The 141,042-nt window shown below is 46.4% G+C and overlaps 10 protein-coding genes and 1 long non-coding RNA gene across 15 annotated transcripts; 4 read left to right on the top strand and 7 right to left on the bottom strand.

The window, feature by feature from the left end:
• Nucleotides 1-24,012: 24,012 nt before the first annotated feature.
• On the bottom strand, nt 24,013-26,223 carry LOC146234153 (uncharacterized protein C3orf38 homolog). The gene is made up of 4 exons (XM_084689649.1): nt 26,024-26,223; nt 25,379-25,572; nt 25,171-25,269; nt 24,013-24,819 (listed from the first exon to the last, which is right to left on the bottom strand). Exons 1-4 carry the CDS (start codon nt 26,151-26,153, stop codon nt 24,235-24,237), a joined length of 1,008 nt encoding a protein of 335 aa, XP_084545775.1. The 5' UTR covers nt 26,154-26,223; the 3' UTR covers nt 24,013-24,234.
• Nucleotides 26,224-26,746: 523 nt separating this feature from the next.
• LOC146234152 (uncharacterized protein C3orf38 homolog) lies at nt 26,747-28,640 on the bottom strand. Its single transcript, XM_084689490.1, has 4 exons — nt 28,407-28,640; nt 28,003-28,193; nt 27,657-27,877; nt 26,747-27,544 (listed from the first exon to the last, which is right to left on the bottom strand). Exons 1-4 carry the CDS (start codon nt 28,531-28,533, stop codon nt 27,178-27,180), a joined length of 906 nt encoding a protein of 301 aa, XP_084545616.1. The 5' UTR covers nt 28,534-28,640; the 3' UTR covers nt 26,747-27,177.
• A 94-nt stretch (nt 28,641-28,734) lies between these two features.
• On the top strand, nt 28,735-35,228 carry LOC146234151 (uncharacterized). Of its 2 annotated transcripts, XM_084689488.1 has the most exons (11): nt 28,735-28,937; nt 29,562-29,801; nt 30,000-30,120; nt 31,155-31,307; nt 31,501-31,677; nt 32,164-32,237; nt 32,376-32,573; nt 32,826-32,963; nt 33,139-33,228; nt 33,554-33,697; nt 33,786-35,228. In XM_084689488.1, exons 2-11 carry the CDS (start codon nt 29,562-29,564, stop codon nt 33,912-33,914), a joined length of 1,464 nt encoding a protein of 487 aa, XP_084545614.1. In that variant the 5' UTR covers nt 28,735-28,937; the 3' UTR covers nt 33,915-35,228. The 2 variants fall into 2 exon arrangements, with proteins under 2 accessions (XP_084545614.1, XP_084545615.1); XM_084689489.1 differs by lacking the exons at nt 31,155-31,307; nt 31,501-31,677 and having other exon boundaries at nt 28,759-28,937.
• A 557-nt stretch (nt 35,229-35,785) lies between these two features.
• Nucleotides 35,786-43,748, bottom strand: LOC146234150 (zinc finger protein 654-like). 2 transcript variants are annotated; one of them, XR_014741785.1, is made up of 13 exons: nt 43,544-43,748; nt 42,830-42,975; nt 42,336-42,417; nt 42,079-42,214; nt 41,670-41,872; nt 41,239-41,375; nt 40,776-40,917; nt 40,360-40,641; nt 39,018-40,151; nt 38,128-38,864; nt 36,872-37,872; nt 36,435-36,583; nt 35,786-36,339 (listed from the first exon to the last, which is right to left on the bottom strand). XR_014741785.1 is itself a non-coding variant. In XM_084689831.1 (12 exons), exons 1-12 carry the CDS (start codon nt 43,667-43,669, stop codon nt 36,579-36,581), a joined length of 4,131 nt encoding a protein of 1,376 aa, XP_084545957.1. In that variant the 5' UTR covers nt 43,670-43,748; the 3' UTR covers nt 35,786-36,578. The 2 variants fall into 2 exon arrangements, 1 of the variants encoding a protein (XP_084545957.1); XM_084689831.1 differs by having other exon boundaries at nt 35,786-36,583.
• Nucleotides 43,749-45,245: 1,497 nt separating this feature from the next.
• Nucleotides 45,246-48,406, bottom strand: htr1fa (5-hydroxytryptamine (serotonin) receptor 1Fa). The gene is made up of 3 exons (XM_084689157.1): nt 48,172-48,406; nt 47,602-47,736; nt 45,246-47,158 (listed from the first exon to the last, which is right to left on the bottom strand). Exon 3 carries the CDS (start codon nt 47,155-47,157, stop codon nt 46,018-46,020), a length of 1,140 nt encoding a protein of 379 aa, XP_084545283.1. The 5' UTR covers nt 47,158; nt 47,602-47,736; nt 48,172-48,406; the 3' UTR covers nt 45,246-46,017.
• Nucleotides 48,407-68,797: 20,391 nt separating this feature from the next.
• Nucleotides 68,798-71,223, top strand: pou1f1 (POU class 1 homeobox 1). 2 transcript variants are annotated; one of them, XM_084689349.1, is made up of 7 exons: nt 68,798-68,933; nt 69,652-69,813; nt 69,962-70,060; nt 70,246-70,491; nt 70,596-70,760; nt 70,856-70,916; nt 71,016-71,223. In XM_084689349.1, exons 1-7 carry the CDS (start codon nt 68,798-68,800, stop codon nt 71,221-71,223), a joined length of 1,077 nt encoding a protein of 358 aa, XP_084545475.1. The 2 variants fall into 2 exon arrangements, with proteins under 2 accessions (XP_084545475.1, XP_084545476.1); XM_084689350.1 differs by lacking the exon at nt 69,962-70,060 and having other exon boundaries at nt 69,748-69,813.
• A 1,564-nt stretch (nt 71,224-72,787) lies between these two features.
• chmp2ba (charged multivesicular body protein 2Ba) lies at nt 72,788-81,866 on the bottom strand. Its single transcript, XM_084689351.1, has 6 exons — nt 81,686-81,866; nt 78,732-78,823; nt 76,465-76,659; nt 75,164-75,266; nt 74,566-74,672; nt 72,788-74,249 (listed from the first exon to the last, which is right to left on the bottom strand). The coding sequence occupies exons 1-6, from the start codon at nt 81,717-81,719 to the stop codon at nt 74,136-74,138; spliced, it is 645 nt and encodes a 214-aa protein (XP_084545477.1). The 5' UTR covers nt 81,720-81,866; the 3' UTR covers nt 72,788-74,135.
• A 6,819-nt stretch (nt 81,867-88,685) lies between these two features.
• vgll3 (vestigial-like family member 3) lies at nt 88,686-91,537 on the top strand. The gene is made up of 4 exons (XM_084689314.1): nt 88,686-89,102; nt 89,677-90,028; nt 90,268-90,849; nt 90,995-91,537. Exons 1-4 carry the CDS (start codon nt 88,974-88,976, stop codon nt 91,033-91,035), a joined length of 1,104 nt encoding a protein of 367 aa, XP_084545440.1. The 5' UTR covers nt 88,686-88,973; the 3' UTR covers nt 91,036-91,537.
• LOC146234145 (uncharacterized) lies at nt 89,982-105,191 on the bottom strand. Its single transcript, XR_014741667.1, has 3 exons — nt 105,162-105,191; nt 99,801-99,902; nt 89,982-90,020 (listed from the first exon to the last, which is right to left on the bottom strand). It is a non-coding gene; the product is annotated as an uncharacterized LOC146234145 (long non-coding RNA).
• A 1,058-nt stretch (nt 105,192-106,249) lies between these two features.
• Nucleotides 106,250-121,448, top strand: ccdc138 (coiled-coil domain containing 138). Of its 2 annotated transcripts, none has more exons than XM_084689650.1 (15): nt 106,250-106,434; nt 106,759-106,804; nt 106,908-107,031; nt 107,272-107,372; nt 107,949-108,139; nt 108,235-108,372; nt 108,571-108,690; nt 109,009-109,086; nt 109,214-109,327; nt 109,525-109,671; nt 109,811-109,927; nt 112,916-113,114; nt 114,213-114,386; nt 116,768-116,906; nt 117,515-121,448. In XM_084689650.1, exons 1-15 carry the CDS (start codon nt 106,354-106,356, stop codon nt 117,639-117,641), a joined length of 1,896 nt encoding a protein of 631 aa, XP_084545776.1. In that variant the 5' UTR covers nt 106,250-106,353; the 3' UTR covers nt 117,642-121,448. The 2 variants fall into 2 exon arrangements, with proteins under 2 accessions (XP_084545776.1, XP_084545777.1); XM_084689651.1 differs by lacking the exon at nt 117,515-121,448 and adding an exon at nt 117,084-117,248.
• A 1,261-nt stretch (nt 121,449-122,709) lies between these two features.
• edar (ectodysplasin A receptor) lies at nt 122,710-134,734 on the bottom strand. The gene is made up of 11 exons (XM_084688486.1): nt 134,708-134,734; nt 133,749-133,871; nt 131,642-131,823; nt 129,839-129,924; nt 127,776-127,856; nt 127,574-127,699; nt 127,377-127,451; nt 125,692-125,764; nt 123,441-123,714; nt 123,214-123,274; nt 122,710-123,050 (listed from the first exon to the last, which is right to left on the bottom strand). The coding sequence occupies exons 1-11, from the start codon at nt 134,732-134,734 to the stop codon at nt 122,710-122,712; spliced, it is 1,449 nt and encodes a 482-aa protein (XP_084544612.1).
• Nucleotides 134,735-141,042: the final 6,308 nt, after the last annotated feature.

Below are 141,042 nucleotides of genomic sequence, written 5' to 3'. Positions count from 1 at the left end.
AAAGCATATTATCGTAATAGGTTCCTTGAATACTATAATTAAACTTTTTAATTATAGTATTCAATTAATCATTATTATCAACTGTAGGGGTAATAATATTTGTAGTAGTACCGACTATTTGTTTTTTATCAATACCACCATTCACATAATAATATTATAATTTTTACCACAGTAGTTTTTTGATTGCAGCATTCTTCACTATAAAATCGATCACGATTTCCTGTAGGGCTGTGTAGTTATCTCATGATCTACAAACACACAATCCATCCATAAACATGGAATCAAATATTATTAAACATTCTGGATGAAGTTGTGTCAGTAACAGATGCTGTGGTATTCACTCATTCACTGAATCAGTGGGTGTGATTCCAACTTGGCGTCCTCCATGTGAGCATGTTTTGTTTATCCAAACAGATCGTGTTTCTGAGAGAGAAGTGCTGCCAGTCATCCGCTCTTATTCATCTTCTACGCTCTTTTCCGGGCACACTAACTGGAAACTTCTTTGTATCATAAACTATACCGTCCGGATAAACTCCATAATTAGGCTAGTTTAAGGATAACAGTGAAAGAGAGCTGTCTGTGTGAGCGTTGCAGTGAGACTGGCAGGCATGTGTGAAGCTGAGCCAATCCAAATCATGCCGAGCCAAGCCAGGCCGGGCCGGGCCGGACAGAGAGCAGAATCTGGAGCAAACGAGAATCCAACAGCCGGTCAGACAGCGCCTAATGAGTTTGGCTTTGTCAACATTGTACACATGAAAACACATACAGAGGGCACTCCCTGATGAACACAGAAAGATACATTTCATTGTAGTGTCAATTAAAAAAATTAAGAAAAGATTTGCAAATGATTATTTCTGAAATATTTCAAATTGTGTCCACGCCAAGCACATAGATCATACTAGTCCCAACTTAATCTATGGAAAAAACATACACATTTACATGATGGAAACATTGTAATGCTCACAAAACGGGGAAAACTGACCAACATAACCAACCTAAATTGGTCTCTTTGACTTATGTGTGGCAGTTTGCGTGCGTGTGTCCACATGAGTGTGTGTAACTGTCTGAATATTACAAATGATGGGGGCAGCTGGGCAGCTCAGTGCGCATGTGTGTGTCGTCGTATTTTCCAATATGTCAGACCTTAGCACGAGGCCTTCCAGAGGAAATGGGGGGAGTTTACCTTCGCTGACAGGAGTCCTACAGGGTTTCACATAGATCATTCACTGTACGACTTGCTTACAGACAACTGTATCAATACAGTACTGTACAGTACTTGGCATTTCAAAGTCCCCGAAAATTGCACAGAAGGTAGAAAATAGGACTCCTTGAACTTGATAGTTAGAACCTTTACCACATGTCAGAGAAAGGCAATATCATGTACCACTCAGAACATTCCGACCGTTCAGAAAAAGAATGGAGGCCAGGTCAAAGCTTGTTACATTCCCAAGTGACATTAAGCTATGGGGTAAGATGATTGGGCCCTGTGTGATGGTTGATGGTGGCAGATGTGTTGTGAGGCTACCATTGATCCCAGACACTCCAGCCCACGTGTCGTACTGCATGATGTCTGTATCAGCGGGCAGGCAGTACTAATCTCCCTCCGATTCAGTGTGTGCATGGCTGGATTGATCAGGCCTGACTATTGGGGTCAGAGGCCAGTCTAGGGTCATAGAGGGGTCAACCTTGTTGCTCAATAAAAACAGCATGACCCTCACTCTGAACTGGGCTGGTATCCAGGCAACCGGCACCGCCCTCCTGGAGCCTGAGAACCCCAATCTGGTGACCATTAGAACCTGCTGTGTTCTATTCTCTGTCCATCAGGTTGGATCCATGTTATCCCCTGGCCAGGCTCAATTGACTAAATCTAAACAATAGCAACAGAAGGTTAATAATGAATTAACCAGTGTTGACATGGAATCCAATTAAAGCAAATGTACAATTTGTACGATTTCCAAACACGCACACAGCCAGAGTGTCTGGGGATATTTTGGTACAGTGGTGATCAAGGAGAGAGAATCATTGAATCCATAAATAGTTTGATTACATTATGTTTTTACAGTTATGAAGTATCTAAACATCTATTTACGACAATACAGGAATTGTGTGTAATTTTGTGAGACTGAAATAAATGTGGTACACTTTAAGTACAGTTCCTTGACATAAATTGTGTCTTGGACTCCTGTCATTCTGGTGGGAAGGCGTTTCAAGCATTCCCTGTTTAGTAGACTCCAGTCATTGTTGAAGTTTTTTTTTTTTTTTTTTTTTGAGAATAAAAATGTAAAGGATGTTTAATAAATATTTGGATAACAAATGCAAGACATCTAGAATTGGAAGAAAAAAAATGAATTACAGACCTAATTTAATCGTCAAAGAGAATACATTAAAAAATGTGTGTGTGTGTGTGTCGGTATGCCTAGAACGTCACTGAACTTAATTTGACCTTACTAAATCATAGGCTAATGTATTACATGCCATGATATTTTATAGAATGAGGAACATTAAATGAATGTAAACTGTGGGATTGTCTGCTTGATGTGTTTTCAAGCAGTTCAAATATAGCATAACATTAGTTAAACAGATGGGCTGGTGTCTAATAATATCAAAGTACAAAGGGGCAGAAATAATGAAGAGTCACCCATTTCCGAGATACAGGCTTAAATAAATTGAATCACCGAATTTACAGTGTAACAAGAACTTATATCTACATCATTCAACAAAAATGTCTGCCTTTTATTCAACAGCAATCTGTTAAATCCATTAAAATGGTCTGTTACTTGTTAACTCTGGAGTAATGTCATTTTTACAAATGACAAATAACAGACAAGAGTGGTAATATATATTTTTATACCATCTCTATGAATTTGCAATAAATAATCAAATGTAGGGAAAAAATGAAAAGGACACCAAAAATGTATGTTGTTTAATATATATATTTTCATCTCGTGCAAGAGATTCCTCTTTTTTTCCTGTCCTGCTCAGTGAAATGTCTTTGTAATTCAAATTATGTCAACCTCTGCTGTTAACACATCAGCTGGCCTCTCAGTCGTACCCCATTTACCCGCCTACTCTCTACCCTGAAAACAAATTGCATTGTTTTGTCTTCCCCTTCTCTCCTTCTGACTCCATCAACAAAAAAAGAGTATATTTTTCAACCTTCTATCTCAACTCTCTCCAGTTTAGTCCCCTTACAAAACCTCAGTTCTTACTCCCAGTCCTATGAGTTACTGTGGTGATTCAGTGTGATATGTTAACAGGTGGAGTAGATAGCAGCAAATTGCATTTCCCCAGCGTCACTGTAATACACAAGCCCAAACAACACCCTAACACATTTGTGTCAGAAGCCTCAGTCTCAGTTCTTGATTCCTCCCAAACCAAAGGCCCTGGTCCTAGCCCTCAGTCCCCGAAAAATGGCCCCTGCCGTGGGCCCTGGTCCTAACCCGGCCCTGGGGTTGTCATGTCCTCCTTCATCCAGCCCTGGCCCATGACACTAATGACTGTAATGGGTGTAAAGTGGCTCCCAGGGAGACAGCCACAGCAGCTCAGCCAGCCCCCTGCCGCCCTTTCGCCTCCACTGCAGTAAATAAGAACCTCAAGCTCCACCCTCCCTCTCAGACTCTACACAGCAGAGACAGAGAGGGAGGGAAAGAAGGAGAAAGAAATAGGGAGACCCGTGTTTATACGCATTTGACAATGCTTTGCTGTAATTCATATGTATCACTGACAACATAAAGGAACATAACAGGAAACATAACAATAACAGGAAAGATTATTAATTGTAGCAATAAAGTAAGAGAGGGTGTTTAATACACATGCATTTTGTTGCATGTGTGATGCAATTCCATAATTTCTCAAGGAATACCTATTAAGTCCTATTTTGGAAAATTCCTGTAACAGGTTTGTTCTCCCCAGTAGCTAGCTCGCCTATTAGCTGACCAGAAGTTCCAACACAAAGGAGGAGGAACAAACTGAAAGTAGGCATGTGAAATAAGGAGAGTAGGCTTGTGACATAGCTATCAGCAAAACAGATTTGGAATTTCAGAATAATGCCCACAATATGAAGATTGTTTCACAGAAATATATATAGTAAAGTATATTTCACATTACAGTGCATGGTTGAGTGTGGACAGCCAGAATGGTGTGCATGGATAGTGGACACCCCTCATGTTCCGAAAAGTCCCAGTAATTGGGCCAACTTTTCTCCAAGCCCAGAGGTAAAACTCAACCTGCCATTTTATACTATGCCACACTGCCTTCATTCAATCAGTCACACACCTAGTGTGTGTGTGTGTGTGTGTGTGTGTGTGTGTGTGTGTGTGTGTGTGCGTGTGCGTGTGCGTGTGTGTGTGTGTGTGTGTGTGTGTGCTTGAAATTCTCGTAATGAAGCCATATGGCCTGTCTGTTGGTATGCAAGGTGCCAGCAGTTAAAGCAGTGTGTCGAGACGTGAGTGGCATTCTCAGACACACCCCGGGGCCCCTCCTCTCTCTTCTTTTGTGTTTTCATCCCTTCTAACTCCTCTCATGTCTTCTCCTCCTTCTCTTCCCTCCTCCTCTCCTCGCTCCTTTCTTCGCACCTCCTTGCACCGCTCCTCTCGTCCCCTCTCCCCGTACTCCTTCACTGTCATCTCCTCTTCTTACTCCTGTCATCTCCTCTTCTTACTCCTGTCATCTCCTCTTCTTACTCCTGTCATCTCCACTTGCCTCCTTTCCTCCTACTCTCCGTTTTTTTCTGGCTGCGGTTCCTCTCCTGCTAGCTAACCCTCGGCATATTAGCCTTGTTGCTGTTATCACCACTTTCCGTGTCCCAATCAGATTAAACGGTGTGAAACGCCCCCCTCCTCCTGTTCATGGGAAGCCTGCGACAGAGAGGCAGAATCTGGAGAGGAAACGGTGGCCTGACCTAAATTCACATGTTAGTAGAGAATCTAAATGACAGCACATGAAGGGAGAATGGAGGCTGTGTGGCCTGAGAGAATAATGTAGGATAAAGAGATTGAGAGGGAGAGAGAGAGAGTGAGAGAGATGGGGAGGGCAGGTTGGTAAACCATTCAAGGGTTGTTTTTTATAATTGCAGGGGACTTAGACTAACACATCTTTTTAGATCATCACAACCACACATATTTATCATGTATGGTTATACGTATGTTATGTGTACTGTATTTCAATAGGGATCGAAAGTCTGAGACCGCATTGAACATTTAATGGGGGAATTGACACATTCTGAGAAAGCCAAGCACTCTATGACATCACACTGGCTGGAATCAACTCATGCTGGGATAATATGGGTCATCAGGTTGTTGCACAAACTTGTGTTGTCCATGCATGCTGTCATAAAAAAAGGGATGTACCAAATACTAAGCTATTCTGAAATTTTGAAATAATTTTCAAAGTTTCATCTTTTCATCCAAATTAATAAGATTATATAATAATTTGCAATAATTATTTTTTATGACATTTTAAACAAATACAAATATCTAACTAGTGGTCTCAGACTGCTGTGTTGTGTATATACTGTATGTGCACATGTATTGCTTTATATTTATATAAAATGTATGTAGTACTTACTTTGCTTACTTACTTACTTACTTACTTAAGTGCTTGCCAATCTTTCATTTTCCATAATAACATTTTGTTAAGTTTTACAATTTATTTAAAAATGTATTTCATGTTAGACATTATTTAAAATAAATCAAATATACATTTTCTGGAGAATTCAACAGCCATACATATTTCCAAGAGCATGATTTTTTCAGCTGCAATCATTGTAGGGGTTAGTATGTACTATATAGGCACAATTGTATTACAGACAATTGCATTAAAGGTATTATGAATATTTTCAGTTTGACAGTAAAAGTCAAGCAATGGACAAAAACTTTGAAAATGTTTAGCAACTCAAATGTTTAGCCAAAGCTATTTTCACAGATCAGTTTTGAACAAGATCTGTTTCTGGTAGACATTAAATTTGGACCTGTTGCTATGGGTTGTAGATGTCAAGCCATTCTCCTCTACTCCAAACATTTTTGTCATTTTAATCTCTGCTTTTGGCACAAACCCCAGAACATTCTGCCAATTACCTCAATCCCCTCAAATATTCAACAATTTATACGGCGAAATAAAATAGAGTAGTATAGATTAAAGAGTTGAATTGATATCACTGATGCAGTCATTGAAGAACTATCACATTTGAACATGAATTATAATGATCAAAGTATGTATAAAAAAAAATATATCTCACAATCTCAAAGTATATCTGCTCTTATTGTTACTGTATATTATGCTTTATTAATGTAATTTTACTGTAGCACTTTGAGTACAAGAATGGCTCATAACAAAATACATACAGTATACAGTACATATAATTATCATTTTTATTATTAAGTATGTATTTCTGAAATCAAATTAAATAAGTACGTTGTATATTTATCAAAAATCAAAAATGTGAAACATTTATAAAATAGAAAATAAATATATTAAAGAAATTCTCACAAAATGTCCCAAAGTACGGCTGGTCTATGAAAGAAGTTAATGTATGTTGTGTCTATCTGATTACTTAGTTTGACCAATAGGCTAAGTTTGACGCCCCCAGAAAGAGGCCTGAAAACCAAGCTGTGTCATCTTTGCTTGGCTGTGAATACCCACAAAGGAGGAGCAGAGGGAACCGACAACCTTCCTGATGCACCGGCGTGACAGGAAGATGCATCTTTACTGCTCTTACTGAGACTGTCGTATCACTCCACCCAGTGTGTGAGTGTGTGCGTGTGTGTGTGTATGTGTGTTTGTGTGGTTGCTGAACGCTTATGCAAAGACACGAGACACTGTCCCAATGGGAGAGTTTGAGCTGATTGTATGTGTGCATGTATGTGCACAGTAAGTGTGTATGTGTGTGTGTGTATCTGTGTGTGTGTATCCGTGTGTGTGGAATGAGGCTGAGGCGTGTCTCTGTGCTCCAGTGTTCCCGTATATGGGATGGCAGCACCTTGCGTGATCTGAACAAAGGAGGAGACCAGGACAGAAACTCCCTCAATGCCCGCCCTTTAAAAATGCACGAGTCCAAAGCACGCAGAAGCAAGTATGGTAAATGTATGAATTATGGAACCAAAAAAGGCTACGGCAGGCATCAAAAGAAAGGAGAGATCCCCCACATGAGGCAACAAACTTTATTGCATGTGTGGAATAGCAGGGAGCTAAATAGGGTGAGGGCTAGCTGTGAGAGTTAGTTCACTAGGCATACAACACAAGAGGACAATAGGAAGTATTGTGTTCCAGACTGGTTGAACGTCAATGTGGTAACTTAAGTTAAATGAAAAATGTAAATAATTTTAGACTAATTTTAAACACAATTGTAGTCGTCTCCTTTTCATTCTCAGTTGTTAGGTTTTGTCCAATATGTTTTTTTTAAGGAATTAGTTCAAAATGTGAATCAATGCATGTCTCCCAGGTGCAGACTCTGGACAAGACATGCCAATAAGGACACACTTAATACATGTAGGTGGATGTGTTATATTGTAAAGGGATGTATTCTTCACATGATGCAGACAGAATTATTTTAAGTGCACATAGCTTCTGTCTTCATTTTTGTTTGTCTGTGTTCAAACACGTGTGAGAGAGAGTCAGGGCGAAAGAAAGAATGCGCGTGCATCCATCTACCAGGCTTCCCAGAGACCTCCTTAAACTGTGCAGGAAGGCATGACTAACATGACCACGCGACCCATGGTTGTCGGTGACGCCATCGTCACCGAGAGAAACCTCGCTGCACTGAGGCGGACCTCATTCAGACCATAATGATCCAGACCAGACCCGTTTATCCGGCAACAGCTTTCAGCAGGAAGTGATGCGGGGGTGTCATTAAAATGATGTGATGCTCTGGTATATGATGTATAGGCTAAGGAAACAGCATTTGTGAGAGGGTCTTGGGTATGCAGAGCTCTAGAGAGCCCTCCCTGGGGAGTCTGTGCTTGCCTCCACAGCCCTAGCACACCAGGATATACATTATACACATACAAAATATACATCTATGTTTCTATCAGGATACCTTTCTATTGGGAAGTAATTTCACCTGCATGTATATACAGTGGGTGCAAGTTGCAAAATATTTGTTTGATACGAAAGGTGTTGAATAATTGATGGATTATTTAATAATGCAGCAAAGTTGGAGGGAGTTAGTACTCAAAAGCATGCTGGTGAAGACTGCTGTGCCTGCCTGCCTGCCTGCCTATCTGTCGACCTGCCCATCTGTCGACCTGTCTACAGTACCTGCCTGCCTGCCAAGCTCCACTTCATTCAGACCTTCTCGAAAACATTTCAGCACAGACAGTTAAGGAGTACAGGCCTCTAAATGTTCAACCCTCCACATATGGCACGTAACCTCAACACAAACAAAATGCCCACCCTTGTGACCGACGAGACCACCGTCGATTGGTTGACTTGATATACCTTCCTGCATGTCAGGAGAGTCAGCGTGGGGAGCAGCTCGGCCTATCAGATTCATCTGTGCATCCTGCTGATAGCAGTTTGATAGCACGGTCGTCAGAAACCAACTGCGTTTGTCACCCCAATAGAGAAAAACCCAGGAGAAGCATGATGAAAAGCAAGAGTGTGATGTAACATTGAGCAGCAACCCCCTCCTCCCTTCTCCAATCCCAAAGCCACGCTCACAAACACATAGTCTGATAAGATAATCTGTAGAAGTGACTCAGAGCGTCTTATAAAACCGCGGCAAGTGGGTTCCACGCCCCCTCTCAATCAAGAGACAACAACCAAACGGCACAGCTCGTCCAGGTCTTAGATACGTTCTGTATGGTCTGTGTCGAGCAATGTTCTGCAACGGTGTGTGACCGGTTTGTGTGTATGGTGCTTGGGCTTGGTGGCTTGGTGTGTGTGTGTGCGTTTGGCGTGTGTGTGTGTATGGTGTGTGTGTGCACGATGTTTGTGTGTGCTATTGGTTCCGGGTGTGAAGTGCTATGCTTCAGGGTTAGGCATAGTTCTGCCCACTCCTTCATGCAGGCAGACGCAGGGTCATACTCAGTGCTGTGGCGAATCGTCTTCTTATCAGAGGGCTTTATGTCTCTGTGGTCCATTGCTGAACAGCAGAAAACACAGCTACAGGAACGCCAAAAATAAAATCCACCAATTAGAATCGCTCTCAGAGCTTTGATGGTATTAGCGAAACAGGCCTCTGTTACGTAACCTGAAAAAATGGTGCACTGCAATGCATTCTGAATCATTGTCCTATTTACTGCAAACACAACCCTTGTCAATTTTCTGGTGACAAGTAACTTATGGAAAAAAACAATACAGCATACATTTACATATTCCGGTTTATATAACAGCATTTTGTCTTATTTTAGCTGGTGTTGTGCTCAGAGGATGGCTGTCTGGGAGTATGTTGCCCATAGATACCGTGCTTGCTGTACTGTATATCACATAGATCTGCAGACCGACACATGGCCTCGGGCGACTTCCCCTTTCTGCGGGAGAAACTCTGTTTCATCAGGCCTCTCTAAAAGCCTCCCAATTCAAAATGCTGGCCCGACACTCCTGACACAAGGCAGCAACTGCAACCATTACAAGAGCAAGAAAGTACTGGATGTACCATTTCCAAGCAAAACAATATGGATAGACTGTCTGAGAACAGTGAGGTTATAAAATGGTACAGTATAACTACATTTACATTATTAGAAGTATAAATTCATTCGTTTTTCACAGGTTGTGTATGTGTACTCTGTCCCTGGATACTACAGGTTTATGATAATGGTGTTTGTCTCGGTTCACTTCTTACAGCGGGAGATGCTTTTTTGCCAAGCGACTGACTGTAAATATAGCATCCTGGTAGCTATGTACACACGCTTAGTTTCTTGCAGTCTGAGTACACACGCACACACGCTGGCTACAGCAGATACACTTACATCATCATGCTGTACTGTATGAATTCACACACGCACACACGCACACACACACACATAAACACACGCAAACACACACTGGCCCGCAAGGTTGGAGACAGTCCCTCCCTAGGGGAGCTCAATCATAGATGTGCAGCCAATCACAGTCCAGCTGACCTAGAATTTAGTAGCAACAGGGAAGAGACAGCGGTAGAGGCAGTATCAGATACTGTCTCTTACCACTGCATCTGAGAAACCAAAATATACCATACCATAACATGTCAAGATCCCAGTGCTGATGTGTGTCTGGACTGTGCGGCGAGGGCAGGTGTTGGTGTCCACTGTGTTTGTTGTGTGATCGTCTCCAGCTTCTCAGCATCTCACAGAGCTGCCATGTTACCTCACGGCTCGCTCCCCAGGGGAATGACACAGCACCTAGCAGGTGTGCCTGTCTGCTGCTGCTCCTGCAGCTGCTCGCACACACACTGAACCAATGAAATGCCTCGGCCTATCCACTGAGAGAAGGAGAGTCAACCTGTGAGAGGGTGAGGGGGGGAGACAGACAGAGGTAGAGAGGCTTGGGGACTGAGAGAGAGAGAGAGAGAGAGAGAGAGAGAGAGAGAGAGAGAGAGAGAGGAGGGAGAGAGGGAGAGAGAGAGAGAGAGAGAGAGAGAGAGAGAGAGAGAGAGAGAGACATAAATGGGTTAAGTCTGTCTGGCTTTCCCTGCTTGCCCTACACCAGGAAATAGTGAGAGAGGCAAAGTGAAAAAAAGAGAGTGACAGAGGGAGAGAGGGAGAGAGGGAGAGAGAGAGAGAGAGAGAGAGAGAGAGAGAGAGAGAGAGAGAGAGAGAGAGAGAGAGAGAGATGGCAAAATAGAGTGAGGGGGGGTCGCTGGCGGCGGGAACCTCCATTTCCTCTGGCTAAGTGAGGGAGGGGTGGGGGTGAGGAGGGGAGAGCAGGAGGTCCATGGAGCGTGCCTAATCCAACAGGACAGTTCCTGCTTATTATAGAACCAGTGCGGATAATAAAATCTGAATCAAACTGCCAGCTGAGAGCCACGAGAGAGCCTCCTCCTCTTCAATTTTTAAAGTTGTGGAAGCACTTGACACTGGGGTGGATCAAATATCCCTAGTTTGCGTGCAAATACTTACTTAGCAAGGCAGCAGGGCCCAAATCTGGGCAGCAGACCTGCAGGTGAGCCCCGCTGCAACTACAGCTAATTACACTGTAACCCCCCCGCCCCCGCCCCCAACCCCCCCCCCCCCCCCTTCACCCGCACTTTCCCCTCCCTCTGCCTCTCCCACTCACCAATGGTACCTACCCCAGCCTCCCACCCCCCCACACTCCTCCACCTAAGTGGTCATGGCTGATTTGTTTCGATTAGTTTTCATGGGGCTATGTGCTATGACAAATTCATGTTTTGGCTGCTGGGAACTGGTAGCGATCATGGAACCACCAAAACACCCAAACAGACAGGAGGGATGCTGCCGATGGAGAGAGCCGAGGGAGGCTGGGAGCTCTGAGCTAAGTGCAGACAGGCAGGCAGGAGCCGCGGGCGGGCAGGGCTGAGAGAGACAGAGGGGGAGGGAAGTCCAGAGCACAGCATGCCTTAGCCTGGCTGTTCACTTGCTTGTCTTGCCAGCCTGTTTCTCTGCCTGACTACATTGCTGCTGATTACATTGCTACGAGTCTTCCTGGGTGTCTTGTCTGTCTACCAGTCTACATTCTGGGATGGCCATCTGTGCCTTCTAGCCTGTGCCCATCTGAACTGCTCAGCGCCTGTGTGCTTGATCTGTGGCTTTTCACCTGCCTCACTGCCCACTCACTTAACTGTCTACCTGCCGGCTGTGTGGTCGGCTAAATGTCTATCAGTTGATCCGTCGGCCATTCTGCCAGCATGCTTCCCTTCCCGCCTGGCTGCTTTCCAGGCTGCCTGCCTGGCTGTCTGGCTGGCTGCAGTACCCGTTCCGTGCTTGCCTACTATTGGTTGATCAGTTAGGTGGAGATCCCACGTGTAGCAGGATGACACATTCTGTCCTCCTTCAATTTAAATCAATGTTAAGGAAACACACTGTCGGTCGACAGTCGACAGAAAATAAACTTTGCTATAGACTTCCTCTCCATTCTCTCATTGTCTTACAATGGCAATTTCAATTACGGTGCATGAAGTTTTTCTGCTTTAACCCTCGCTTACATTCTGCTCAGAGTAGAGTACTTTACTGTAACACCCAGTGATGGGGAGTGGATCTCTGAGTGAAACAGCATGACAGCTTAATGAGAGGGCTGACAAGTATGGGTTGTGGAGATGAAGTAAGAAGAAAATGAATGTGCGTGTGTGTCTGCACAGAGTTGGTTCTGCGTCATCGGTGTGAAGGGAGGCAGAGGTGTATCTTGTAATTACAGTTCTGCAATATTTTAGCGGCATCATTTTTTTTACCCCCTGGAAACACACACAATAGAAGATGATTTAGACTGTAGGAGCTGATTGGAGATTGCCGATGAATGGTTACAGAGAAACTAGATAGAGGGATGTATATATATATATTATAAATATATATGTATATATATATATATATATATATATATATATAGAGAGAGAGAGAGAGAGAGAGAGAGAGAGAGAGAGAGAGATGTATATTTGCGTGTCTATGGATATATGTATAGATAGATAGATAGATAGATAGATAGATAGATAGATAGATAAAAGCAGAGAGAGAGGGGGCAAGGAAGAGAGGCTCACATACATGTACAGGAAAGAATAATTACAGGTTGCAGAGTTAGTAGATGATCCAAGACTTTTTCTTCAGAACGTGGGCACAATCTCCTCTGCAGAACTGCATGGTGAGGGATGTCATCTCAGTGTGAAAACACATGATTTCCAGATGAACAACATCCACAAGCATGTTCTGTCTGAGATATAGCTGAATGAATATGAATATGAATCACCAAACGAGTTCAGGGAGACTGCAAAACAAACAGTGACTGTGACGTTTGAACGTCCACACCAATTAAAAACAGTAAAGGAAAAACACTGAATAATGAACCAGTCTGAGGAGAAGACGTAAGCATGTGATGTTCCAGACCCAGTCTGTTTACTCCCCATAGTTCCCCGTTCTCTAACAACCGCCGGAGAACTCCGGATCCCATCAGCCCCCTCAGATCCATATCAGCCAACCACGTCCTGTGCCCAGATCGTGATAAGTGAATTATCCCTTTCCTCCTCCTCCCAGGAGATTACAAACTCCAGTTCCCTTCCCTCTCCAGGGCATGATTCAACTCCAGTGAACCGCTACCGTGTACTGAACGCAGTTCTCGAATATGGACCTCCCATCTCCTGATGGCAATCTACCACAGCAGCAGAGTTAGGGAGGAGGATGAGGAGATGAGATTATTACAGTGTGTGACCCTAGTGTGCCACCTCACGCAAAAAAACAGCCAGTGACTCTGTTCTGGAGCGGTACTGAATGTAGTAGTACAAGAATATAGTAATAATAGTAGTACTGTGTACAGCATCATGACTCCAAGCATGACACCGTGGCTGTGAGAGGGGATGGACGCTGATCGCATTTTGATCCCATCAAGTTGGCATGAGAAAAGCGAGCAATTCAACTCTTGGGACGTCACTGGACGTCCACTGGAAACAAACAACCTCCCAGTCTGTACGTTGGCCGAAAAGTCACAACACTCTTAATTGAAACCTACGCTTGGCTCCAAGCCTGAGGAAGGCAACTCGCAAATTGATTACTACCAGGGCTGCGCAGCCGCCCCTTCATGTAGTGCCTAAAGAAGAGGATGAGCCAGTGAAGATCTCAGGTAAATGTAGCATAAACGATTCGCTCTCCCCAGAGGGGGGCCTTTGTGACGTTCTGGATACTGTAACCTTTTTATTCATGTCACCCCCTGTTTCTCTTCAGCCTCCAGGAAAAGAGGGCGGGAGAAAGAAGAGAGGAGAAAGTTCAGGCCTTGGGGGTGAACTTGAAGGAGATTAGTTTAATTTGCAGCAAACAGCACAGGGAGAGAGAGGCTTATCGCATCATGAAAGAAAACTTTAAGCAAGCCGAGATATGGGCCAGAATTAAGGAGTTATTAATTGCATAGGCATATTAAAAAGACCTCCGAAAGTGACCTCCTCTAATATAGGGAATTGCAGAGGAGCGAGCGGCGTTGTGGTAATCTGCTCAGTGGTGCTTAGATGAATGTCAAGAGTATCTATCACCTCAATTAACCAGTCAGAGTGAGCTGTCGGGGTCTGACTGCTGCTGCCGACAGACTGTCTATTTGTGTGTGTGTGTGTGTGTGTATCTGTGCTCCGTGTGTCAGGGTAGTGAGGCGCGTGTCTACTGGATGCTCTCCATCATAGCCCACACACACACATAAACACACACACACACACACACAAGACAATGTGCACAAGGGGAAGAATCTTCTTTGTGGTGTCCTCTTTGGACTCCATCTCCCTCTCCACCGCCCTTTGATCCGGGCTGCAGGCGGAGCCAGGCTGAAGATGATCTCTGATCTGCCACATGCTGCCACAGCTCTGACACTTTCTAATGGCTCTGTCTGTCAGCAGGGAACCGCCTGGAGAATCCTGTCAACTGGACCAGAGGGGCCTCTGGCAGTCGTGGGAGAGGGGACGCCCTGGCAGACAGTCCCCTCAGTCTAAATCTGCTTTAACCTCCCAATGATTCAACGAACAGAACAGTTTGAAGAGAATTCTGGTAAACGTTAAAGAAGCACTGCAACTGCAATGTCATATGTGTAACTGTTTAGTGACTCTGGTGTCACAACTTGTAATAAAAAAATAACGGAGTTTCCAGGAGTATGACTGTGTGCTGTGGTCTCCCCCCACTACCTAACCATCCGTCAGTGCAAACTGCCCCTCTGAGACATCCATTGCAACACTTCAATACAGATGTTCGATTGATAAACGTGCAACCTTTGGTTTAAAGCAAAGGGCCAGGGGTCTGTTAGAATACCACACAATTATTCAGACTGCAAACGTTACAAAAGGAATGATCAGTATGTGTTCTTAAGGAGCAGATGGTTGCAATCCTGCCAGTGGTAACTACCTCTCAGTGATTATGCATGATGATGAGTCATTTCAAAGTACAGACTGTGCCATTAGGGCTTTAATTAAAACACCATTCAGGCCCTTGTGACATTGTCTGCCAGTTTGGAAACAGACTCAATTTATCCATGGGGCCTTTCTGAACCTATCCCTGACACAAGGTTCACATGTGTGCCATATGAGTCTCCTTTCCCTTCTTTTAAGTACTTGTGTACACACACTTACACACACTTACACACCCACATCCAAGCACACAGATGGCATGCACCTTGATAAAAACCAACAGCGCCTTGTGTGGTCGAGTGTCTAGACAAAGCATGGCCTGATGGTGGCATTTACAAAGGACAACGCTGGGATTGAGGGATACCGAAGGATAATGTGAGCGAGGGAGGCCATTCACTGTAGGTCGCTACAAGGCTGCCAAGCTCCTTCCACACACATATGCTCATTACTGGGGCTGGAAACTCTAAGGCCATATTGTCATCTCTCAAGCATAGGCACTTAAATGTGTGCAAAATTATATTCAGACGAGCACATTCAAAACATTTTCCAGTATGTGCCCATTGCTTGGTCTGTGGTGCCAGGTCCCAAAGGCAAACCAAGGGGAGAAAGTCATTTTTCCACTTTTCAATCTCTCTCAGTGCAAAGACCCAATTTCGGAGGCTTTGTAGCGAAACACAAAAAGACGTTAATACAATCTACAGGCAGAGTGGAGAGGCTGGTATGGACCTGGCCTAGTTTTAGGAAACAGGAGGATTAATAAAACATGGCTCTGGCTGTGGCTTTCTGGCTGATCAGGAAGAGGATGTGGAGTTAGCCCCATAGTGTCCAATCACAGGTGAGGATGTGGAGTTAGCCCCATAGCGTCCAATCACAGGTCGGGTAAGGAACCCATGACCGACGGACGGACAGACAGACTGACAGATAACAACCAAACTCTTTACAGACACATCACAGACACCATCCTCATCGAGGTGTGAAATGCTGGGATGCCCGGACTGAGGCACAGAACGTTAGCTATCTGCCGAAGTCTGGACTGTCTTTTTCAAACAGACTTGACCGGTTGGTGTCCTTTTTAATGATCATACTTGGCAGTTTGTTATTGGTAATGAAATGTGTATCCCTCCATCCTGACCTTCTCTCTCTTCCGTTTCCCCTTCTCCTCCTCGCTCTCTTTAACGGCACTTAGGAAACATGAGGCTAGCAGACGCCTTCATTAAACGAACACTGGGTAGTTCAAAATGAAATGGCATCAATAGCACTAAATTAAGGGAGCTGTATAATGTCAATCATCGTCCTTGAAGACTTGGCTCAGATTGCTGCGCAGTAGAAGATGTTTAGAACGGCTTTCACTTTGTTAATGTCCACTGATTTATGATTCATGGAAGGACAGTTGACTTTATATCTTCGGCTGATTTAAAGACACTACAAATAATGGGCTCATCTCTGGGCCTGGGTTAATGCTGTAATACAGCCGCCAAATCAGAACATCTCATGCCTCGAGAGAGTCTTTCAGTCAGATGCTGCTGGCAAAACTCACCTTGTTGCCTGTGAAGTTTTTTAAATCTTATCTTTCACCTACATCAATAACAAAAACATTTGGAAAAGTCTGACAGCAGTGAAATGTCATTCCACAAAGGTCGTTATTAATTTATTCTCTTTGCCAATAAAATGTGCTCCACATTCCATTTAGTACCCACAAAGAGATAAAGAGACAGATAGACAGAAAAATATTGAGAAAGTGGGATAGACAGAGAGGTTGGGGCATGGGAGAGAGAGAACTGATCTTCCACTAGAAGTGTGTGACTGATTGATGCACGTCATTTCAGACAGTTTTCTGTGATTAGGCCAGTTCAGTGAGTTAACCAAACACCCCAAGCTATTTTGATTGCTGGTGCACACACAGTAATGGACAAGAGGTAAATGAAGATGGATGAACTTCACTTTGGAAAAACTTCAGTTTTGTTACTCCACTTCAAATTGTGCACTAATGCAATTGGCACAATTTGTCTAAGAGCCAAGAAACACTATCTATTATCTCAAGGCTGCAGATCTTAACGGACACATTGACAAAATTGAAGGTATTGAATCTAATTGTTAATAATACCATCATTATAATCATAATCATTAAGGCCGTCATTACCGTTGAGTTAGTCTGAAATGAAATCTTCTTTTATTTTTCCTCCTGATTACATTAGGACATTATCTCACAGCCTGGGGAAGGGTAGGCAGTATGTGCCTGCTTGTTATGATCTCCAGAATACACACTTCATTTGTGGCAATAGAGGCAAAGTTGCAATTTCCTGTCATTTGGGAGGAAAGTGGGTTTGCTGCTGGGTAGTGACTGAGGAGAGGGCATTCCTCTCTCTCTCTCTCTCTCTCTCTCGCTCTCTCTCTCTCGCTCTCTCTCTCTCTCTCTCTCTCTCTCTCTCTCTCGCTCTCTCTCTCTCTCTCTCTCTCTCTCTCTCTCTCTCTCTCTCTCTCTCTCTCTCTCTCTCTCTCTCTCTCTCTCTCTCTCTCTCTGTTGTATCTCTCCCCTCCCTCTGAGCCAAAGGCCTAGTCCCATGCAGCTTCCCAAAAAGCCACAGTCCCTGTTTGTCTGCAGGCCGTACTCTGACACCCTCAGTTAGGAACGCAGAGCTGTGTGAGCGGGCGGGATTCTGTTTGTCCTACTTGCCACAACGATGGTGGAGAATTTTCCTCTTCGTTCCTGGGTTGCACCCAAGCTACAGCACACACAACCTAGAGTGCGGCCCATCATGTGCTGTGCTTGGTTTGAATGACTGATTATTGCTTACAAGCTCAGGCAATTACTGTATGACGTGACTGCAGTGAACAACAACTTCTTGGGTAGTGTGAGGCCAGTAAGCATGATAAAAAAAAAAAACATCACAGCACATTTAACGTACAACGCAGACATATTTGTCTCTGTTTAAATTGTTTTAGGATGGTGCTGAATGCTTTTATTAAGCTATAATGGAGGCATGGCTCCCTGCATGTTAATGAAAGAGAGAGTCAAATGTGTCATGTGTCAAAAGCCTGCACTTGCAATGTGGCACAAAGACTCAAGTGAATAATTCATGGCCTGCATTTTTATTGAAAACATATCATTTAAGTAATCTGCAGGCTCTTCCTCTAGGTAGCTAAAAGTGTGCTGTCAGCATTGCTGTTTTGGCCCAGAAGGGCTTATGCCACACATACAGAATACATACTCCACAGGGACCTCTCTGCCTCTGTCCCTCCAGAACTCAACTAGTGTCTGATCATCGTAGATACGGCACGTCTCTGCAACAGCACTGGACTAACTCTCTAACAGACCGGCTCATCACCCGCTCCATCAAGAGAGCACTGGTAACTTATGGATCTAGGGGAGGGAGGTCTGAGTACCTCTGGGTCTCTGAGGTGTGTGTGTGTGGGGAGGAGGGGGGAGGAGGGGGGAGGGGGGTGAACACACAGACACAGATCTGCTGACACATCGGGGCTCCGCACAACTCAGCTTTGTTTCTCTCGGCTCTGGTCTCCTCTCCTGCGCTCCGCTCACCGTGCCGGTGTGAACACATATTGCATTGAGCGAAGCTCTTCTGAGACCGCTGCAGCCCCCCCTCCCCTCCCCCCTCCCCCTCTGCATGACTTGGGGGGGGAAGAGGGGACGGTGACGTTTCAGGAGTTCGTCGGGGGAAATGAACGAGGGCAGTGCCGAGGGGCCCACCAGATGAGGATGAATGAGAATATTCCAGGCTGTCAGCAGCAGAGAGGCCTATCAGCCTCAGTCAGAGACGCACAGGGGAGGGAGGAGAGGAGCCACTGGGGGCTGGGTCTCAATAGGCTGAAATGGCTTCCTCATATTTCTCTTCCGTCCTCCCATCGTTCAACGTTATTCAATATGAATTGACTTGTGGGATAGTGAAGAGAGGAGTCTGATCCAGAATACTGGGAGCCCCAGGTTCTGTCTGAGCAGGGCTTTCGGTTTCCTTTCCCCTGGCTGGCTGCTGTTATCCAGGGAGTGTGGGCAGCCTTGTCTCCCAAAACAAATACACAGCAGGAGAGCAACGGGATCCTACTAACTAAGCTCAGCCACAGGCTGTTCATCAATCGAGATGACCTTCTGCGAGAATACTACACCCTCCTTTCTCTCTGTGCCTACATCCCCCAGCATCCCCCGGCAAGCCCTGAAGCCCCGCAGCCTCCTGGGTAATGAAGGCTTTTAGCACCAACAGGGCTGAGACTATCTGAGCTTATTATCTGACTGTCCTTTAGAAAGATAGCAATGTGTGCCTGTTCAAGTATGACCTATAAAATGATAGGTTCCGTGGCTTCTGTAGAAGAGGTGTAGGTGCATCACCGACAGCACTTCCATCTTACCCTTACGGCATAGTTCTGGCTTGTTGAGTCACTCAATAGTGAAATGCTGAAGCAATCCTTGAGAATCTGAAGGAGAAAAATGATTTAATAAAGGAATACAGTTCTCTTGGGAAATTTAGTCCGGAACGTTTTCATTTCTCCATCCAGGCAGTCTTTTGTAATTGGGTTACGTGGGTTTTAGTTGAGGAAGTTGTCAGGCTTCAGGGGTTTTTATTTGGGCCTGTTCCTCAGCAGAGAGCAGCGGGGGGGTGACCTCTGTGCAGTCGCCCTCTAGAGGCCTGTTAGGGTACAGCTGCAGAATGAATCACTCAAGGCGACTACAGAGTTCCCAGAAAGCCCGCGGTTGCAAGGTGACAGGGTGAGAGGTAGAGGCCACACAGCTGGGTGTGAAGAGTGAATTTAACAGCTCCACAGGTCAGGTGGGCTTTATGCAGTAATTGCTGGGCTGCTGTGGGAGAGCATGCGCATGTACACATGCATGTACACATGGCCACATACAAAAACAGGCAAGAAGACAGACAGACAGACAGACAGACAGACAGACAGACAGACTGACAGACAGACAAGTTAACAGACAGACAGACAGACAGGCTAGAACGCTGACATACAGACAGGCAAGCAGACAGGCAAACAGGCAGGCAGACACAGAAGCAGGAAGTGGACATGGCTGACATTAACAGCTGCTAATGGTATACAAATGGTCAGCCACTGTCATGGAGAACGTGTGTGTGTGTGTGTGTGTGTGTATGGTGGTAGGTTTCCGGGGGAATTTAAATTAATGAGTGTAATCAGAAGCAAACAGCGAGCGAGGCAAGGGCAATTAATACAAGCAGGCAAGCAGCGGGCCTGAGATGGGGATTAAGATGCTTCTTGGGCTGGAGCCCTCCACAGCAGATGTCCTGGAGGATGGGCGCTGGGAGCTTGGCAACACCACATATCCGCCAACCGGCCGCTCGGACAGAGGGCCCAATGAGAGCTGACAACCTCCTGGCAACCCTCTGATAACGTGATCATCTCTTTCTGATGGCAAAGGGAGGGGCTGCGGCCCCTGACTGGAGGGAGGGAATGATGGAGGGATGGAGCAGAGGATGGACAGGAGGAGAAGCGTTTGTGGAGAGATAGTCGTGTTGCTGCTGCCATTCGCCGCGATGTTAAGCTATATAAAGATGGTGATGCTCCAGAGCGTCCAGAAAATCTTCCTCTGTGTTATGTATACATGGCTTTGCGTACTGAGATGTGTGTTCCAGTACACAGATGTTTCTCCTCCCTTGCAGAAACACACTGTTTATCTTCCTGGAGAAAGGGCTCTGGTTGTTGTTTCTCAAACTGACGCTAAACTACAGCGTCAAGGGTCACGACCCCTTCGTTTGTTTCCTTGGATGCCGCGTGTTGCTCTGTGGTCTCACGTTTCCAATGTTTACTACAGATAATTACGCGTGGGTAAAGCTACACTGGTCCTGAAAATAGAACGCCGGCTGGAACTCTGATCGGTGTTTCAACTGTCCAAATCAATTTGTGCTGAAACGGAACAATGAAGTCAGACAAAAATAAATGCACATACCAGACTTAGGGAGAAACGTTAACTTCATTATGCCAGTCTAGTCTAACGAGATTCAGTTGTTGGCCCTAACTTTCTTCTTGTCATGTTTCGAAACACAAGAACAATCCCAAACAATGGTCTTTTATCATGAACCTAGTGCTTGCTTGTATTTAAGATTATGTTCAGATTGAATTGCTCCTAAATCAAAAAAATTGAAGAAAGGCATCAACAGGAACTTTGATTGAGCTCTCTTCCTAATGTAATTTGTCACTCAGCTGTGAAAATAATATTGTTGTCTGCTGATTGATTTCTTCTGTTGAAGCATAAATTCGGTTTTTATTGTCCGTCTCTTAGAGTATCACCTAAGCTGGCGCTGTTGCCTTCACGTGTGTCAATAAATTACTGGCACTTCAATAACTTTGGAGAAATGTGTCTCTCATACCTTTGAAAGGCAATAGCTTAACGTGCCTTCTTCAGAGTCCTATTAATTTAATGGAGGACAATTCACAGTAAACTCTCAAATTTACTGTTCTGTTCACGACCAAGGCCACAAGAAACTGCCTGGTAACATAAACTAGCTCAGACTGTGCTAGTAAATTGACGACTTTCCTCACATAATCGCTTTAAAAGCTTTTGATTTGGCCAGGGTTCAAAACCTTGAGTCTACATCACGAGACAAGTATGCCACCTTCTGTTCTAAGTGGTCATTTCACCCAGAATGTCTCAAACTTATTTGAGGGTCATAAAACAATAGGTTATATGACACATTTCTTCACATGTTAAGAGTGTAATCATCCAGTATATGACTCACTCAACCCATACGTTAAGCTGTCATAAAAGGGTTTCCCAGTTCAAAACAGACATATAACGTTTTACTAAATACATGTAAACATTAATTGCTCTGTAAAGTCATATTTGATAGAAATGAACCATATTGCAAAGACGCCTCTACATTTAGAAGACGCTCGTATCCAGAGTGACTTACAGTAAGTCAAGGGACATTCCCCCAAGGCAAGTAGGGTGAAGTGCTTAACCCTAACCCAGGACACAATGTCATTTTTCACGGCCAGGAATCGAACCGGCAACCATCTGATTAATAGTCCAATTCCCTAACCGCTCGGCCATCTGACTTCCTATCACTCCTTATCACACAGACGTTGATCAAGTCCTATCACTAGGCACATACAACTAAATTCCCTAAACTACACCAAAAAAAAAAGTTTTTTAAACCATAATGTCCAACTGAAATCCTGAAGCAAATCTACTTGGCAATGAAAATTGTTACTACGTGCACTTCACCCCACAAAAGCTTATTAAAGATTCCACTATCCAAATCCTTTATGAGAAACACACGTCCCTATTAGAGAGTGAAAAAAAAAAAAAGTTCCAAAGTCGCAGTGATCAGCAGACGCCACTGAGCAGTATATTTCTGAAGCCGTGCGTCAGAGCGGCAGCCGTGGCCAAACCGCTTATTAAACAGAGGAAAGCCAAGTGCCATAAAGAAGACGGCAAGAAGCTTGTTATTATTCTTTCGGTAAGTTCAACAGGCCCAGATCAATGGCCTGGGTGGTTTCCTCCACCACAACTATGGCCTAGTAAAGCACAAAGAGCCTGCCATAGACACAGAGATATGAACTATTCCAGGATCTTTGAAGAGGGTGCCAAGAATAATTTCCCACATGTAACATTTCCCACCAATACCACAAAGTCACTGGAGCATTGCAAGCCCCACCATACTGGAGCTACCCTACTCTCCTTCGAGGAACAGACAGAGGGACATATATGGACCAATTCAATACAAGAAGATAATGAGTCAAATCTGACACACTCAAATAAAAAAGATGGAGGGCCAGATCCCAAAACATTTAAATAAAGAAACAGATAGTGTGCAAGGTCACAATCTGAATAATTTCATTAAAATTGTCAACCTGTTGGTAAAAACAGATGGATTATTAATTTTATGTTTTACATCACAGTGTTGCTCAAAACATTGCTAGATTATCTCAACCACCGACACACAAGTATATACAGTCAACATGACAATGCTGTAACTTGTTGAGGCAAACTAAACTACTCTTACCCTTTTTTCTTTTATTTACAGTAGCAATGTATTTGTCCCTGGAGGAAATGTGTACAATGGTTAATGTCAATCAGTCGGTCATATTTTTTTATTAAGCATATTTGACAGCTCTTAACCAAAGTGCTGTACAATAGCGAATAATTAAAACACACACATTAAGATAAAAAACACACAATCACAGACAATGCACAAACATTTTAAAGTTGTCAAATGAAAGGAAAACAGGCTAAGGCCAATTACAGATGCTGATCCTGACAGTAACAGCACAGATGGAGAGTGGCTGAGGGGAAGAACCAGGAGGTGGGACAGGTGATCCCAGCTCTGAGAGAGGGAGGATATCTACAGCTCTGAGAGGGAGGATATCTACAGCTCTGAGAGAAAGGATATCTACAGCTCTGGAGAAAGGATATCTACAGCTCTGCAAAGTGGAGAGATGAGAGGATATCTACAGCTCTGAGAGAAAGGATATCTACAGCTCTGAGAGAAAGGATATCTACAGCTCTGGAGAAAGGATATCTACAGCCCTGGAGAAAGGATATCTACAGCTCTAGAGAGTGGAGAGATGAACTTGAAGTGCATGCAGGTAACGATTGATGAGTTGTACAGAAATGGATTACCATATATAAGTGTTAATGAGGGTTGAGAGGATAGATGGGAACCTTTCACAACAGTAATCACAGTGGATAAATACAGACAGAGAGTAATGTTTTTGTGATAATGTGATAGGGCTGAGGATGACACAGAGCGAGAAAGATCAACAATTAAAATAATTGGAAGAAGTGTGTGCAGAAAAGGAAAAAAATGATGGGGTGCCCTGGAACATGGAAAGTCCTCCAAGCACAGCAGTAAAATTGGAAAGACAGACAAGGAGAAAATATGTTAATTCCTTTGTAATATGATTATAACTTATGCAAAGCACATACTGACAATGTAGTGTTCAATTATTTTAAAAACATAAGAAATACATTTTTAAAAGTAAAGGTTTTGAGCATACTACGTTTCTTGTCCCCAACAATGACATTACAAATAGAGGAAGTTACAAAACAAGAATCAGAATCAGAATGGAGTTTAATCGCCAAGTAAGTATAAACAAACTGTTGATTTACTGTGGTGGGAAGATGCACAGTAAACATATGATAAACTAAATACAATAGAATTAATACACATAGCAAATGTCCAGAATATAATCGGCTGGTCTAATGTTCTTTTCTACTGTTGTTATAAATAATAATAAATATATAGAGGATAACAGAGCATTATACCAGTATGTTTATCCCTGACGTAGATCAGCCTTCATGTAGATCAAGGAGAGCCACATAGCCTCTCTAGTTCACTGGTGTCCCAAGTTAACGGGGGAGGAGCCAGCTCATCTCCTACACTTAAGTCATCCTTCTTTTGCATTCTGACTTCAGAGAACTTAATCTTCCATTGGTTGTTGTCCAGAGGGGAGCGGATGAGGCCAAAGACCTGCTCATAAATTCCAAGGCAGGCACTGTCTCTGTGGATAGTCCCAGCCACAGCCACCAGCACAAGGCCATGGGAAGAGGACAGAGCCCTGAGGCCATCGGGCCCCAGGTTGGGGCTCAGGAGGAGCCTCTCATCCTTGGCCAAGGCTAACAGGCGCAGACTGACTAGCTCAGAACCATCATACTCTTCACTTCCAGTTTTGGAAACGATACGCAGCTTTACATCCTCCCAGAAGTGCAAGGGATTCAAGTCTTGAGCCATTTGACCCAGAGAGGGGTTTAAGCCATTCAGAAGCTGGTAGAACCACTTGCAGAATTCTTGGGCCATGACTGGGAGGTCATTTCCAGAACTTTCATCCTTCAGCTTTGTCAACGGGGAGCTTTGTTCAAACACAAGTGCACTCTCTGGTTTGACAGATACCTAGAAAAGTAATTACATTTCACTGATATGTAACTTGTCACTACAAAACTGAGGCAACATTTTACAGCTTTTCATATCACAGTCACAATGATCTATAACGATGAGTTAACCGTCCATCCGGTGGCTCATTTGTATTGTGAGTTAAGGGTTAAACATTTTTTTCAAATTTTCATATTTATAATCATAACTATGCATTTTTCATTTTAGGATTGCTAAGACTCAAGTGCCTATCTCCTATAAATACAGTGCAGGAGTTGAACAGTAATTCATTTAACTATGTCAGAAGTGATAAGGTGACAGAAAACAAACTGAAAAAAAAAGCGCATGACACTGGTGACATGGGTAGGCTACCTGGAAGGAAGGTGCAGGGTTGGAGGGTGGTGTCATAATGGGGGTGATTGATGTAGGTAAAACTGGGCATGTCAATAAACTACTGCCAGTAGAAGATTTCTGAGGATAGAAGATACATTAATCAATTTAGTGATCAACCCCCCCCCCCCCCTCAAGCATAGAATAATTATTAACATGCACCAGAAGTGTGGTTGTGTGCCAACTTTACCTTAAGTGGAGGACTGTACAGATTCTTAGACCAGTGTGTCAGGGCCAGATACACTAACTGTTGTTTGTCAGTGGCTTTGGGCAAAGCAATCCCTTTATTTTGAAGGTAAGTGAAAAGGACATCACGTTGGACTTTCCTTCGTGTCAATAGCTCCCCAGCATTTTTGGAATGTGAAATAATGTCATCAATTGCTTCTGATACAAAAAGACACAGTTTCTAATAAGAAAGCTGTCAAAGAAGAATTTGAAAGACACGGTATACTCGAACTGTCAGGATTGCCGGATTAATACAAATTATTTATCTAATATGAAAGCACTTAACAGAGCACTGTGACCTATCTACTGGAGGACACGTAACACAAATGTCATTCGGCAGAGTGATAAGGATCCTAACACGTCTTCTATAAACTCACAGCATCTGGTCATTCTAAACAACAGTCAACAAATATAAATTATATTACAAAGCTCTTGCCTTTTAAAGCGGTGAAAGAATGGCAGACGTAACAATTCTAGTTATTCACATGTAATCTCCCAATATGTTTTTCTGGTTTAACGCGTTAATAAATATAAATGTGCTTATTTATTTGGTATTATGGTGTTGTGCTTTCAAATGCACTAAAGTTTAAAAGATTAAATTAGCTCTTACGTGTGGTACTAATCCAGCCTTTCTCTAAATTAGTAACAGTGTGATGTAGCGATAGTATGTTGTCTCTTGGCAACATCTCTAGAATCGTTCTGCAGCCGGATCTCTCCTCAAAAGTCAAACTTTCAGGCATCCTTTTAATGAAGTTGGTTGAAGTGTAAAGTAAGAAAATGTGCAGCACTCTAATCTTGTACGTGAAGCACTCTGATAGGCCTATTCCAATTGATTTGCTATTGAAATAAGCCCGGAAACTGTAGCTTTCGTTTTTCTTTGAAGTATAAGAAAAGAAAGGGAAAGTTCATCAGTCAAACACTTTTGGCATCAGATAATGTATTTCACCAGCAGATGGCAGCAATTAATGCAAAAGCATTTACTTACTTGTTTGCAATTTAAATCAGAATTTGTTTTTATTGCCATGTACGTTTTCACAGACACAGAGTTTACTGTGGCCGTAAATGTACAATAGGTTAGCTTTTTCAGTAAAAAAAAAAGGTTTCGTCCGGTATAAACATGTTGTGTAAGCTAATGGGGCCCTCTATGAGAAATATTTATCGATAGACAGCTCAGTGCTTGTGGAATGTCAATCTACATGTTTTGGAACATCCCCGCTCTCTCGTCGTATAATGCGAGGCTGGCTTTCCTCCTTTGATTATTTTGGAAAACCCCTGTCAATCCAACTCAAGCTGAAAGAAAGCACGTAAGTTCAGACAATAATTGGAAGTGCTGTTTCTCATATTTGAATTTATTTTGTAATGTTATCAGCAGTTATCAGCAGTGTTATTGCAGCTTTAAGTATTGTGCATATTTACAATGAATTACATTTCTTGCCACTAAAGCATTAAGTAACTTCAGTCCACATACTGTTTTGTAATATACTTTAAGGCACATACCATCACCAACAGTGGCAATTTAAGTAACTTAAGGTCATGTTCTGCAAATATTTTCTTTGGAAAGAGTATAACTTAGGCCTAGTTATCCACAGCCTTGATGATGACAACACATTTTAAACTTAATGAATCTTCACTTCTCTTTGTGTTGTTTTTCTCTTCAGTGAGAACAACAACAGTAATTTCCATAATGTACTATAAGCATTATTTACATTCTAGAAGTCTCCACAGCATCTAGACCCAGTTCTCCCCAGAATCAGTCCCCACTCATCAGCTACAGAGGAGCTGAAGCTCACTGGAGTCACAAGTCAGAGCAGGAGACACGAGCTCCTCAGCCCCGCTCAGAGAGTCCTGTCCTCTGATCTTCAAGTTCACAAACTTGATCTTCCATTGGTTTTTGTCCAGAGGGGAGCGGATGAGGCCAAAGACCTGCTCATAGATTCCCAAGCAGGCTCTGTCTCTGTGGATAGTCCCAGCCACAGCCACCATCACCAGGCCATGGGGGGAGGACAGAGCCCTGAGGCCATGGGGCTCCAGGTTGGGGCTCAGGAGGAGCTTCTCATCCCTGGTCAAGGCTAACAGGCGCAAACTGGCCAGCGCAGAGCCATGGAACTCCTCCGTCTGCTGCCCATTGATGCTGAGAGAGATGTACAACTTCAAATACAATCTAATGCAGATATATCTGCATGAACAATATACAGAAAATATGTCCATATGGTAGGTCTAATAAAACCAGACTGGAATCTTACCTGGTGAGAAGGCACAGCCTCACATCCTCCCAGAAGTGTTGTGGACCCCAGTCTTGAGGTGGCTGGCCCAGAGAGGGGTTCTGGCTGTTCAAGAGCTGGTAGAACCATTGGCAGAACTGTCGTGCCAAGGCTAACGGTTCAAAGACGGCTTCCCCCGCAACATCAGCTGTCACTGAAACCCTTTGCTCTGCTTCAGTGTCTGGGCTCTGACTAAAGACAACCTGAAAGCAATAACATTTGAGCCATAAATATATCTAGGTGGACCATTACATTTGAGCTGACCTCTGCATGTTATGTAAAGCCCATGGGCCAGAAACACTGACGCAAATCGACAGTCACGTCTTACCTTTTCAGTTTTTACTGTAGCGTTTGACCAGAACTCTAATGTTTTCTTGATCAACTGGTGTTTCTCGCTGTTTGAGGGTATGACGACGCCTTCCTTTGCCAGATACTTGAATATGACGTCACGGTGTACCTTCTTTCGTTTCAACAGTTCCTCTGCACAATTTGAGTATGAAAGAATCGCCTCCACAGCCTCTGTGATTGACGCATGTCATTATTAGAAATGCATGAACCTCTTGCTACCTAGCTACAGTAGTTCTCTATTACAGTAAGCACGAGTTGCCCGACAAATAAAAGTTTCAATCATATCTAGCTCTACTGTACCTAGCTAGTTTCTAACTGTACTATACAGTAAGCTAGCTAGCCTCTAGCTGTATTAGCAGTAAAAACAGCAGCACTGTACCTCACCTGTGACACTCTCCACAGCAATCATCTTATTGGTGACTGTGTCAGTAAGGGACAAAATGTCTCCTTTTGACAGAAGACCCAACATTTTTTTACAGCCGTTACGCTCTATATGGGTCAAACCTTGCATCTTTAAACTTGCCTCATAGAGATTTCAATAGTAAACACACTCAACAGCGCTGCTCTACGCTCTGGCTAACAAATACGTCTTCGAGTCTTCTCGTATGAGTCCCACCAAACAATCATCCGAACGGAAACAAAGCTTGTGTTGACCGTTCCATCTTCCTCTACCGAGCTAAACAAACAGCAGGATGATATGCTTAGGCAGAGTGGACCCTGCTACACAGATAGTGCTCCAGTCCACGCAGGACAGGTCAAGAGCCAGCTAGCGAGTTAACTTTATAGCTTGCTATAACTTAACTTGCTAGCTTTATTGCCTATGGTTGCGCCATTATGTAGACGACAGTACTGGACGTTGCTCAGCATTAAGCACCTTTTCTGAGATCTGTAATATCGTTTGCCTGTCTTCCCGAGGTAAGATGCTAGCTATAGCTAGTTAATAACCACGTATCATTGTAGCAGAGCATTCCGTGCTTGTGTTTTCTGGCTACCTGGATGTTTTATACCATGATACAGTAAAACAGCAAAGCTGTTGGTCTATGAACTTTACAGATCCTGTTCAGGCTACAGTCGTCAAGTCGCCCATCAAATTGGAATAATTGGTTAACGCTCATCTAGGCTATCTAGCGTTTGCACAATGTTGAACCGAGCTCGTTAAATTACATACGTTATTATGTGCCACAACAGTGTTCATAGAATACTAGTAATGTGTCTAAACCTCACAGCAGGCCATACTGAGGTGGATAATTGATAACGATCATTTAAAGTGTAAATTATCCATCATGCCTTGTAGAATATCACAAATAAGTTAAGGTTGGTAACGTACGAGAACCAGTAGTAGGCTATGGGGATAACAAAATCGACTTATTGCAACACTTTAAGGTTTCATCACTTGAACTTACAACACATGACCTTAGCACATAACTGACATATTCAGGAAGTAATATCAAACACTCCTCGATCTAGAACTACGCAGCCACTGCCTTTTTCTTTCTCCCATTCTCATATGTCACTTTTCTCTTGCGTCTCTTGATTTAGATGGCGGAGACTGTGGCCACCGCCGCTGGACGAGTGACGGTCTACTCCATCACAGGCTGTCCCCACTGTGTGCAGGCCAAGGCCAGCCTGGGCCGACTGGGTGTCCCTGTGTGGGATGTGGACATGGGGAGACACCCAGAGCTGAGGGTCAAAGTGAAAGAGCTGACTGGACGAAGCACTGTACCTCAGATCTTTTTCAACAGCGTCCACGTCGGAGGGAATGACCAACTGCAGAAACTAGTGAGAAAAGACTTCATCATCATTCCTCTCATCCCAGCTGTCATTCGGTTTCCCAAACACCACATTTATAAAATTCAAGTCGTAATAGTAGTCAGTGTTAAGGTTTGTGTTAGGGTTTGTCAATATTGCTAGTATTGACTGTGTACTAAAAGCCTCTGAAATGTTGTGAAATCATAATGGATTGCTTTATGTTCTTAGGCACCTGAGGAGTTGGCACGGCTGGTGCGTTTGGTGAAGGAAGAGCCTGTTCCAGCAGATGCCCCGCCCATTCCTGAGAACCACTCAGACGTTTCAGAAGAACCTGTAGAAGCTGATGAAGGTCAGTGGATCCCAGACAATGATCTGGGTTTATTCTTATTTGTAATGCTGTATTGAAACGTCTGAAGCCCTGCAGCATTGTCAGTGTTCTGATCTATTCGAGTTGAGCATCTCAGAGGACTGGACAATGAATACAGGAATGAAGGGCAGTTCAATAGGATCAGTTTTACTCACACGTTTCGTCAGGGGGATGACAATCAACATAGCTTTTGCAAGCACAGAAAGAGGACGCCGCATGCCAGATCGTTTTTGTTTAGGCTTTAGATAGGGCTCCTAGAAATGGCCCTGACGTTCCATGTTCTCATGAGCTAATATAGCAGGGTATAGTAGTTCAAACCTTGTCTATTATATTCAGAGCATTCCAAACAGTATACAAGTCATAGAGTAACCATAAGTTGTAACCTCGGCCAAGTAGAAATCATTTTTGGTGTGGCCCGTCATTCATCCCATTAATGATCTTTTTTTGTTTCGCGTTTAAAGAGTCCGATCACCCTTTTACCCATGTTATAGCGTTCTACCTACCATAACCAGATTAAAGAAGATCCTGTTTTTAAAGAGTAGGCTCGACATGGACGTATTTGGACATGTTGCTGTTTGGCAGTAATAACAGTCACATTTCATAAGAAGGGGATCGGTTTGACTGCGTGGGATGTCGTCATTTGCATAGGGAAATAGTCAGGTCGAGTGTGTGTTCCGTGTCCTTGCGTGCTGTTGAACTTTTCACTTGGCCAATGGGCCCTCGTTAATTATTTGTCTGCGTCATAGCCGTCCTGCATACAGCCCACACCAAACATTGCTCAAGTCTGTCTACAAGTTAATTGAGACAGAAATGAAAAGACACATTTTATTCCATAGGTTATAGACATAGTATTATTGATATGTAGTATGTTTCATTAACCATTTGGGCTTCTTATGCTCTTAAGAGTTGCTGGCCAGGAGGAAGTTGAGCTTGATCACTTGATCCCAGATGTAATTATAGTTCAGCTGCAGTACTTCAGGTTGTGTGAGCGTGTGTGTGTGTGTCCTTCTCTGCAGAATTTGAGTGTGAGAGGGACCCATTAGCTAACATGGTAGTGGAGCTCAAGCGGAGTGATGTTATTGGCAGTCAGAGGAAGGGGCTGAGCTTGTACAAAAACAGTTTCTCTGGAGCTCAGCTGATTGGCTGGCTACAGAAGGAGAGGGGCATGGGTAAGTCTCCTCTACAATACAAACACACACAGTACAGTATGCAACTTACATTACAAAATCTCTACCCAAAGAATAACAGATAAATCTTAACAATGAAAACCAGTGATCCTAACAAATCTGGTACCTCAGTTGCCCTCCGATTCTAATGATATGATTCTGCCTGGACTACAACCATCACCTAACCGCCCGCTAGCCACGGCTGAGGCCCGTGAGACTGGTCAGGGCCTGCTGGAGAAGAAGTACATGGTCGCTGTGTCTGGGTGTGGGAAGGGGGAGTTTGCAGGGAACGACTCACTGTACAGGCTAATGGAGCATGACCCCCACTCAGCCCTCAACACAGGACAGACAGCCACCTGCAAGCCACTCCAGGGTAGGTGAGAGTGGGACCAGAGAGGGACGCCTTCTCCCTGGGCCCCATGGGACTCCTAGTTCTTTCCGGTTCTTTCCGAAAGCGTCTGCCTAGGTTATTTTTGCTTGCTATGTGGCGGGTTTAGACTAAGATACTAGTTACTAGGTACTACGATACTAACGACTGAGTCTATGTTGAAATAGATTTAGCGTGCAGTCGGCCCTCTAGTGGCCAAGTGGCTCTGCTACCGAGTGACTTTGTCTGTGTAACACATGCTGCCTACCGCTCTAACTAGTTTAGCTGCGGAAGAAGCCGTGCCTGTGTGCGTCCGTGCGCCTTTATTTTGTGTTGACGTCTGTGTGTTGTACGTCTCTTTCTCTGCATGGCTCATTTGCTACGTCTTTGACTTTGCCTCGTTTGTTAAGCGGCTTTCTACTGTTGGTGTTGAAAAACATAAAAGAATTAATGTAAAATCAGACCACAAACCTGTCTCCTCTCTCATTGTAGCTGCGGAGCTGTCAACCATCCTTAGGGAAATGATTCTGAAGCTGTTCTCTGAACACCTGTCTGCTGACGGAAAGGTAACGTCCTCCCTCCTGTTACTTAGGGTTATGGCCTGACCCTGTGGTATCGTGCACTGTTCTACTGTGTGTGTGTGTGTGTGTGTGTGTGTAAGCTGTATTGATCAGTGCATGTTTGTTCCCTGTTCGTCGTTGCAGTGTGTGGACTACAAGGCCATGTCTCTCAGCCCGGTGTTTGAGCGCTACTGCGATCTAGCTGTGCAGCTTCAGAGGGTGGAGCTGCTGTCTCTGAGCAGGGAGGAGAAGCTCGCCTTCTTTATCAACACTTACAACGCCCTGGTCATCCACGGACACCTTCGACTAGGCGCCCCCACCAACATGTGGCAAAGATACAGGGTGAGTTTGTTCGGAGGTGACAATCTTGGAGTACCTAAAGATAACTAGAATGATACAGCTGTACAGCCTTGAGTGTTAGAATGTAACAGTAGGGGGACCTTTTAGTTGAGAATTATAAAGTTAAGTACAGCTCATGGTCAATATCTGTACTCAGATCCAGAGATTTCTTTTGGAAACGTTTTCCTGTACTGGTAATCTAGACGTGTAGACGTGGAACCTCATCGTCTTCTGTCTTTCTTCTTCCCACTGTAGTTCTTCAACTATGTGAGCTACCTGATTGGAGGAGAGGTGTTTACCCTGCAGGACATTGAGAACGGAGTGTTGAGGGGGAACAGAAAGGGCGTCGCACAGCTCCTCAGGCCTTTTTCCAAGACTGATCCTCGTTTGCAGGTAAGACTCCCCCCCCCCCTCCAACGCCTGAAGATCAACGGACAGACTGCTGAAATAGCCACTCAGTTACGTTATATACATCGCTGCTGACAATAAAAAATCCAAGAATGAACCCATCAGATCTAGACCTGAGGGAGACTTCTACATGTCCATGTCATTCTTTATTGTTGACCAGGTGGCTCTCCCAGATGCAGAACCCCTCATCCACTTTGCTCTGAACTGTGGAGCGAAGGGCTGCCCACCCATCAAAACCTACACTCCCCAGGTAGGACACTGGCCGTATCCCTTCATGCAATAGGGAGTCAGATGGCTGAGCGGTGAGGGAACCGGGCTAGTAATCTGAAGGTTGCTAGATCGATTCCCGGCTGTGCCAAATGACGTTGTGTCCTTAGGCAAGGCACTTCACCCTACTTGCCTCGGGGGGAATGTCCCTGTACTTACTGTAAGTCGCTCTGGATAAGAGCGTCTGCTAAATGACTAAATGTAAATGTAAATGTACCCTCGTCCTGGCACCTGTGGTCCGAGGACCTGTTTGTTCTCAAACCTGTCTTTGAATGAAATCCTCGATCCCCCCTGAACAATCCCGTTAGGACATCGACAGTCAGCTGCGCACGGCGGCCGAAGCCTTCCTGGAGGACGATGACGCCTGTGTGGTGGATTCTGGGAAAGGAGAAGTGCGACTCAGCCAGATCTTCAAGTGGTACAAGGCTGACTTTGGAGGCACGGACGAGAAGGTACCTTTCAGAATGATGACGGTCTTACACATGAACGTTGTGTGTGTGGCTTCTTATATGACCTGTGTAACATACCATCCTCTATCAGCTACTGAACTGGGTCCTGGAGCACATGAGTGAGTCTCCTAAGAAGTCCAGCCTGCAGAGTGTTGTCACTGGTGGGAAGGTCCGGCTCAGCTACCTGCCCTATGACTGGAGCACTAACAGCTCCCACTGAGAGAAACCAACCAAACCAAGAACTTCCACCGATCTTCTCTCTCTTCTATACAGAAGAACAGCTCTGGTTTTCTTGAGGCCATGCTAATATATTGTTCTCTTATGACCAGTTGTAGTATGACGAGGTGGAGCCAGGGCTCGTATGCACTGTGTACAAGTAAATACCTTTCTAACCTTTCTTTCATTTCAAGCCCTGAAAGCTAAAAGCAAAGCTATTTATTATAGTTTGGAAATGGTTTTGACTTTGAATCTTTATTGACACTGTACTTGAATTAAACCCTTTGCATGCAATTATTGCAAGAAAGGCACCTTTAAACTTGTCTATTATCTTGGATTTTCTTCAAATGTATCTTTAAAGGACCATGTTGGAAGTACGGAAAGAAATGTCATATGTATCTACAGTACAGCTTACGGATCCTTTTGTGTCGCTTTTCCTGGACTTTGTGGTTCTGAATCGAAAAGCTGCTAAACCCAGCTTTGTGATATCATGTTTCCTACAGAGCCCTGCATGTAGCAATATTCATACGGAGCTCATTTCTCAACGGTTTGCTAACAGAGTGGTTATCCCCTCTCCAGCCACAGCACAATGCAACTGGGTGTCTCAGGTCAACTGTCCCACGATGCAATGGCCTCAAACTGAGCTTCTTATATGAGCGAAATGTTTCTTTAAATGGCATAGCATCGTCACAGCACAGTCTACTGTAACAGATACAGCCTCGTTTCATGTAAGATTTTTTTTTGTGTCCGTTGTCTTTCCCTCAAATCTTTTACACAAATGTTAACATCATGTCAGACCTACTATAACCCTTCTGGGTTAGGCATCAACCTTGTCTCTTTCACTCACTCAAATGCATGAACTGGAATGCTTTTGATGCATGGGCTATGTTTCTGATCCTGACTGGTAGCTTGGACACATCCCTCTCCCCCAGTCCTCTAGCCAGTGCCTTCAAACCCTGATCCTGCATGAGAGCTTATCTCACCAAAACCCTGCCATGTTCCTATCTGGCCCCACATTTCTTACAAGTTGGCACTTGGTGTAGCGTTTCCACTGGGGTCCAACTGCTCTTTGAACGTAGTTCAGCTGCAATATGAACTGGTCTTATTTCGAGGTGTTCAGAGCTGATAGTTTGACTAATGGACTCTTCCAACCTTACCTCACCTCACTGTCAGGAAACCAATGTGATGCAAATCTATTATACTGTTAAGACTTTTATCATGCTCTTGCCTCTTGCCTGGATTTGACAACAACCTGACTTCAAAGCAATACTTTTTTGAAGAAAATTATGCAAATTAATAAAATGATTATTACAGCTAAGTGGTCTGCAGTATTTGTGTTGGCTTTTTCAGTTCGACACTATGTCAAACAGTGTTTTCATATTTCTTTACCTTAAAGATAGTTCATAGCAGTGCACCTGACCATAGCTGCCATCTTGAGCCATTTGCTGTGAAACAATTGATTAACATCTGTACAAAAATCTAACAGACAATTTCATTGCTTCAAAAACAAGTGTTTATTTAAACAAGCCAAGTCTTTTCTTTAAGAAAAATAAATGACACCTTTCAGTACAAATCAAGTAAATACACATATACACATTATTTTAAATGTCCTCATGTATTAATCCTTGTACCAAATATCCAACATATAAATCCAAATCACACAGAACCTTGCACATACTTGACAAGTACACCTGTTATCTAGTGTCAAAAATCATTCGTATAAAACATTTGTAATCAAATGCATAGACACATATTCACAGGTAGGTAACTCCTACTCCTTACAAAAAGTCAGTAAAAAATTGAGAGCAGTAACAACCAAAAATTTTAACGGGTCAGTTACATTTTATTTTTTTTTACAGCAAACTGAGTAAATCATTATTTAAAGCAGTAGAAATACTGTTTTTTATTTTATTTTTTATACAGTGCATTTCACTTAATCTCTCATTGAGGAAATGTAACATACGACATAGTGAATCGATGATGGTTATCATAGAATCAAAGAGTCAATAAGTCCAAATGTATATACAGTGTATATCGCAGACTTAGGAAGGATATGACTAGTGTAGCATATCTACAGTATGTGGATTGTAGAATGTGTTCCGGAAGAGCACAATGGTGTAACGGCAGAATGAGGCAAAGAGAGGATTGTAGTAAGGCTGAGCACCAGTAGGTGGCATTCCGGTTAAACTACCAAAAAGTACCTATCTAATGAGGACGTTACAAAAGACGAATGTCCATGTGTCAATAGTGTGTGTTTGGGAAACATGCCTTTTTTAAATATCATAAATATTTATTGCTCGGTAATTCACTCACCCCCATTCTAGCTCTACCACCTGGGCCTGCCCATTTCCAATTTGGATGTGAATTTGCATGCTCTGCAGGGCTTCCGCGATGGACTGATTACATGATCTATCAAGTCCTGTCAAATCCTTGAAAACAAAGGGGGTCAAAATGGACAACAAGTTGACGTCTCTCTGAGATAAAAGTCAGACTGTCATCTGTACCACACAGTGGGCCTTTTCACCTCTCAAGAGGCGAAGATCTTAGGGTCCATAACAGCTCGTTCAATCTCACAGTCCAGGTGTCACAAGGAAGAAGAGGTTAACAATCTCGAAGTTCACAATCGTCAAGCAGCCTCGACAGAGGTCCCTGAGTTCACCCATCGCCTTTAACCTGCGGAGACAAGTGGAGTTTTGATCCGTTATGGCAATGGTTCTAAACCCTGGTCCTCAGGGCACCTCTGTCCTGCATGTTTTAGACGTCAAATGAAGGGTCATAAGCAGGCTTCTGCAGAGCTGGATAACAACCCGTTCATTTGAATCAGGTGTGTTGAACAAGAAAACATCTAAAACATGCAGGACAGGGATGCCCTGAGGACCAGGGTTGGGAACCACTGCGTTAAGGCATAAGCATACTAAACCGACGCCTCTCTGACACTGGCCCTAAATGAGTGACACTCACTATCGTCGTCAGAGTCGAAGTTGAAGAGGGAGGAGCAGGTGTTGAGAGCCTGGTGTTTCTCCAGCTCCAGTGGCCCACTGAAGGACGACAGACACTTGGAGCAGCGCTGCCTCTGCGGGACCGCCACGACCACCAGCCGGCTCTTACCGCTGGACTGCGGACTGGAAGGGACCTCGGAGGCCTTGCTGCGCTTGCGCATGCTGAGCGCCGACTCGTCCAGGTAAGTGGAAGGCGGCGGGCGGATGAACGGGGCTTTGACGAAAGGTGCATAGACGGGGTCCTCTGGTTTGGCAGGCTTGTGGGCCTGGATGACCGGGTCTTCCAGTGTCCTCAGGACCTCGGGGAGAGTGACCGGCTCCTCCACATCCTTTATGTCCACGTTGTCTGGAGCACCAGGATGGGATGGTTCTGTAGAGTTCCTGGGCTTTGGTGCTGTTGGGGTGGCGTGAGAGGCAGGGCGCTCTCCTTCCGGAGCCTGGTGGGCGTGCCCCACCTCATGTCCATTGACGGGCGTCAGGCCGGGGTTTCTGGGAAGACCAGTGGCTGTGTTTGACGCTTCACCATTAGGGTTCGACTCGGGTGTCTGGCCTTGCACCCTCTCGGTAGTCCCGGTCCCATGTCTGGCCACAGAGTCCGGGACCTGGGCCTTCTCTCTCTGGCCCTTCCCTTCCTGCTGCCACAGCTCCAGGATCTTCACCCTGTGTTTCCACGGGGCCTCCGGATTGACCTGGCTGGGGTTGAATTGCCCTGGGCCTTCCTTCCCTTGGGGCTGGGTATAGTGCCTCCACTCGTGGTCCTGGAGGCCGGGGATGGTGGTGAAGATCAGCTCACAGCCAGGGAAGAGACACTGAGGCTGCAGAGGCCTGTGGGTCTCCAGGTGCTCCTTCAGCTCCTGGGGGGTCTTAAAGCGCCGGCTGCATTTCAGGTGGACACACATCTGCCTCAGAGGGGCGTCGTGGAGCTTCATGTGGTCAATGTAGTGTTGGACATTCAGCATGTGCCTGGAGTGGAGACAAGGAAGTGAAATCACTGGGAAATATGTGGTTGACAAGGCAAACTAAGTGCTGGGGCAAGTGCGAATATCTACACAACAAAATGGTGAAGTCAAGAAGTATTGTTGTGGAGCTTGAGAAAACAAAGGCCCAAAGAGCACCTACGTAGCCCAAGAGTATAATAGACTCTGATAACATGCAGAGGTGAAAGTCTGTACTGATACGTAAACACAAGTGTAGTAACATACAGAGAAGCGTTCCTACCTTTGGCAGAAGATGCACCTGCCCTTGGACCACAGGAATGTCCGCTCCAGCACGGCCGGGTCTCCCGTGTGGAACCTGAGGGCGTGTCTGAGCAGAGACGGACCAATGCTCATGAAGATCTTATCACAGTCCTCGGCTGGACACAGCGGGTACTCGGTCCCAAGCCCGTTCTCTCCCGCCTCTCCTTCCTTCACCTCTCCTCCTTCCGTTCCCGTCTCGACCTTCAGAATCACCAGGTCGTCTTTGACGAGCACCTGCTCGTCCTTGAAGGCCGTCAGCTCCTGTCCGGTGTGGTTGGCCTCCTCTGGCGGCTTGTTGAGGTTCCTGGCCTTCTTGAGCAGAACTCGGAGGTTCTGGATAATCCGGGCCTGCTTACTGACCTCAGACTTGGGCTTGGATTTCCGGACCTGGTGCTCACCCTCGGGCGTTGCCGTGGATCCGTTGACCGCGGGGGACGTCGCGGTTTTGGGTTCGGCGCCGTCCGTTTTTGGCCCGCCGGGGGGGTTGTTGAGCAGCTCGTCGATGTGTCTGAGGACATGCTCCTTGGCCAGGTTGTACTTCTTGAAGCAGGAGCCGCAGAAGATACAGCACACTCTTCTCCTCTTCAGGTGGGCGATACTGTGGCGCACCACGTTCCCACCTTTGAAGTCCTTGTGGCAGTAGACACAGTGGTGCTGCAGGTGGGCATAGCGCCGGGCGCGGAGGGCACGGGCCTTCCATGGCTTCATGCCTTCGCCCTGGAGGAGGAAGAAGACGGGGAGGGAGATTTAATGGGGGCGAGTGATAAAGTGACAATGAACATTCTCCCCAAAGGTTTTCATGGACACCAATGCACCGTCACAGATGAGGAGCAGTTGCATCCGGACGCGTGACCTTTCTATCAGACTAACCTGAAGGTCTTCTTCCAGCGGCACCTTCTGCTCAGTGCTGTCGTCATCTGCTTTCGACCAAGGGGATTCTGGGGGCTGTAGTTCATTCTCCTCGTCCTCTTTGTGAAGTTTAGAGTAGCTGTGGAAGAGTTGCAGTGGATCTTCCTCAAGAGTCAACAATGGACCATCAAGCTCCGGGTCTGAAGGCCCAGCAGGGGAACAATGCCCCGCCTCCACAGACCTCGAGTCTGTGTCTATTTTCAGTGCTCCAGGAGCATTACCCTGTAGACAGTTAACATCTACCATCTCACCATGGCCCTCCATCCTACACCGTTTAATACTGTTCTCAGTATCCATCGTCTCGCTTTCTTTCTCCGACGGGTCAAGTCCTCCCTCCGGCCTGATGCCGTTGCCTGTACCAACCCTCTCCTCCACCGTCATTTCATTCTCAGGGTAGGAGAGCTCCAATGTGGAAGTCCTGAGGGTATTCCTCTTACCCCACCGCCCCCTTCCCCGCCCCCGCCCCTTCTCCCGAATGCCCTCTGGGGCAATGTTCTCTGCCTGGAGCCTGATCATCTCCAGGAGCCACCTGGGCTTCCTACCCCGCCTCTTCAGAATGGTGTTCTTGACCCGCCTGGCCAAGTACTCCCTCTGCCGGTTGGCAGGCTGTTTGAGGCCGCCTTCCTGAGCCGCGGTGGGATGACGCCTGAGGGAGTACTTGGACCTGCTGTCTGTGTAGGTGGGTTGGATCGCGTATTTGAATTCCGGGTCGTCTCCCGAGTCGGCGTCATCAGAGCCGTGTCGCCGCCTCCCTCTCCTCCTCTTCCGCTTGCTCCACCACCTCCTCTTGACTGGGCTGTCGGGGGTGGGCTCAGGAGAAGCCTCGCCCTCCTCCACCTCCTCCTCCCTCCCAGCAGAGGCATCGGACGCTGGGCCTGCTTCAGGATGCGGACTGGCAGCGCCTGGGTGTGGCCCGCAGGCCTGGGGTGCACTCAGGTCGTTGGGGATCCACCACTCCTCCTCCACCTGCTCTTCCTCCTGCATCTCGCTGAGAGCAGCCTTCACTGCTTTGTCGCTCATCAGCTCCAAACAGTGGGTCCTCAGGGTAAAAAGGTTCCAGAACTCAGGGTCAAAGCATAGGCCTTCCTTTAGCAACTGGGGAGGGAATGGGAGAGATGTCAATAGTCTTTCTACAAAACACAAAAAGGTACACTGGTCGTAGAGATTTGAGGTTCTTTTACAAATACCCTAGTACACTTGGGGCCAGTGTACTGTGCTGCCTATACTACTACTGTACAGTCGATACGGTCTACGCTTAACCTGGGACTGTGGGACCCTGCCTTCTTACACAAGAGTTTCTGACCTGCAGTACGAGGAAGCGGATGTTGGTCTTGATGGGGCTCTGGTGTGGGTGCTGCTCCTGGTCGGGGTGGGTGTAAAGCAGCCACACGGTCCTGTAGGCCTCCAGGCTGTGCTCCAGGTGAAGGACCAGCAGGGCGCAGGCCCGACACACCTCCAGGTCCCCGTGCAGCAGGAAGGCGATGGTCTTGCACACGAGGGAGCGTGTCTGGGGGTCCGACTGGGGGTCGCGCTGCATGGCTCGGGCACACAGTTCCACGCAGAACTGGACGCCCTCGGTCCCCATCTGACAGAGCACAAACGGCGGTAATATGAAACGGTATGCCTGGCAGCAAAGTCTTATATAAAATAGAGGCTTGCATGGCAATTTGATGTATTTTTTTTTTACATTTTAATAACAAAAGGCTGCTGTGTACAGACCTCTTCCGTGACCACTTTGATAAATAGGAAGATGGCGCGTACATTGCTGACAGAGGCCATAAGTTGCCTGCATTCAGCCAGGAAGCCCTGTTTGGAAGGATGTGCCCTGAGGTGCAGCCTACTCCAAATAAACACCAAGTCCCTGTGAGGGAAGAGAACGACCCGTCAATCCTCGGGAACGACAGCATACAAAGCACAACTACCAAAACGCAGAACTAGATTTAGCACCCCAAGGAAAACCTAACCAGCCAGTGCCAATACAGCATGGATTAAAAGAGCTAGGTAGTGACAGGCCTGAAAGCAGGATATAGACAGTAACCTAGGCAGGACAATAACACACAGGGCAGACTAACATAACTAGGGCTCTCAACACAACACTGTACAATTATGTAGGCAATTTTCAATGCATCAACTCGATGTACTTCTAGCTACAGTTACTGTGTGACTGCAAAGTCTAACTGACCAGATGTAATACATGTCTCCGTTCTGCAGCTGCTGGGTGAGGAACGCTTTGCACAGATACAGGAGCAGCTCATCTTTCTCGATGCTCTCCGTATCGCAGATCATCTCGACAGCATCTCGCCCATCCATCTCAGCCACCTGAAGTGAAACAGAAAGACAGTAGAGATTCAGGCTGTTTGCTTTCACATGGTTCGCATTGCTCTTCTCCACACTCTGTCGCTTCCCAGTGTGCACAAGCCTCTCTCTCTCTCTACCTCTCTCGCTCTCCCTCTCCCTCTACCTCTCTCGCTCCCCCTCTACCTCTCTCGCTCCCCCTCTACCTCTCTCGCTCCCCCTCTACCTCTCTCGCTCCCCCTCTCCCTCTACCTCTCTCGCTGACCCCTCTACCTCTCTCGCCCCCGTCTTTCCCTAACGCGTCTCCCATGCCCGTACCCGTTTCTGCAGGTGTTCGTGTAACGATGCCTTGTAAAGGCAGGTGAGGTAGGCCTGGTGGAAGTACAGGTGTCTGCCTGTGGCAGGGTGTTCCAGGCAGCTCTTAGCCAGGGCCAGGGCCTCCTGCACATGCTCACAAGCCTGCAGGTACCGCACGCGCAGCTCAAAAAACACTGGCACCTCAGAGCTCAAATACTTCTCCACTGCAGAGAAAGGAAACCAATATAGACATGAGTCAAGTATAGTAGTCCAGAAAAGGCAATGCCACGGAAATGCTAATGTATGCTTGCATGCATGCATGCATGCATGCATGCATGTATGTATGTATGTATGTATGTATGTATGTATGTATGTATGTATGTATGTATGTATGTATGTATGTATGTATGTGATATATAGATGTAGATACCTTCTGTCTGTGGCCATGCAATCTCCCTTAGGATGGCCTGCAGCACAAGGCCTTCCCAAGGGCCGCCATTGTTGATGATCTGCCTGACTTGCTGTAGGTACACATTCTTGTGTCTCAGCAGTTTCGAATGACAGTCCTGGAGTAAAAGATGTGAAACACATCCCATGAACAACTCGTTCCTCAATTTATTATCAGAATATGTTTGGTATTCGACACCTATAAGATGGAGAAGAAGTGCAGTGTCTGCTATTTCTTACCAGCAAAGAATCCAGTATGTCCTTTAGGGGATGTTCTAGAAACTCCTCCTTACTGAAGAACAGCATCAGCTCAAAAAAGCTCCTGCAGACATGCAGCCACATGAGACACACTGAGTCCAAGCTAGGCATAAATGCTCATCCACAATAACTCTCATTAGGTCCATCCTTACAGCATCACGTGTACTCTCACCGTTGCTAAGAATAAGTTCAGGGGTGCGTTTCCAGATAACGATGGATCGTAGCAACGATCGAGCAAAAAACTAAACCATCGACATTTCGTACGTGCGTTTCCCAAACATGCTCGTAAGGAGTAGGGTAATATATGCGCTTTATAGAGCTACGAATTTTCAACAGACACTTTAGCTACGTCTTTGGGAACGGCCCGTAAAACTAAGATTCGTCCTAGGATGGATTCTACGATCGATTTAGGATTACGATGCTTCCGGGAAACGCACCCCAAGCACATAGGACATGTCTCCGGGTGATGTACTTACAATGCCAAACTGCTGAGAGCATAGCGAATGTGCTGACAGTCCTCGGGAAAGGCAGATGTGGCTTTGGTAAAACGGCAAAGGGCTATTCGAAGCAGCTTCAGCTGAGGCAGAGGTACCTGCCATTGCCGTGTGTGGTCCTCCACTAACTGTTAAGGGACGGGTACAGAGTTATAAACTTAGAATGAAGAGTCATTAAAAACATGATTATAAGCCAAATTCAAGGAAACACGTAAATACTATATTAAACATGGGCAAAGAGTTGTTCTTCACTCGTGGTTGGTTTACGTTTGAGAACGTATGTTCCCATATCCGAAAATTCGTTAAATAACTGTTTTGATACTCCATATGCATTGGTCTATCAAGCTAGCATGCGATAATGTTTAGCTAGTTAGCTCACAACACTAGCTCCATTAAATACGTACGTAAAAGCGTTAGTAAATAGTAAGCTAATGGGCACCGTGGCTACTAGTAAAATATATATATATATATTTTAGCATCTAGTGGGGTTAAGGACTTCCAGTGGTAGATATGTTGACAGAAGGCTGGCAAAGTTCACACAATGAGAGCTAGCAATTAGTTAGCCTAATGTCAATGTTGCGTTTTCTAACTGGCGAACTAGCTAGCGTCACGTTACTATAGTAGCTAGCGAGCATAAACAGTGCTAACGGTTGTCTATGTGAAGCGTATACGGTGGTTGCCTGATATTTAACCTACCTTACAAAAGTCGGAGCAATATTCCTTGCTTAGCAGTGTAGGTTCATTTTTACAATATCGGTCAAATAAAGCATCCAGATCGATTTCTAGCGCCTCTATTCCCAAGTCACTTTCTCCGTCCGCCATACTGGATAGTTCACCTGACGCATTCTAGGGAACAAACGGAACGCTAGTTTCCTGTTTTTCGATTGGCTATAGCAGTTACGTCGGTTCCACTCCGTACCATTTATTACTCAATAAATGAGAAATCAGAGCCATTGAAAAATACTTGTTGAAGAACAATTGTGTCTTCTCTCCACCCACACACTACTCGTTGACAACAAACATACAGTTAAGTTGGAAGGTCATTACACAGTTAAACACATCAACAAAGGCAAAAACATAGCCCAATAGAATGTGGCACTCGCTCTTGGGAAGAGGACTTTTGGCCAACCAAACGACTTCATCGCAGTGCTAGGTCTTGGTGTGCAAACTTTTTATAGCAGCTCAATTGAAAACCTACATTGTTTTGTAATTCAATGTCAATGCAGCAACATCAAAAGAAGGCTATCAAGAACAGTGTAATGCATGCAACATTTTTGTAAAGTGGGTTAAATGTGTTTACAGATCCAGTCTACTCGCACCAGCTAGGTGAGTAGCCTAGATAAGAGTCAGAGGACCCAATATCAGATAATCTCGCTACTTGTCACTTTTCTCCAGGAGAAAAGTGGGCTGGCATGGCGCAGGCCCGACACACCTCAAGATTATCTGAAAGATTGCTGTCGGCGGGCGGGTTGTTGGCAGACAGGTCATATCATAACAACTGGTAATTTGTAAGTCGTACAAATGTACATGTTCTGCTTAGTTCCGTGCAAAGAGTGACAATATAAGTGTTGCTGCTAGGTGTCACGAGTTACACATTTCCACCTGGGATTCAGTGTGGTACCCTTGACCCCCCCCCCAATCCCCATCAGTTTAACAGAAACTTTGGAAGTAACTTCTGGAAACCTTTCATCACCCGCAGGGTGGCGCCATCACACTTTATGATGCCAAACAGAGAAACTGTAACTGCGCTCCTCCCCTTCTGTGCAGGGGGTGTACATCACGGGCATTGATAGCTAACTGTCAAGCACTTTTCATACTGACTGTAGAACGATTAGTAAAATATTTGTTTGGAAATTCACATGAATACACATATGCGATACATCATTTATTTAGAATAGGTATCTAGGCTTGTGTTTAACGTGTGCATGAATAAATAGGCCTCTCGTCTCTGTACCTATTAGAATTGTAAAAATGTTCCCTTATTAAAAACAAAATGAAAAATGTATGTTAGCCAGGAGGAGTTTGCAGTCTGTGTAGCCTGTATCCAAGATACCAACCGTTATATCATGTCAAATAATGCAGGAACTTCGCATGCATATGGATCCGATTATGTATTGACCAATTAAGTCAGTGATTGCTTAAAGAAAGGAAATAGTGACTGCCCAGAATCATATTATGTTAGTGCCAAATGCTATGCAAATGTGTGAGTGGGAGTCCTAAAATTAGTATTTCTCCAACAAGGTTTCTGGTGTAACATATATTAACCATATGCACCTTGTGCTTTGGGTGGGGAAGCATTCTAGAGGACTGTATTGGCCCAGAGGAATCAAATGTGACTATAATTGAATTTCTGAAACAACAGAAGATTCTAGAAAATTATTTATTATTTGATAGGGGTTCAGTTCAAAAAAATAAATAAAAGATGGTGATCATTATACATAGTATGCAGACCCCACGGTAATGACACAAACCCATTCGGTCTTAAAATAATGACGTTCTACATTTATTGACAGGGTATACAAAGTCAGTATCTTACCACAAAATCTATAAATGTAACACATCGAGGAACAATAGTGATTTCTTTATGGGTTCTTTATCTGTTTGCAGATTTACAAAGCTGGGCGTCATAATTCTATCACAGTTTGTAAAATAATTTTGATGTGGTATATTTACATGTAAATACACATAACTTACAGCATAAACTAGACCAGAGAGATTGCTAGGACAGACAACATCATGATCAGCTATTTTGAGACAAGGAGGCTGATGGCTGAAGTCCAGAGTCCCTTCACCATCATCCTAGCCTCTCTCTCGGCACCCCCACCCTAAACCATGTCACCAGCCTATTCTAGTATCATCGTCCCTATGCCCTCTCCCCTGTCGATACAGTTCCAGCCATCCCGGAGATCTCTGGAAAGTCTATATATAGCTGAGTATAGATCTTCGGATTTAGCTTTACTCCTCAGCCAGCCGAAGCCATTACAGAATGCTGTTTACAAGATTTAAAGGATTCTTTAGTGGGACATGTCTCGTCAGTGTTAATACCCTTCTCATAGACTGTCTCTTTCATTACATTCAATTGATTTGCTCTGCCCTTAGGTCAAACCTGTGCCTGTATGTGTTTATGTATGCGTGCACAGTATGTGGATGAGTTATAATCTCTGTCCCCGTCAGAGGCAATGCCTGCACCTGACCAGTCTCTGAAAGGCCTTTTTGAAGTCCTCGTTAAAGATGGTGTAGATGAGTGGGTTAATAAGAGAGTTGAGATAGCCCAGCCAAGTTAGGAAGTCTGCCATCTCCACAGACGTGCCGCAGCTGTCACACGTGTTGACAATGACCTCCTTGAGAAAGAACGGCAGCCAGCAGATGACAAACGCCCCGAGGATCAACCCGAGCGTGGACGCCGCCCTCCGCTCCCGCGAGCCAGAGATCCGCTGGCGCCCGAGTGAGCGCTCCCGGCGCAACTCGCTCCGGGGACTCTTTATGGCGACGCGCGTGCGGTCACCCTCCACGGACGGGTCGGAGAAGGACTTCTCGGCGAGGCAGAGGGTGTCAGGGCTCTGGGGGTCCTCGTCGGGGGGGCAGGAGGGGATCACGCTCCCGTTGGTCGGGCAGGAGTGGCGGCTGGCGCGGCTGGCCTCCCTGCGCAGGTACAGCGTCTGAGCGGCGCGGTAGATCTTATAGTAGAGGATCAGGATGAGCAGCAAGGGGATGTAGAAGGCTCCGAAGGTGGAGTAGAGGGTGAAGGCAATGTGGTGGTGAGTGATCAGGCACTGGTCCTTGTCCTTGTCCTCCATGTGGTGTCGCCACAGGAGAGCGGGGAGGGAGATGAGGACGGACAGGAACCACACCACGGCCACCGTCAGGCCGGCTCGGAGGCCCGTGCGCTTGTGGGCGTACGCCACGGCGTCGGTGATGGCTCGGTAGCGGTCGAGGGCGATGGCGGCCAGGTGGAGAATGGAGCAGGTGCAGCAGGTGATGTCCACGCTCAGCCAGAAGTTGCACACCAGCTGGCCCATCACCCAGCTCTCCATCTGAAGGTAGATGATGCCAAATGGCATGACCAGGACGGCCACCAGCAGGTCGGTCACAGCCAGTGAGCAGATCAAGTAGTTGGCCGGGTGGTGTAGCTTCCTGGTTACAATGATGGCTGTGATCACGAGACAGTTAATGGCTGTCGTCAAGACAGCCACAACCGATAGGGTGAGGGTGAGAAGGATCTTGCTGGGGTGTAGTTTAGTGTCCTCGACACCCTCCCCACCTGACTCCCCCAGTGTAAAGACCCCTTCGGTGCAGTTGGAACGGTCCATCCTGTTCAATGGAGGGAAAAAGAAGATGGGAAGAAATATGTTGCAATAGGGAAGGAGAAATGGAAATCCTTATCCTATTATCATTGCCCCGATTGTGCCGGAATGTGACAATGCCTCAAACATGGTCATTTAAAAACCTTTCACACATGCTTTAAACAGAGAAGCATAATTAACATTGCATTGGCCCTGAAAACAATCACCCACATCATAATCCTCATCAACTGTCATTATCACAATTATGCTCTGGTCCAACACCTCACCCCAATCAATGATACAGATGATTGCTATGGATCGTGATCTGTAAGCTACCACAAAGAAAGCAGATTTTTTTTCTTCAAAATAAATATCTGAAGGCAGACCCTTTGAAAGGCTGAAACATTTTAGTCCTTGTTGAAATACAACAGAAATGAATTCCTCCCAATGTGATGAAGTCTCGTTCAGTACCTGTATATTATCTGTTGCTTTTCTGTTCTCCCTGTAATGTTATCACTGTGTCACAGACTCCTCCTGGTTGCCCACTCTCTGTTGCTCCCGGGGTCTAGCATTATGTCACACCTGGAGAAAAAAAGAGAGAAGGGGCTGGAAGCAAGAGAGAGAGAGAGAGAGAGAGAGAGAGAGAGAGAGAGAGAGAGAGAGAGAGAGAGAGAGAGAGAGAGAGAGAGAGAGAGAGAGAGAGAGAGAGAGAGAGAGAGAGAGAGAGAGAGAGAGAGAGAGAGAGAGAGAGAGAGAGAGAGAGAGAGAGAGAGAGAGAGAGAGAGAGAGAGAGAGAGAGAGAGAGAGAGAGAGAGAGAGAGAGAGAGAGAGAGAGAGAGAGAGAGAGAGAGAGAGAGAGGGAGGGGCCAGTACAGATGGGAGAGGAAGGATCGAAATAAATTGAAAACATACATATCACATCACTTTCATCTGAAAGAATGACTACTGTTTTCAGAAAAGCAGAAGCATCCCTGTGTTTAAAAGGGGAGATGAGCGATGGATATTGTCCATGTCTTGTACTGGTCTATCTACACTCCTCACCCCAGCTCTTCTCTTTCTTTACCACTGATCCTTCAGATTTACCGCTTTACCCCTTACTCAGTAAACTATCATATTCTCACAAGTTGTTGTACTTTTGAGTACATTTGCAAAAATATGAACTTGAGCTTGAAGTAAGCAGGCTGAATCATGTTGAATTGACTTCATTAAATCTAATTTGATCCAAAGATAGATGCCAAGGTTTGACTGTCTCTCACATATTCACAAATTGTCAGCCTTCCTCTGCATTCTCAAGCAGCTATGGTTGTCATAGAAACTATGTTGTTGAGTGGGATAAAGCAGACAAACAGCTAAACTTAGTTTTAAATGAAATGAAAAGTAAAGACCACAGATATCAAAGCAAACCCCATCTCAAAGTTAGGGATCTATAACACTTTGTTTTCTAAAACTGCTCTGAAGATTTTTTTTTTTAAAGAAAGCGTTATAGATCATAACTTTGAGTTGGGTTTCCTCTACTGGCTGCAACCATTGCTCTCCTTTCTAAAGACGGATATGCCAAAAACACACATATTGACAAAGAACAATACAGTATATTGTGCAAATCATCGACCCTTCAATATATTGTATCTAATGACTGCAAATATATCATATGCTTGTTCTATACCTTGGATTTTTTATATCAGGATTGCATGCCTATACTTTAGACAAAGGTAATGAAAGATTTGTATTCATACAGAATGAATAATAACATTAAGCAAATGCACTATTCTCCATAATCAAGCAACATTAAACACAACCACAGTTAACTGCTGAGGGCCAAAGGACAATAATCGATCTACTTGGATATCCTCTGGGGGGCTGTCCACCGCTTAATCAGGGCGCTCCGAGATATCTCTCTGGCATCAATCTATGTCAAACCTCCTTAAGCACCTGAAATAATAGACCAGTAGTGTGTGGGAATTTAAATGTGTAATTTAATAAGCCAAGTTTATGTAATGCAGCACTTCACGCCAGAGAGTTTAATTTAAAGTGTACTGTAAGACTGGATCCAGTAGAAGGGCTGCTTGATTGGCAGGCTTTAGTGCGTCAGCACTCCCAAGAGAGGCATGGTAATAAGACAGAGTCCACCACCTCTGGAATGAGAATGAGGGTGATGAGGAGGACAGGCTAATGACAGAGCACATTGAGTTCCACCTCTTGGTGGATCAGATAAGGAGACGTCACCAATCAAACATCACCAATGTCACCATGAAAACACAACACAATCACTCAAGTTCTCACCAGAAACGATCATTTTTCCACAGGCACAAACTGTAAGAAAATACCAGTTTATTGAAATACACACACACACACACAGAAAGAGCCGACAGGGTTTTTTCTGAACCTTTTGTACATTTTATAAAACTGCATCAGCCTTTGGACAATCCAACTCTTTCGCTTTCCATCTATCATCCGATGAGAATACCTGCCTCTATACAGAAGACATAATCCCCTTACATAATCTGCCTTACGGCTAGACTGACTCCACATCTGGGGGTCACCTGAGGTAATCCTGCCAGAGACTAGAGGTACCATTGTAACAACAAAAAAACTCTATGGGGATGTTTTTTTTTTTACCTTACAAACCTTCAGTTTGCAATAAGACTTTTGCCGTGCACTTTCGAAATTCGCCACGCATCACACACAACCCTCCAGACATCAAAAGAACCATTACAGTCTGGTACACACACACACTGAAAAGCACCCATCTCACTTAAGGCAGGGATCTTTTGTCATCTCCATAACTCACCTGAGATGTCAATACTGTCCTTCCCGAGACTCAGACTAACTATAAAGCTCTATTTCACGCTGGACTGGAGAACAGATGTGTGAAGAGATGACATTGTTTCGTTTTTTTATCTCTGTCCCACACATACACACGGCTTAGTATTGATGTGAGTATAAACAGACCGATACATTCATTAAGGATTGAGTACACACCTGATGCCCACTTCCTTTACCCAGCAGGTTGCTGAAGTGAGCCCTTTAGAGTTATGTTTTCGTTCATTAGTCAATAGCCACTTCAATAAGACTTTTCCTCGAGCGATGACTAAGTCCAGACTCAAACTGTGAGCAGAAAAAACATTGTTTCCAGGATGAAGATTCAGGGTGAGAAATGCCTTAATCGGAAAGCCTGCCAACGAACACGAGTCTCGCCACAGTTTCTTAAGGTCAACATGTACTGTGTGTGGGTCTGTCATTGTGGGGGTGGCGTCAGTGTTTCAAGGACAGGAGAGAGAACCCCACTGCCCCCAGAACCGCCATCCACCTGCACCACTCTTACCAACCCTTTGGCTCTAGCAGTCTAGGGTAGATGGTACAGAGACCCGCAACATAAATCTCATGCAAATTAGTGCAGTTAAGGCACAGTGAGAACAATCGACACAGACAGCCGAAGCGTCAAACATAAACGTTTAATATGAACACACAGTGAAGGGGTTAGGGAAGAGGGGCTGAGCTGGACAGCTGGACCCAAGAAATTAAACAATATAATCCAAACCCCCCTAAACTGAACTCACCTGTCTCAAGTTCCACTAGGCTGACAGTGTGTGGTCCGCTCAGTTCTAACGTGTTTTTAGTTTTACCTACGGGTTGTGTATGCCCAAGGGCAACTTGCAAAAAAACTAAAAAAAACAGGGACAGAAGGATAAACAAAACACACAGGTTTAACAGGGACAACCGACTAGACACACAACAAAACCCCACAGCAATACATACTCACATGAAACAAGTATGACAAAATGAGAGGTATGCTGAACTAAGTGAGGTATGCATGAATGAAGTGTCTGTCTGCAAAAACAAATGTATGTCAAGTGTGTCTATGTGGTTGTGGGTGGGGGAAAACAAGAGTCCTCTCCTGGAGAACCAACTGATTGGGTTCTTAAACCAGGGATGTGTGACGCAATTAGGATGGGTGTCCGCTGATTGATCCCTCCGCAGTCAGGCAAGGTGCGGAAACACCAACGAGCGCAATCAGGAACATAGGGGACACCCGGGGAAACTACAGGAGGGAGAAAACACCACAAACGCACAGGGGGAACCTGCATGCATCGCAACCACTCAGCCAGAGGACCCTCGGATGGTTCCAGGAGCAGCTGCTGTCGCGGTAGAAAGAGCTCCTCCACTCCCCAAACTGGAGGACACTGGCAGATGGTGAAAAGGCTCAGCATAACATTTCTGATGAGTTCAAATCTGAGAAGGAGTTGCTCGTGTGACATTTTTTCAAATGTGCTAGATATTCCTAGTCCAGGAGGGACAGCAGGAGAAATATGGAGTGGATGAGAGAGCTAATAACATTCACAGTGGTACATGGAGGGCTGATACCGGGTGATACTGGAGAGCGTGTCAGCTCCTTTGGGAGTAGGATCCGTCATCAGACCTCTTCATGCAGCCTGACCAGCCAAATGAAAAACTTGAATGGATGTGTAGGAGGCAGTCCTACATAACCATTGAAGTTGACACTCTTGAAGATGATAGACTGCTTTGGCCCAGCAGTACTGGATACAAATAGGCTGTGTGGTGACAGAAGTCATGGAGCATTGGTACTGATGATCAAAGACACCCAAACACGTGTCTTGTGTTTGATCTTTGATTGAGAGAAGAGAAGATAGAGGGGGGACAATGAGAAATAAAGAGTCAAATCGAGATAGGGAAAGAGGGAAAGACAGAGATTGGTTCATTTATTTATTTTAAAGATGAAAAAAGAGAGAGGGCAAATAACTACCTTGCAAAGCTTAGTGGGCTTCTGGTTTCATGCATTCCAATACCATACTTGAAAATGTACACTTAAGTTTGCAACCATCGAATTCGGGCAACATGGTCCTTTAACGGATCCCATCTCAGTTTGCCTTTAGGATATGAGAGGATGGTTCATGTGTGTTCTCTATTAGAACTGGTTGTATGATTAATGGCTGTCCCAAGGTCTGGGCTGACAAGGTTTAAACTCTAAAGCTTCGAACGTACCAAGCTAAAAGAGCTCTGGGTACTGGATGGGACCTGGGGATGTGACGTAGAGGGCTAATTGTGTGTGTTGGTGTGTGTGTGAGTGTGTGCGTGTGTCTGCATCTGTCACATACCCACACATGGTTAAAAAGAAGTGGTGATTACAGCACCATGATCTAAATACAACTGTGCTCGGATGCAGACAAATCTGTAATACCCAATGGGAAAAAACGAAAACTCGAATGGCTTCCAAGCAGAGAAGAACAAATTATCCCAAACAAGTCATGCTGGCAGGAATGAGTTATTTGTTATTGGGAATGTTTCCATGAACTATCATTTCAAGCCCAAATTTAGCATATTCTGCCACTCAGAGGGAAGACAAAGGGTGGAAGTGGGGCGATCAAAGCAGCAAACTATTCTATTATCGTTAGCATTATCATGATTTTATTGTTGGTAGCAGATGATATTTGCAAATGATATATATTTTTTAATACAAGTCTGATGTGACATGTAGCCTATTTGTTCACAAAAGACAGTTTCCGAAGGCTGAGATCTGGGCATGTTACAGGCAACAAAACAGGAAACAGACATCTAAAGCATGTCACAAACAGCAGAGAACAGAAAGAAAACTACAAATACTTCAAGGTAGCCGCTCCAGATTGACCCATAGTACATTGGAAAACTCTCGTTGTCATCCCTCAAGACTTCAGCATTGATATATTTCTCACAGGTCGAGATACTGTAGGCAGGTGGGAAATGCAGACGGGATGCTAATATAATCCTGTAGACAGGCCAACATAAGTGTATGCCTGGTATCTACACTGCTTTTCATAGCGAGCAGGTCTGTTTTCCACTAGCATTTCCATCTCCTCCATCATAATAGCATGCCGTGGAGACCAGTCAACACAACACACTCAACCCATGGTTAAGAGTTCATGTTCTGTACAGCATGAATGTGCATAAGTTAGTATCTGCCCAATAGTGCTGGTATCGGTTTAAGATTCACCTACACTACCTCTATTCCGCTCTAACCGCTCATCCATAATCCCTCCATTTTATTTGTTCATCCACATTCTTTCAAATGAATCCTCATTCCTACCAATTCATTACAGTTCACAGAACGCCTGTGCAACATTTGCAATGTCAACACCCAGAATATCCTCTGGTTTGCCCACCAATGAAATTTACATTTCATGAAATGAATGTTGTCCGAGGGTTATGGGATCAGAGAAGTACTGTACAAACAAAATTAATACAGGAATTAGAAATGCAAATATCCATTTATTTCTTTCTCTACAGTGATTCTGTCATGCCGCCATAGTCACCCATGTGGTGAATCATCATTACTACTTGCATCTATGCCATGGGCAGCCGTGGATGGAAGTGCTGTGAGAAACCTCTTCTGACTCACTTCATGCAGATACTTATACTTACAAAGCAACCGGTAGCTCTAAAAACTAGCATAATCTGTACAAATCAAGTCTGAATCAGCTGTGCATCCCTGTCTATTTTTATATCCTGTTGCACATAAACATATAGGTACGGTATGTATGCGTATGTGAATTAATCAGCTGGAGGTGAGGCTCATGCACATTGAAAAGAGATGGAAATGAAACCGAAAGGAATGGGGAAGGAAGAAAGTAAAGTGTAATTATAGCTTCCCAATAGATTTAGTTTTGTTTTGATTTTAGCTTTTAAAACATTTGAAAATTGCGTGGTATCATTTGGTACAATTGAAGTAGATTTTCCTAAAGTACTTATTCGAAGTGATCTATTCAGAAGGTTCAAAAAACGCAGACCTACCTATCTGAAGTAGCAATAAGATGGTCAGCCCAGTTGCTCTTTTGGATTCTCACATCCTCGCGCCTATGTCCTTCCTTCGATTCACCAACGCGCAGGCGGCAGATAAAACCTATCCCTACAGGATGCTCTCTCCACTGACGGCCGCCAGCACATTTAATCTGTAAAGATTCAACGCGCAACCGGGTGCGCGTTGCATAGTTCATACACATGTGCGCGCCCGTATATATTGCTTATTTTTCTGTCATCACTCATGGGAGCCCATGTCTGTTAACTGTGCAATGCGCCCCAGTTATAAATCGACAATATATCAATATTACATGTCAGTTTTGTTCGAACCAAAATGTTTTAGCTATACCCACATAAGCTAAACGCTAATGCTTTACCATCAATCCATATTTGCCATGTCCCCATTTGTTGGGACATGTAAGCTGATGAGTGGACTCACATGAGTGAGTATGGACTGGAATATCAGTAGAAGGAATCACTTGTTGTTCTCTGGGATGGGCAGTGCTGGAGTGGATTAAGAGGAGCAGAGTGCATGCGGCTTTAGAGGGACGTGTTTAAATTGGCCCACTGCATTGGTTTTGCAGGGCATTGTTCAGATAGACAGACATTGTAGTTTTAGAAGAGACAGAGGAGAGACCGAGTAGAACTCTGTCCTAATACCTCTGTCCTGGAACAGTGACCTCACAGTGGGTCTCATTTGCATATTTATTTAGAAGTAAGTGAGTAAGATTTTATTTATATAGCACATTTCATATAAGAATTGTAGCTCAAGGTGCTTTACATAAAATTAATAGAAACATAATACAAGTGATAAAAGTAATAATTAAAATAGCAACAATAATATAACTAATAAAAGTAATAAAACCCTTCTGAGATAAAATTACTTAAATGCTTCGGTAAAAAGGTAGGTTTTGAGCTGTCTTTAAAAAATTTGTAGTGTGTTTGCTTCCCTAATATTTATGGGTAATTTGTTCCATAGTTTGGGGGCGTAATAAGCAAAGGCCGAATGACCAATCTTCTTGACTGCTTCTGGTGACCTCTAATAGGCCTGCATTTGATGATCGCAGTGTTCTAGCTGGTGTGAAGTTTATAAGGGAGTTAGCAATGTATCTAGGTCCTTGTCCGTGTAGAGCTTTGTATGTGAGGAAAAGGACCTTAAAGTCAATTCTGAAAGTGACAGAGAGCCAGTGTAAAGTAGCTAGGACAGGACGAATTTGTTCTCTCCTTTTAGTTTTGGTTAATAATCTAGCTGCAGAATTTTGAATGAGCTGTAGTCTTTCAGTGGTTTTCTTGGGAAGACCAGTGAAAAGTGCGTTACAGTAGTCCAACCGGCTGGACTATAAAAACATGAATTAACTTCTCTGCATCATTTTGGTTTATGAATGGTCGTACCTTTGCTATATTCTTCAGGTGAAAGAAAGCTGTTTTGGTCACTTTATTTATGTGAGAGTTGAAATTCAAATCTGAGTCCAGGATTACACCAAGACTCGTCACCTCTGGTTTAAGACAGGGGGTTAAGCCTCCTAGATTCTTAGTAAGCATCTCTCTTTTGGATTTGGGGCCACATAATAGGGCTTTGGTTTTGTCTTCATTAGAAGACACGGTCCAGCAATGTACAAATAATGCATACATCAAGTGCCTTAGATAATCAAGGACTGGTGCACAGTTCCAACAGTTGTGGTTGGTGTCAAGAAGCAGTCTGTATTTGACAAGACAGTGCAACAAGAACATCATCTTAACTACCGTATTCCATAATACTGCTGAGAAGACAGCGACAACCTCAGATCTTAGCTGCAGCATTGTGAAACTCAACAGGTGCAGTCTGTGTTAGAAGATAGTGCTACACGAGGGTGTCAAGTACAACGAACCAAAATACCACGTCAAGTTGGCCTAATGTACCGATAAATGCTGAATTAAGGTGTCCTGAAATGGGAAAAGGAGTGACGATAGGAGTACCAGGATGAGCAGGTGACCCTAGAAATGGATGGATAGTAGTCATTATTACATCAATGTGCATGAGTATAAAATAAGCAATATGGATCCATTCTCAGCACTCAATAAGTGACCATTGAAGATGAATGAAAGTGAATTGAAGTACTTTTTTGTCCCTGCAAACCTAAGTTCTTTATCTCCCGACTAATAGTTCAGTTAGAGAAAAGGGTGTGTGGAAAAGCTAAGTAGGTCATAGACAGCATCTGATGAGAAATGTGAAAGTGCTTCAAAAGAACCTCGTCTCTCTTTGACTCCAACATTCGGGAAGATAGGATGGTTAGCATGCAGTTAACAAACGATGCGAAAGTTTGTCTTGAATCTACAATGAGATGAATGTCTAACTCGGAGCCGCTGGGTTCCGCTTGTTCGTTGGAGTGTGTGGGTGTTCTGATTCCTTTCTAAAAGACTCTAGAGGTTTGGCAACCCAGACAGTCACGTCCCCTTGTTCGTGTTCATCCACACAGTTCAAAAAAGCATAACATATCTACTGGTACATTGCTTTCCAAGCAGTAAGTGGGTTTCTTGTCTAAAATTCAGTGTGTGGAATATTTATGATACCTGCCACATCTGATTCACTTGTTTCATTTGAGTACTCAAAGTTTAGATCCAGACTGCCTCTGGCCTGGCCACCAATAGAGAGTGGTTCATATTTCCTATCACTGCTACTCCGAGCTGAGTGTTGGTGAGTGTACGTGCATGTGTGGCTAATCACTGGAATCTGCATGTCAACAACACCTGAAGGTCTTCCTGTCTCTGAAGTCACAGTCCTTTTGTCATCCACACACACACCTTTCACCAATCACTTTCATACTTGCTGCTTCTGTGTATGTGCTAACTGATTTGGACATACACTCATGTATTTTGAGGTACTGCACTGGTTCCATTATTTGAACCCACTGTACAGTACAGGATAGCTATTTAATGCTACAGAGGACTAAACCACATTGCTACCGGCCACCTTACTTCCCATTGACAGACTAGACAGGCTAGTATTGGCAAGAAGCTTATGATACAGTATCTTCCATCCAAAAGGGAAAAAAAAGCGGACTATCTTTTCCATCAAAAGACATATTTCAAAGATATAGTACATCAGAGTCACACATGCTCTGGGGAATAACCGCAATAACACACAGTCACACAGATATACACTGACACTGTAGCCTGCAAAGGATACACCTCTGGCTCTGAACACACACTCAGGTACACAATGTTACCCTCCCACTCCACACACAATGGTACTTGATGGCCATGGTCAAGGTTAGTGTGTACACGTTGGGTAAGTCTGATGTGTGTCTGTCGTGACATGTCGGATCCTGTTATATATCTTATAGTCAATACTCTTCCCTGAGGAAGAGGTATCTCCAGACAATCTAATTTAATAACTGTGGCATCAGCCATGGATCAATATACAGAGCTGAACTAAGATGGAGACTGAGCTGGTAGATGTATTCAACAGTTGTCTCAAACGAGCAATGTCAATGATGGTGGACACTGAAATGAAATGAAAATAATTGCAATTAAAACGGGCCAGTGACTGTGTGTTTACCAGTCATTTGTTGTAACGAGGACGTGTCTGTGTGACCCTTGACACAGATCCCACCACTAAGCCTTATTTTTGATGACCAGAGGGTCCTCTAGTTAAAGGTCTGACAATGGGCAGTGGATTTTCTTACTTTTCTTTGCTGAGCACACTGCCAGAAATTACATTACATTTAGCAGACACTCTTATCCAGAGTGACTTACAGTAAGTACAGGGACATTCCCCCCGAGGTGAAGTGCCTTGCCCAAGGACACAACTTCATTTTTGACACGGCTGGGAGTCAAGCCAGCAACCTTCTGATTACTAACTGATTCACTTACCGCTCAGCCACCTGACTCCCTTAGTAGACCAGTGAGGTCTATGTCCTTGACGTTGTGTTCACCTCAGCTGCAGCAGACTTTCAACTCACAGTCGAAAAGGAAATAGTAATAATAGCTTCTGAACTTATTTGGCTACTATGGACTGAAAGCTGACAGTTGTGGTTTGATCAGCCCCTCCATTTGAAAGCCACCATGATAGTGCTGTAGGGGAAGGACATCTTCAAATGGAGCAATCTTGGCTCTATAATCACCATGGTCTGTATGATCCATGATGGATGCGTTCACTTCAGATAGGTTCCTAAATGTGAGACAGGGAGAACAGGCATGGGTCCCACCAATTCAAATGGGAGCCCATCCTACTCTGCAACCATGGTCTGGCACCATTATTTCCACTATTACCCTGAACGGCCCAATCAGCAGCAGCTGTGGAGGTTTTCAACAGACATAATGAGTGAGTGATTCTGATAGTTTTGTGAAATAATAGCCTGTGGGTTTTGTTCAACACTTGGGGTGGTTGGAAGCAGACCGTGTGGTTCTGAAAACCCAGCCCACACAGCTGTCCAACTGTCTCAGCCAGCTGGATCATGAGAGGGACAATTCACCAGGCATGCATTTTGGATTGGTGTCCTCAGAAATGGCGGGGAATGTATTCTTAAAACCCCCTCTTGAAAGGAACAAAAGGATTGTTTCTCTCTCTCTTCTCTCCTTAATTGCACAGCATACATAGACAGACAGAGAGGGTTGGTGGGTAGGGGGGAGAGAAATAGTTAAATAATTGTAAGCCTTGTGTAGTCTTAATATTCTGTATGCTCCCCTTGTCATAAGGGTCACAAATTACCCACTTTCACTAAACCCCTAAAACAAATAAGTAAATAAATGAATAAATAAGATCTGTTTTGTTTTAAACCCCAAATCTATTTTGAACAAAGAAACAAGCTGCCATTCATCAGAAACGTTCTGAATATCTGGGCTTTCCCTGTTCACAATGCAGGAAGACTGCATTTCATCAGTGGACACCAATTTAAACACAGTGGCGGTTCATTTTTAAAACAAAGGTTAAAAGTCTTAATTGGACATGACATCAAAACTGACATGTACCCACAAGTTACACCCTGGACATGAAACAATTAAACTTCTTCATAGTGATGCAGGATATCATGCATGCATTAGATACATCCAATGAAGAGCAGCAATGAAATATCCTACCAAAGCCTCATGCACCCGGCCTGCAGTACCTAAAAAGGCTTTGTAAGCTATTGGCTAAAAAGAAGCATGAGAGTCTCATCTTGATTACAGAGCAGACATTCTCTCCGCACAGTAAGAACAAGGTGTGCCACATGTCCTTTCGCAGCATTGGCCCCATGAATAATTCTCCTCTATAGATCAGCTGTAAGCTTCTCTGTGGACAGGTCATACAGGGGGAGCCAACATCTGGTCGGGTAAGAGTTAGATGCCGAATCCTCTGACCAACTAGAGGGCTTACACACTAACAGTGATCCCTGATGTAATACTTGACTGCACACAGACTCATGGACTGAAATAGCCTCATCCTCAATATCGGCTGGTGAAAATGGGGCTCATGCCACACCTGTGAGGACAGGTATCTCACCATCGTCATAATCCTTTGCCATGCCCATATAAGAGACGGGTAAAACACAGTTAGTGCTGCAAAGTCAACCTCCCCAGGGCAGACCAGAAAGAACTCCTTTTTATGGTTGAGTCCATCTGCCTTCCTTGTCCAGTCCTGATCCCTCCTCCTACGCTGGCAGGCAGCCCTTATTTAGACAACATCGTAACCACTTTGTGTACCACCTCGGGCCAGTTCTGCCCCCGTTAGACAACGGACCCCAACCTACTGTAACACCTTCCACCCTTACCTTCTCCACGCTGTACCCACCCCCGCCTCACCCCACCTTTCCTTCTCCACCCTCCACTCTCCCCCCATCCCTGCCCCCACCGGCAAGATGGCTAAATCTCTTCTCTATTGTACAGCTTGCATTAGCAGAAAGAGGGAGTGAGGGATAGAGAGAAATAATGAAAGATACAGAGCTAAATAAATGAAAATAAGATGGTGGACCTTTGTTCTGGACCCTTAGTAGTGTGACAGAGATGGGGTCAGATAATGGTTTGAAAGCAAGAAACACCATTGATTTCTCGTCCAATCCCCGAGATCCACTGTTGGTTCACAATGTGTTACACAGAAAACACATACTGCTGGCTTAGGTCTCTGATATACACATACAGATAAACACAGACTCATACATACACACATACTCACACAAACAGAAATGCACACACACACGCACACCGATTTTTGTGTTCATCTAATTGCATACGCATCGGAGGGCTCCACAGGATGTGTGGCCACGCTTAATGTTTTATAAGTAAAACATTTCATTTTCAGAAAACTATTCAACTAAAGAAGGGGCTCGAAAACACAGTTTGATCAATGAAATTGACTTTGGCATGCCACTGTGAGTGTTAAAGTGGACGTGCAATTGTGTGTGTGTGTGTTTTAGGGGGCTGCCGGGTCAATATCTAAATCATGTGTAATCAACAGGCAGTCAGGGCAGGACTTATAGACACACTGACACCCCCCTCATAATATCTCATCTAAAAGCAGCCATGCATGATTCCTACTTTGGAAAGACCACGTCATGGCTCCTCTTGCTATCAGACTGACTTGATTTATACAGTCAGTACACCCTCTAAAATACATCAAACTGATCAAACGGCTTCATGGTAAAAAGACCTCTCCACACTCTAAGTAACTCAATGTACAGACTCACCGGCACTTTCTCTGTAACACTGCTGCCATTATTCTGTTTGCAATGCTGTATAATTATTTTGAGATACCTTTTGCTGCATGTGTTTTGTATATAATTTATAGGATATTATTTCTTCCCTTTTCATGCCACTACATAGCTGTTACTCACCATGTCATAAGAATGTAATGTTCAAGAATGACCCTGAGTTGTGCTGTGCACGTGACAATAAATCAATATATATTTTTTTATTTTCCTCCCCTTCTCTCATTAACTGTCTCTGCATGGTCTCCTCTCACAGTGTGAGATGGTCACATGACACAGACTCACAGGTAGCAGCACATACTCAGACATGACCGACGACAGAAGCCGTTTCCACTCCACTGCCCTCTCCCCCATCGCCCTCCCCATCCTTCCCGTCCTCTCCCTCCGCCATCTTCCGGGCTCTCCACTCACCCCACATCCTGTTTGTTCTCCTTTCTCCAATTTATCTGGCTTCCTCTGCCCCATAATGTTTAGTCTCATCCACCCCCCATTACACTGTGCTTCATCCACCCTCTCCCCCTGTCTTCAGTCCTCTCCTCCTCTCTCTTGCCTCACACAATCTCAAACGATTATTACACTGTACAGACACCTCTTTAGCTTCCTCATTAGCCCGCGTGTGACGGCAGCTTTGTTCACATTCTGAACAAATTGTGATTTTCTTCAATGTGGCTTCATCCGGTAGTCATCAGCGATTCATACTCACTTACCTGGAAAATTCTGCGGCATTCTTTCAAAGGCTTGATGGACAAAACAATAATCACAGAGGTCCGCTAATGGATAATACACGACCTCAACTAAAAGTCTGTATTCTGTAGCTTGTACAAAACCCTGTTCCAAGTCACAAGGGGACTGTCTTCCTTCCACAGCTTTCTTCAATAGCTTATGTTTATCTTTTCATGCAGCACCAAATTGGAAATATGCAGTGTAGTTTACAGAGGATGTAATTCTGGGTTATAACTCATGTTACAGCACTGCTGTGTACACTGTTGGTGAACAAAACGTGTTTATATTGTAGAAATACAGGGTTATCTACATATAAACACAGACACACAGACATACATACCAAAGGCTCACATTGGTTGTGTTTACAGGACCAGGGTTGCAGTTGCAGGCACCAATTTTGGCTCCACCGGAGACAGTTGTAAAATTGTATTCATGTGGCAGACGTTTTTATCCAAAGCGACCCACAAATTTTGTATATAAAAAGAACAGCAATACATCAAGAGTCCCCAAGGTCATGCAGAGATGGTCAAACATACACATGGACACACTCACAAGTGTGAAGAATTATGGCAATTTAGTAGAGTAAGTAAACAAGAAAACCCTCTCTTTTCCCTTGTCTCTTCCTCTCTCTTTCTCTTTCAAAGTCTCTCTCTCACTATGGGGCAGACTTAGTCTTGCTCCCTTGCTGAGGTCATAAAATAATGACTTGGGAAAGTTTTTAATTAGGTGTAAAACTTTGCTCAGTGTCTCACGGCGTGTGTTAGCTTTAGGCTGGCACAACTATGACATCCAACAGCTGTGGCTTCAGACAGGGTTTAAGCTAAATTAGACTGGTTAAATACGCTGCATGTCGGAGGGGAAAGCATGGGATTCATGGGTGTACTGAGGTCTTCTGCCTTGGGCTCCTGCCCTCATCATAGAGGAAAGGTAAAGGATGGGTGACTGGGCAGAGACCACCAATAACAAACCTCTTGAAAGAAGGTGTCAAAAACTGCTATCTTAGTAGCAAGAATAGAAGCCGATTAATTCCATTTGTGTGGACCTGTTCTGACACGGATAACTGTAAGCGTCCAAGGAGTTCCATTACAACCACCGTACAGTATCTCGCGTGGCTGCCGCCTGCCAGCACATCCAAGGAAAAGCCTCGACGAGCAGAGAAGCAGAGGAGTTTTCCACCCTGGGATCACACCCCTAAACAATCTCCCGGGTCTCTCCAGAGCACTGCAAATGGTTCAGAGCAGATGGTGTGAGATTGGAGAAGGGACGGGCATAAGGACAATGGGGAATGGATGGACTTTTTCTTTCTAAAGCCATGGGGTTCCTATGGTGCTTCAAGGATTTATTTCACCGTTTATCTCTCTCTCTCTATACATCTCCTTATTGGCTTTCTACATGCTCCAGCAATCTGTGCTTGAGCCCATTGAGGATGTGATGTGTGTGCCATCCATGTATGGCTCCAAGTGCACATACCTGTGCCATAACCAGGTGTAGATCCATGGTGGGGCTCAACACGTTCGAATAAAGGACAAACCCAGCTTGAGGAAAGGAAAGTGGGATAACGTGAATGAAGGATTTGGGGGATTGACTGTGGCAGGGTGCCATGATTCTTGTCACTGTCAGTAAGACTCCCCCAGGTTACGTGGATGTCGTCACCCACCTCAGAGACGAGACGGAGGCCGAGACGGTGATGTGTTGTCTGTCATCTCATCTTGACGGACAGCAGATTACGCACCTCCGACACCTCAGGGAACCTTTCAGTCGGCCTCCAATCCTCCTCCACCCTCCTGCTGTCGACAGAGGCTTCCCACCTACAGCCTCTTCCTCCCTCCCAGCCTCCTCCGCATGTTCCTCTTTCCTGTCACTCCTCTCCTTCATGAATGCGAGTACGGTGCTTCTGCCCCCCTCCTCCCACGACCTTACCTTCTGCACCCTGCCTCACTTTTGAATCTCTCCTCTCCCTTTCAAATGCATTGATTGGGCTCTGTCTCTGTCTCCCAGTGTGTTACCATTTCTCCCCCCTCTCTCTCTCTCTCTCTCTCTCTCTCTCTCTCTCTCTCTCTCTCTCTCTCTCTCTCTCTCTCTCTCTCTCTCTCTCTCTCTCTCTCTCTCTCTCTCTCTCTCTCTCTCTCTCTGATTTACCAGTGTAGTTGTTCGGACTGAGACACCTGGTTACTCTGTGTGCAGAAGGCTCTCATCCTGTCCCCTCCAACCCCACCCAATCATCTTGTGCCGCTCCTTGTATCCTTCCCTGCCCCACATCACATCACCCCCCATCTGGCCTGTCTGTCCTGGGCCCCGTAGCTTAGCGACTGGGTCTTTCATCAGTGTGGCTGCCTGTTTGATCTGCCAGACCTCTGGGTCCTGAGAGAGAGCCGCCTCAGCCCACAAAGGCTCTCAGCCCCCCCGGTCCACCCCCCGTCCCCCCCCCGCCCCCCGTCCCTACCCACCCACCCCCTCACACGCACACCCACCCACCCGTTAGCACCATTCAGCAACCACTGGCCTGTCATCCATCCACCAGCTACCCAGACCCTCGCTCTGTCATCTCCATACCCATCCCTGCCTGTACAAAGACAGATATGGCCTGGCATCCCTGGTGATTTTCAACCCTGGTCCCTCTCTGGGCCCTGTGCTGTCATTCATAGTGCTCCTTGTCTTTTTTTGTGGCCCTCGGTTGGGCACCTTCAAACACCCTTGTCACGTGCCAGAGTTAATTAAAAGTTTGCTGCGGTAAAACATTATTGGAACAGACAATGTGAAGAGCTGGATAATCTCTGATGATATGATGTTTTCTGAGATTTTACAGCCGTGTCATGAACCGTAATGGAACCTGCCTTTATAGCCTCCTAGTGGACAGATTTTAGAATCACCCCTGCCACAAAGCTTGTGTCTAAGTCTCAAAGGTAACCTTTTTTTTAAAACCTTTACCCAAAAATGTTGCCCTCGGTTTTTTACAGAAGACGTCCACTGAATGTACCTGCTTACTTAGCATTCTGTCAGAGATACGATCGAGCTACTTGTATCAGTATTAGTGTATCCCAAACATTATGCCCCATGAATCATTTTTCATTGTGTTTTCTCAGGGTCTGTTGGGTGTAACTCTACTTACTGTATATTATGAAATAAGTGCAACTTATAAAGGCTGAGGTCACAAGGGTAAATATACAGCTGCTCCTGTTGTGCCTGTTGCCTAGTAACAGCACACTTTTCGCTGCTGATGTGGAAACTGTTTTGACACAGATGACAAGACTGAATGAAGTGAAATATATTGGAAGAACCACCATACCAGCACAACATTAATCGAATCAAAAACTCTCCTTGTTACATTCCTTTTTTCCTTCATCCTCAATATGTAAAAAAAAATAATGTAATTTTGTTTCAAATAATAAAAAAAAATAAGATATCTATCTATCTATATATATTTATATATATATCAGTTGAATGGATCCCATTGGTATACACAGATACATCCTGTCTGTGATTACTATGGAAAGAGAGGATGGACTCACTAGCTCTTCACCAGTTGTATATGGATTGGGAAATACAATTATTTAAACATTCGGCACAGAGTGAAATAAATATATTTAGCGAGTGAAATAATGTATGTATGTATGTTTCTGAGGGGACAGCCTGAGAGTATGTAGAGCCTGCTCAAACGTTCGATTCTCGCCGAGTGATGGATGGTTTTATACCATGGTCACACAAGAAAAGCTACCAGGAAAGGATTTACGTCTCTGCAGTGGTAGGTCTTATTTTGATCGTTTTCTACATTTGAGTGCTACTACTGTGGTTATCTTGCACACAGTAGTTGAGATTCTTGTGTCTGGATGCTCAAGTAGGGATGAGGTGTGTGTCATCCTTTTATAGCTGCCATCATGTGTCATTCACCAGATGGGAGTTTAACTTGAAAGGATAATTGACCAGGTCACATGATGGACATTCAACTAGTGCTCTTGTTCTGTTAACCATTGTCCACAGATATGCAGGATTTCTCTTGTCTGCAGACTCAGTGAGATGTAGAATAGAGTTCCTTGGACACTGTGTTTAGGGTGAGCAGAACATGTCATATTTACATTCAGCCTTTGTTGCAAAGACTACAGACATCTATAGGGGGAGCCTTGCAGTGAGTCATGTAGAATGAGGCTCTGTGGTCAGCAGTCCAATGGTCAGGTTCTGTAATAAAGCTCTTTCCAAGTTCACCACACTGCTCACCTATGCTGGACAATAAGAGAAAGAGACTCTGCCAAACCAGATGTGACACAAGTAAATGTCATCCTGACTGCTGTAGAGACCACCAAAATGAATCAACCAAACAAAGAGGCTATCGGATTTTTGCTGGTGTAACCCCATGGCTTTGACATTTACCTCAATAGAAAGCAATAGAATCTCTTGGTGCTGGGCGAGCACAGTGCTTCTCTGGGCATCCAAACTAACCTTTGGAAGGAGAGGGCCATTGTTGAATATGTTGATGAAATTACCCTCATTGCTAACATTGAATGAGTTTATGCCGCTAGCCATGCGTCAGGCCGTGTTGTAAACAGATGGTTTAGGGCTGGAAGCTAAGGTTCTGTTGATATTCATCAGTCTACCAGGCTACTGCTGGAGGTTATTCATGACCAGACCGAGCCAGGCCAATGCTTCAGCTCTGAATAATGGAGACGACATAATCCGACTGTCTGTTTCAGTGTGATTGCAGGTTCAGGTGACGTTGGAGCCATTGTTGGGAACTCTAACTAGGGCTGTGTTTGGTATGCATTTACACTTGTTTTGTTCCAAATGGTCAAGACATACTCGCTTAAAAAATGTGCTTGTTTCAAATACAAGCTGTTCTAAGGACACACTTCCAGATCCACGAGTTACGTAACTGGATGACAAGAACACTTGAACAGTGGTTTGATAGCACGATGCTGTGCAGTGAATCGTGTTTAAAAGTCTTGAAAATGTGAACCAATCTTCCACATAAAACCACATACTTGCAACCAAGCTCTCTCTCTCTCACACACATACACACACACCCACACACGCACACGCACACGCACACACACACACACACACACACACACACGGCTCACCTGTTTCCCATTGTATACTGTACATGCGCAGTGTGTTTTGGATGTGATACCTGTGAGAAGGCACAAGTGTGTCCTGTTCCCACTGCTCTACTTGATCAGTCGTGTTTGTGTGTATGTGTGTATATGTGTATGGGTGTGTGTGTGTGTGTCTGCCTGGTGAGCTAGCGTCCGAGGCTAGGGGCAGGTGTTTTGGAGAGAGTCCTGTGGCTCATGGTCCCCTCACTAATTAAGTTGAGGGTCTTTGTGTATGTTTATCTGGCTCCCGTGGCAGGGCTTTACCCAAACACAGCCCCTCTCTCGGTCAGATCAGCCTGGCTTTGTCCTTCCACCATGGGAAAGGGTCGTGTGCACAGAAGCCGGAGTTGACCAGCGCTCCAGCATCCTCCTCTCTTCTTACCGCTCGTACTCTGAGGCAGGAGCCCCTCCCGTTCTGACATTAGGCAGCACAATGGTTATTACCAAGACTATTCACCGCATCTACGCCGGGTTTAAAGGGCTTGCAAAACCAGAGAAGGGAAATATCTAACAGCCGAGGGAGTACACACACGCACTCGTGCGCACGCACACACGCAAATGCACAAGCGCCAGACACAACAACGGATATTCACGCACGCAAATTGGAATGAGATAAACACCTTGCTGAGGGTAGTACAGAGAAAACCGACAACATCTATCTTCCACACACTTCAACATTGTGCTGTGGACCGCCACACCGTGTTGAGTGTTAGTGTGGTTTGAACTTGTAGAATGTCTGAATAAACAACTTTTAAAAACTTTTTTCTCTTTTTTCTCTTTTATCTCTGTCTCAGGATAGAAATGCCGTGAGACATGACCTTCTCTCTGAGGAGAATGTTTATCTAGGTCGATGTGCTGTTGTAAATACATGTAGGTCACCATTGAAAGGCAACATCTGACCGTCAACATGTTCAAGATTCCAAATGTAACCCAGTTTTACTAAGATACTGTTTTAACAGATTTGAATATCGGAGTTTATAAAGGGAAAGGAGAAATAGGAGGGAAGGGAAGGTTGCTACATCCTTTTTGTCTATATGTGTTCTGATGATACAGAGCTGTTTCATTTGTTTTTTTCAAGCCGGGTCATGCCGACGGCACCTCTCAGGTTTTGCCACCTGCTGCCCACCTACCTAGTTTCTTATTTAAGCCAGCCTCATCAGAGGTCAAGCAGAGTCACAAACAAACACTGAAACAATCACAGTGGCACATGCCGGCCGCCTGCTCCAGATGATCCCTTATTTCCAATGAAGAGTTATGTTGTCTATATAGAGCCAATAGAGCCTTTTCACAATACTGGCTCAACGGCAGCATAATGCTAGCAGGCCACTGACTCACAACTGCTGCAACAGCAGCCTCTTCCTCCACAGATCCGTGTGTTATTCTGGCAGGCCAGATGGCTCAGCGATAACAACAGGGAAATACTCCACCTTCAGCCAGAGACACGACAGGTCATTCAGGGCAGAGAGAAGGAGCAAACCTTCACACCTGGAAACATTTCAAAATACATTTTTCTGTCAACACTGCTGGTGCTTGACTTGGTGCCTTATGGAACATGTACATGTTGGAAACCTGTCTGTTCAAAAGTATTCAAACCTGTTTTGTAGTATTTCTTAACAAATAGCGTGTGCTTGTGTATGTTTTCACACAATAGCATAATAACAGATGGAATAACACGATTCTTTTACGTCGGGGTGTACGTGGCCGACGTCTTAGCTTTTGTCATGCCACACATGTCCTGTTTCAGGTGAGCAGCGAGGGAGACAGGGGAGAAAGAGATGAGAGCAATAGAAAGAGGGAGAGACAGCGATGAAAGTGAGGGGGGGGTCAGGTTTCTCTCTTTTCCTGTACCTTTAATCCTGGCGTCACCCATTTAGAGGTAAGGGGACAGAGGAGAGCAGCTTTGATTTGACCACAGCTCCCAAGCGGAGTTTGGGTGGAGGGGAATTAACATGGATGAGTTGGAAGAGGGGCGGGGGGGGGGGGGGTACAAGCCAGAGAGGAGGGGGGTTGGAGAGAGGGGCGGAGTATAAATACCTGCACTAAACAGGAGGGGTGTTGCACAGGTGGGCTTTTCAGAGGGACAGGCCAGGGAGCAGCAGAGACACTCGTCAACCTGGGAAAGATCAGTCCAAGAGCAAGAGACCATTGGGAGAGACCGCTCCAGGGGAAGAGAGAACGGCCTGGAGCACCTGAGAGAGACTGGACTGGAAGAGCGCTTTCGGAGAGGCAGGTGACGCGGAAGGAAAACAGCTGTGCTCCGTTTTAGATGAGAGTCATCCAAGCTTGGTCCAGCAGAGAAGACCCTGGGTGGGTTCACCTCGAAACAGTGACAGAGGGGAAGTGTACCTGCCCCGGTAAGAGTTCCCACAGCAATCCAGAGGGTGTACCAGGTGCCGGCTGAGAAGGATGTCGTGCCAGGCGTTCAGTACGGACGCCTTCACCACGCTGGTGGGAGACTCCGGCCTGCCACTGCTCATGCATCACGCCTCCGCCGGTGACTGCACGCCGGCCGCGTCCCACACCCACAACATGGTCTCCACAGGTAACCTCTGACCCCTAACCCTGACCTGTAGTCCTCTTCTCCCCCATCATCAAGCCCTGAGCTCCCCTGCACCTTTGGGAAACTGATGTTCCACTGAACCCCATTTCTGAGACACCCTGGGTGCTTTCGACACGTCCTTGCTTGCACGTTAACGAATAGGCACGCTTGTTATTTTGACTGATATCCTGACGCGAGTGGTGCCTCGCTGTTAAGTTTTGATGTGACCGTAGGAGCCATTTGATGGGTCATGTGTCACCCATCCAGACACAATTAGTGCCAGTGACAGATTTTTAATTCAATAAAATGTGGGCTAAAGGGTCTCAGGCATGGAGAATGACTGTCTTTCGTTCAGGTAAATGAGAATTATGCTAATTAATCTGCCAATTTTTGTCAAGCTGTTTTAATAGTTTGGTAGATTGCTGAAGTGGGTGTGCTGTTGGTGTCACATGTTTGATTGCTGAAGTGGCGGTTGTGTTCAGCATGTGTGTGGATTTAACGCGTGCTAGCTTCTACAGAGCCCCAGCATCTGCTGTTACCGATAATGTCTCTATTTTCGGCGATTTAGTTTTACACTGAATTCGCTAAACAAACTGGCACACGGCACACAGTAATAAAACTGGTTACTGTGACGGGGGAATGAAAAGGCCTGTTGAATATAAGATGCATTCTTGTGGTCCATGGCAGTGGCAGTTTTATGAGAGTGTGTCTGTTCACCCAGGGCCTTCTGGTCTGTCTCTGGTCCAGTCCTCAAAGCGCTCTCACATGCATCTCGCCACCTCCGCCCTCGGAAACGCCCTTAGCAGCGCCCCCCCAGGCCTGCACTACCCCATGACCCCCTGTCACTATGGCAACCAGCAGACCACCTACGGCATGATGGCAGGTGAGTGAGGAGGATGATGATGATGATGACGATTAGTGTGATGATGCCGTGGATTCCTAACTAGGTCAATGATGCTGACGATAATGATGATGATAATGATGATGAAGATCAGGAGGACTAACGATGAGGAACATGTTTCCTTGTGCAGCTCAGGAGATGCTGTCTGCCAGTATTTCCCAAACTCGTATCCTGCAGACCTGCAGCGTCCCACACCCCAACATGGTCAACGGCGCAAACACACTGCAAGGTGCACACAGACACACACTCACACACACACTAAGGAATCCCTAAAAATCACGTCATGTTCACAGCATGTTGGATGTATGATCTCATGATGGTTCACGATCCTTTTTTTTTACAACAACACTGGCCTGCCTCCCTCTGCTGTCTGTAACAGGTATCACATGGTACTCTCTGCCCCACCATCTCCAGGTTCCCTGACTCCCTGCCTGTACAAGTTTCCAGACCATAGCCTGGGTGGGGGCTCGTGTGCCCTGAGCCACAATTTCTCCTCGCTTCCCCCCTCCCTGCTCTCTGAAGAACTGTCCATGGGGGAGATGAAGCCAGACCCCCGTCGGAAGAACAGGCCCCCCGAGGAGCCCCCCGATATGGACTCTCCCCAGATACGAGAACTGGAGAGATTCGCCAATGACTTCAAGCTGCGCAGAATCAAATTAGGTGAGTCGCCGGTTCAGGTTTACGAATGGAGCAATGGGGTGCCGCACGCTGCTCACACATGCCTTGTCTTGATGAGTGTCTGAATGTGTGCGTGTCGTTCACAGGGTACACCCAAACTAACGTAGGTGAGGCTCTGGCTGCCGTGCACGGCTCAGAGTTCAGTCAGACGACAATCTGTCGCTTTGAGAACCTGCAGCTGAGCTTCAAGAATGCCTGCAAGCTGAAGGCTATTCTGGCTAAGTGGCTGGACGAGGCGGAGCAGGCAGGGGGTGAGTTGTCGAAAATGTCCGTTATCAAACTCGGACTTGATTTAACCAGGGACGGTGGGTGGAGATTTGTTCATGTGACACTGTTTTTCTAACAGCCCTCTTTAATGAGAAAATGGGCATGAACGAACGCAAGAGAAAAAGAAGAACCACCATCAGGTGAGCTTTTTTTCAACAACGACAAAAGAGAACAAGAACCACAAAATGCAGTTTGTTGCCCTCGTTTTCTTAGCATGTCTCTCCTCTTTTCTTCTCTAGTCTGGGGGCGAAGGAGGCATTGGAAAGGAGTTTTGGGGAGAAGAGCAAACCTTCCTCCCAGGAGATCGTTCGCATTGCCGAGGGGCTTCACCTGGAGAAGGAGGTGGTGCGAGTGTGGTTCTGTAATCGTCGGCAACGGGAGAAGCGTGTGAAGACCAGTCTACACCACAGCTCCTACCTGACCAAAGAGAGCGCCACCTGCAGGTAAACATATGCCATCCAGACAGGTGGCTCTTCCAGGAATGATGAAGTACTGCTGTACAGTATACTGTATCTGTCTACATGTGACATGATCAGACACAAGCTAGGCTAGGAAAATTCACTTCATGCCAATACCTTTTGGTGCTTGTCTAACACTAAATGAACCAGAACTGACAACAATGTTTTTAAAGTGTTCTACATCTTGTAATACAGATTTACATTTATCGCAAGGGCTCTCTGCTATTTATTTAATGTATTATGACAATCTTTTTATGAGACTTAATATACAATGTTGTTGTATTTTAAAACCTACTATGAAATGTTCACAATCCCTGTACGGTATGCATATTTTGTTATAAATGCCTGTTGTGGTGTATTTTGGAGGAGTCTGAGACTTGGGATGACCTGATTTGTGTGCTGGATATGACTTTCGTCTTTCTTGTTCAAATACAGATCTGCATTATACTGACCCACAAATAGGCCCCTCGCCATATATTAGAATGTATGATTCAATATTCACAAGAAAATAGCGACATTACAACACATCACATTTTCATCTGAGGTACGATTAATGGAACTGTGGAACAAATTGACGACTGACCTACGAAAATAACGTGGTTATTTGTAGATGTCATATTTTCACTTGTCAAGGATAACAAATAAAACCACAAAGAGAGATCTCTGTGTAGAGACAGATTTAAGAAATCCAAATCCATGTACCGGTAATCCCTGCTCTCTTGTGGTGGAATGGTTCAAACTGTCATGTTAACAGATGGCTTTATGTGTTTCTATGAATAAATACATAGGAACAGCACATCATCTTAGCTTTATGCACGGATCAGGAATGTCACATGGGCATCATAAAGGCATCAGAGGAAGGCTTCCCATCTCCACAGACCCCTATCGGGGACGACCATGACAGTATATCAGTGTTCTATTCAAGCACAGTGTGTCTGTGGGGTAATATAGGGGGTTTATGGTCTCAAATACACACACATCTGCTCCTTTTTGTAAGAAGCACAGCAGAGCATGAAGGTGTTGGGACACGGTGGGTGCAGCTGGTGTGGTACCTTTGAGGGGAGAACTTCCAGGATGCCACAGGGGAGGTAGATACTGCGAGAGGCAGGATATGGGGGGGGGGGGGCGGGGGCTGAGGTCAGGTGGTTGGAGGCCCTGGGATGTGGGCTCGCCTTCTCCATCTCTATGGGCTTAGCTGGAAAGAAAATGGATAACCAGAGACCCACTAGAGATTCATGGTCCCTGATCTAGATGAGCCCAGCAGTGCTGTGGAGTGAAAGAGGAGGCCCTTAAAGAGGGAGCCATGGAGAGGGAGAGGCAGAGAGAGAAAGACAATTGGGCTTCCAGGAAGAGAAAATAGTTATTTGCAGACAGCAACTGGTGACATGAGCAATACTGTATAGTGCTGCCGCTGTAGATAACATGACTACGGAGGCTTAGTGCGTCAGTAAATACAACCAGTAGACGCGTGTGTGTGTGTGGGTGTCAAAATATGACGTATTTACAGTATACCTAAGTTACAAATATCACAGAAACATGGCCAGACAGGCATATATCATACAGGAAGAGTTTTATTCATTATAAAAGCCATCAATCCCAAACAGCTACTGTACAATGACATAGTAAGTACATACAGCACTATACATACATGTTTTTGAAGATCAAAGTAATTCAAACTTCCAGTGAGGAGAACTGCACCGTAATCAAGTCAAAAGGGCATACATTAAAAGATACTGTGTGCAGATCACCAAAGTCTAATCAATATGAACCTTTTTACATAAAAAAAAAAAACATCCATAAAAGCACAGGCAGGAAAAAAAGGGACTCATTCTTATCGGCAGAGAAACGGAATCTGGGACAGTGATATGCATAGTGTCTCAGAAGCATGGTGTAAGTGTGTGTGTGTGTGTGTATGCTTGTACAGCAGTAAAGAAATCAGACTAACTGCACAGCAGTCAAAAGAGTAACAGCAGTACAGACTCAGACAAGCAGTCGCATGTTTAGTCAACATCACAAAAACTAATCATGAAGACAAATCCAATTATTCTGACCTTTGTTCAAAACCTCAGTAGAAGAAAAAAAGCAAGTTATAAAAGGTAACTGTCATTTTCAAGCCTATGGTCGTTAGTTTAATTAGTGTTTAATCACTGTTTCACACATACATAAACTGCATATATTCATCTGACCCCCACGTGTGGTATATCATATACTACGCAGTTCGGTTGCCTTTTTGAAAAAAGATCCTCATGCACACAAGTTGTGAGAAACTCCAGCCCTTACCCTCGTCCTTGGGTTAACATCACAGTTAGACAATCTGGCCCCAGCGGGACCTATGGTAATGTACCTACAGATGTCCGAGCATAGAGAACAAACATGATTACATTGTCTCCTCCCCCTTTCGCACAACAGATCGTTCACTTAGATATGGTGGGTTCACACAGGGCTCTAGCAGAGACTCCAGGCAGATAATGTAAACATAGTGATCACGTAGCCCATAGAGATACACGTCATGTCATATATCTCTCAGTTTAACCAGGAGTGAACCAGAGTATGTGCACCAAAACACGTGTCCATCTAGACCGCCAGTATTTTAGACCATCGCCCACACACCGTGGCCTTGAGGGTGTGTGAGGGTAAAACACAGATGTCCGCTCCCAGTTCTATCTGTTGAGGGCTGAGCACCCATTCCAGTCTTCTGTCTCTTCTACAGCTTCAGGTCATCACACCATGGCATTCCTTCATTTATCAAATCAGCCGTTTCATGCCCCCCACTCTGAGGCGCCTATGAGTGTGCCGCACAGACGGATGGCCAAGGGTGTGTGTGTGTGTACTGTAGGTGTGTGTCTGTGTGGGTGTGGGTGTAGGTGTGTGTGTGTGTGTGTGTGTGTGTGGTTGGGTGTGTTAGTCTACACCCAACGCCCGGAGCTGCCTCTCGATCTCGTCGTCTGAGATGGTGGCTCGTTTTGGGGAGGCGGTGCTGGGAAGGCTTTTCCCCGCTGCTGGGGCTCTCACCATCTGGAACACACCAGAATAAACCCATTAACACACCGCACTGCACTCGACAACCAAGAGGACATTAACTAAACACACAGAGGCTTTTATGTTACACTCGTTATCCCTAGGCGTGAACACAAGCCAGACAGTGGCAGTAAACTCCAAATGTTTTTCCGATCGAGGTGGGGAGTTGTATTAGCGCACGTTGACCTCTAGGGGGAAGCAGACCTCCACCAGATGGAGCTGGAGGAGCGTGTGCGCTCTCCGTCTCTCCCACACTCTGTGGCAGAACCTGATAAGGGAGGCAGGCTGAATCCTGCAATGCTGACGGATGTACCTTTCCTGAGATCTCAATGCCAATCTCATCCAGGACCTGGCTGACAATGTCCTGGGATTCCTCTTCATCGCCCGATTCATCGAAGATGTCATCTAGGGTGTCGTTGACTGGGGAGAGAGAGAGAGGGGAAGAGAGAGAGAGAGAGAGGGGAAGAGAGAGAGAGAGAGGGAAGAGAGAGAGAGAGAGGGGAAGAGAGAGAGTGAGTGTGAGAGAGAGAGAGAGAGAGAGAGAGAGAGAGAGAGAGAGAGAGAGAGAGAGAGAGAGAGAGAGAGAGAGAGAGAGAGAGAGAGAGAGAGAGAGAGAGAGAGAGAGAGAGAGAGAGAGAGAGAGAGAGAGAGAGAGAGAGAGAGAGAGAGAGAGAGAGAGAGAGAGAGAGAGAGAGAGAGAGAGAGAGAGAGAGAGAGAGAGAGAGAGAGAGAGAGAGAGAGAGAGAGAGAGAGAGAGAGAGAGAAAATTGATTATCTCAACAGGGCTTATCTGAGAGGTCAAACACCTTTCAGGCAAACACTGAAGTCACTGTTGTATTTGAATGTTTGAACATCTTTTTGAAAAATACCATAGTGCATCTTTAAAAAAAAAGAATCCTGTCAGGTCTTACTCATTTCCTCTGTCATGCCCATCTTCATGTTTTCCTTCTGGAAGTTCTGCATGGTCTGGAGGGTCTTCTGAGGATCCATCTTCTTATTCACCGCCTGCATCGTCTAAACACCCAGAGCAGCAGTGAGACCTGGAATGGCCTGATTCACCTGATGACCTGACAGACTTTATTACAGCAGGGTTCTACAACTGCACTTTAGAAGGTTTTAAAAATATACACTTATGTATCTTGAACAGTAACTTGCAGGCTGTACTATAGAACAGACACCCCACACACACACACACACACACACACACACACACACACACACACACACACACACACACACACACACACACACTACCTTCTACCTTGACGGTTCATACTTAGCAATGTTGAAACAAGCCTGACCTACTTTCACTGTCGAGTCTAAAACAACCAGGACGTACACAACATCTAATTAGCTGCTATTAGCATATACTTCCAAAAACAGGTTTCAAGAACTGGTTCCCATTATTTGGGGGCTCATAGCAAGGCTAGGAAGAACACAATGGGCTTCATCCTAGAACTGCAATAGAGAGGACATGGGGGCTGCCTACAGTCATGAACACAAACACGCACAGACACTGGGTGGGCATGCACGCAAACAAATGCATGGGACAAAACTATTTCCTTTCACTCATCACAGACCATTAGATGCAGGCCTAATTACTGCTGACCTCCCCGTTAGATAAGTGTCAATGTTTAATAAACCATGGATTCAAATCCGGTTCCACAGTGTCAAACAGATTCCCCATTAATACATTCATAACAAACACTGAAATATTGATACATATTTAGCAGATCTAACTAGTTCACACACAGAGCACAAAACTGCTTAAATGGGGCAATGCATAAAGCTATACTCTCTCATGACTGGGACAGTAATTGTTGAAATGTACAAAGTAAAATATCTGAAGTGTGTCATGTCTGCTAAAAATCCCAAACAGGTAAATATGAGATAAATGACTTACTCACTAACAGAAGTTGCTGAGGGGGGCATGGCGCAGACAAAGCCTTCACACTTAAAAAGCCAATGGACTCCAAACTAATTAAACATGCAGGGGATTCCTTTGAACTGCCGTGTTTTGAAGGATCTTTGAAACTAGGTTACTGGGTCTGTTTTGGCCTCATTTTCAACAACAACAAAAAAACTTCCAAAGCACCGCACAATTTTCGGTTGGATATGAAACTAACAAGCTTTACAGCTGGTTAGTTATGAAACCATACTTGAAGTCTGTCCCTTTGCGGGAGTTGGTGTTTGTAGGCGTACTGTACCGTACCTTGGCAGTGGTGGACATAGCTCCTGCCATCTTCATCTGGGAATTCATGACCTTTGTCTGCGTGGACATGGAGGTGACCTTTGAACTGACAGCATAGGTCCTGTTCTTCTGCTTCCTCAGCTGAACCAGCTGCTTGGCCAGGATCTTACAGGCCTCCCGGTTCCCACTCTTGGCCATCTTCTTTATCTCCATCTCCTGTGAGATGGGGTGATTAGGGAAAAGCAGTGATGCCATATACAGGCAAACCCCCACGTGAATGGCCATTTTCATATAGTTAAGTGCACGGGAAGAAAAAAAAAAAAGCATGCACATTAATACACAGAGCCATTGTACACAAACAAACTCCGGAAGCTTCCCCTGGGACTGTTTTTGCATTAGCAGATTGTAAATAGTCAGTCTTAGGTATAGATACCTACAAGCAAGCAACCCCTCCTTTATATTAGTAAACAAGCGAAAATAGAGACTTGCCCAGAGGGGCTTCTCGCACACATAGCTTGTATTGTGTGTGTGTGTGTGTGTGTGTGTGTGTGTGTGTTTGAGCATCCCTAGGGATCCCACTGTGGCTCCAGGTTGTTGAAAGCTAGCCAGGCCTAGGTTGTCCTCCCTCACATTACGTAGGACTATTTGTTTGAAGGAGCAGGCCATTGTCAACAGAATCATTTATTAATGATCTATATTACAGGAATACAGCTGTTCGGGGTGTGCATGTGTGTGTGTGCTTGTGAGAGAGATGGCTGATAACAGGTTAAGCGGCCATTAGGAGAGAGCTCATTGTGAAGCTCATTGTCCCTGTCTGTTCTCAGCACTAAGTGGTCCTGCTGACTGGTGGTTAAATCCCGGCTACACTTAAGAGCTGAACAGGCACATTTTACACGCACACAAACTCAGGTGCATCAGTTTAGCACTAGCCAGTTCTGCCTGGCTCAGCAGAACAGTGACGATGGACGTGAATGATCGTAGGACAAAGACAAAGTCGAGGAAGCTGAGATTATAGACGACGCACCTTATAGACAATGATGCTGTATAACGTGTATCAGCAGCTAAAATCAAAGGTAGCAGACAGTGTCAGATCAATGGATGGACTGGTGCTGAAGAGAGCTTATTACTGCTAATCTACAGCCCTGTCAACAAGAGGCCGGGGTTACAAAAGGAGGCCGACCCTGAGGCAGAGGCAGATGAAGTTCGATAAGAAGAGGCAGAGATACACCGGGCTGAAGGATAAATAGTAGCGCCGTCGCAGGAATCGAGTCATCCGTTGCTGGCAGACGGAGTCATTCCATCAGCCTCAGAAGCCTTACAGACAAACAGCCATATGTCAAACCCTCAGCTTTTGACATCTCTACTGAACAATGAAGACATAGTGATATGGATGATGCTGCATCCGCTGTGGTGATGTCCTATATCTATCTATAACACTGACTGATGTTGAGGAGAAACAGGCCTGAGCATGTTCCAAGTGTATGACTTTCCCAGTACACACTAATGAGTTGCCTGGATACATGGAAGCGATTAACATACGGATCCGATTTCCACCAAATAAAATACTGCATTGTTTTTGGGACGCACATGCTACAACCCCCGGCATTCGCGCTTTCTCTGATCTGATATAATGTGGGTCATCTCCATTTCTCACCGAATTATAATTTGATCTAGACCAGCAACAAAGCAAAAAAACGAGATTAATTAGTAGAAATATTAATGAGGAATGAGACAGAACTCCCCGGGGAGGTCATTATGCCCTGTCTGATGTTTACTTAAAACAACATAGAGACCCACGCCTCTTCTTTTAATTTGTCTCTAAAAGGGGGAAATAGAGGGGAAATGTTTTCTGTTGTTCACACAGAGTGTAAGTTCTCCCCTGCAGCTATTGTACCTGCCCCAATCCTGAGTTTTCAATTACAGCCATTAGCCAATCGCTTGTATGATCACGGGCAGGGGAAGGGAGGAGGTGTGGGAGATAGTAAGAGCGGTAGGCAGACGGCCTGAGGTCAATAACACACTTTTGATGCAATCAGGAGTAATCTAAATGATAGGTAGTAGTCATGTATTTGGATCCTTATTAAGAATATTCCAACGTGAATACACAGACATTTCATGCATAAGAACAAGGCAGAAAAACCCCAAAAACATATTGACCAAAAAGGCTGAAGCTTTAACTCTCTACTGTTTTTTACCTAACATATTCTAGATATTCTAGTAGGCAACCCTCTCACTACTCGGTGTGTTACTAAGAGGTTGTCGGTTTAACTTCAGTGTGTGCGTCTTACCATTTGCTTCTCCTGTCTCTCCAGAGCGGTTCTGTCTCTGGTGATTTGTCTCTGAGTGCCGCGCAGTTCCTTCGTCTGCTCCTTGATAACATCTGAGAGAGAAGGAGAGAGAGTGAGCGAGCGTCCTTGATAACGTCTGAGAGAGGAGAGAGAGGGAGTGAGCGAGCGTCCTTGATAACATCTGAGAGTGAAGGAGAGAGAAGGAGAGAGTGAGTGAGCGTGGAGGACTGCATAAGTGATCGATTAGTCAATTATCAGCCAACATCTTTTCTGAGTGAGAAATGAGTGTTTATAATCACCAGCGTCCTCCAGAATCATAAAACCTAAGCCCCAGTCTGACGGCACTCGACAGCCTGCCAAGCCAGAGTCCTCTGAAGGCATGGGAGCCAAGGACGGCAACACCAGGCTGGGACAAAGGCTGCATGCATGCCTTATTCACAGGGCTGAAACAGGAATCCTAAGCCTCCCTGCTCCATCACTATCCATGACTACCCTGTGTGTGTGTGTGTGTGTGTGTGTGTGTGTGTGTGTGTGTGTGTGAGAATTACAGACACAAGCACACATCCCTGATTCAAATACCAAAAAATCACAGCAATCTGCAAAGAGAACAGTTAGTCTGTTCTGCTGGATTTTTGTGTGCCGAGAGAAGCAGTATGTATACAAGAGTATGACCCATGACCAAGACCACAAGAGCAACTAGAAATTTGAATCAATATTGTACCTCAATAATACATTTGCAATATATGAAAAACCTGAATACACATGCATAAAAGGGGGGGGGGGGGGGGTGAGTAAACATGGTATGCCCCTTGGTCAGGCACCCAGGCATGATTTATGAGTGGGGTGGACCAAATACAAGACGCCACCCACATACACAGTGCCTGCAGCGAGGGTGTCCCAGGATGTGCCACCGATGACATGCTCCCCTTCACCGTCATCCGCCCGTGACTGAGCCGAAACCCTCCGAAAAGACAAACACACACACACAGAACCACACACACAGCCTAGCACACACACACACAGCCTGGCACAAGTTGTAAGCTACATCCCACCATCCATTTCCTAAGCCGTTCTCTAAGGCTCTTTACTCAGATTCCCTCCACAGTCCAGTGGGCCCATAGCTTCGCTGTCAACTGCAGAAAAGTTTTTGTCTTTGTCAAATGAGGACAAAAGTGTCTCAGAGTGCTGAAACTGGCATTCACTTACAGTCCAAAATTAAGCTGTAAAACCGTTTAGGTGTCTGTAAAACCGTTTATTGTGTAATCTAGTTATAAATGTTAAATAAAGTGAAGGAAATAGGGACCAAAAAGGCTGATATACATTTTGTCTTTCTATATTAGAAAAAGGACAGACAAAGTATGTCTAACATTAATGTAAATTATAAAATAAAAATAAAATAGAATAATACATGAAATACATAACTAAACTAGTCAGATCAAAGTCAAAAAGTTAACAAAACCATTAAAAACCTACGATTGCTCAGAAATTCCCTGCCCTTCCAAATCCTTAAAACTCAAAGGCCCGAATTAGAGGGCCACCTGTGGGAGTCAAGCGTACATACGTAGACGGTGACGTAGCGACAACGTGCACGAGAGGGAGGGAGATAGTCCTACAAATAACCCAGATCGCACCCCTCGTACGCCACCAGCACACGCCCAACCACAGGATACGACACCAAGGCACGCCATGCCGACACGGGGCTATGCCGGGCACACGACCCCCCGACAGAGAACAAGAAAGAGGAGTAGGAGGAGTGAACGAGAGAGGAGACCACCATAGGGACGCTTGAGATGTCTAGTGAGTAGCGAGAACTGTACAGTAAGTAACAGGTCTACATCTATGCCTGAATAAATGTGGTCGGGCCAGTAGTCATGCATCTTCTGGTCACCAAAATCATTCAAACATAGACTTTTATGGGTAGTCAAAGCTACTTTCACACATGTTGAACTTGAATTTAAGTAATGTTTTTACTTTTGTTATGATTTAATTAAAAAAATGCTTTGATAGCTGGCATTGGTCAAATGGAAGGTTGACTTTAAAGCCTGATTAAATGGTCTCTTAGGTAGTAGGCTTGGGTGTAGAAGAATGTAGGTAATTTGAAATCTAATTGGGGATCTAATCACATGGCCCTTAAGGTTCAGTGATAACTTCATCTTTAAGGCTCTGACTAACCTGCATTTCTAGATCACCTCATTAGTATGGCACCTGTGATGACACACATTCTCTCTCTCACACACACACACACACACACACATTTCAGTGAGAGCAATGAGTGTAGTGTGAGCTTTGAGAATATAAAAATGCATCAAGTGAAACTTCAATCAATTTTATTAATTCTCAATGAACATACAGTCAGGATCTTCAACATGCCTGCTACTAACTCTTGTATAACGGTTGTCCTTCTATCTTCACAGGGTGACTGATACGGCTTTTACACACAACACGGTGAGTAACAAAGTAACCATGTGTGCCTCTGTGCATTATTGTGTAGGCGAATTATGTAAACAAAAATGACCAGCTGTTTCTGTTCTAAAATATTTTAACATTATTTGGACACCAAAACCAAACAGCCGTCCAATAATCATACTGCTCAACAGTCGGCTGTTGGTCGGCTAAGAAAATACCATCACTGACTACTTATACTATACTATAGTATACTATACTACTATAAGTTTACTATAAGTTTACCTATTTACCTATTTACTTCCGTCCAGTCAAGTTAAATATAACTTGTTTAATTCAGTTAAGCTCCTTTCTGTTTAACTCCGACAATACTTTGCAGTCTTGTACAACGTAGGTAGCCTAATACGAATACCAACACGTGTGTACTGTACGTGCTACATTCAAAAAAGGAACCAAACTGGTATAACAGGCTGTATCATTGAACGTTAGTGACTTGACAAGAGAGAATTCAGCAAAGTTGAGCTTTGAAATGCTTGTCGAAACAAACTTACCGTCAACAGTCTTCTTCTTGAAAAGGGATGCCATGGCGCTTGGTCAAAAACAAATTATTAACTGAAAACGTCTAAATTAAACCTATAATAACTTACTGGCTGTTTGAGCCGTTCAGTCCTAATAATAACCTTTGGCTTCCTGGTTGCTGCTATCGAAGTGACTGACTCTTCGCCTTTTCACATGACAGCCCTGACTCACTTTTCCCTCTACGTCACCGTGCGGGTCTCTCCCTCCACTCCCCATGTCCGGCTCTAGAGGGCGCCCCCATTCAAGGGTGTTCTAGTACAATAGACTGTAAACTCATATTGCTTATTTACTGTTAGGCTATAATTCAAAAAGATAATTAACACAAATGCATAACTCATAATGTTAGCACCCCTTCTCTCCAATTACAGTTGCTGAGCTTAAAAGAAGAGATTTCGAAGAGCGTGGGTCATGTAGTAGATATGGGTTACTAAATTTAACCGAGCTGTTTTTGCCCCTTGTGTACTGTCAATAAGAGGCGAAGAGGGTAAGGAAATGTGAAGTATTCTGTAGAAGTAAACCATGGAGAGGAAAAACAACCCCATGCCTCGAGCATAATCATAAAGGATTTTGTTTTCATCTCATTCCTCCCCTCTAAATGGCCTCAACCTCCTGGGTCAGCATTGTTTCTCCAGATATTACTGCTGTGAGCAACCGAAAGTAGCAGGACACTTGAACCGTAACCAACTCAATTCCATGAAAAACCAAGCCCCCCGAATGTTGCTAAATGGATAACGGGGGAGTGAAGGAGAAGGATGGGTAGAGAGGAGGGAGGGAGGAGGGGAAGACTGTTTGAAATGAAAGGACAGAGCCAAGTTTAGAGGAAGGAGACTGCAGGGTGACTTTGAGGACCGAGGAGGAAGAGTTAGCCCTCAGCTCTTCTCCGTGTCTCGGAGGAGGCGTGCGTAGCGTCCTGGGGCCATGTTCTTGTTAAGGTTATTAGGAGGATGTTTTGGTCTAATCAGCAAGACGGCCAGAGGGAGCGCTACTAAACAGCCTCATCAGGAAGGAAGCCCCACTGGTGATAAATCTAGCCCCAAGCACACAGGGACACTACACGGCCCCGCGATGAGACATGATACCGGCTGATATGCAAAGGATTCTACTGTATATTAAAAATCTTCCCATCTGGGGGAGAGTTTGTTCATATCATTTGGAAAATTCCCCATGTGACGTAAAAAAAAAAAAAGATTTAGCTTGTCTCATCCTCTCTCTCTCTCTCTCTCTCCCTCTCTCCCTCTCTGTCTTTATCTCTCACTCCATTATCTATCTATCTCCTTTCTCTCTGTTGGAAGTTTGCCTAAGGCTAGCAAGCATTTAGTGCTAACATGCTAACTGAATAGACAGACTGAGACGTTCATGTGTGAAATTAGATCCCAGTACAATCAGTGAGAAGGGGTGTGGGGGTCTTTAAAATAAATAAAATCTCTGTTTTTCTCTCGATGATGTATCCTTTCCCACTTTCACAGTAGTGCGACCCATACAGTAGGCAACCTCTCATAACCACGTGTCTCTCCTTTTACATATCAGATCTACTCACTGAATAAAGGAGCTTCCTGGATTGTCTTGAGTGGTTCATATTTCTATCTGCCACACGCGATTTCAGACTTAGTTCCAACAGAATGGCACGGCTGATTGATTGTGATGGGCATGTTATTATATGTGTGTGATTATTCAAACATGAGTAGATGTGTTTTGACATCAAATGATCATCACCATCAACTTTGGTTTGTGGCCGGTGTGCGTGTGGGTGGAGCGTGACATGTAACAAGGCTAAGTTATGTTGTCATTGGAAGCGGGCTAGACGGAGGCAGCCCTGGTCCTGTGATGGGCAGCAGGGGATTAAGACAGCACATCTCCCGTCTGATGGATGGATCCCTCTCTGCTGCAGCGGAACTGCTGGAGAGAGAGAGAGACAGACAGGGAAGAAGAGAGCGAGAGAGGGAGGGAGGGAGAACAGATGGAGAAGGTGAGACAGGAGACAGAGAGGTGGAAGGGGGATGGAGAGAACAGCACAGGGGCAGAGCGAGAGAGATGGAAAAAAGGGAGAGAAGCGACAGGAAGGATGTAGGCAGGGGAGGTAATATATCGAGTGAGTGACTCCGCTCTCGCTGCCCGTGGGAAGATTCTATTGCGCTCGCCAGCACCGGAGCACCAGTGGGAGTTTGGGTAATGAGAGATTATTACCCCTGTTGAGTTGTCTCATCACCAGCCGCAAAACCACCTCCCCCCAAGCAGGGTGTTAACACATGGGTGAACACACACACATGCACACGCGTGAAGACACATGTACACACACACACAGACACACACACACCCAAAACCATAAACACACATACACGCATTACACATTCAAATGCATCATTGCAGGGACATTTGCGTACATGAAGGCATATCAAAAACCACATCCACTCTCAGCACAACTGCCAGAATCAAAAGGATTCCACGACTAATCCAGCCTCGTGTCTCTGGCCATGTCTGGGTGGTGTGTTCACAATGCCCTGCATGATAGTCACTGACAAGCTGTTATCCACAGGTACATTCAGCCTGAGGAGGCCAATCTGCCAGGGCCCGTCCTACATATGTAGTCTCAGACCCCAGTCTCTCCTTCTCTGTCTCTCCAGAGGGCAGTCCCCCTCTACCACCCCCAGGGCTGGCCAGGGCTTGTATCATTCATTCCAGCCAGCCCAGCCACCCAGTCAGGGGAATATTAGCAGCATGGGGAATGAGTGTCATTAAAAGAAGGAAGGGCAAGAGAGGACGAGTCCTTCGGTCAGGGACAAGAAGCGGGTGGGGTGGGTGGTGTTGGCACCAGACCCCACAGCGCACCGCGCACATGCTCACTCAGGCAGGCACGCACATGTAACTGTGGATGAATCTTTCTTTGTTTCTGAAGAATTCAGGCTGGCATAGCAGAAAGGGAACTCGTTTGTCTGTGCTTTTGTTCTTTACGAGACGGTGGAAAACCTCGCCCCAAACAGCAATTCACGGAGGCCTTCGAAACAATGGCACTCTAATCTGTGCTCCATGTCTATTGTTTTCCTCAGGCGTAGGGGGTGTGCAGGTGATAACACGACTGTACATTGCATTACGGCAGAGATACTGAGAGTGCGCCATGTACCCGGCCTCCCTCTTTAGAGCTTAGGGTCTTTCAGGTCTGATGGGAAACAATCATCTTTTTGGAAGGACCACGTTTGACCTTCTTGTTAAAAAAAAAGCCAAATCAGTCAAGTGGGGTCTCTCCTCCAGTCGTACTTCAGCTCTTTGAGAATCAGTCATCTCATTAACTCTCTCTCACTTCTCCGTCTCCTGCCGTTATCGTTTCTCATGCAAAACTGGAGGTTTTTAATAGAGCAGGAATAAGTAATTATGTCGCGTTCACAGGCCGGCCCAGCCAGCCCTGAGATCTGAGTCATCCACTGGTCACTTCATTAACACTCTGGAGACATGGATGACCCTTCTGCGCAAGACACACACATACACAGACTGGGTGAGCCATACAATTAAAACCCACATTTACATGCAGACGCTGTGACACTGATAGCTAAAACAGCAGGAACAATTACAATTATGATTATCTAAGGTTGGCTGAAAGACATAATACTGGCTTCTTACACTGTCCATATGCAAAACAAATAAATCAGTGACAGATTTTGTCATATGACATGGAATTTACTTTCCATGTCGACAATTAACCTTCAAATGACCATGTGCGATGTGTATTAGAATACCTAAATGGGCCATCATAGTTTTCTGTTCAACCTTTATTCATTCAGTAATATTCATGTCTGGGAAGCTGTTTGAACTATTTTGTTAACTTGAGGCGCTTTCTCCTTATCATTTCACACAGATAACATTGTAAAATGTTTTTTGTAACACACCTGAATAAAGTGGTGTGTCTGTGATGTGTGTGTGTGTGTGTGTGTGTGTCTTAATGGAGGTGTAGTAGGAGACATAGTCTCCTTATGTAAGTGTGCGACTCACCTGCTTCACTGACAGGCCCCTGCTAATGAATGTTTAATTGGAGGTTAATGCTCCTCTCCTCCCGCTCCTCCTTCTTCACCTCCCTCCTTCCCTCCACCCTCCCTGAGAGACAGAGCAACGGATGGTGAAAGAGACAGTGGCTGAAGCTCTATAGTAATGGCATTTAGATAGACCGATACATCACTCTGACTGTGTCAACATGCTTTGGGATGCACTCCACACACACAGACACACACACACACGTCTATAACAACTGAGCCGCAACATTAGTCACATGTCAGTCATCACGGTTCAAGATTTTTTGTTTTAAGGAGGAAAAGGTCAGAGAAAAAAGAGAAAAAAAACTTATGTTACAGGACACAAAACAGACATCGTTATAAATTGAAGTGTGCCACATTTGTTTGTTAAATATAGGAATGATTGACGAGCAGCAGAATAGATTCCAGCCTCCAACATCCCTTGGCTCCACACCTGGGCCTGCCTGCTTATAGGACACACCAGAGGTCTGCAGTGATGAGATGGCGCTGGTGCTTCATTACTGCATTCTCATCCTCATCATCGTCATCACCATCACGGGGGTGCAGGTGTGCTTGTCCAAGTTCACGCGTAAAAACCCATGACTCAGTGAAGGGTTTTCAAGGTGTAAACCTCTAATGAGGAGCTATCGTTAAAATCATGTCTCCAACATATGTTTCCCACCCCTACAGCTCCATTAGGATGTGGGAGAACAGCATCTGGGTAGCAGGGGTTACGTAAATAAGGCTTTTGGGAGGCTCCAGAAGGAAATTAAATGATGTAGATCTCGGCTTTGAAAGCAACACACTTCGTCACTATGCTGTTTTTCTATTATTTTGTGCTGATTTCTGTGTTTCTGCTTTGTGACCCCCCACCCCACTTTGAAAGATCTGGAACAAGCCCGTTCTGAGTCCTTGCATCAGGCACAGAAATCCTCTCAGATCTCACTCATAACTAACCCACTGGATGTGTCTCAGACTGTATGCTGAGGATAACAGCTGCAGAAAGAAAAACATTTTGTGCTTTTATTACTGCCCCCCTCACCCCATTTCAGTTTTTTTTACACCACAAGTGATGGTCTCCGACTCTCATGAAGGAGCAGAGGGAGACAGAGAGAGATGCTACAGATGTGTTTGGGGAGAGACCCTCAGGACCATTGAGGGTTTTAGTGCGTGTGCGAGAGAGAGAGAGAGAGAGAGAGAGAGAGAGAGAGAGAGAGAGAGAGAGAGAGAGAGAGAGAGAGAGTACATGTCCATGTGTGTGCATCTGCATTCCATCACGATCCATGCAGCCCAACTTGTACCACTGCCCCACTTCCTCTGCTCTGACTGGCAACGCATCATCAGAATGAGCCATCGACACTGTCCCAGTTCCATGGCGCCGAGGCAATCACATCATCAGCGTGCGACTGAATAATTCACGCTCCATCTGTGGTGCGCTGCTTTATCAAAGTGAATGAAACATCCTGTATGTGAGCAGTAAGCCGGGTTCCCTAATGGCTCATCAAATCTGACAGCAACAGACAGCAGACAGGCCAAGGAAATGAATTATATAACCTGCCATATTGTCCCTCTCAGAGAGAGTCCTGTCAAACAGGATCTGGCACACATACAGTACATGCAAGGAAAGTGGCAGGAGAGAAATGGAGATGGGACAATATGTAGAAAAGAAGACAAGTCTAAGAGAGAACAGACAGACTGAGAGACGAGAAGATAAGCATTGGCACTGAGCAGAGCATGAAAGGCCAAGGGGACTGCCATAAGCTCTCAAATATCCATTTATCAGTGTGTGTTTATGCATCTGACAAAACTCTGTGACCCTGATTCAGAAAACTAGGACACAACACACTTCACTATTGATGATAAATAACAAAGAGCCAACGGCCCACACACACATGATAATGGGGAGACCAGTTAAAGTAAAGCAGACCGTTCACATTCAAACTGCATGGTTTCTGGTAATTAAAGGTCGCAAGAGTGCTCACTGAGGTCCTTGGGTGAGAGAAACAATAAGAGTGAGGAGGGGGGGGGGGGCTATGTGATACAACTGTACCAGCTCTCTCTGAGAGGCATGTTGGACTTGATGCATCCGAGGATAATGGGACTTTGGGACATGTCTGCTCAGTGATGTATCTGAGCCTGTCCTCCTCTTCACCCTACTCATCTGTGCCGAGGGTCTGGTCGGCTCACCCAGGAGAGGTCCACATCCCGGTCTCAGCCCTTCAATGGTCTTGCTTTTGTTGTGTGGATCCTAAGAGGATCATGTAAGGTCTTGCTGAAGTGTTTCTGGAATAAATTGATTGGAAAGTAACATCATTTAAAACTTTTGTTTTCTTTTTCGTGGACTTAGAGCGATCGATCGATGCCTCTTTTCGTTGCATACGTGCCTGCACATTGTGTGGTGAAAATACACTTTAATTTAATTTAATACTTTTTGTACAGTAGCCTGTATTTCACCCTTTCTGCATTTTTCCATTGTCAACGGTCTTTATTGATTCACCAGCAGGTGGCAGCAGAATAACTCTTTGGTCGTTATTAAGCGCTGGGCCACTCGCAAGATGCCCAAGTCTCCACCCTTGCAGTCCGAAGTAGCGTGTCAGTCATGTTTCGTTTCTTTATGAATGTATCCTGATCAGTAAAATCGTCTGTGATAATAGTGATATTGTAGGGCTACGCTTGTATGATATATAGGATATATTGTATCTGGTGAATTGCACTTAAATTTAGTCATAGAAAAGCCAAGTTTCCAACCAACGAATCCACAAAACATTTACTATAATACTGCGTGTCTCACGTTATATTCATTTTTGTATTTAGAAAGAGGAAGTATTACTCAAAAATGCTTTATGGGTGTAATTCTGCACCTGCAGAAATGAGACAATTCCAACGGGATCAGCTACGGGATAGCTGAGTGGGCGTAAAGGCGGCGCGCGGCCCCAGCCCTCCTCAGCCCAGACAAAAAAACTTTCACCCAATCAGCTACACCCCAAGAAACTTCGCACAGTCGAGTTTTGTCGGATACCTTCTGTTCCCTATCATTTCGTTTTGATTCTGGTCTGTAGGTGGTTGCTCTCCTGCCGAGATACCATTGTTTTTATGCTAACATTCTCTTTCACTCGCTGGGATGTCTATTGTGTGCGCTCTAGTTTATAGGGACGCAAGGATGCCCCAGATGATTACACCCGTCTGAGGATCGCTGATCTCGACCGAGACTATCTCTCTCTCTCTAATTCTCAGTACTGTTCTTACACCCCCGTCCTTCGCTATGAGTTGCCTAGATGTGATGTATCACCAGAGCTATGGCTCGCACTATCTCCCAGCGACTCCAGCGGCGGCAGCGGCAGCCTACAAAGCGGCGTACTATCACCACCATCATCATCACCAACAGCAACAGGTGGGTCTCTGGACGAACGTCTTGTGTTGTGAGCTGGAGTAGAGAAGGATTTTACAACATTCGTATCGTATTCGGCATACACTGTGGACCAGGAAGCGTCAATCTTTTATCTAATCTTTTCTCAAGATATTTTTTCAGCAAAATTCATTTTTGACGGGTCTTATTTAATTCATTTTATTTAGTTCTTACTTAAACATGTCATTAGTCATGAGTCAATTGTCACTCTGGAATGTTGATCATTGTTTCTTGAACATTAAGAACAACAGAGAGGTCTACATCCCAATCCAAATGTTTTCAGAAAAAGTACTCTTTGGGAAAAGGACAACATTTAGCTTTTATTTGTATTGAATCTAGAGGATAAAAAATGTAATCCTTTCCAGCAACTCACTTTTAACCACTTTCAAATTGCAAAGTGGACATTTTAGAACAATTTATAACTTTTAAGAATTAAGTCTTAAAATACATAGCCTATTTGAAAAGAGATGGCATATTGTGTGCACTGCACTATCAATCTCTTGCCTTCTCTCTTTCCCTAACTGTTCTCTCCCTTCCCGTCTCTCCATCTGTCTCTCAGAAGAAGCTGAGTGCGTACAGTAAGATGCAAGAATGTGTGGAACAGCAGTCTTTTGGGAGGCAGCGTGCTGGCCGAACGGCCGGGGAGCAAGGGGTCCGGAGGGGCCTTGAGGGACCAGGGGCTGGGGCAGGGACAGGGTCTGGGGATGGAGCTGGGGCTGGGCCAGGGAAGGACAGCCACCCTCCGGAGTACCTGAGCTCCAGGTGTGTCCTGTTCACCTACTTCCATGGAGACATCGGAGACGTGGTGGATGAACATTTCTCCCGTGCTCTGAGCCAACCCAGCGCCTTCAGTGGGGAAACCAAGCCCACCAGGACCCACACAGCACCAGCCTCAGCAAGCATCTGGAAAGGTAAGAAAACCTCATTGCAGACATTCATTTGAGTATATGTATTTATCTATATATTATTTATATATCACATACTCGTCTAAACACAGATGTGAAATGGGTAATTCTGAAGAAAGAAATGCTTGGCTCAAAATGCATGTTCCTAGCTTGAGTCAGTCAGTTTAGCTTAGTGACACTTCTAAACCGTATCTGAGACAGGCTGTAAATGTCTCCTCTTTTTTCTTTCCTTTTCTCTGTTCCAGATGGCTTGTCTCTCTCGGACGGCCAGTGCAGCTCCTTCCCCTCCTCTGTGTGGAGTACTGCTTATCCCTCCCAGCCCAGCCCCTGCCTCCCCTCCGTCTCCGTCTCCATCCATCCAGACTTCTCCCCCAGTCCTGCTGCCTTCCACGCCCCAGACGGGGCACTCTGGGCAGGCCCCGCTCTCTCCCAGGCCAGCCTGCCCCCTCAGGCCTCCCTCCCCGATGCCTGGTCTTACAGCCTCAGCCCCCAGACACCAGCGAGCTACCCACACGTCCACGAGGTCTACCCCCATCCCCACCAACATCCCCACTCCCACCCCCACACGCACGTGCACAGCCGTCACCCCCACCCGATGTTACACTCTCACCCGGGCCATGGCCCAGCCCTGGACCCCAGGTTCAGCCCGCTGTTGTTGCCTGGAGTTCGTCCCCAGAGCCATAGCTCAGCCCACAGTCCTGGATCCCACAGCTCACCTCACGGGGGGGCTCTGAAGACTGAGCTGGACCCAAGCAGCCCCAGTCCTGCCCCAGCCCCCTCCACATGGCCTTCGACTCTCCATGGAGCCCTGGATGTCTACGATTCAGGTATGCAGACCTGATGTACATATACAAACACATATACACACAGTACACACATACAGAACACTATAAGGCTTGGCAAACTAGACTATTTCATGTTACTGTATGTGCATTCTAGTAAAGGTTTCGTGTTTTGATTGTTTCTCTGTAGTTGTGGAGCAGGATAAAGTGAAGGGCTCAATTTGGTTCTAAGAGGCAGCGGACCCATCTCCCTGACTCAGAGCTGTGATCGGCACAGCACCCATGGGCCTGGAGCTGGAATCCTGCCTGGAAACTTGACACATTTCCTGGGAATACAAGAATTTTGTCAAGAAGAGAGACTCTGTCCTCAGCTCCTAGTGTTTTTGTCATCGTGATCCCAGCTCTGAGATGTCTCTGGAGAGATGCAGTTTTGTGAGGCCTGTCCACGGCTTTAGTTCTGTTTAAAGAACCTCATTTTGTGGGAACACTGCTTACTTGCCTTGTTGTCCCTCTTTTTTCTAAAATGGTTTTGTGTATATGTTATGTGTGTGCGTATGTGTGTGTGTGTGTAATTTCCTTGTGATGTATTTTGTGTTTACAGATGTCAGGAGTTGTCGTAAGATAAGTGTCACATGCTAAATTGATGTCAAATGCTATTCTGTTATTTTCCCTTGTGCTGAAGAAAAACATACTGTAAATATTGATATCCATAATAAATTGCTGAGTTCTATGAGCAAACACTCACCATTTTTAAGATCTAAATATTTATCCTTCTTGGAACTGATTATCAATTGCATTCGAAGCTACAAGTTGATTTAACACATTCATCAAGTGAACACTAGGCTGGGCAGCCTTTCTCTGTCCTGAGAAATGCTTTAGACAGACCTCAATGACAGTATATGACAGACTATGGACCTTGTAAGAGGGTAACCTTAACTGAAACATGTGGTACTGGTATGAGGCTGCTCTAAGCCTAACAAAGGCTGAATTCCTCAGACAGTTATTGTAAGATACCATGACATATATGTCGCCTGTCTGTTTCGCCACACTAAGGAATGTATTTCCTGTCTGGACAGGAAGTTCACCCAAGAGGGGCAAACACAAACACACAGACACCAGCTGATCAGATATTTCAACCACACACACTGCACACAAAAAAGAATTGTAACACAAACACACACACACACACACACACACACACACAGTGTCTGACTGCAGACATGTCCTCATACAGACATAGATAGTGGACATGAGATAGGGAAGAGCATCTTAAAGAAGGTCAGCACTAATCGACTACACTCTGGAGAATGTGTGGAGTGGCAGCTATGCATTCTGGTGTGAAATTGAACATTTCGCAGGGAAAAATGCAGCTTTAAATATTTCAAGATTCTTTCCTAGTCATAGTGCCAGGACCAGCATTATTCTTATCCACGACGGACAGCTGTGCAAGAGAGTGTGTGTTTGTGGGTGTTTTAGTGTCTCTGAGTGAGATGTCTGACCAGGTGGTGTGAGCAGTCATCTAACATTCCAGCTTCCTCTGCCAGTCAGACAGTAAAGAGGTCTCACTGCAAAACTCTATGAACCCACTCAAGTTCCATGCTGTAGAAAGTCTGCTTCTCAAAAAAGAGTTACAATGAATCTTAAGTGTATACAAATATATACATGATGTACTGTATCGCTCTGGATAAGAGTGTCTGCTAAATGACAAAATGGTAATGTAAATGACGAAATGTATCCTGTAGATGCTACATCCTTTAACAATGGATGCAGTTAATGAAGCTAGACGTGTATTTATTTTGTGATGGTCCCTCATAATTGTAGCCCTACTGGACTTGAGCCGTTTTCTTGTCATTTCTTGTTTGTTGTGTTCTTCTGTGACAACCCAAATATAACCGTAGATCATGACCAGTAAACAGTCCTACTCGTAACAATAAGGTGGCCTCTATTACTGCAGCAAGGGTCTCTATAGATCTCCAGTAATTAGTGCTTAGTGGGCTGGACCAGGGAGAAAGATGAGACTGGGTAAGAGAGCCGAGCAAGTACATGCTGCAGTGGTGGAGAAAGGGTACAGATCAATGGAGATACCACCCATGCCTCTACTCTCCTCTCCTCTCTCCTCTCTTCTCCTCTCCAGCCTGTAGGCACAGTGCTACAACTCTGGCTTGCTCCTCATTAGCATTAGCATGTATCCTCCACATCAGCATGTCATGCACTTATATGCTAACGGCACTGCACTCCTGCTGGCTGCCCGGGGGTGCACCACAGGCGCTTCCAGTCAGGAGGAGCCAGAGCAGGGGAAGGGGGAGATGAAGCAAGCCCAGCACCGAGTAGATGCAGGGGACAACTAAAAGGATGACAGCCGATGGGAAAAAAACTTAAGATGCGTCAGTTCACTTTCACTACAATAGTACGTGGATGGAATGGGTAGAATAGTGTGTGAGACAACGAAAGAGAAAGATGTTTAGGAAAAGGGAAATGCAGTCAAGTTGTAGCATTCACGTTCGATTCGACTGAGAGAAGGGGTTTATTTTGCTTTCTTAAATATCCCTGACCTGCAATGTATAAATACCAGTGTGAATAGTAAACACAGCGACTTCTTAAGGCTTTCTAAAATAAAATGTAATGAGAACAGGCTGAGCTGAACCCTGAGCCAATCTCCCTCACGCAATCTCCTCACACAATGACATAGCTACTCAACAGACTCTTAACTTACCTTTAGGATTGGTCTTTCATACTGGGTTCATTTAATCTATGTGACAAAGATTTAATTTGACAAAGGGAGGACATGTATTCTTGAATTGTTTATCTGACTCGCAGACTTGTGACATAAGACTGGATTTTCTAGCCAGGAAGCTCTCATGCAAGGGTTATGTAGATATTTGACTAAGCGCTTTCTCTTGAGGGGCAGTTCTGGGTGTATGTCAAGCCCTCTGTGACTTTGCTTGTAAAAAGGGCTTTACAAAGAAATTTGATTGGATTTGATCTACCCAGGTTTGGCCTCTTATAAGTTGATTACTAATAACTATTTCCATAAACTCTGTGGTAGAAGGATAGAAGGAGGATCGGAGAAGGAGAGAGAGGGGGTTGTGAAGATGTGAACAAAGCGAGGTCATCCAGAACTTCCAGATGAATGAAGAGAAGAATGTTCCAGATCATTCTGATCTGCTACTCACCCCAACAGTATAGCTTCCCTCTGTCAACTCTCTCACACATATCTTAAAAGCCAAGCTGATAAAATCTTGTAATCAAAGTCATATAAGTGTGATGATTTGAACAGATGGTTTTTGGCCTGAGATTGAATTCAAAAGTACGACCAGGGGCTAAATGCTTGATTAAACAGGTCCTGTGTATCTTTGCTGTGGGTGTGGTTAATCAGACTGTGCCTCTAGATTCACTGTTCATGTTCCATGAGAAGTAATCCAACAACATAAACACACAGGATGATGTGGCCCAACTTCTTTTTTTTACTGTACTTCAAACTTGATCAAAGTCTTATCAAATGAGCTGTGTGGTCTTGTAATGAGGGTGAGATGTGAGATTCTGCCAAACACAATCGAGCCAAACACAACCTCTCTTCCCTCTGAACACTCTGAGCTAGTCTGTCCTCTCCTTCCCTTCTTGCTACACCCAGAAAGTACCAGTGAGACCAGGTCAGGACTCCTGTCTTCTCCAGCCAGCCAAACAGAGAGTGAGAGTGGGAGTGCTGATCTGTCAAAACATGGCCCCTGTCCCCATCCGTAGGCCACATTCCTGAGTAATTGAGCGGATGATTAGTCTAACAATCACCAACACAATGCCAGCTGTCTGAATGTGAACCTGCATAAATACAGACATGGGGCTCGTACGGCTAGACAGAGAGAGGCATATGGCAGTCATAAGCTAGCCTCAGTCCTCCTCCACCCCCCCCATCCTCCACTCTGCGCACTCCAGTCCGTACGCCAGCTCCTCTCCCTACTAGCAGGGTAATTGGAGCTAATTTGCCCTCCTCATGCGAAGAAAAGGAGATGAAACACTAGATCCTGGGTGTGTTTAAGTATTAGGGGTGTGTGAGAGTATTAGGTGTGTGTGTGTGTGTGTGCATGAGTGTTTTGGGGGTGTATGTGGAGGGGCCTGGCTTTTGAAACAGCCTCTTTCTGTCAACACTAGTATCTAATGAAGAAGGCTAGGGTTGTTACAAGATATGTGTCCCCCGATTAACCTTATTGGAGGGTCAGTTGCTTTTAGGTGTCACCTGATCACACATTAACGAGCACCCGTGGACACCCGCAGAGCTCATGAGAGATAATGGAAGTGCCCCCATAATCATAAAACCCTACTGTTTGGAATGCCAGAAAAGATTGAACGTGTCCCAATTCACGGTATGTCCTTTCTTTCTCCCTCCCCATTTTCAGGTCTCTTCCACACAGTTTGGATGGATGGATGGCAAACTTCCACAACATGTACTGTAATCACCTATCTCACTGAAACCCCAGCAGACCGAACCCCCATTCCCCTCTCCAGCATTGTCCCTGCCTTTCCTCACAGATTTGGAATATCCAGCACTGTGCCATGAGAGACACGTCACTTCAGCATGTTTAATGATGCACAATATAAAGCGTGTCATTCCCTGTTTCAACCACAGCCATGCTGTTTACATGAACGGCAGCCCATGGCATGGGGCTCTGAAACGATGCTTGCATGCATGTGGTCTTTTGGAACTAGCAGCTGACAGGGATGTACAATTAAAGTCAAATGCACAGTGAAACCACAGGCTCGGATCAACAATGATGAGTGTTTACAATCTGCAGTAAGAATACCCCCCCTCCACACCTGCCCACACACAGCCTGGAATGGAGGGCACATACCTCTCTCTTGCTCGCTCTCTCTCTGCCTCTTTCACACTCATGTCGTCTTAATCTTTCTTTCCCTACCTCTCTCTTTTTCTGTCCCTCAGATGACACTGTCTTTCTAACAAACACACACACTCACTCTCGCCGTTTTGTCTCTCTCTACCTCCCGGGGTAGAGACAGTCTAACATTCTCTCTCACACACACACACTCTCTCTGTCTCTCTTTTTGGCTCTTGTATACTTACTGTCTCTCTCTCTCTCTCTCTCTCTCTCTCTCTCTCTCTCTCTCTCTCTCTCTCTCTCTCTCTCTCTCTCTCTCTCTCTCTCTCTCTCTCTCTCTCTCTCTCTCTCTCTCTCTCTCTCTCTCTCTCTCTCTCTCTCTCTCTCTCTCTCTCTCTCTCTCTCTCTCTCTCTCTCTCTCTCTCTCTCTCTCTCTCTCTCTCTCTCTCTATCACTCTCTTACACACACACACACACACTCCCTCACTCTCTGCCACTTTCACACACATAGTCACTGTGTCTTTCCCAACCTCTCTCTCTTTATTTCTCTCAGAAAACACTGTCTATCTTTTACACACGCACAATCTTACTCGCTCTTTCTTGCTGTCTTTCCTAAAATGTTCCACTCCCCCCTCTCTCTTTCTCTTTCCTTCTCTCTTTCATCTTCATTCTATGTCCATATCTCACTTAATTTCTCCCATGTCTTAATAGACAGTGTAATAAAGCTTTAATGACGCCATCAAATGTTCATATGGGCACTGTGCAGGATTACTGTGGAAGGAGTGTTGGAGCCGTGTTGTTGCTTTGGGGCATAAAGGAAATGTAATGGATGTTAGTCTTTCCATGTGCTCCATTGCCCTGGTAGTCCTGGAAACTGTTTTCGATTTGAAACATGTTGTCAAAGGTAGCCCTGGTACCAGGACTAAGCTATAGTGCACACTGTAGGTCGTTTAACAGCCACAGTATGACACAATGTAAGGTGTTAACTAAATTCCTTGTCCCGACATGGCTGTTTGTGAAAAACATGAATAAATTAAACTCAAAACAACAACAGGGGGGACTGGTGAAGGAATAACGCTCCATCATCTACCAAAACCCTAAATCCCCCTAAACATTTCTAAATCTCAATTTGAAACCGTTCAAACATTCTATTAAGATTGCAATGTGTCATAATATTTTCAAATCTGAAGTGCCAATTTGACAGCCATGAGCAGCATCTGCTACTGATAACATCATGTTAAGAACTAATGGATTTCTGAGAAAAATAAGGGATTTCTGAGAAAATCTTTCCATCAGAGCCAGAAATTCCGGTGATAATGACCATTGAATAAGTTGGAAGAATTGTTGTGTGTGTGTGGGAGAGCTAACATTAGGTGTAAGGTCTACACAATGTCACTACCCTACAAGCCACCGTATTTGACATTTGTTGACTGTTCGGTGGATCTCATGCTACCTCATTTTCTAAGATGAAACAACGTCCATTCAGACGCAGAAAGCCTTTTTGCCATAAATAATGGGTGTTTGTCAACGCACAGCCAACACATTTGGTCATGTGCATCCGTTTGTTTCCAAGAGCAATCTACAGCACTGTGCTGTGACTGAAGACAAGATAGAGTACTATGTGAGATGAATCCTAAAAACGGTGTTGGATTTGAAGAGGAGGTTTTGAATTCATTCACAAAAAGACAGACCGAGCAGTCAAGTCAGCCAGTGGACTCTCTCCCTCCTTCCCTCCCTCGCCAGACTCGGGTAATGTGCCAGGAACCACACAGCCCAACGCATAGCTAACATTCCTCAGCTCTCTAATAGCAGATTAGTGGGCAGCCAACACCTGTTTCCCCTGCACACCCAGGCTGTGGAGGCAGACTGCAGGCCTTTACTTTACTCTGCTTTTCTGGAAGCATTCAGCCCCGTCCAGCGCACTGTGCCACAAAACTCCTACCTGGAGGACAGGACTACGGATGTGTGTGTGTGTGTGTGTGTGTGGGTGTGCTCGCGTCCTCTGCCTCTTCCCCTCCCAGAGATCCTGTGGTCTCTCTCCCAGAGGAGAATCCGACGAAACACACACACACACCTCCCCTCACACACTGCCTTTGTTATTTAATTGAGTTAGAACAGAGCTGAGGGTTCATAGAGGAAGTCATCTGTCAGCAGCCTGTCATGTTTCCAATTACACTCAACCAGTGAGCCTTCGTGTCCACAATACATTTGGTGTTTAATAATGAATGACTGATGCATGTATTTGCACTGATTTTGTGCACCTTTGGTGACAAAATGAAAGGTTGAATCTCACTCACACACACACACACACACACACATACACACTCACGCACATGCACACGCAAACAAGTGACTGCCTGTGACAAGTGACATAGTGACTTCCCCTGTGACACCTGCTAGTCATTCCTGTCCCTCTGCCGTCCAACCCTACCTGCTGCCACTGCCCCTAACTGCCCATACCAGGGATTCCAGCCTCACAGAGGGACATCCCTTAAGCTCTGACCCCTGCATTTCAGTGTGTCCAAAAGTAGGGGGATGGATGAGAAATCCGAAAGGACGGGAGATTCAAGATGCTATAACCACCACAGAGGACTCAATATTCCTATCATATCATACGGTTGTCTCCTCGTTTATTTGTGATTGCTGTTGAAAATGGGTTAAATTGGTCCATATGCACCTCTGCACTGTGACTTATCCGCATCAGTGTCTGCTGCAAATCCCACAGTTCATTGTCTTAATTGTTAGATTGTTAAGTGTATACAGGTGGGCAAGCCACATCCATTAATTGACAGCATCTGTTTGTTGGTGATAAAAAGTAGTTAAACTGTTTGGAATGTTGAATGCTTTTTATGGAAATGGCCATTTTAGGCTTTTTTTCTGTTTGTTTTGAAAATATCATTATTATTGTTTTGTAACAGATTGGTATGACATGAAAAATGACCCTTTTACTTGAGCTTCTTTTTTTTTTTTACCCCGTACAATGTTGCCCGGCTTCATTGCCGAGATCAAATGACGCTGCTTTAGCGAACGAGGAGTCATGGATCAAAGTATGGAGGATGCCGTGTGTTTGTGTGCGAGAGAGGGAGAGTGTTTGTGTGCGTCCTGTGCCGGTCAGGCGTGAGCGAGACCCATCCTGTGTGATCCTGACAGCGAAGAGTGTAATCTGAGGGATAACGTGCTCTTTACCCTGCTGATCCTCTCCTGTCCTCAGGCTCTGACAGGATGACATGCATCACTCCAGAGGGGAACTCACACTAATTGGCAGCTAATTCCCTGCTCCCCTCAGATCCCCTACTGGCCAGGCTTTTGTCCTGCTGTCCGGCCTGACTCCCTGCAGCCCCTGACCTCCCTCTGGGAGGCCCCAGCAGGGCCTCTTGTCCAGGCCTCGGCCTGCCCACTGGGCCCTGTCACTGAAACCTGGGACTGGAGTTGGGAGCTTCCCCCCCTGCCGGGCATGTCTCTCCCTGGGTGACAGGAGAGCCAGCCCTAAATCAGCCAGGCCGGCCCCCTTGTCACATGCCTTACTCACACACCACTCACACTCTACACCGGCAAATATTGCAAATACAGTGAAAGATGACCACCCGTGTTTTTATAGAAGTACACTTTCACCCTTTAACTTGGGCATGAAAGCACACAAACACAGACAAACAAACCCACCCAATCTACACCCCTGTACTTCTCTCCCTTGTGTGATAGTGATTGACAGGCGCTGTCAGAGGTGGACACGTGACGTATGTGAGGCCTTCCCTCCTGTCTTGTTCTCCTTCCCATGAAGCCTTTGTGCTGTGGGTGCAGGTGGCAGGAGCAGTCAGGAGCATGTCACACAGACAGGAAGAGTAGAACACACATACATACCCGCACACACACACACACTCTCTTTTGCACACTATGTAAACACACACACAGACAGACACACACATACTTCCCCCCCTCTCTCTCTCTCTCTCTCTCTCTCTCTCTCTCTCTCTCTCTCTCTCTCTCTCTCTCTCTCTGTCTTTCTGTCTCTCTCTCTCTCTGTCTCTCTCTCTCACACACACACATGCACACGTGCACACGTGCACGCACTTCCAGATCCCCATGAGGCATTAACAGTCACATCCTCCAGGAAGTGGGGTCTATCGTCGACTCCTCCCTCCGTCAGGTGTTCCTCTCTGGGGTCCATACCGGGAATGCATGCCTCCTCTCGTTCTATGCTTCCCAGCATCTACCAGGACAGGCGTCAGGACAAAGAAAAAGTGAAAGGAAGCCTTTGGTGTAATATCCTCCCTGTGGATGACAAAAAGAAGGGGGGTACAGAAGGAATTTGAAGAGCTATATGCAATAAAAGAAGTGCAAATGCATGGAAGTTTAGAGTGTACTGTGTGTGTGTGTGTGTGTGTGTGTATGGATGTGTGTGTCTATGTGAGTAGAGGCAGCGTTTGTGGAATGTGTGTTTGATAAAGGCCCTTGGCGGCTCTCTGCTGCTCTCATCGCGCCACAATGGTGTCTTTGACAGGCGGGAGAACAGGGGCATTGTGGGGCGTGAGGGGTGACACCACACAGTGTTGTGAATGTCTGGCATAGCTGGCATTCTCTGCTCTGTGCCCTCCTCAAGGCTCCAGGCTTATCAGGGATTCCTCTCCATTCCCTGCCCACACGGCCCATTGTGTGTCGGAGGATGGCTGCAAACACACAGGAGGATGCAAATGAGGTCGGGGAAAAAGAATAGGCCTCTTTGAGTTCGGCTCTCTAAAGTTGACCGATTAGGGTTGAAAACTTTGATTTGGCTGGAAAGTCTTGGGCTGTTGGGCTCTGGGGCTCGTGCAAGCCAACCGCTCTTCTGTCAAGGCTTCAGCATTTATTTGGTATCACTGAGAAGGCAGCGCTACACACAGACATGCAGAAGGGAACTGGACCAAATAGTCAAATCGGACTTTGCGGGAAATGATAGAGCAATAACCTTATGACCATTTTCTTTCCTTGAAATGAAATCCTATCAACGTCCTCAATTGCATGATGTCCTGAATGAGGCTTGACCTCAGTGTTACGAAGCCACCGAACGGACGAGAGACACAGAGAGAGGGTCAAGAGAGTAACCCTGGAGGAACAGATGGGGCACACTGCTGAATGAACAGTACATACACTCGTCCATGCCATAGCGCTAATGAACCTGGTGGGTTCAAGGATGGTCTTTTATTCATGGAGAGCAGACGGGATCAGATGGGGAGCAGGGGCTTCTGGGAGTTTGCCTGTTTGCTCTGGCAGTGACACGTCATCGGAGGAAAGCTCATTGTTGTCGTTCTGATGCCAATGAAATCGTCCATCTCCCTCCGCTACTTAGAGAGAGTCCTTTTCTGATTGGTTTTCATTTTGGCTCGGGGGAAGCTGAGGAGGAGGGGGACGAGGAAGAGGAGGTAGAGAAGAAGCGAGGGGGCGGAAGGTAGGGGAGGAAAAGAAGGACAACGAGGCTTCTCCTTTCTTTCGTATTCCCCTTCATCTCTTTTTCTCCATTCTCCCTCCTTACCCCCCCACCCTCCCCCTATTCTTTCACTTCTCGTCATCTCCCCATCAATGTGGCACATCAACTAATTCATGAGGAGGAAAACACGATTTGCTGAACTGTCCCAGTCCTGGCCCTTCACTGCCAGGGGGCTGCCTCCTTTTCTGTCACATACGCCCATTCGATCAGAGGCCTGCCCAACCCAAACTGGTCTGGTACCCAGATGGTTGTACCCCAATCTCTTTCCCTCTCTTTCAAGCTCTCATTCTCTCCCTGTCTTTCTCTTTCTCTCTCTCGGTCGATTTATCTTTTGGACACTCTCGAACCATGCGCACACATACGCACACATACTGTACAGACACACAAAAGCACACGTGCAAACAGGCAGCTGTTGCTGTGCCCGTCCATTGCCAGGTTGTTTGTGTTTGATGTGCGCAGCTGTAACCTGAGGGTCTGCCATTACTTAACATGTTTACATCTCCTCACACAGGCTAATAGACACTTGGCAACAACAGGAGTGCTTGGCTCACTTCAAAGACTGCAGCTGAACCAGCCCTCATCTGTCCTCCATAGGCAATGGGATAGGAAAATAATGCACAGCCATCATCTCAAATGAAGATGCAGTCATAAAATATCCTCGCTGAAGTATATTCATAAACTGTTATTGTGAGCACCTGTTTCAAAATCCCATTGGAAGAGCCCCTACTTCTCTCTCGGCCAAGTCAAAATTCCCCATGTCTGTCATCATCTATTTTGATGTCTGATGGTCTCCCACTTGTTTCCACATCACCACTTCCCCCTCCTTTAATGGGATGTTAGTCCCAAGAGGCAATAAACATGGGGAAGTGAAATGTGATGCCAGGCTGCATCTTTCTACCTGTGTTTGGGATGCTGTGTTGGGTGGGAACACGTTTGATCCTCCTAGTTCCCCTTTTGGGACCAATAAAGTTTCATCGTATGCATTTGTTTTATTATTTTCATTATCTTGTCAAAACACAAATGATCGACCATTACTGTATCTCAAAATACACACATACACACACACGCACTCATGGACAATTAACTTGTAGGATCTCCCAAGGTAGTGCTGGAGTAGAGTCAAGCCCATTCTGTGGGACACAGCACGATCACTGTGGAAATAACATTAACGAAAGGAATTAGCCCCTCCCATTCCACACATAAACCTGGGAACTTCATGTAATGTTCATGTAATGTTCATGCGTGTGCATGCGTGTGTGTGTGTGTAGGGTATGTGTGTGCGTGTGGGTGTTGATTTGCAGGAACACTTGTGAAGTGCTACATGTTGCAAGCGCTCATAAAGGGAGGGGGGGCGAGGGTGAAGAGAGGGAGACTCCATGCTGTGATCCCAATGCCAACTCCAGACAAGGGAACCCCAAAGAAGAAGTGCAAATTCAGTGTAACTGTTTGGTTGTTTGCGTGTTTGTGTACCTGTGTGCCCGTGTGTGTGTGTGTGTGCGTGTGTATGCGTGTTTGCGTATGCCATATGAATGTACTCTCTAGCCCAGTCAAGTGAAGAAGAAGTCTGGCGCTCGGTACCTCCCTCTCCCTGTCCCTGAGAACAAGGCCAATCAGCTATCAGTTATTCCCAAACACAAGCCTGGCTCAGAGCCTCATACAAATTCCACAACCTCCAGACAACTTGGACTGTATTTTCAGGGTAACGGTATTGGATGGCCAACATGACATTCCCAAAAAAGGCTGTTTGGCCCCAGACTAACCAGAGTGCTCCACATGACTCAATCGTATAGGAATTAGAACCCAGAAAGGGTCAGAGAAAGACTCCACAAGCCACCACAACCGCACCAACATTTCACTCTCTCACACACACAAACACACACACACTGTACAGTGCCGACAACAAACAGTTATTTTACCAAAATGCTGGAACTGTATCATGTAGTGATACAGGATTGTTGTGGCACAAATGGGAAGTTTACATGCACACACTTTTAAACATGTGGCCAAAGGAAAGAGGAAAGCTGCTCTACCATGTGCCCTGCAGTGGTAGTTAAAGTATGGGACTCGAAAGCACACATGTTAAGGGTGTCATATCAGTAAAGACAGGGGCCAATTCAGCCCGAGAGACGATCTGCAAAGAGACTTTGACGCAACTGAAATTATTTTTTCAAAGGCGGGCAAATTGACTCCCTCTTAACTCAGCTCTGACTGAGGTCTCGTGTGGGCAATTATCATTGGCAGAGCATACATCACCACAGGTCAAGGTTCACTCTGGTGTCATACAGTACCCGTTCTGAAGGAGCATTCAGTCCAGACTGAGATCCACTCTCTCCATTGCACCACTTGTCATTTCTTATCCGTTTATTGGGTAAGTCCAATGTTTCTAAAGTCTCAACAAAGTGAGAGAGAACAATAGAGAGAGAAAGTAGAGAAGAAAGTGAGAGATAGTGAGAAACAAAGAGATAAACAGAGATTCAGCCTGATGACACAACAGATCCGTTTTGTTGCCTTAGTCTTTCACGACCAGCAGAAGCATCAATTACTGCTCATTCATTCTCTTGGACACATTTATGAAAACTATGAATGAAATGCAATAGTCAATGATGAACATTAGAGGAGAGGAGAGGCCCCCTTGCTCAAAGACAACAGCAGCACCTGTCTTTTACATGACGATCATTGTAAAACTGGAGCAAGCAACAGAAACTGATTCCTACAGAAGAAGTTATTAAGACAAGAGTTGAATGAGTTTCACACAGAGCGGCCCTTGATTTATGCCAACTATATAATAGGTGCTGAAAAAACACAAAGGGAATACCACAGGGTAGAGTAATTGGACCATGGCATTATCCTATGCTGCCCTGAGTTATATTCTGCCAGATTATATGGATATAGTTTAAAGTTCTGTCCGAAAAATCCAATCAGTATCAAAGTGTAAAATGATCATGCAGTGTAAAGAGCTAATCTAAAAGTCTGATTAGAAGCCGTGGTCATTGAATAATTCAAGCAATATAAGACATTTCTACAAAAACTCAGATTTAAACAGTTTAAACATTGATTAGCTTTACTTTACCCAGAGGTCCCTTAGGGCTTATACAGTGGGTTAGCGGTAAACATTAAAATATTCATGCATCAATTAAATCTGCTTAAATTAATATCATAAATACAGCCTGACAGACCTATTAGGCCACTTAAACAGCAATATTATTATGCAAGTAAATCCTGTCTAAATCTGCTTATAGTTCAGTTTTCAGAGCAGTTTGTTAGAATGAATTTAGAGGTGTGGCACACACACACACACACACACACACACACACACACAATAGTGGGTGATCTGGGCTGATGTAACAGTCTGCCCTGCCCAGGGATCCCCCTCTCTGTCTGGGTCTGAGCAGTGTAATTGTGTTGGGTGTCCCTGATCCAGGCCTTCCTCTCACAGCTCCTATTAGCATATATAATGCATCTCTTAAGACACAAACCTACACCAATTGAAAAGCAATCAGTTTTACAGAATAGCGCTGCAATCGTGGTTTTAAAGTAATTGAGTCCCTGACTGTCTGTGTTTGTGTGGGTGCCCAGGATGTGTACTGTGTGTGTGTGTGTGTGTGTGTATGCGTGTGTATGCGTGTGTGTGTGCGTGTGCGTGCATGTGTGTGTCGTGATTGCTTTGTATCTCAAGACAGAAGATAATTGGTTCAGCAGATCGTACTGAGATGTTCGTAATTGAGGGATTTGATGTTTATTGTCTTTGTAGAGTTGTATCCCCAGGCGGACTGAATGGATGGTGTGTGTCAAAAGCAGACGGAATAGACACTAACTGTCTATCATTCTGAGAATCACACACACATCCACATGTATACACACACAAACACACACACATACACGATTAAGCAGGATGTGCTATTAAGAGTCACAGTTATCTTGCTGTTCAGAGCTAATCTTGTCTAATTTCAAATACAGTGCGTATGCCAAACCAGAACAATAATGACAGTGCCTTATTCCCCCCTTAGAGGCTGAGTGAGACGAAAGAAGTTGGTGGTGAGAGACGACAGACAGGGGATACAAGTTACCGTGAGTTTGTGTTCTTGTGTTGATTATTTTCATGGTGACTTCAGTAAATGTTGCTCCATCTTTCTCCCTATTGCTTCTCTTTTCTACAGTCCACACACACACACACACACACACACACCTTGTTTGCTTGTGTTTGGCTGTGTGGCCCAACACTGTCCTCCTCTGGTGAGATCCATTAGAACACTAGATCCACTTCTTTTTTTTTGGGGGGGGGGGGGGGACAGAACCTTTTTTGCACTAATTCTAACAAATGAAATAGATCTAATAGAGATTAGAATGAGTACCACAATTAGATTCAATTGATGTGTGACCCCAGGGAGAATGAGATTGGTTGGAAATGGTTTCTAATGGCCTTGCTAATTACCCTGACACGGACTTCATCAATCTTCCTCTCTAGAAAAATAAACCCTCCAGCTCAGAGCTCACTTTATACCTCACAGAAGGACATAGGGCATCCATACTGTTTAATCAAGGCAAATGGTCAGTTCAATAGTGGTTGTGGGTATTGGAGCCCTAATTTAAAGGGGTTTAGCAAATGTGTATCAGTTTTTACCAAGTACAGAAAGACTGAGCTAGAAGGCTTAATAGTCTGTCAAAACAAAAACCAACCAAAAACAGGATTATTTTGGTAATAGATACTATTTTCAATGTTATTCTACCTCTCTAAAGAGGAGTTGGTTTTGCAGGGCAGGTTGGGGTTTGATACTGTACAGATCAAATCAAATACTACCACCTACTGGGGGAGTTTGTGTAGTACACTGACTGAATTAACGGGAGAGATTCGATCCATCATTCCCGTTTCGTTGGCTATTTTTTCCGTGGCTCATTTCTCACGGACGGGAAACAAAACTCAAATTACTATAAATTGGGTATCATTTTTTAACTCTCCCCCTCAAGCGAGATGTTTAAATTAGAATTCTGCATAGCCAGTCAGTCAACGTCAAGCCCGAAAAAAAAGCGCGCACACCACACAAATCTCCGCCCCCAATTCCCCGTCATCTTCAGTTCAGTTCAAACTCAGCTAGCCTACCCTAAAAAATTAGCCTGGTATCACAGGACGCTAGTACTGCATTGCACAGTGCAAACACACACACACACACACACGTAGCTACACACATCAGTTCTGATTTGTTTGATTGTCAGCTGGTTAGCTAGTAACATAGCAAGCAGTTACGCAAATCTGATGCCAAGATGAGCAATACATCTTCTGAGACCGACGTGGACTTCACAATAGAGAAGTTAAAGAGGAAATACTTGGGGCGAAGGGAACTGGTAACGTTATACTAACGCTAGCTGGCTAACTCTTCGCCGTAGTTACTAGTGTTAACTACAGTAGCTAAGTTACCTAGAACTATTACTTAGCTAGCCTACTGTAACTACTAGACTAGTTGGCGAACAACTTTATAGGCTAGCAGTCGTAGCTAGCGCTGCTTGTCAACAAGCTAGCTTGATATAACCGTGGTTGCTAAGGAAACACATGCTCTAGTTTGGCATAATAAAACAACAGACTACAGTAGCTATTAATGGTCACACATGCAATAGGTTGCTATCTAAAGCTAGTGAACTTATATCTAACTTGTCCTCCCATTCTTATAGCTTTCATCAGGCAATGGAACTGGGGGTACAATCTGTCATTCTAATGGTGAGAAAGGAGTGTTTCATTTGTTTTGTCATGGCAATTTGATAACAACTCATTCAGCTGTCAAGTGTGTCTTTATCGCCGAGACGTGCTGTATGTTTTAAAGAACCCCCTACATCGACGGTGACACCCTCCTCCAAAGTCAAAAGCCCCCACAGAGGACTGAGAGGTTATAAAACGGCTCTAAGAGAACTGTTCAAAGCTGTCACCCTCACACCCCTGCCTGAAAGGTTGGTTTCTGACCACCCCTATTGAGCCTCGTCCCTAGTACTGATCTATTTGTAATTGACAATTGTCTTGTTTAAGAAACCAATGGACATTTCGCTTTGCCACACTTGCCCATCTCTGCCTTACAGAGATAAGGCAGACAATGGAGATGTTTATTTGGCTTTCAGTGTTCCTATTTGCAAGTACACATTGTCATGTCGGCAACTGTTTTTGTGAAATGGTATTTTCTCTCGTTATCGCAGGCTGGACAGTGATGGTGTTATGAGTAGCAGTGATGAGGACCTCAGCATGGACTACAAAACCTGCCCCCTCCTGGACACCCTGGTGCATTACACAGAGACAGGTGTGCATTTCCTGCAACAATGCCTAGTAGAGGCTAGCCTGGCTGCCAGCCCAACTTCTCCCTGCCCACAAAAACATTTGGTCGGGAAGTTGGGTCTGGAGGGTCTCGTATTGGGAACAACTACATAAAACTAGGATCTGGGCGGACCAATGAAATTGCCAGGGCGGGCTTTATACGATGATGGACAGATGATCAACAGTAACGTAATCAACAACGTCACGAAAGAGCCCTTGGGTTGAATCCGTTTTCAACAAACAACATATTACGATGCTCTGATTGGTTGTAGGTCTATCCAATTGAGCGTAGAGGCATTTGTTTTACGAGTTCGGTTGAAACACGCCCCGTAGTCACAGCCCAACGGAGACTTTTCAGACTCATATTCTGACTAGAATTATGAGTATGACAACTTCAGGCTAAGTAGAGGCCGCACTGTATTCATTATTCCAAAAAGGACCACCCCATCTACACAGCACATCGAAAAGACGTGCGTTTTAATCCTGGGTTGATCCAATGTGTGATGAATTATTGTTATGACTCGGGACATGGCTTAACCCCCGGTGTTGGCTGTGATTCCAGATGTGACCCTTCCCTCCAGCCTAGCCAGTAGCCTGGGCTCCAGGGAGACCGAGCCTGGGTTCGGGATGGCCAGAGAGGAGCAGGGGAGAGGGCTAAGGGAGCAACAGCCACAGTCCTACTCTCTCCCCTCCTCCACCCCTGATATGGGACAAGTGTGCCAAGAGATGCTGGTCATCTATCAACAGTTGAGAGTGAGTGGTGAAGGAAGGGGGCTAAAATCACATTGATTTTCCAGTACATTTGTGAAATGATTAGCTTAGGAAGGAGTTTGTGTGTGTGTGTGTAGGCTGAGAGGGAGAGCCAGCAGCAGTGGCAGAGAGAGCTCCAGGAGAGAGAGAGCAGACTGCTCCAGAAGGAGCTCGCTCTCAGCAGGCTGCGAGGGGTGGAGGAGGAGGTACACGCACGCATCTTGGAAGTGCAAGAGGCAAGAGGAACACGCACACACCTCCCCCCCCCCCCCCCCCCCCCCACAGCTCTTATCTGTACATTTCCCAGTTGTGGTGGGCTATCTTCTTTTTTTGTTGCTGCTGCTGTGAGAAGGCTGCTTCACTCTGCGGGTCAGGATAGACCTGCGGGGATAGCAGCGTTGATGTGTGATTGGGACCTGTTTGGCCCCGTTCAGAAACACCAGCGCGAGGTGAGTGGACTGCAGGAGCTGCTCAGGGAGCGGACCAAGGAGAACAGGAGGCTCAAGTCCAGCTTCGACACCATCAAGGAGCTCAACGACACCATGAAAAAACAGGCAAGGGCCTCACGGAACCTGTTCGTAACGATGGTCCCTATTGTTATTTGAATGCCAATGACATTGCATGCAGTCGTTTTCCCTGCTTTCACGTTCCCACTATGTGATAGTACATTTACATTTAGTCATTTACATTTAGTCATTTAGCAGCAGACGCTCTTATTCTTATATAGTAGTATTAGTAGTGATGTAGGGATGAGTTTCAAGATCATTTCCGTGGGTTTGATGTGAGTAAGATGTAGAAACACAGACAGACCACAGGGTGGCAGTCATTTCTAAGCTGAATGTGAGGAAATGATTCGCTGTGTTGGTGTGTAGCTGAATGAGCTCTGCGAGCACAACAAGAGGCTGGAGGGCCAGTCCAGGAAGGTGCAGGCCCGGCTGGAGAACCTACAGGTAAAACTGTCCCCACCTCTCCCTGGGGCTCTGGGCGTGGAATCTTCCTCCCCGAAGGCTAAGTACCACTAGTTAGTCCCCAGTGTTTTGGAATACTGAAACCCGCCACTCGTTCTGCGTTCTCCAGAGGAAGAACGACTACTCCCTGGCTCAGAGAGGTCGAGAGCACGTGAAGGTGAAGACGGCGGAGACCGGGGCTGCCAAACAAGAGAAGTCAGCCAGCTCATCGAAAACAAAGAAGGTATACGTTACCAACAGCTCGGTATGTCCTCGACACAGTCCTCAACCAATTACGTCTGTTCTTTCTTGGACGGAATCGCTGATCTTAAATGAGAAGATTGGCAACAGCTGTGCCGAGACACTTCCACCTACCCAGTCAGGGTTTGGTTAAAGGTCGAGGACCTCATGATAAAGACAGTATTTGATCTCTTCCCTCAGGGCTGTATAGGTCCCGCCCCTGTCAGGCTCCTGGCTCTGCTATTGGACTGGGTTGTTGATGGACAGTCCTTCCCCCCAGCAGCAGGAGACAGAGAGGCGGTCCTAGACCTCCCTCTGGTTGTCTCGCTTCACGAGAGGTGTTCCAAGGTAATAGAGAGAAAAAGGGAGGGCAAGTCATTGTGTTGTGCTGTTTAGCATGTACATCATTGTTGTGTGTTGCCCGCTACTGTATGGAGTTTGTGTTGTTAGTGTTTGTTGTTGATGCTGGTGTTGTCTTGTTGTCGAGGTGTTGCCTCTGTTGGTAGAGCAGCTTCAGCTGACCTCAGGGTCAGATCCTTCCCTCGTCCTGCCCCTCCTGCGCTTTACCTACCAGGCCCTCCGCCAGCTGGACAACACCACCCAGGTACACACAGCTACCCTGTACCACACCCACACAACACCACCCAGGTACACACACACCCTGTACCACTACCACACAACACCACCCAGGTACACACAGCTACCCTGTACCACACCCACACAACACCACACAGGTACACACACACCCTGTACCACTCCCACACAACACCACACAGCTACCCTGTACCACACCCACACAACACCACACAGCTACCCTGTACCACACCCACACAACACCACACAGGTACCCTGTACCACACCCACACAACACCACACAGCTACCCTGTACCACACCCACACAACACCACACAGCTACCCTGTACCACACCCACACAACACCACACAGCTACCCTGTACCACACCCACACAACACCACACAGCTACCCTGTACCACACCCACACAACACCACACAGCTACCCTGTACCACACCCACACAACACCACACAGCTACCCTGTACCACACCCACACAACACCACACAGCTACCCTGTACCACACCCACACAACACCACACAGCTACCCTGTACCACACCCACACAACACCACACAGCTACCCTGTACCACACCCACACAACACCACACAGCTACCCTGTACCACACCCACACAACACCACACAGCTACCCTGTACCACACAGGTACACACAGCTACCCTGTACCACACAGGTACACACAGCTACCCTGTACCACACAGGTACACACAGATACCCTGTACCACATAGGTACACACAGCTACCCTGTACCACACAGGTACACACAGCTACCCTGTACCACACAGGTACACACAGCTACCCTGTACCACACAGGTACACACAGCTACCCTGTACCACACAGGTACACACAGCTACCCTGTACCACACAGGTACACACAGATACCCTGTACCACACAGGTACACACAGATACCCTGTACCACACTCACAGTTGTTTCCAACAGGAGTTAGAGAGAGTGGTGGGTGGACCTGGGACAGTCTAGGGCGGTCTGGGGGCATGCTGCCCTGGAACAAAATGTTGTACGTTTTAAAGTTAAATGCCTCAATCTGGTGTACTTTGAGAGCGAAAATAAGAAGTTAGAACTATGAAGAACTCTTGTAAACAATGTTGTGCTCTTGTAAACAATGTTATGCTCTCCTAGTAAACAATTTAATCGTAAGCACATTGGTTGTACAGATATGAATGGTGATGACATGGCAAAAAAGTCACACTTGCAAAATATGGTAAACACAGTTCACAAATGGTGGATGGAGAGAGGATATATTTGAACTGTCAAAGAAATTAAGCAGTGGTGGTAACAGTAAATGGTTTATTTTTTAGAAGAAAACAATATATATTGGATTGCAAAAAACCTAACGTTACATGATGGGCCAACTTGCTCCTGATGCTGGAATTAGCTATGTTTTTAGAGCCGCTGGTAAACATGTTAAATAACTAGCTAACTTTAACTAGTTAAATATATTCGCGGTATAATGTTTTTTCATGACAACCAATCGGATATGTCTGTTGACATAAGCAGAGAGACTGACGGCTGATTACAAGCTAACGTAGGAGTGAGCGATGCTTTGCTGAAGCAACTGTTCAAAATACATTACTATAACATATATTTTATGTTACTATGATTAAGTGTAAACATGTTTTCGTGTTTTAATTCAATGAAACTGTGGGACAATACACAACATCAAACTGGTACACACACACACACACAAGTACACACACACAGCTACCCAGTACCGCACCTACACAACATCACACAGGTACACACACACAGCTACCCTGTACCACACCTACACAACATCACCACACCTACACAACATCACACAGGTACACACACACAGCTACCCTCTTCCACACCTACACAACATCACACAGGTACACACACACAGCTACCCTCTTCCACACCTACACAACATCACACAGGTACACACACACAGCTACCCTCTTCCACACCTACACAACACCGCGCTACCACAACTGCAGCACCATAAACACACAAAGGATTTTCCTGCCACCCGTTTTTTTGGAACGCGTCTACACAAGCGTCCCACAGCCACCCACACCTCCAGCTCCGCCGTGAACCGCTACATAGCCACAGACCCCTACACAACATGACGAGCTGTCATGCTACAGCAAGGCCAAACACTAAACAGCATTTAAAGCCTCTTTGATGTCCTCCATCCTATGGAGTTTCCCTTCAAACACTATTAACTGGAGGGCCCCCAAGGTCCTGTGACCGTTCTGGATGGCAGGAGGACAGCAGAACCGGCTGTCCTTGCGGCTTTCGGAGCAGCCACACCACTGACTGTAAAGGACCGGCTGTGTCAAATGGCCTTCTCCTTCCTCTTCTTCGGCTCCTGGTTTGAATTACAACAGCAAGCTCAATCGTCAACAAGCAGCCGGCACAGATGTGTGACTGCCTGTAGTGTGTGCGTGTGCGAGTTACCAGGGGGTCAGGTGGACTGTCCTTGCCCCTAGCCACCCCCCCCCCCCCTCCTCCTCCTGGCCCCTGCTCCACCGCAGCGCCACAGCATCCCTACCGGTGTGTCCGTCACGCCTCGGAGGGGCCCTGGCCGGCCCTGGCCTCGCATGTTTGTTTGTCAGGCCGCGTCCACCCCTGCTTTCTGACGAGCTTGATGTTTCAACTGGAATCACATGTCCTATTACTGCAACATGTGGCTTTGCTCTGAAGCTGCCTGTCCCCTGGCGGGCCAGAACGCTTCGACGCTGCGTGTGTTTCCGTCCGTGCTCCGCCGGCCCGGCCGAGAACACACACACACACGCTGGGGAGGTTTCACTGTGTGTGTGTGTGTGTGTGTGTGTGTGAAAAGAGAGACACAGAACGGGGATACGTAGGGAGGCAGATGTGGGGCTCAAAGCCACTGTAAATGTATTCTAGAAGATTCTCATGGCTTGTCGTGTCACATGGGCGAATTGGCTCTCTGTGTGTGTGTGTGTGTGTGCGTGTCCCGACGGCGCGCTCCTGACTGTGTGTGTTTCCGCAGCCGGTGACTCTGTGTTCCACCCTGCGGCGTTTGGGAGAGGAGGTGTCCCGACCCCCAGCTCTGCAGCCTAGCGGCGCCCCGGACCCCAGTGGGGCCCTCAAGCCCAGGGGCCCCACTCGAGCCACCCCCCTCTACAGGAGCCCCTGCCCACACACCCGCCTCCTCTCCGCCCTCATCGTCCTCAGAACCGTCACTCAGGGTACGGAGCCGTCCTCCTGCAAACTGCCCAGCAGGGGGCAGCGTCCATCCTGCGGGGTCGACGTAGGCCAGGGGTGTCAAACTCCGGTCCTCGAGGGCCGCTGTCCTGCATGTTTTAGAGGTTTCCCTGCTCCAACAAACCTGATTCAATTAAATGGGTTGTTATAACGACCATTCATTAGAATCAGGTGAGCTGGATCGGGGAAACCTCTAAAACATGCAGGACAGCGGCCCTCGAGGACCGGAGTTCACGACAGTCCAGCGCTCTTGTGTTTCCCCCTGCCCCTGACGCTGCAGAGTTCAAGAGAGAGCATAGTTTGAGGTCATTGAATCGGTTGGGTAGAACGGCCCACCATCTGCCTCGGATTGTTTCACCACGTCCACGCACCCCATCAGTCTCTGTTGTCAGCTTGGCACAAGCCCGGCCTGTTGATTGACGCGTAACTTGAGGTCGGAGAGTGAAATGTTTTGTTTTTGTGCTCCGGGATAATATTTAATAGTTACCATATTAAACTGGTAGCCCAATCCAAAAGGCTTACCAAACCCTAAGCCTCGAGAAAAGACGAGAAGCAGATATAATCCTAAACGGCCAGCCTCAAACAGGCTTTAAAAAAAAAAGTTTTTCCTCTCGGCAAATTGCGTACATTTAAGTCTGGTTTGAACCAAACCAACCCGACAGAAAGAGTCTGGGTCGTATAGAATAGACCTGGATCATGCAGCTTGGGAGGTCAAGGGTCAGTGAGGGCTCAGGACGGGACGAGAGGGAGGAGAAGGGAAAATGAGGCTTGAGGAAAGTGATTTAGGGAGTAGAGAATCGACGAGGAAGAGAGATGGAATCCCAGAAGAATGTGTTTTTTTTGGGGTGGGGGGGGGGGGGGGGGTGTAGCATGGAGACAGGGAACAGGGTGCCTTTGGACAACAGGAAGAGCGAAAGCTTCGTGGACGGCGGCTGAAATCTCTGGGGGCGGTGACGAACGGCGCGTCCTACCACCACGCCGCGGCATGTTCGCCGCGCGGGTTTTGCACGGGACTCCCGGTGTGTGTGTGTGTGTGATATCCACCTCCTCTCTCTCTCTCTCCCCCTCCCCCCCCCCTGTAGCGGACGTGCTGGCCCAGGCTCTGGACAGCCTCCACGGCGAGCTGGCGTGCGAGGAGAGCCGCGGTCTGTTCCTGCGCCTCGCGGGCCTGCCTGTCCTGCTGACCCTGCTCCGGGGGGGCCGCGGGGGCCCGCACGCCCCCGTCGACATCCTGCTCCAGCTGGCCTCTCCGTCCCGTAAGTACCAGGACCAGGACGGTGCCTGGACTCCCCCACTCCTCAGATAGCTTGTCTCCATCCCGGACGAAGCGGTGACGCTGTCCAGGAACGGCCAAATGAGAGGCCGGATAAGTGACACACAGCAGCAGCGCTGCGCTACAGCGCTTACTGTGAAGGGGGGGGGGGGGCGTTTCCCCCACGTTCAGGGTGTCGTGAGGCTGGTTGTGTGCCTGTGCGTGCTGACACAGTGCAGAGCACGTATGAGTGGGCCGCGAGGGGCTATAATGGAGCTTGGGAGCAGAGGCGGGGGTGGTTTTACTAGGGGGGGAGAGGGAGTGTGGGGGTAATGAGGGTAGACTGTAGAGAGGCGGCGGGGGTAGGGTTCACACCTGAAGGGGACCAGTAGACCTCCTCCCCTGTCTGTCTCTGGCTCTTTTCTGTCGACGTCCACACAAAGCCTCTGTTCCTCAGATAGCAGCTCCCACCCTGGTCCCACAAGCCCTTCGCTGGCTACGTCTAGACCTTCCAGCTACTGGAGCTGCCCCGTGACCCTCAGGCCCCTAGCTAGCCTCCCCCCACCCCCTCCCATATCCGCCAGCTCGCCCCCCCCCCCCCCCAGCTCCAGCCAGTCTCTACTTAGCTCTCCTGTTAAAACTTACTGTACAATTCCCCCATGCTGTTCACACCTGAAGGTCACCTGTAAACATACCCGGGTCACCCCCACCCCCTCGCTAGACCTGGCTCCTGTCAGTGTCCACCCCCCAGCTGCCCCCGTCTAGCCTCCGGAGACGGTAGCTCACCCCCGGGTCTGCTTCCAGCAGGACTTTGTCATGCTGTTCACACCTGAAGGTCACTAACCAACCCAACCTGCTGGTTTGACTTAAACCAGCCCCGCCAGTCTGCCCCCGCCACAACATGACTTTCATTCTCGTAATCCTCTCCATGTGGCCGCTCCTCCACAAAGAGAACACCACCCTGTCCTCCTAAATCACTCGGACATGGACCACTCTGTCCTAACCCGGGCCGTTTGAAGTTTCCCTCCACCCCTGAACTCGTCGTACCTGTGTGAAGATGCTGGGAAGCAGATGTCGTGCGTCTGTGTGCGTGTGTGTGTCTCTGCACTCTTTGCCCTCACCATGTTGTTCTCAAGAAGAGTTATATTCCCCTCAGAGCCAGCTACCTCTAGATCCAGGTCCTGGCCCCCCCTGTCCGGGCCCCCCCTGTCCTGGCCCCCCCTGTCCTGGCACCCCCTGTCCTGGCCCCCCCTGTCCTGGCCCCCCCTGTCCTGGCCCCCCCTGTCCTGGCCCCCCCTGTCCTTGCCCCCCTGTCCTGGCCCCCCTGTCCTGGCCCCCCTGTCCTGGCCCCCCTGTCCTGGCCCCCCTGTCCTGGCCCCCCCTGTCCTTGCCCCCCTGTCCTGGCCCCCCTGTCCTGGCTAACCTCTCAGCCACCTGGTCATGGCTGGCCATGGGCAGACTGTGAATGTCCAGAGCCTTGTTGTCCTCCATCGCTCCATCATTAATAGTGGCTCTCCCCCAGTGTTCGAGCCCCTCCTGGATCGGAGCCAGGCTGCTACAGTAGCCGCCGCAGGACCATATTGGCTCGTCACACACAATTACACCGCTAATTACACTCATTCCCCAGGTTGTTCCTCGAAATGTGCAGAGTCTGTTCTCAATCAACATACCTTACCTGGCTACAATACACAATGTGTCAGCTGTAGGGCTCGCGTCCCTCCAACGGATCCTAGGAGTTGTTGCAACGTTGCATCAGACGCACGGCTGGGTCAAGACCCCTCCACTGTGAATTTCCATTGTGTAACTCATCTCGAGGCTGGAGTTTGATGGACAAGGGGGAGTTGGAAGGGGCCGGTTGGCGCGAGGAAAAACAAACGGGCGCTCTAACTGGAAGTGGACTGGTGTTGGGTTGCCATAAGGTCTGTGCTTGCTGTTGACAGAGACAGGAGAGATCAGCAGCTTGCTTCCATCCGCTGACGGTCTCCTCCGCTCCGGTGTTTAGTCTGTGAATGTTTATGTCCTCCCGGAAAGAAGGAAGGCTAGGGAGATAACTCGGGCAATATGGACCCTGTTTTGAAAGGCGATCACTTAGTGGTATTTTCATGGCCAGACCCTGTGTCCACTCTGCTCCACACTGTTAATCTTGTGTGTGTGTGTGTGCGTGCGTGCAATCCAATCCGAATATCTGAAGTGCAACAAAGATTCCACAATGCAGATTCTAACTGGTAACATTCGAGAGCGAGAAACGATTTAACAGTGAAAACAATCGCAGCACCATTACGACACCACCACCACAATGACGATGACATCGAGAGGAAGCACCACGAAACGAGGTGTGGAAAAAAAAGACACAGAGTGTGTGTGTGTGTGTGTGTTGGCTGGTAGGGTTCCTGAGTCCGTTCCTCGAGGCGTGCAGCAGCGAGGATTTCTTCCGCACGGCCGCCCTGCTTCTTAGGAGCTCTCGTCTGGCGCTCCCCCTGCTGGAGAAACTGTCCATCCTGCTGCAGAAGCTCTCCACCCTCAGGTGAGAAACCCCTCCCCCCAGTTAGCCTGCACCCCAATATCGCTACGGCTAACACTAAGCGCTAACACTGTCCAGCGGACGTAGCCGCCAGACTTAGCACGTGGCTAACACCGGTGGCCAAATCCAAAGGACTGCTTTAGCACGTGGTTGAGACTGGCTCGTCGCTCACGCCGACAGGTTTGAGAGGACAGCTCCCAGGCTCCAGCTGGACTGCTAGCCTTCATTAGGAACGATTAGACCACAGGCCAGGGCTAGAGGCCGAGGGAAACATACTCACCCTGTCATCAGCCCCCGTTCTGTGTGCGCGCGCCCGTGTGTGTTCGATTGGCAGTCCGTATGGGTGTTGTGTTGTTTATGGGAAGATAAACTTGTCCCTAGGAACACCAGTGTCTTCTTTGATTGGGTCCCTCATTGGCCATTGTGAAATCGTATTATTGAGAACACATTGTCCAAAACAACAAATCACTAATGCGGTGAAATGCATTGAATATCGCAACGGGAGGGTTGGGGTGGTGCCACCCTATGTCACAAGACTTAACACCTATGTTAAGTCCCAGAGCTCCGTCTGATGTCACTTCCTGTGGTCTGTGGTCTCCCCCCCCCCCCAGGAAGAACAAGCGTCTGTTTGAGCTCTGCTCCCTCCACCTCCTGCTGCAGGAGATGCTAAGGACTACAGACCCCACGCACACCTTCCTTTGCCTCAACCTCAACTCCATCCTGCTCAACCTCAAGTGACGGGGGGCCCAGGTCCCCCGGCCCAGGTACCCCGTCACTCGCATCCTGCTCCGGCAGAACCACGGCCGTGCTACGGCGCAAACCATAATCTAGAGGGCGTCACAAACTCTCAAGGATGACCTTTAAAAAGGTGCCTCCGTCTGCAGTCTACATGTGTTTTGTCGGCAGTAACTTATGAGTTGTTTGTCATGGATTTGTTTGTATCTCTTTTTTTTTCCTTCTTTTTTTTTTTCTTCATGTTGCGCAATTCAAAATGGCGTGGTGACACTAATCGTGTTTGTCAAAGGCTGTAATGTAATGTCAAGGGTCAAATCGTTTTCTGCCGTCGGGCTTTTTAACAGCAATAAACAAAGAACCGCAGAGAGACAACAAAGCACACATTCAAGGTCAAAAGCGTATGTTTCGTGCGTACGTAAGTCTGTTTGTCAGTTGTCAAAGTGAAGCCGGACATTCGACCTTGAGTGATGTCATGCAGGTCTGGGGCTGCTGTTGTGGAATGCTGGAAGGGAATAGCGACCTGACAGCCATGTTGTAGCTGATCTCTCCCAGGGGCTGTGTGACCCTCTCCCTGCCCCTCGACCACAGCACATCCTCACACACACACACACACACAGACACCTGCCCACTGCTCCGATATGTAACTCAATCCCTTCCAAGACGACGTTTAGGCTTGTGTGTTTTATCTTGACATTCCTGATTTAACAGAGAACCATATTGGAAATACAGAAGTTTCCCACTTGACTTTCCCAGGCATTACCTTTAAACACACACCATACAGTGAGTTCTGTCCCCCACGCTGTTAGAAATGTACTTCGTAAACAGTCCAGGTGTCATCCTGGGCTGGTGGGATGAGTGTGCTGAAGGGCTTGTATGGGAGAGGTGTGTGAGAGCCGGGCGGGGAGCGGCGAGGATCAGCCTTTAGCCTGTTCTGTCTGCTCGGGCGGGATTCCCCCTCGTCTGAGCTCTGAGGAGATCATAATTAGCTGTCAGTCTGGATGTGATGATGATGATGAGGTGGAATCAAATCAGGCAGCACCAGCTCAAGGGACGTTCCATGCAGTCCAAGAGGTGAGGGAGGAATATCGCTCTCTCACACAGTCACAGACACACACGGCTGAGGGAAATAGAACTGACAGTTCCGAGCAGTTACCCTTCTCCCTTGATATATCCTCGGGTGAAGGTGTGTCTCGACAGAGACGGCCAAGTCCTGATGGATAAGCGAGGACCTCTCCTCTGCCCTGCGGCACCCTGCTCACCTCTCCATGCAAGGTTCTGTAGATATCTACCCAATGCTCTTAGGCTCCAGGTCTGGCCTGGCCTCCACCTTCCCTGCACTAAGATGGCACAGCGTCTGGTCTCGACGGCGTGCCAGAAAGAGCCAGAGAGGTACCCAGGTGCAGCTGTGGTAGGGTTTGCACCAACTGTGAGAGTCTATTCATCGTAGGGATCGACTGACGCTCCCATCCCAATCTAGGCCCCGTTCCCTCCTCTAACCCCTGGTCCCCTCTGATCCCACAACAGCCTCGAGAAAAGGCCCGAAAGGGACGGAAACCTCAGCTGTCATCGTCTGATTTATTTACTTTCATTACTTCAATTACCCAGGCCGGGTCCGCAGCAGGCTGGGCTCTGTGTTACGTACACACACTCATGCCCCGCTAAGCTTCAGACACGGAGCTGCGGTCTCAGTCGTTTATGCCGGGGCTTTGTCAACGGAGCGAATCTCAGTGGAAACTCCGTTTAAGAGTACCTCTCCTCCAATCTGGCAAGTAAACCTCATTAAAATGTTATTTGCGTTTTCTATTTAAAAAAAGGGGGGGGGGGGGGGGAAGGAGGAACATTAGTGGCTATGCTTCGCCAGAACATAAGGTCAGTCAATCACGTTTGACGTCGCGGACCACCAAATGTATATTGTGTCCACCAGGCTGAGTATATGAATATAGCACTTGTGTAATGCAATAAATGCAGGAGGCAGCAGTTAATCATATACCTAACTGGTATGGAGGCTTAGTAAGTGAAAACATCTGTCTGGATAGAAGTTCGGTGAGAGCTTTCTTTCGCTGTAATGAAGTTGCCCCTCATGATTTGCGATGCTCCATGTCGATCTGCCTCAGGAAGGTAACCGTGAACAGATTCTCCCCGTGTCCTGAAGCCACGTGTGCTACCACAAAACAATAATGCAACTGCCATTCCAATCAAACAGCGTTACTTTTCTCCATGTCATGATTCCGCTCTCCAGTTTATATTTCTAGATCGAGATCTCCCCCCCCCGGCTAGAGATTCATCCCAGCAACCTCTGATGGCAGCTCCATGTCCTTAGCCCCTGGGCTCGTAACCGGCCTCCTCCGCCGAGTGTGGCTCAGAACACATCCTTTCATTGTCAAGTTGGTCGAAAAACATTTAGCCCGTTTGAGTTTGGAGGAGTGCCTTCTCGCTCTCCTGTTTCCATTTCCCGTTAGATACGTCTTTCTGACTCCGTCTTTCAAAGGAAAGTGTGCACTGTTTCCCGTGTTTGTCTGCATGATGGATGGCATCCACAGAGGCGGATGTGTTGCAACATGCTCTGCTATTACTCCGTCGGGATTTCACGACGTCAATACACCTATTCACACTCACATTGGTTCAATATGTTGCTGTAATGGAGGGCCACGAAACTGATGATTGAATATACAGTACTAATAATATCATATATACTAAATATACTGCAAGGTGAAGGCGCCCACAACCGACCAATGACTGGTAGTATGTGTCCAGGTTAACATCTCCTACTCAGGCTACCAGTGAGTGGTTACTGATGGCCTCTTCCTATAGGCTATTTGCAGACAAGGGAACTGACAGGGGTGAGTATTAGCTGGCTGGCATGCCAGAGAGCATTAGCAGCAGTAGCTAGCTGGCAATGCAGCATGTGAGCTTTAATTACACTGTCGGCTTGCTTTAACTCACAGTTCGAATGGCATTCCCTGCCTCAGGGAGTCCATCACTCTCTCTCTTTGTCCCTGTGTGCTCATACCAAGCCAAGCAGCGAACACTTACAAAATGGACCCTCAGGTGCCTGTCACACACACACGCACGCACACACGCACACCACACACGGCGGCTTTTAAGTGCGAGGATTACGTGGAGCTTCGGCTGCGTTTGAAACCCGATGAGAACAGCGCTGCCCGGCATCACCAAATCTGACAGTTCTATTCTCCAGCAGGCGTAAGATCCACAGCCAGGAGAGAAGACTGAAGCTAATCATTTATCTAAACCATTGGAGAGCCACAGTACACACACATGCACATGACCAGAGCTGCCAGTGAGGTGGCTGTCACCGCAATAGCTGATGTCATGCTAAAACATATATATGTGGTAAGAGATCGTGTAACTGGAACTCCCATCAATGCTCTGTAAGCCTATCCACCTTCTACAAAGAGACCCAGTTCCCAGCTATTTTCACCCAGGATCTTCCCCATTGACAGAACCGTGATCTTCCGCGGCTCAGGTTCCATCGTTATGCTTTCAAAACATCAACGGAGCATGACGGATCGTAGCGGAACACTAGGCCCACTGTTCACAAACGCTCTCAGCGATCTGAGCCTGGGACCGATGGGAGTGTCACAGTGTAATTCATGCAAAGAAAAAGGAAATTAAGGAAACGATACTTTCATAATGTATTGATATTTTGGTATTTATTAATGCGTATGTACAATAATAAGTTATATATACACTTACATTTGGTTCGAAAAACTTTGCTTCCATTGTTTAGTCAATTCTACTCTTGTACAATGTATTTCTGAGGTAAATAAAGAAAGTCTGTACAGACTATCATCCTGTCTCAACCTATCTTTTATAGCTGTGTTTACTTGTATGTGAGGAGACAACAAAAAACAAAAACAAAAAAAGCTGTTATGAATACATGCTAAATGATGAACATTATACATGCACATTTATTCATTTACACTACCGGAGTCCAGCCCCTTTACAAACTGTGATTGTGAAAATCCATTAGAGAAAAACATGACAAGGTATTGTCTTGAACTGTGCATGTTGAACCCTTGATGGAAAACAGTCATAAATCATTAATTCCACCCAGAGGAGCAAAAGCATACAGCTGACAATCCAAAAACCTTCGAAAAGAAATTGAAACCAAGGTCGGAAGGCCTTCTTTGTCTATTTTGCTCGTATCCTAAAGCTTATCAGCTAAACAGTCCTGGAAATGCAAACGTTTGCACTTCTTACCTCCCATCTCCTCTCTTTCCTTCCCCTATGCTCCCCTCTCCTCAAGTCCCCTCGTAGCTCACCATACGGTCCCTGAGGCAGGAGTCATCCGCGCTCCAAACTGGCCTCTTTTTATAGTTTTTCCACTGGGCTTTGGTGGTTAACTGGCTGTAATGGTTAATTGGGTGGTGGAAATCACAGGCACTTTGCACCAGGCCTGTAAACCACAACACTTCAGCCTATTAGAGGCGAGACCGCCACACGACAGCTAATCAGGGGCTGGCGGCAGCGCCAGCCCGCAGCGTTGGGGGGGGGGGGGGGGGGGATCTGATGGTTGGGGGAGCGTCTGATGGAATGGAGCAGCAGAGTGGTTTCAGAGGTCTGGAGATTGTGTACGTCTGAAGTTTGTTTGAGGTCTGTTTAGGCAAGCCATGAGGCCAAGGCAGGGCTAACGGCTGAGTGATGTGTCCACTTGTTGTCGTCACCAACTCACCCACCCCTCCTGACTTCAAACAACCCCAGAGTTCTGGAAATGTGTGAGACTATTATAAAAAACTTTTCACTTTTGCACCCAGCGCAATGTCCGTTCACAAGTCCTGTGTCCACCATGAACGATAAAAGCACTCCGAATTGAAGGGAGAGAGACGGAACACAAACGAAATATAACCTTGGCGATTCCGGTTCACATCCCATTTTCTCCTCACCCCAGGCCGACAGTGATACCAGGGAGGTTGGCTGATATTCTTCATGTGAATGGGTCGGTGTTTAAGTGCATTCATGTCTGTGGATGCGTGCGAGCGTGCCTTTGCACTGGAAATGTAAAGCATGTACGTGCCCCCCCCCACCCTCCATCCCCCCCCCCCCCCCTCCGTCACACACTGGCGCAGCGAGAGGACAGGGAGGGGCCGCTCACGTGCGCGGCCCCTCCCTCGGTGCCGCCCAGCACGTCGGAGCACAGGGACTCCACGGCGTCCAGCCTCTCGATCTGCACCAGGCGGGTGAGCAGGTCGGGGATGCTGTAGCCCGCCGTGCTCACCCTCTCGAACAGCTGCAGGCCGTCGCTCATGCCCCCGATCTCGTCCCTCTTCAGGCCGAAGCTCTCGGCCAGGTGCCTCCAGGTCTTCACCACGGCCGCCTCGCTGCTGTAGGACGAGCTCAGCATGCGGCTGGCCTTCTCCAGGCAGTCGAACGGCAGCTCGGTGGGGCTCAGTCCTGGAGGAGGAGGAGGAGGAGGAGGGGAGGGAGGGAGGGAGGGAAGAGGGGGTTGGAGTCATGGAAAACCATCCAAGCAATGTGGATTCACGAGAACACTGTGTACAAGGGTGCTGGCCACCATGCTAGCGGTGCTTGAGTCCAAGTAGTCAGAAGCTCTCACCGTCTGCGACGCTGCAGGCTTTAGCATACAAGTCCAGGATCTTTTTCCTTCGACTCTGAATCTGTAGGCAAGGAGAGAGAGGGGGACAGGGGGAGACAAGGGATAGTCCATAAGAGTCTGTTACATTATTATCTTGCTTTTTCCCTCTTGCTCATGGAGCAAGGTTATTATGAGGATACAACACAAAAGTGATGTTTTATGGGCAGTCGAAGTTGAAGGCCACTCACCCCTGTTGCCTTGTTGTTGTTGTTATTGTTGATGGTGTTGGCGTTGCTGACGTTGGTGGAGTTGCTGAGGTGGTTGGCCACAGTCCCATTTGGGTGCTTGTCCCTGTTGAGCAGGCCCAGGGAGAGCAGGCAAAGGTCGGGCTTGTTTCCCAGGTTGAGGAGACAGAGGTTGGGGTTGGGCTCGGCCGCCCCCTGCCTCTCCAGAGCCGCCTCCTCGTCGCTGTCGATGCTGCGACTCAACAGCTGCTCGTTCTCCGACGAGGCGTCGTTCTCACTGGACAGAAGCACACCCGTTGGATGTTAGACAACAAGCAGACCATGGGGGGGGGGGGGGGGGGGGGGGGGGGGGGGGGGGGGGGAGTGGAGACAAGGCCCCGGGATAGGAAGATGAAGATGTCGTGTTTCCTGTGGCTGGGGTCTTGTTTTTTGGGGTCGTGTGCCCACGGTTAAACGTGCGGCTCCTTCCGCAGCATGTTATTGACCTGCGTGCGAGACTGCCTTTCAGATTCCCCCTCTCATTCTCCTCTCATTTCCACTCTCCTCATCCTCATTCTCGTCCTCCACATCCTCCTCCTGCGCCCCCTCTCCACTCCTCTACTCTAACCTCCTCTTTTCTCTTATCTTCTCTCTCCCGGACTTTCTCCCAAAAGCACCTTGTTGACAAAGGCACCTCAGAGAAGCGCACACAATGGTATTGTTTCGCAGGCTTATGCACACGCAAAAATGCACACACGCGCGCACACGCGCACAGACACACACACGCACATACACGCACGCACAGAGGAGATGCTTACACACAGGCATTGTTTGTGCAGACATCCAACACCCAGTCTGGCAGTGGGTTTAGTGAGATGGCACGTCCTCTGTCATCTAGCTGGCCACACTTCTCTACACTCACACCGACGGGCAGACTGTGTACATGTGTGTGTGTGTGTGTACATGTGTGTGTGTGTGTGCCTGTACATGTGTGTGTTTTTGTGTGTGTGTGTGTGTGTAAGACACACAACGCGCGGGCATTTAGTGTGTGTTTTCAATGAACGAACGGAGTAATACAATTGCAGTTAACGAGACAGACCCACCTGCGTTATTAGCGGTTGCCTGTGTCTATAAATCCATCTGGATGTCTACCTGTCGAGGAGAGTGTGTGTTTGTGTGCGTGTGTGCCCCTGAGTGTACAGGATCTCTTCTGCTTGCCTGTCATGGTGAATAACGCTTCATTGTCTGATAAGGAGGTGAAGAGGCAGACAGAGAGGGGAGATTGAGACAGAATCTCCTCAGGCCAGTACACCACGAGAGAGAGGAGAGGAGTTTAGGGCAAGAAACTGACATCCTCCATGTCGTCCTCTGAGAGATCCTTTCACCCGGCGGTTTGACTGAGCCGAGGGAAAAACGACTTTTTGCATCCCTCTCTCCTTCCCCCTCTCTCTCTCTCTCTCTCTCTCTCTCTCTCTCTCTCTCTCCTCCCTCTCTCTCTCTCTCTCTCTCTCTCTCTCTCTCTCTCTCTCTCTCTCTCTCTCTCTCTCTCTCTCTCTCTCTCTCTCTCTCTCCTTCCCTCTCTCTTGCTCTCTCTGTCTCTCTATCTCTCTCTATCTCTCTCTTCTCTCTCTCTCTTCTATCTCTCCTTCCCTCTCTCTCCTCCCCCTCTCTCTCTCTCTCTCTCTCTCTTTCACTCTCTCTCTCTCCCTCTCTTTCATTCTCTTTCTCTCTCACCCTTTCCATTTCACCCCCCCCCCCCATCCATGCCAGGCTGCAGGGCTCATCTGTGCTCAGCTACCTCAGCTTCCAAAGCCACAAAATGACTCGGCTTAAAAAAAAATCCTCAAGTGAACTTGTCTTTCCATGCCAGTACACACACACACACACAGACACACTCTCCACACGTACATACAAACAAATACACACACACACACACACACACTGAACACAGACTGAGCCAGTAGGCCAGCAGCACCCACTGCAGTAACTTGTCCTGTGGTGGCTGAATTACGGGCAGATCCCAGAAACCAGATAAAAGCTTCTCTCTGTCTCTGGGGCCCACTGTCAAGCCCTGACACCACACAGTCCAACCCCCACACACAATACTGTACACACAATACTAATCCTGTCCTGTTTACAACATACACACATTGCAGAACAACTCCTTCTGTGACGTTCTTTCACAAAACTCTTAGTGTTGTGGCTTCAACGTATAATGGGATTGTTGGGTTGTTGTGTCGTGTGTCTTCTAGTTATGCATCATATCATCTCTTACCTTTTGACCGGTTTCGGAGGCGGAGCCTTCAGCTTGTCGAATTCCTCCTTTTCAGCGTAAATGACAACGCTCTCTGGAAGAGTGACAGAAAGGAGGAGAGAGAGTTTTATCTTTGTACAGTCACATGGGCTACGCTCACATATTTCCCAGCGCACTGCCCATCCATGCGACAGAGACCAGATGCTCGTCCTGTTAAACTGTCCCTCCACGACACGAAACCTTTACTGTACTAGTGCTAAAAGAAAGATGGGGAAGTCAAAGTTCGCTCCCTGAGGACACATTCATCTCTCTGCAAAGGGAGCATGTGTGTGTTCATGACCTGACTGACAGAGTGTGTTGGCACTGCCAGCTTGTTTGTCTGACACTGATTAGAAGGACGCTCCCATTGCTCCGAGCCCTGCCGGTGCTGTCACTCAAACACACGCACACGCACGCACACACACACACACACACACACACACACACCTACACACCTACTTAATGAAGCCCTCGCATGGAAATGTATACCTGTTTAACAATGCCACACACAAACAAACACGTATGCACATTCATGCGCGTTAAGTGTCTGATCACGTTCACGAATATAAGTCGGGAATACTTACATTTAAACACAGACTCGTGTAGACGTCGTATGCAAATACAATGATCATTCCAAACTATGTTCACCCTTACACTAAAACCGTCCAGTGCCTGACTTGAACGTGGCTCTATTTCGTGTCGGAGAACACAGAAGACAAAGCTATCGGCTGTATGACGGCCCTGTTCTTCAGCCATGCATCTAGCATTAAGTCAGTCAGTGAGCTGCTGTTGAACAGAACAGTATTGTGATGTGAGAGTGGCTTGCTCGTGGCCTAAAGCTACCACCGCAGCCTTAGCTAAACATTCCATCCACCTAGGCTCACTACCCAGGCGGAATGCACATCACAGGACCGTCAACCATACACACACACACACACACACAGAGGATTGTCAAGCCCACCACAAACATCCCGTTAAGTGAAATCCAGCAAGTATGGAAACGTCTCTTCATGCTAGTCTGAGGAACTATACTCAAGTCATAGCCCCAGGACGTAGTCTTTACTACACAGCCCACGCAACACAGCCCATACTACACAGCACACACTACACAGCCCATACTACACAGCCCATACTACACAGCACACACTACACAGCCCACACTACACAGCCCACACTACACAGCCCATACTACACAGCACACACTACACAGCACACACTACACAGCACACACTACACAGCCCATACTACACAGCACACACTACACAGCACACACTACACAGCCCATACTACACAGCACACACTACACAGCCCACACTACACAGCCCACACTACACAGCCCACACTACACAGCACACACTACACAGCACACACTACACAGCCCATACTACACAGCACACACTACACAGCCCACACTACACAGCCCATACTACACAGCCCATACTACACAGCCCATACTACACAGCACACACTACACAGCCCACACTACACAGCCCATACTACACAGCACACACTACACAGCCCACACTACACAGCCCATACTACACAGCCCACACTACACAGCCCACACTACACAGCACACACTACACAGCCCACACTACACAGCCCACACTACACAGCCCACACTACACAGCCCATACTACACAGCATCTGTATCTCTTCTGTCTCACCTGGGACGTCTTTCTTGTCCTCCGATTTGATGGTCTGCGCCTCTACGGCCTTCACCCCCTGCCCTGAACAGCAGGCTGTAGACACACGCACACCAACACACCATGAGTCACACGCAAACCAAAACTGTGAGAGGTTTCAAGAATCATTCAGCCAGCAAGGTGTCGGTTCGCGTGCGTGTCATGAGTGTGGATCTCACCCTGGCCACTGGGCTTGGCCTTCAGAATGTAGAACATGATGATTAGGACGATGGCAATGGCCATGATGAAGATGGTTGACATGGCGATGATGAGAGCGGTTGCTAGGTGACCCTGCCCCGTCGGATCTAAGGGACATGCAGCCTATCATGAGTGCGTGTGCGTGTGTGTGAGAATGTGTGTGTAGGGTGCACGTGTGTGTACCTTTCACAGGGTGGGGCAACATTGTGGTGCTGCTGCTGTCGGTGGGGGCGCGGCCCGATGACACAGAGGTGGTGCGCATGCCTGCAAAACAACACACAGCTGCTTAAACTGTCCGGTCAGCAAGGCTACTCATAGGAACAATCGAGACACACAGTAAATACTGAACTCGTCCCCCATTTACGGTTATGACCAAGAAGCTTAGAGTTTGGGTTCCAATCCCAAGTTCTGGTGTTTCTCAACCGAACTGATCATCGGTCATAAATCACAGAGGAAGGCTGGTTTAACCTGTCATCACCCTCCATATCCCCATCTCCAACACCCCCAGTCTTTAGCAGCTGTGGTCAGAGAAACCTGGTGCCCTGAGAAAACAGCATTGTGGGCCTGTTTGACTGCTGAACAGCTGTTTGTAATGGAGCTAAAAGCCCATAAATCTGCATTTTTATCAAATCAAATCATTCCTTTCATACAGGCCTCTCGCATCAGCAAAGGCAATGTACCAATTTCATTCTGTGGTCACACACACACACGCCCTCCAGCATCCCTGTGGTCACTTATACACCAGTTCTCTGCTTGTTTGTTTGCGTTCTCTGGTTAGAGTAGGACCAGATCCTGGTATCCTGTTTAGCTGAGGGTAATTTCACATCTTAATCATGATTTAAATGTGCTCCGACGCCGCGGAGCTACTTGCAGGCTAACCAACCTCGACAGCAAGGCCCCGTTGAATCCCCGCTGAGCTCCCAACATGCGCACAGTAGTTTTGACATCATTCAGCCTTCTTCCAGTAGGCATGGGTGTTTGCTCTTGAGCACATACATTGGAGTTTCCCTGCATTCAAACGCCCTGCGTTGTAGTTGCAGACAGCCCTTAACAGATGCTCCGCAGTCATGCAGAGGTATACCGGGAGTGGAGAGAATTCAGAGCGTGGGAGGGTGGACTGGGAGCGCAGAGGCAAGCCTAAAGGATGTTCCATAAGAACGAATGGAGAAGAACAGGAGTTGAACCCCTGTCACTGATGCACCATGTTTGAGATGGTTGACTGGCTGCCAATGGGTAGCACTCTCGGTGCAAGCAGACACACGTTAATCATCTTTCTCATACCCTCCAAACTTTTAATTATCACAAGACTCCCCGAGGAGCTTGAAGGGAGCACTCCAGGAGAGAGAGAGTTATTCGCAGATGTTGGCGAGTGCTGGCCTGTCTTCAACCCAACTCCAACTTTTTGGGTTTGGGTTTTTTTCCAAGGCCTCATTGAAAGTGTTTAATTAAAACGTACTATTGCATGTCATCGCACTCTCTTTCTCTCTCTTGGTTTCTCGCTCTCCCTCCCTCACTCCCTCTCTGGCTGACAGAAACAATTTGTGGCCCGTTGAAAGGGGATGAGTTTGTTGGTACACACTCATTTTTCGTTCGCAGCCCTCCCTTCCTCGTGGGCCTGACTCTTGTTTTCATATTTCAAAACACAGTCATTAAAAATGACACAATAGCAATCCAGTAGATTTCCGGATGCTGAAACCATCTGCCGCTTCGCTGCTGGCCTGTGAGCGATGGACGATAAAATGAATTCCCAGGTCGCGTATCACAAGAGTGGCAGTTTGAGAGCCTCTCAATCTCGCTTTGCTCCGCTGGCTCTTATTAACGGATGCCTCTCAGACAACGGACATGTGAGCACTCACAACCCGAGCTGGACTAAAACCCAGGGAGTCAACAGGGAGAGCCAGAAAATAATTAAATATATTCATTTAGCAGACGCTTTTATCCAAAGTGACATATGGAGGGAGAGGGTGGGGGTTGGGTCAAAGCCTCTATATCATCTCTGGTTCTGACAGGCAGACCTGATATCCACACCTCCCTCAAGCCCTAAACCAACGTTTCGTTCAAATGATCTTTGAACGAAATTCAAATTGGAGCCTCAACGCCCCAGACCTCGTCTCCCTCTCCACCCCGACCTGCTGGGAGTCTGTGAGGGACTGTTCCATCTCACTGTGAAGCCACTCTCCATTTCACCCTTGAATCTTCTAGATTTCATCTAGGTCTATCGGACGGAACAGTTGGAGGAGCCTTACACTCTTTGGTGTTGTGCGGAGCGTTCTGGCAGGAGTGACACACCTTCCCATACAGGTTCCTGGGCCGGATCTCCTGGATGTAGTACCTGAGACAAAGACACAGGAACATTTAGGAACCAAACAGCAGATTTTCCAGAGAGGCCCAGACCCTGACATGGTGTCAACAGTATTTCGTAGCCTCACAATCTCTGAGGAACCTGGGAGGACAGCTTCAACCTTTGCCGAACCCCTTGAGCCAAATTTCCTCTCGGAACCCTAAAGCCTTATACCATACCAGTAAGCTACCGTAGCGGGGGTGTGATTACTTCATTCCTGTCATCTTACCGACAAATGTTTTTTTCTATCCTCCCTATCGCAACACATGTACTGAACACCAATCCCCCTCTGTTCCAGCAGAGTCATCCACTGATGTCTGTCTGCTCCTCAGCCGGAAACAAAGTAGCTGAGGTAAAAAGGTTACATTTGAATAAACTTTCTTGATCCCCAGAGGGCAGCAGCAGGCTCAATGGGGCTGGCTGCAGCAGGCTGACTGTTAGAAGAAGGGAGACGCTTCTGAGCAGGCCTCCTAGGCCTCCAAGCTACAACGTCTCTCATTGATCTTTCTCCCCGAACAGGAAACTAGAAGAATGATCGCCTTTGAATGCATGGTTATATGTACGCCCTCTTTGTACTGTTAGGCATGTGTGGACAAACGCACACACACACACACAGTGGAATCTCAAGGAAAATGCTTGAAAAATAGACATATAGCAGAGATGGAGGGAGATGAAGAGGAAGATTTATTCTGAATTCAATTTTCATAGATAATTCAATCTTCACATGTTTTGCTGTAGACCGGATTTGAAGCAAAACGTACAGTCGATAGGACAGCTCCACTTCTCCCTTTTTAATACAGTATGACCACACAATATTTAATATAATCCCCTTTAAGAAGTGCCTGGTTAAGTATGAGGCTAAACACTATTATAAAAGAACCATGAATCAGCAGTCAGCTTGCTGTATGAGGCATGAGCAGTTGAAGGAGTATATCAAAGTCAGCCAGTAATGCTGTTAAAAAGCTCTAGTTTGTATGTTGACATTAAAGTGAATTGGAAGCAGACCCTGTATAAGGGGTGGGCACAGGAAAAAGCAGCCCATACTACTCTCTCATCTGGTGGGCCTGTACCACATCACCACAAAGAGGGGAACGGGGGGGGGGGTGGAGATGAGAGGGTGGGGGCAGTAGAGAGACAGATGGAGGAAGATAGAGTGAAAAAGACGGGAGGGAGGGAGGGAGGGAGGGAGGGAGGGAGGGAGGGAGGGAAAGAGAAGGAGAGAGAGAGAGAGAGAGAGAGAGAGAGGGAGGGGGGGGGTGGATCAGAGATAGAAGTTAGCCATTCAGGTCACCTGTTGACTGTTCCAGGGGGAGGATGGCAGCTGTGTAATTGAAGTGTGTAGCGTGGCCAATCCAAGGATAAGTTGATGTGAGACAGTGGCAGGAGTGTGTGTGTGTGTGTGTTTGTGTGTTATTGAGAGGGAGTATATTTGGGTGGTCCGATCCCATCAATGGCACTCTGCTGTAGTGTGTGTGTGTGTGTGTGTGTGTGTGTGTGTGTGTGTGTGTGTGTGTGTGTGTGTGTGTGTGTGTGTGTGTGCAACCTATCATTGATGAGCACACTCCTCCAACACCTAAAACCTACTTTGCACTTCTGTGGAGAAAATACATGAATCTCTAATTGCAAAATGTATACGCTTCCATGTATACGCTTCAGAAGAGTTGTTGTCTATTGAGAACAGCTGTGTGTGTGTGTGTGTGTTCCATACCCAGACAGGCAGGGCCCACACTCCGCATCGCTGTCGGGTGTTCCAGGTATGTGCACGGTGGCCCGGTAGAGAGCGTGACAGTCTTTGTGGCGTCGACAGATTTCATACTTCCCTTTGGAGTACTTCCCCGCTGGACACGCCACACACGCAAAGTCCTCATCCTTACTGCCGTAGCCACAGTTCTGCAACAACAACACACGCACACACACAGATATGTGCTGAGTCTCCATGTTTCTCAAACACACAGGTTACCTCTTACGGAGCTTCTCTCCTCACAAACATGTCATGTGCATCATTTGGATGTCATGGTTGTTCAAGCACATCTGATCGGATGTGGTGCTGTTCTGGGCGGGGTGTGGAAGCACCATCCACACACACACACACTCGTATGTATCTCAGAGGGACTTGTGTGACCAATCAGATTTCTTAGATGTCCATTTTTTTGGTCTCATACCAGCATGTCACATTGACCAAGGTTACAAGGGAAAACAGATGGCCACACACGTTTGTGTGTGTGTGTTTGTGTGTGTGTGTGTGTGTGTCTGGGACTGTTTAAGATGACCTCTTCATAACAATTTCCTCTTTGCCTCCTCATGTTCTGAACATAGTAGGGAATCGCAAACAAAGCTTGCACAAACACACCCCTATACAAACACACACACACACGCACGCATGCACACAGGTCTTTCATCTGTTTTTATTAAAACCATCCTCTGACGCCAAACCACCCTGTGTCTTATTGAGTTCTTATTGAAATCTAATATAGATCAGCTTTTCAACTGTATTTTCCCATTCGAGATGTACCCATTATGATTTTCAGATTTAAACAGCATTAACGTATCAGTACAGCTCTGTCACGACATATCAGACCACTGTTAGATCTTGTATCGTGAGCCTGACTTTGGTTTCTCCTCATTCACATCAAGCAGTTCCAGACGGGCCAGATAAAATCCAGTTCCTCTAAAAGCATTGTTGTCCTGTCTCCCTGGGGCTGAGGTACACCAACATATCTGTGCTTAAAAAGTCAGCTGGAAAGCCAGCTGTACTCAGGCCAGGTCAGACTACAGGAAGGGGGCAAGGGGGGTAAGGAGAGGGTGAGGAAACGCCGTGTTTGAATCTGTTTCTTCATTTCAGACTCACTGGGTTCCATTGGGTTACGTAGAGATGGGAAATGTGATTGAACGATTTTTATTATTATTCTTTAAGTGTGTGTGTTTTTAGGGTTGGGGGGACACTTTACTGAGGTGGAATTATCCACTGTGATTAGTGGGTGAATTCACACACATAAATAAACACATAGACACACAGAGGGAAAGCACACAGTCGAATTACAGGTTAACCCAGCAGGAGATCACAGACCGGGTCTAAAGAGCTTTTCTCACTGATTCTGTCTCTCATCTCAGTGATTGAAGTTGCTTTTCTTCCCTCCTAACACAAACAGCCAAATTGCTCTTACAAGGAAGTATACTTTTCAAGGGCATCTATTATTGTCATTTTCGCTGGATAAATGGAGTTGAATAGCTACAATTTGAATTTACTGGTGTAAACATCAAAAGTTAGTTATTGACACGTGCTTGATCTAACCTTACAGGAGTATTAAGATATGTTGCAGTCAGCTGGAGAGTTTGTCATTTTGAGAATAACATTAAATAGTGATAAAACTGCAGTCATGTGTTGTAGTTTTTTTTCCAGTTAGCTACAGCTGCTCTTTGTAAGTGTCCATCTGACTGACTGCCTGTCTGATTGACTGTCTGATGGACTGACTGTCTGACTGTCAAACTTACTGACTGACTCCCGCAACCACTGATAATCTGAGTGACAAACTGTGAAAATGGTTCATTACCATGTCTCAATCAAGTCTGACGGAAGACTGCCAGCAGAGTGTGCATGTGTGTGCGTGCGTGCAGACAAGTATTCTCTGCGTGGGTGGTCTTATCAGTCAGATGAAAGAGGGGTTTGGGTCAGGGGTTCACAAGCAACCTGTAACCATCTCGGGACAGGATCCGTCTTTGCCCACGGGTATGTCTGGTATACTCACATGCGTGCACGTGTTTGTGTGCGAGTGTGTGTGATGTGTGTGTGTGTGTGTGATGTGTGTGTGGCTCACCATGTGGGGCTCCTGGCCTGGCTGACAGTGAGGACAGGCCTGGCAGCTATTGCTGGTCTGGTTGTAGAACTCAAACTCCCCACAGCCGGCGTACTCTGCTCTGAGGGGGGGCACACAGCACACCTGGGGAGAGTGGAGAGTCGGGGGGGGGGGGGGAGAGGGGGGAGGGAAGGGGGGGGGTTAAACAGACAGACACTCAAAGACGTATAGGATCGTATATCCAGATATGCACTGATCCCAAAACCACGGTGTGGCTCTCCTCTCTTCACGTCACTAGATCGACGACGACGATGGGTCCTTATAGTAATGGCTGCTTCCTCAAAACAATTCAGCAGACAATACATCTCATTGTTACAGGAACTGCTGGCGTGACATCACTATCACAACCACCACTGAGACCGCACAGCAGACCAAAAAAATCAGTATCCACGGCTCTGAGGGATATCAGAGCGGTTTACTTAACTAGGGACAGACATTTTATTACTGTTTAAACAGGCATTTGGATGATTTATGAGGATGCTTAAGCATGCTTGTGTTTTGTGTGTGTCTGTGTGCATGTTTTGGATGTGTGTGTGTTTATCTATATGTGTGTCTATTTGTGAGGAAGACCAGGTAGGACACACACACACACTCACACACCCACAGAGTCTCTGCCACACTTTCTCTCTATCTCCCTGATCAAACACACACACACACACACACTCTTTAGTTTTGTGATCCCCAAAACCTAGCATCACACACACACACACACACACACACAGTGAGGATCTGAAGATCAAACAAGCAACCACACACATAAAGAGACGTAAATTGAATCCAGTTTCCGTTTGAAAGTAACTCCCTGCAACAACAACCACAGGAGCAGCTGTGGCAAGATAGATCTGAACATGGGAGGGCCGTGGTGCCAAGGGCAGGGGGGCGAGGGGGGGGGGGGGGGCGGGGGGGGAGAGAGACCAGACCGCAGGATGCTTTTGGTCACTGGTCATGACCAGTGGAGAACCACATGACCAAACATCTGACCTCATCTCCTCTCAACTCAGTGAATGAAATGTTGTTTACCATCCACTGACTGCTATTTTTCCACACCTATCCACTGCCTGCCTGTCCGTATTTATATCTATCTATTCATCTCTGTATGTGTAATGGGTCACTTCTAAGGGGTGTTTAAAGGATATCAATTGATTTAGCGTCTCAGAAGGTTGACTCCTGGGAGACCAGCGAAAGGGTTTCAACATCAAAACAACCAGAGAGAGATAGAAAGAGAGAGATAGAAAGAGAGAGAGAGAGAGAGAGAGGGTAGGTTTGGATGGTTGGTTGAGCAACTTGTTGGAAGTAAGGAGCTCAAGTCTGGCAGTACCTGTGCCAATGAGCTTGTGCCAGTGTTGTGTCTCTCAGTCTGTTCACCTGGTGTGGGGGTGGGGGCAGAGGAGGGGAGGGGCGGCAAGGTGGACTTACCAGCAGGGACAGGAGGAGGTACTCCATCTGACTTCCTCTCTGAATCATCTTCACTCGTTCCTCCTGCTGTCAGAGACACACAAAGAGAGAGAGACAGAGACAGAGAGAAGGAATGATGACATGATTAAAGGCTAGTCACGATCAGGTCAGATTGACGACCCTGCGGAGGAAGCAGCGCTTGTCGACTGCGTGCGGTCCGTCCTGCAGTGTTGAGTGCAAGGCGTCGTTCCCCACAGCACTGCAGCTCCATCCGTCACACAGCAGTGTCTCCTACCCCCCTTTCCCCCCCCCCTCCCTCCCCCCCTCCTCATCACAGCTGTGAGTGTGTGAGTGCCAGGATGTATAGGGGGGGGGGGGGGGGGTGCTGGAGGGCAAAGTCTCTGGTTCATGAAACAGGATGTGATCGAAGGAGGAGACGAGGTCACGGTTCGAGCTTCGCCTCTGTGTGTTTTGTTTGTCGATGCGGAACAAGTGAGTATGAAAGCAAAGGAGGGGAGCCTCGATGGCTGACAGAAGCGAGCACCATGTCCAGCCTTCTCAGCCCGCCCTCTCATTTGCTGGTGGGTTATGGGTAAACGGTTATTGGAGGGGTTCTTCAGTGTTTGTGTTAGCCACTGCGCTATTGTCGCATTTCTGGAAGCCTCCTTAACTGCTCTGCCAGGAGTAGATTCTCTACTTCAAGCACTCCCGGGTAATCTTTATCTACACTTCTGACAGAATAATGTCAATAGAAAAGAATTGAGGAGTTACTACATTTGATGGTGTTTATAGCAACACTACATGTAGTGTAGCAGTGTCTGTGTGTATGTGCGCTGTGTGTGTTTGTTGCCAGGCCTAGCCCTCTGACTTATCTCTACCTACAGGAGACTGTCTTTTATTGGCCTTCTCCCAGCGCTATAAAAACAGTGAGCTCTTATTTCTCTCAGTAAAGGAAAAATGAGTGTGTGTGTGTGTGTGCGCATGCATAAATAGTGTCGTCACTGTAATTGAAAGGAGATGCGTTGGCGAGGGAAAACTCCCTCAGCAACACCAATTAAACCTGGTCTAAACAGAAACAACCAATCACTTCCATACATTATGTGGGCTTCAGGACTATTTTCACAAATACAATAATCCTTTCTCCTCTGAGATTAAAAAGGATTTATCATATGCCCCCGCCTCACGGACACACACGTATACTCAAGCACATACACACATACACACTCACACACACACAGACACACGGACTAATGACTCTGCTCGTCATTGGAGCTTATCTGGACGTAAACAAACACAGATTTTTACTGGAGACTAATTGACTGCAGCATGCGTTCTTTCTCACCTGCGGCATGAAGGTGTGTGCGCGCGCGTGTGTGTGTATGTTGCCATGGTGTAGAGGTAGGGAGTGTGCAGCCAATAAATTCTGTGGTATCTGGCTCCTGATGGATATCCCTGCAGTCATAGGCAAGGATTAGACTATGAGCCGTAGCCTTCTTCTACTGAATGTTTACTTGCACCAGCCTGAAGTGTCTTCAACCAAACACACACAAACACACACAAACACACGCAAACTGCCTTCAAGACCGGGGAGCGGAACACAGAGGACCCAATCAGAGTGAAGGAACGACTTGTCCTTGTTTTGTGCCGCCTGGGCTGTATTCTGACTCGATTAGTAATGGCTAGTAACCGTCAGTTCATGCCACCCCTCAGAAGAACACAGCCACGTTCCTGTCTGCCTGTCTGTGAGGTCTTCGTCTTTCTCTGTCTGACAGCTTTACGACTGGAGATAAAAACCCGAGCACGGAGACGGCATCTCCGATGCCCCTCCAAATGACGAGTGTTACTAACTCTACCGCTCCATCACCATAGGCAAGCTGCTCTTCCTGAGCCGGGTCATCGTGAAGTATTACATGAGTCAGAAGGTTGGTGCCGGTGTACCTCGGAAACCACCAGCCTGCTGTGATGAGATGCATCTCACCAATGATCACGGACGGTCTTGCGATTGCGGCACCGGTCATGTCGCCTGTGCATATGAATCCTGGCACAGCCAATCAGAGCTCCTCTGTCGCACGAACATGTTGAGCCTAGCTGAGGATCTGAGGGCGGAGTCGTGCCACACAGCCGTACATCTCGTCAACATCTCAGCATTTCTGTCATTCGAAATCCTATTCACAGCAAATATGTGCATTTAAATTGTAACCAGGACAAACACCGTCGCCTACCCAACTGAGAGAGCGCGCACGCGTGCACACGTAGGTACACTGTAATTATTGTTATCAAGAAAATTTCTCCGGGAGTCTCTTTGACAGATAATTGCAGCATATGCAAGAAACAACAGGTTGCGAGGGTGAGACAGAGACAGCAAGAGAGAGACAGCTAGAGAGGGAGCAGAGAGAGAGAGAGAGAGAGAGAGAGAGAGAGAGAGAGAGAGAGAAACTGATCTGGGAGAGAAAGGGAGGGAAAGGGAGAGAGAGGAGCAGGAGAGACAGAAAGAGCTAAAGAGGGCAAGAAAAAGATACCAAGGGAGAGAGAGAGAGAGAGGGGTAGACAGACAGGGGGAAGAGGAGAAACAAGGGAGAGACAGACGTAAAAAGAGTGTTACCAGTGTTTCAGAGTCATCACCCTTTTAGCCCTCCTCTGAGTACAAAGTGCTGCGGGTGACAGGTCCAGATGCAGACGCCGCATTGCTGTGTCGGAGGTCTCTGCTCTGTGCTACTGTTCGTGAGCCGTGAACACGGTTTAGGATCACATCCAGGATAGGCCCATGTCATACGGGTCCCTCTGACACCCAAACCCCTTCAAGAGTCTGATGGCATATTGCCCTCATCTTCTCCACCCTCAAACTCCCCTCCACACACACACACACAGACACAAACACAAGTGGAGAGAAAGGATGACTGTGCTCTTGTTCCGTTTTTTTCTCTCTGCAGCACCGTATTGTTGGTGATGTTGAAATCCTTTCGGGTCACGGTGACCCAGCCATGATAATGTACAATGATACAAATGCATTATTGATAACATCTGATAAACATCAGACATGCGATCAGTCATTCAGTGAGGCTCCATCAGATTAGACTGCTAGTGTTTGGTGGGGGAGGGAGGCACCGTGGTGCTGGTTCTTTGAGGGGAGGGTGGGGCTGTAGAACACATTTATCATGGCTCCACCCCCACCCCCCCCCCCACCCCCCTCCCTTTCTGTAATACGCTTCCAGTGTTCCACATCGCCGTGGTAACCTGAAGGAAAAAATAACACGTTCTGATGTCGCCCAAAAAGGGTCGCGTCCCTTTCCGTTTGATCCTGCTTAATTACAGCCTTAACACACACACAAACACACATATCTGGCATCTGAACTCAAATGAGCTTAATTGTGCGAATCCTTGTGGAGCAAAACCACAACCGGTTTGTGTGAGTGTGTACGTGTCAGTGTGTGTCTGTATGTCTGTGTAAGAAAGGGTGTTCAGGAGACCAAGTGGCGCTGCTGGGCTTTCAGGATAAAAAGGAGTACATTTAACTTTTTGTTTTGAAAAAAAGCTTGTCTTTTTACCAGGAAGTGAAGCGTCTGCCAAGCAGCTATACACCCCCGAGGCCACTCATTATCAGACTAAACGAATGCACACACCCCAACACACACCCGCACACACACACACGCACACACACACACACACTCTTCACACGAGCGCACGCACACACATCAGAGTGCTTTCATCACCCTCCAACCGAGCACCTCGATGCCTCCACAGACTCCCACCCCCCAACCCTGGACAGGAATGCACCTCTACATTTTAAAAGTCTCTCTCTCTCTCTCTCTCTCTCTCTCTCTCTCTCTCTCTCTCTCTCTCTCTCTCTCTCTCTCTCTCTCTCTCTCTCTCTCTCTCTCTCTCTCTCTCTCTCTCTCTCTCTCTCTCTCTCTCTCTCTCTCTCTCTCTCTCTCTCTCTCTCTCTCTCTTTCTCCCTCTATTCACACATCCTTTTCTCTCCGTCACACTTTTTCCACGCTCTTGCTATTGATCAACCTCTTAGTCTTTTTCACTCTCACTGTCTCTCTCACACTGTCTCCCACTTTCCCTCTGTCTCATACAGTATGTCTATTCTCTCTCCCTCTTACACCCCCCCCCCCACCCCATCCCTCTCTCCCTGTCAGGACTTGTAAGTGTTGAAAGTCAACCGCAGACTCTCAGCCTGAGGGTATTAATCTTCTAACGACCACATAATCTCAGATAAATACCCTCAGTGTCATTATCTCTGTCATTAACAGACCTGACAGAGCCAGACCCCAGGCACCGCTCTCTCACACACACGAGCGCGGCAGACGAACACACATGCACACAATGACACAGTAAGGAACAGGGGTCAGTGCTCCTTGCATCTCTTCCTTCTGGTTCTGTGAGTCTCTGATCTTACGTGGTTGTGGTTGCTTTGTCCAGCGTTCTACAGTTCCAAACTTCCTGTGTGGCCTGCAACTGTCTGCCTCCAGTCTAAAGGGTATCAATTATCACCTGAATTACTAGGAGCTGCCCTGTATCCTATAACTGCCATAACACTTAAATCTATTACTTTAATGTATTACTCTAATAACATACATAGAGTGCATAGCACAAAAGAAGCTCCTTACCAATATCGTTTATAATAGTTTACAGCAACAGTGATGTAAAGCTGGGAGGCTCTGGTTGATAGTGATCTAATGAGCTGATTTCATAGCAATAACTAGAGTCATTATTGGGCTATTTAATCCTTTCAGTGTCAGATTCAGGGCCTGATTTATGGGAAGTCCCCCCCATATAAACCAATCATTTACGCACACACAAACACACAAACACACACGCACACACACACGCAAAGTAGAACGGGAGAGACATGCCAGGGAAACAACAAGCCTCTTCAGATTTGCAGTGATTGAGACGGTGTGCATCCTCCCTGTCGGATGGGTTTACATCTACCTCTCCTTCTCTCCATCCTGAACTGGCTCCCTCCCTCTCCCCCCCCCTCTCTCTCTTTCTCTCTCTCTCTCTCTCTCTCTCTCTCTCTCTCTCTCTCTCTCTCTCTCTCTCTCCAACAGTGGTTGACAGCCAATAAGACATCTTTGACTTTTGAGAGAATTCTCAAAAATGTGCAATCCACAACAGGCCACTGTGACTCTTGTGTGCCCCCACAGTGATTACAGCCGGTTTCCGTCAGCTCAGGGACGATAGGGAAACGACTCCTGACCATGAATGTTTAACCCCGTACTGGGTATTTAATGTGGGAGCCGATGATGATTCGCTGTCAGATTAGGAAACAGCTCCTCAAACGGTCCAATCAGGGAGGAAGTACAGCCAAAAAACAAACAAAACCCTTTTCCTGGGTTCTTTCCCAGTGTTTTATTTTTGATGACAATTAAACAAACAGCTTAATGAAGTGGAGTTCTGTAATCTCTGCTGCAGCTTGCTCTGGAGGATGTCTGTTTTCCATTCCCTGATCTCTCCCCAACTCCCCCCCCCCTCCCCTTTCTATACTCTCCCCTGCCTGTATCCCACCCTCCTCAGTCACATTGGATCCAATGCTCCACTCTCCACCGCCTACCCACACATTCACACACAAACAGACTTCACATCTCAACCCACTGGTATACATGTTCTGTATGTATTTATACACGTATATATATTCCCTTGATTTACCAGTGCCAGACATGAGAGAAGGACAGACCGAAAAGCACTGTTGTAGCTCCTAACACACTCACATGCGCACATACAAACACACACCCGACCGCTTCCAACCCATAAACAACTCCTAAATATAATCAATGTTATACTGGGAGCGTTTATTTCTCAAAAAGCCAATTATTTCTATTCTTCCCTGCACAGACCTGGACCAAATCCTTCT

The sequence above is a fragment of the Hypomesus nipponensis genome, chromosome 23 (assembly GCF_054491055.1).
Source record: "Hypomesus nipponensis isolate SF chromosome 23, ASM5449105v1, whole genome shotgun sequence".
Classification (NCBI taxonomy): Eukaryota; Metazoa; Chordata; class Actinopteri; order Osmeriformes; family Osmeridae; genus Hypomesus; species Hypomesus nipponensis.
The sequence above is the reverse complement of the archived record's forward strand: the minus strand, read 5'-3'. Positions and strand labels throughout refer to the sequence as shown.

Bases quoted from the DNA above. Each gene is read 5' to 3' on its own strand.
- LOC146234153 (XM_084689649.1), bottom strand. From the start codon at position 26,153: ATGCCTGAAAGTTTGACTTTTGAGGAGAGATCCGGCTGCAGAACGATT. The intron at 25,573-26,023 runs GTAAGAGCTAAT...TTTTTGTATCAG, and splicing joins AGGCTGGATTAGTACCACAC to AAGCAATTGATGACATTATT. The intron at 25,270-25,378 runs GTAAAGTTGGCA...TTCTATCCTCAG, and splicing joins TGTACAGTCCTCCACTTAAG to AAATCTTCTACTGGCAGTAG.
- LOC146234152 (XM_084689490.1), bottom strand. From the start codon at position 28,533: ATGCAAGGTTTGACCCATATAGAGCGTAACGGCTGTAAAAAAATGTTG. The intron at 28,194-28,406 runs GTGAGGTACAGT...CGTCAATCACAG, and splicing joins TGCTGTGGAGAGTGTCACAG to AGGCTGTGGAGGCGATTCTT. The intron at 27,878-28,002 runs GTAAGACGTGAC...TATTGCTTTCAG, and splicing joins CTACAGTAAAAACTGAAAAG to GTTGTCTTTAGTCAGAGCCC.
- LOC146234151 (XM_084689488.1), top strand. From the start codon at position 29,562: ATGGCGGAGACTGTGGCCACCGCCGCTGGACGAGTGACGGTCTACTCC. The intron at 30,121-31,154 runs GTCAGTGGATCC...CCTTCTCTGCAG, and splicing joins ACCTGTAGAAGCTGATGAAG to AATTTGAGTGTGAGAGGGAC. The intron at 33,229-33,553 runs GTAGGACACTGG...CAATCCCGTTAG, and splicing joins TCAAAACCTACACTCCCCAG to GACATCGACAGTCAGCTGCG.
- LOC146234150 (XM_084689831.1), bottom strand. From the start codon at position 43,669: ATGGCGGACGGAGAAAGTGACTTGGGAATAGAGGCGCTAGAAATCGAT. The intron at 40,642-40,775 runs GTCTGTACACAG...GTGCTCTGTCAG, and splicing joins TCAAAGTGGTCACGGAAGAG to ATGGGGACCGAGGGCGTCCA. The intron at 37,873-38,127 runs GTAGGAACGCTT...TCTCCACTCCAG, and splicing joins AGGTGCATCTTCTGCCAAAG to GCACATGCTGAATGTCCAAC.
- htr1fa (XM_084689157.1), bottom strand. From the start codon at position 47,157: ATGGACCGTTCCAACTGCACCGAAGGGGTCTTTACACTGGGGGAGTCA.
- pou1f1 (XM_084689349.1), top strand. From the start codon at position 68,798: ATGTCGTGCCAGGCGTTCAGTACGGACGCCTTCACCACGCTGGTGGGA. The intron at 68,934-69,651 runs GTAACCTCTGAC...CTGTTCACCCAG, and splicing joins CCACAACATGGTCTCCACAG to GGCCTTCTGGTCTGTCTCTG. The intron at 70,492-70,595 runs GTGAGTCGCCGG...TGTCGTTCACAG, and splicing joins GCTGCGCAGAATCAAATTAG to GGTACACCCAAACTAACGTA.
- chmp2ba (XM_084689351.1), bottom strand. From the start codon at position 81,719: ATGGCATCCCTTTTCAAGAAGAAGACTGTTGACG. The intron at 75,267-76,464 runs GTACGGTACAGT...CTGGGTGTTTAG, and splicing joins CTATGTCCACCACTGCCAAG to ACGATGCAGGCGGTGAATAA. The intron at 74,250-74,565 runs GTACATCCGTCA...GGTGTGTTCCAG, and splicing joins GCATTGAGATCTCAGGAAAG to ATGGTGAGAGCCCCAGCAGC.
- vgll3 (XM_084689314.1), top strand. From the start codon at position 88,974: ATGAGTTGCCTAGATGTGATGTATCACCAGAGCTATGGCTCGCACTAT. The intron at 90,029-90,267 runs GTAAGAAAACCT...TCTCTGTTCCAG, and splicing joins CTCAGCAAGCATCTGGAAAG to ATGGCTTGTCTCTCTCGGAC. The intron at 90,850-90,994 runs GTATGCAGACCT...GTTTCTCTGTAG, and splicing joins CCTGGATGTCTACGATTCAG to TTGTGGAGCAGGATAAAGTG.
- ccdc138 (XM_084689650.1), top strand. From the start codon at position 106,354: ATGAGCAATACATCTTCTGAGACCGACGTGGACTTCACAATAGAGAAG. The intron at 106,435-106,758 runs GTAACGTTATAC...CCATTCTTATAG, and splicing joins ACTTGGGGCGAAGGGAACTG to CTTTCATCAGGCAATGGAAC. The intron at 107,032-107,271 runs GTTGGTTTCTGA...TCGTTATCGCAG, and splicing joins CTCACACCCCTGCCTGAAAG to GCTGGACAGTGATGGTGTTA.
- edar (XM_084688486.1), bottom strand. From the start codon at position 134,734: ATGACCAGTGACCAAAAGCATCCTGCG. The intron at 131,824-133,748 runs GTGAGCCACACA...TTGTTGTTGCAG, and splicing joins CAGGCCAGGAGCCCCACATG to AACTGTGGCTACGGCAGTAA. The intron at 123,275-123,440 runs GTGAGTGGCCTT...CCTTGCCTACAG, and splicing joins ACAACAACAAGGCAACAGGG to ATTCAGAGTCGAAGGAAAAA.